The sequence below is a fragment of the Saccopteryx leptura genome, chromosome 2 (assembly GCF_036850995.1).
Source record: "Saccopteryx leptura isolate mSacLep1 chromosome 2, mSacLep1_pri_phased_curated, whole genome shotgun sequence".
NCBI lineage: Eukaryota > Metazoa > Chordata > Mammalia > Chiroptera > Emballonuridae > Saccopteryx > Saccopteryx leptura.
Window position 1 is genome coordinate 252,642,657 of NC_089504.1, and position 139,938 is coordinate 252,782,594.

The window sequence follows — 139,938 nt, forward strand, 5'->3', positions numbered from 1 at the left end:
GTGGTCAGGGACGACGCACGTTGAATGTCACATGAGTGGTCCCCTCCCCCCGCAGTCTAATTTTATAGTGGATTTTTTTTTCTTTGAAGAGGAAATATTTTTGTCATTAAAGGAAAGCTATTAAAAATAGAGAAGCTACTTGGATTTCAGTAAAAAGCCTAGAAATTCTATATAAATAACAACCCCCTCCCCACCCCAGAGTTGTAAATCAATGCGACAAGGTGAGTCACCTTAAACAACGTCTGCACTATGGGATAACGGAATTTCATGTTTGTGGACTTGGTCTAAGGACATACTCCAAAAGAGACACTTACGATACAAGGATGTAAGGTACAAAGCAGAAATGACCTGAGTAGCTGGCACGGAGGGTTGGCTAAAGATACAGATTATTACCCTTGAAAGTGACAGTTTTGAGAATTTTAGATAGGCCTGACCTGTGGTTGTGCAGTGGATAACGCATCAACTTGGAATGCTGAGGTTGCCATTTCGAAACCCTGGGCTTGCCAGGTCAAGGCACATATGGGAGTTGATGCTTCCTGCTCCTCTCCCCTTCTCTCTCTCTCTTACTCTCTAAAATAAATAAATAAAATCTTTGAAAAAAATTTAGGTAGTACAGGAAGGGACTTGTGGTTTTTATATCAACTGAAGTTAAGAGTCACAAAGTTATATAAAGGTATTTAGTCGACTGTGTAAACACGCATAGAAAAAACCTTGCAAGAAGATAGTATTAGCCACTGTGTCCTTTTGTAGCAGAAAGAGACATAAAAGAAGTGAGGCCATTTTTTTAAAAAGGGGAGCGATATTATAAAGGAGGTTTTGTTGTTTTCAGAGGGAGTGTGTGGAGACCCCCGGCCGCCTCCCTCTTTCCCTGGCATGCTGAGGTCAGCGTGCTCTCGGGAAGCTCTGTCCCGCTCCTGGTGGTCATCTCTGTGTGTCTCTCTGCTCCTGGGGACAGGAGGCAGCAAGCTGTTATCTGAGCTCTGCTCCGGCACACACGCAAGGTTCTCCGTCATCCGCACGGAAGGGAGACCCCCCAACCCTGGTCTGGTGTCATGCGTACTGTCCCCGGGCACAAGCAGGGGGTCAGTCAGACGCTGGCCGCATCTGGCCCCCCTGCTGCCTCGGCCTCGGTTGCTCTGGCCAAGCGCAGGCCCCGAGCGGCTCCTGGCGTCAGTGGACACTCAGCGGCTGTGAGGTTGGAGGGCAAGCGGCTCCTGGCATTGTGCCACGGTGGTGGGGGACTCTGTTAGCCAGGGCGTGGACGCTGACTTTGGTGATGACACTGGGACAAGCTCTGCAGGACGGAGGGTGGGGGATGCCATCCTGGTGGGCCCTGGTGAACATTCTGTGCTGCCCTGGGGCTGAGGGCTGGACCCCGCTGTCCCCAGGCTGCGTGCGTGCCTCGCTCCCACACCTGCTTTGTTCCTCGATCGTGTAGGCCGGTCGTCCACGGATGAGCAGCTGGACCCGCAGGGACCGCGTGGCACGCAACACGGTTTCCCTCCCCATTCCCCCACACCGTGTGCGTACGTGTCGTCTGTCTGTGTGTTTTATGTACACACACGTGCTGACATGTACACAGGTTCCTGTGTGCTCTCTTTGTTCCTTCATCAATGGACTTGATGTTTCGATGATGCTTGCGTGACAAAGACTTCCACGGGCAAATCCCCATCTTCATGCACCGGTCAGGATGAACTTCTCAGGACTTGGCGGGGAGTGGCCTCCGCCACACCGACCACAAGACTGGAGACGTAACTTCTCAATGTCCCCGTCCTCCCGATTGTCGGGGTGGGCGGTGCTGACCGTTCTCAGGGAACGTGACGGGGGCATGTTCTCAGGACGCGCCACCCCCCTGAGAGGGACACGCTCAGAGATGTGGATGCCGTTTCTGAGACGCGCTCTCCCATCTAGGTTCTGCGTGCCAGGTGCTCCAGGATCACAGCACGTGACCAGGACTCCCTGACTCGCTGCACCCTATGATCTCACCCTCACAGACATTCCTTAATTACGGGCTCCCGTGGCTGGTTCTATACTTAGATGTGGAGACGTTCATTTGGTGACTACTACGATGAGCTCTGACAGACTTCCACAGTCGTCCCCCGGCCCCGCGTCTGAGAGGACGTCAAGGCATCACTGAGGTGGGAGGAGCCTCTCAGGGTGGCTGTTGGGAACCACTAGGCATTGTCACGGGACCACTGGGTTCAGGAAAGAGACTGTGCAGCTCACGTCACGGGGACACGCTGGGCACGGGCCGCAGCCTGCTCTCATCCATACAGGCCCAGCTTGTCCTGTCTGGAAAGGAGGGGGGTAACACCCATGTCCGTGACATCAGGAGAGGGGGCCTCGTTAGAGGGGTGCGGGTGCCGGCCCTTTGTTTCCTCGTGGCTTCCTGAAAGGGGAGAGATTGGTAGTTTTAGATTCATGGAGTTTGTGTTTTGTGTTTGTGTGTGGCTGTTAACTGTCTGCTGTCTGTCTGCCTATCTCTCTCTCTCTCTCTCTCTCTCTATCTACCTATCATCTATCCATCTATCTACAATATCTATCTATTACCTATCTACCTACCTACCTATCATCTATCTGTATCTATCATCTGTTTATCATGTATCCATCATCCATCCATCTATCTATAATATTTATCATCTCTCTACCCATCACTCATCTATTCATCTATAACAGGGGTCCCCAAACTTTTTACATAGGGGGCCAGTTCACTGTCCCTCAGACCGTTGGAGGGCCGGACTATAAAGAAAACTATGAACAAATCCCTATGCACACTGCACATATCTTATTTTAAAGTAAAAAAAACAGAACAGGAACAAATACAATATTTTAAATAAAGAACAAGTAAATTTAAATCAACAAACTGACCAGTATTTCAATGGGAACTATGCTCCTCTCACTGACCACCAATGAAAGAGGTGCCCCTTCCGGAAGTACGGCGGGGGCCGGATAAATGGCCTCAGGGGGTCACATGCGGCCCATGGGCCGTAGTTTGGGGACCCCTGATCTATAATATCTATCCATCATCCATCTATCTATTATCTATCTATCTATCTATCTATTATCTATCTATCTATCTATCTATCTATCTATCTATCTATCTATCTATCTATCTATACTGCTCACAAAACTTAGGGGACTAGGGGACGTGCAGATACTCCAGTGCTTTCAGCCTTTTGTATAGTGCATTTTCACCAATGAAATAAAAGTTGGTTTTGCATCTCATTTGCATCATCGAACAACTTTCTTTGGCTTGTCGTTTGTTTTTCTGATGTTCTTATTGAATAAAAAAAAAAATCAAACGCCTCTTTTTTTAATCGCTTCATATTCATGTTGAAATATCCCCTCATTTTTGTGAGCAGTATATCTATCTATCTATATCTATCACCTATCATTGATCAGGAGCTCCCTATCAGAGAGAGAGAGAGAACTCCAGCTCCCTTGCGTCTCCTTTTACGAGGACATGAATCCTCCTGGGCCAGCCCCCACCCTCATGGCCTCCCCACAGTCCCCGACCCTCCCTAAAGTTCCCATCTCCGCACAGCTGCTCGGGGGCCACAGGGAGGCTGGGGCTTCCACCTGTGGATTTGGGGATGCGTGGCTATGACGCTTTCTGCGCTGTGGAGTTCTCCGGTTGGCCTGCCTGGTTATCTCCAGTCTAGCCCCTCTGGACTCTCTTTGGTGCCCTTGACCAGGCCAGACTCTCTTCTGTGCAGGACCTTCACACACAAACTATCTTATTTTCCCGGGACACCCGACCTCAGCTGCTGCTCCTGGTCATGCCTTCCCATCCTTCACACTGGAGCGTTCCTCCTCAGGGGTTCAGCGTTGGTCCCTGAGAGCTGGTCACTTCTGCCTCAGGGCTCTGCCTCGCCAGGGTCCAGGCAGGACGTGTTCTATCCTGGGGGCACCCCTCCCCAAGTCTGTCCCCTGGGCACAGTTACTCTCCTATTGTGGCTTCCTGCTGGGGCTACTTGGCCGGTCACCCTTCACGAGGCCCATGGGACAAATCCTAGTGCCTCTCGGGCCTCAGCTGTCCCCCTGGAGGCTCCTCATTGTCACTGATACCCAAGGAGGAGGACACTCAGGGGAGGCTCTCCCGTGGGAACAGGGGGGCCTGGGACATCTTCTCATGCCTCCTGGCCCCCAGACTTCCCTCCTCTCCCCGTGTGGACGACTGCCCCACAGTCTTCACATCTCGACACTAGATGGGCAGAGTGAACGTGGGCTTGGTGGTCTGTGGTCTCAATGCTCCTGGGCGGTGTCCTGCCTGCATGCCCACGTCTCCGGGCTGGACATCGCTTCCCCCTTGGCTGTGAGGCCGCACTTCCAACCCTCTGTCCCCTCCCCCATTCCACATTATGTGTAGAAGGGAAACCGTGAGGAGTCTGGGAGGAGGGTACCCGGGGACATCTGGCGTCAGCATAGCTCACTCAGTGGAGAGATACTGAGTTCTGCAGACAGACCTTTCAACGTCTGACCGCTGGTCAGAGATGACCCGCAGCCGGCGGTCCCCTCCCAGCTATGTGACTGAGGCAGGTCAGGCAGCTCCTCAGAGATAGCCTCAGTTTACTTGAATGTAATTCACGACACCATAATCCCCACCTCCTTGGTCTGTTGTGAGATTAAAGAGGGAACCGGGGGGGAGTGGCGGGTCCGCCTCCCCGGCGGCACTCATGTCTCTCAGGTGCACCCTCCAGGGTGAGTGGTGATGTCTCTCGGAGGTAGGTGCCCTGGAGGTGGTGGGAATGCTGACCGGGGTCTGTCTGCTCCTTCCCCGTGGTGGCCTCACCGTGAGCCTCGGGTCCAGCGTGGCCACCTGGTGCCCATGGCATCGTTACCATCGCCGGCTTGCTTCTCTGACCCTGTAGGTTAGGGGCAGATGAGCTGGCTGCAGAGCCCACATCTCATGTACAGACCTGATCACAGCCAATGTGTGACGCCGTCTGGGTGTGACTGTGCTTTTATTTTTGTTTTTATTTGTGTCGTTCTGTGCGTTGAGGAGAGGATGTGATCTCGGAGCTGCTCTCCCAGCCGCCCTAAGAGAGGAGCACTGGTCTTGAAGCCAGCAGCAGCCCTGGGCGCTCCGGTCCAAGTTCTGGGTTTACCTGACTGTGGTGCTGGAGTGACACTCTGCCCCGGATATCTGGGGTGAAGGAGGGGAGGCCTGGGGCACTGATGCACAGGTGATGTCACCCGGTTTGGGTGGAGGACAGAGAGAGGCTCTGTTCTGAGACTTTGACCTCACGGGTGCTGGTCCTAGGCAGTGCTGCACCTGACCCACAATGTACGGTGAGTATTTCGGGTGCACCTGTCAAGCCCTGGTGGGGCAAGGGGGCACCGTCCTTGTGGGTGCCACCGGAGAGGCTACATGTGGTGGGGGTGAGCCCCTGTGCCAGCACGTATGGCTTATAGAAACTGCAGCCCCGCCTACCACACGCCTCTCGGCAGACTCCGGGCCAGGGTGACTGTTTATGAAAATCTGAATGAGATTGGCTCGGAGGCGTTGGCGCCGTGCAGGGACACAACCTCGGCTGTGGGCATGTCTCAGTCACTTTGACCCTTGGAGATGCTTGTTTGGGGTCAGAGGGACATGCAGGGGTCTAACACACTTCTCCGGTGAGCTCCAGCCCCCGGCCATGCCAAGGCCCCGTGTCTGCACGGGGGAAGGCTTCCTCTGCATCCTTCTCCTTCAGGTGCTTGGAGCTGCCACCCCCAGCATGTGTGAGGGGGGTGCTGACGCTTTGTCATCCCGCCCCACCCCTGATGTGAGTGTGGTGTCTGACCAAGGATGCATCTAAGGCCCAGGGCCTACAGGTGGTGTGGCCAGGATTTGAGCCTGGGCAGTGCTGGCTCCAGAGCCTGGGCTTCTGCACCGCAAGGCCACATGGGCTCCATAAAATCTTCAAGTTTCTTGATTTTAAGCTCGGTTTGCGGAAAAGCACTTACACACAATTTCTATTAAAAATCTCCGAGCTCTGTGTGGGGTCTGAGCCTGTCCATCGGGGAGGCTGTGCCGTGACTCACAGGGCTGGGCAGGCTGGGATGCGTCCGCGCCCTCGGTTATCTAAAAGCTGTCCCGGGTTGAACTGAGCTATGGTGGCCGCCATGTCACTAGCTGGAGAGGCCCCAGGAAAGCCAGGTAGCAGGAAGGTCACCCAGGAGTGTTCTGGGCACCCGCCCATCACACCCACCCGTGGTGACCGGCGGGTGCTGCGCTCCTGAACTCTTGTTAGTGGGTTGGCAGTTTGGTGACTTTGCTGCCACTACTGCTGGAGACGCAGCCCCTGGGGTCCCCTCACAATATCCTGCCCGAGAATCGTCTCCACTTCGTTGTGACTTGGTTTTCTAGCTCAGTCTGGTGACCAGAGTCAGGCCCATCACGGCAAGCAGTGCTGGCGCTGTGGGTTCCTCTGTGCGTCGGGGCCGGTGTCAGGCTGCGCTGTGGGTGGGGACTGTGGCTCTGGGTGCCAGTTGCAGCGTGGCCCCCTGCTACAGAGATAGCCAGTGATGAGTCAGCAACACACCGGCCACGTTGCTGAAGTCATGAAAATGGATAGGAAGCCACATGGGTGTATCCTGCGTGTGCTGACAGCCGACGCCATGGTACCACCAGAGGGCCAGGCACCTGCATCCTTGCCACACCCCGTGTGGCAGAGAAGCATGCAGAAAACTCATTTTACCTTGAATAGACATTTCCCTCACTTAAACTTGTGTGTGGCCATCAGTAACAACCCTCCTCACCCCCCAACACCTGCTCACAGCACTCCAGCCCCTGACTCTAGGCATGTGACATAATTTATAGTCCAGAGACACAACTGATATCGTCACTCTGAAAACCCTCGGACACGTGGTCTGTGACTCAGTGCTCAATGCTCCTAGACTTCTGGGTCCCCCCACAAACACACACATGTCAGCTGCAGGAATGCCCTGGGATGCTCGTCATGGTGTCAGCAGGAACATCTCCAACATGGACATGCCTAGGCGCTCATCACAACACGGAGCGCGTCACAGGCGTTCACCACGGAGCCCTCCACGGCTCAGAGAAAAGATGGCGGAATCTCACAGCTTTGACACTGACCTCCGGGGGCCTGGCATACAGGAACGCAGATGTACAGTGAGTCCATTGATAGGAAGTTCAAAAACAGGCAAACGACTTACCGGGTTAGACATCAACTCACCGGTTACCTTTGTGGGAGCACAGGGGATGGGGTGGGGGGGTGGGTCATGCTAGGGGCTCTGATGTTCTGATTGACCTGAGGGGTGACAACATGGGTGTGTCCATTTTGAGATTTGCCTACCTTTCTTAGATTTCCATTAAAGTGCAGGATTTTCGGGGTGAACCTGTCAGAGGTGGAGGCGAGCACGCTTCCTCTCTCCGCGTTTCCTGTCTCTGGGAATCTGTTCACCAAACAAAGACATCCCGAGAGTGACTGTGATCCAGGAGCAGGTTTAGGTGCCGAGGCTGAAGCAGGGAGAACCAGACATTCTCCTGGGGACGGGAAGGCAATCAGTTGAATGACAGATACATAAAATGTCGGGTGGTGATGACTTTGAGTAATATTTGGGGAGGGGACAGAGGGTCACGGAGCTGGCGGCTGAGGGAGATGCACGATAAGGCATTTTTGGCGGGAGGCTCTGTAGGGCAGCATGAGTGCAACGGCTGGGGAGTGAGGACAGCAGGTGCAAAGGCCCTGAGGCTGGCCTCTCCACTTCTGTCTTCATCTTCGAATTCAACCCGAGTCCCACATGCATTTGCTCTCACAGCTAAGTAGCTCCTTATTGTCCCCCCCCCCCCACTGCCCTTCTGTGGGTGCTGGTTTGGATGGCTGCTCCTGAACTCTGCCTTGCACGCATCATTTTTCTGCTCTGACGGCATCCCCACAGTCCAGAGCAGGTGCCTCATGGATGTCTGCGTTCCCTTCTGCTCTCTTTCCTGTTGCGAGAGCCTGTGCTACGCACTCGAGTCATGTCACATGTTTGTCACACGAGGTTCCCTTTCCCCAAGCCCCTCAGAACCGGCTCAAGTCGCTGGGTCTGCCTAGCCCAGGTGTTTCCCACCTGCAGACCCCTTCTGCCTATCCTATCAGGCTTTGCACATCTACAACCTTAGATTTCGGTTGTTCTGGGAGGTTCCCACCCTTAACCCTCGGCCAGGTGTCCTGTCAGGAGCTCTCAGGGCACCCTGTGTCCCCTTGGGAGCTGATGAAGCACTAAAGCCATCAGCTCCCAAAGCCAGGCCGGATTTGGTATCTTGTGTCTCCTAACTTCTCAAACACATATAACTGATACCTTTCAGAGTTTCCTGTTAGCTTTTCTCCCCCAGTCGTGTGCAAAGTGTCAGGGCAGAAAACAGTCACCTCCCCGGGAAAGTGCAGAGGAGACCGGGTGTCTGTCTTCGGCTGCACAGAGGCACTGTGGAGGGGCTGACTTCTCCAGGCAAGGTGGGGCTTAATTTCTTGAGAAGAACTGAGTTGAATTTGACCAACTCTGTCAAGTGTTTGGCTTTTGCTGGATGGATGTTCTCTCCCATCGGCCGGAGAGAAGTAGACAGTGAGGAAGTTGCTGTGCCGATGGTGACAATCTCTTTCTGGGTGACAAATGACACCTGCTGGGCCCTGGTTAAGAAGAGTGGGGACTTCTAAGGTGGGGGGCAGGGGGAACACGTGTGAGCAGTGACCATGATGGACCGCTTGCTTGCATTACGCCAGGCACTGACATTGCTTTCCATAGGGACTCGTATTGAATTCTAATGTCAGTCGGCTGGGGTCAGTGCCGCCATGTCCACTTGGGTCACAGATGACACCTGAAGCTCAGAGAGGCTGCGTGACTGGCCCCAGGTCACACAGAGGGCCAGCAGGAATGAGCGAGGCTCCCAATCACCAGGCTCTCCTGCCTTCCAGATCCAGAATCAGTCTCGGCTCACTCCCGGACTGCATGCACACCACACGTCAGAGTCCTGTCCCTGGGGAGGCCCCGGGGCCCGGGCACCTGCCGTGCCCAGCGCTGGCTCAAGGCCTGGGAGGCGGGGTCCCGAACGCCACACGGGCGTGAGCATCGACCTTCGGAGATGCTGAGGCTCCTTCTGACCAAGCAGGACGGCTCCACCCAGCAGGGTCCCTGAGAGAGCTCTGACTCACGGTTGGGCGGGTGAGGGTTCTCTGAGCAGCGCCCCTGCTTTCTGAGGGCATTGGGGTCCTGGACGGACAGAGAGGAAACAGCTGGCTGTCTCTCCTCCAGCTCCCCTCAGCCCCTCTCTGGCCCCAGGCTCAGCGTGGCTCTGGCCGAGGGCGTGTTTGTTTGGCTGTGAGTCTTTCCCTCCGGTTTCCTCTCCTGGTGTCCTGTTTCACGAGCTCTGGGCCAAGCAGAGCTGGCCGCAGGGCCCCTGGTGTGTGTCCCGGTCTCCTCCGCCGCAGCAGGGCGGGGTTTGAAAAGCGACACCGATTGGGGCACATTGGTGGGTAATGGCAGGCCAGCACCTCACCAGTTCCCTCCAGAAAAAAAGCCGCTGAGAGCCACACCCTCAGGGTGTGCTGGGAGGCCTTCTCCTCCCTGCCACCCACCCTGCCGCGCCGCCCGGCCCTTCCTGTGCGCCCCAACCTCTGGACTCAAGGCCTGGACTGAGCTTCCCAGGATCTCCACTTCCTGCGAAGGTGGCCCTCCCCCCCAGGCCCCTCGGTTCCCTGTCCCCTCCTCTCGCCGAGCCCCTCTCTCTCTGGGTGGGCAGGCATGCAGCCTTTGCAGTCTGAACTTCACCTGGGGGGGGGGTATGACACTTAGAAGTGACCTCCCCCCCTTGCTCATGTGTTTGCTGAGCGTCACAGAATTCACGAGTTAGAACAATGGGTCAGAGCATCTCTCAGAAGATGTGGACGTGGAGACAGTTTTTCAGAAGAGCCAGGAGCTGCCTCCCAGGAGTGCCCAGGATCCCTGGGCAGATCGTGGGGTCCAGGCCAGGCCACCCCTGTGAACACCAGATCCTGCAGAGCCCACCACGGTCACAACGGGAAGTCTCAGGACCCCAGTCCATTAACAGCAAGGGTGGCACAGGACAGATTCGGATATGCACTCCCCAGGAGCAGATGGAGTCGGACAGCTTTGCGCACCTGCCTGCCCTCCCTCTTGTAAGAGCCGAGGAGGTGGGCCCTGTTTTGCTGCCAACGTGTTGCCCTGTCGTGATTATTTCACACGTATGAGCCCCGGCCACGTCCGCGGGGTCGTCAAAATACACATTTCCCCTGAAATGAGGTGAGCCCTGGTTGTCTGTAGCAATAGCTATGGCGTGCGGCCAAGATTTCCTCTACATATCAACTCGTTTGTTCCTCTGGGTGGTCCCTGTGGGCCCTATGCCATCAGAACCCTGTTTTCAGACGAGGAGACTGATGCATGAGTGTTCTGTAACTTGAGAGCTGAGACGTAAAACCAGGCCGTCCAGCCCCAGGGCTGACCCCTGAGCGAGGCTCGGGGCATCAGACAGCCACAGAGGGTCATCCCCTCTGAACCCCCGTGCATCTAGCTGTGCTTACTGCCGACGAACACTCCTCTCTGGGACACAGCAGACTCCACCAGGCGTCTGTACTGTCTCTCCGTTCTCTGTGTCCGTCTGGTTCCCTCAGAGCACGAGGACACAGAAGCAGAACTATCTTCTCATAAGTTCACCCCCCCCCCCCCCACATTCTGCGCAAATCACGTGTCATTTCTACTAGGCCATCGGCTTCCTCCCTGTGCAGGCCCAGGCTGAGCTCTGCAGCGCGGCGGACGTCAGCACGAGGGCCACCGTTCCGTGGGGACGTTCTCAGACACAGATGCCAAGGCGTTTGCATTTGCAAACAAGTAGGTGACACCCTCAGGTCTCCTCCCCCTGAATAACGAGAAGCTTCTGGCCTCACCGGTCCCGTCATCCATCCTGATGTCCCATACGTGCCCAGCTGTCATCGTAACCATTCTGAAACTCTGTCACCCACGAGAGGCCTCATCCTGCTGCCATGAACTGACCAGGCAGACGGGGGTGTCCGGCACACTTGCAGCCACCGTGACTTTGCTCTGAGCCTCTCACCACGGTCCCGGTGCCAGCACCGCGGGATTCGGACCCTATGGCTTTGCTTCCTGTTTGGAGCCTCAGCTCACCCCTCACAGGACACTCAGCCCTGGTGTCCCGGAGCCCCCAGCAGCGGCAGCTTCTGCCCCTAGGGGTGAGTGTGCTCTTTCTAATCGGCCTGGCCCTGAGACCCGGGCTCAGGAACCCTGAGGGTTCTGTACCTCTTGGGCTGTTGTGGACCCTTGACCTGGATCTGGACTTGGACGTTCGCCTCTTTGGGTCACGTCCATTTCTGGGGACCTAGGTCAATGCAGCCCATGGCAGTGCTGTGCTAGAGAGCCACACGTGGGCGGGACAGCCTGGCCCTGGGCGCCCTGGACCCTGGGGCTCCGGTTGACACAGAGTGCTGAGCACGTAGGATCTGATCACGTGATTTTGGGCTCAGGACCCAGGTCGGCGCGCAGAGCTCCCATGGAGGAGTATTTGCGTTGAAGGCTAGATAGACAGCTTGGGCTGGAGCATTCTTTTATTGAATGTAAATTAAATATATATATCACCTATGTTAAAATATACATTCTCTCCAAAATTTCAGCCGCACTGGGTTCAGGGCTCTCATACTGAGATTGAGAGCTCTTGGAAAGGATGTTCCTGGGAAAATGCAGCCTCAAGGGGCCACCTGGAGTCTGTAGTCACCTGCAGGGCATGGTCAGGCAGGGACAGCGTCCTCGCCTCGAGCTGCCGCGTTCAGCTGCCTGGTGGAGACAGGAGAGGGAAGTGTTGCCGTGTTCTTGCGTTCTGCCTTCCACGCACTTGCCAGGAATTGAAACGGGACAGCCGGGCAGCGCTGGTTTACATTTCGATGGTATCAGGACTCTGATCAATAATTCAGGGTCGGGAGGAGCAGGACACGAGAGGAGCCACTGAAAACAAAGGCCCCTTGAGCGACTGGGTTGTCAGAACGTGTCTGGTCATCCTGCACGGCTGTAGAGGGGTCAGCGCGTTTATCTGGGAAAGGCGTCCCGTGCTGCCTCTGGCCTTGACTTCTGACTGACGCTGAAAGTGGCTTTGTCTGACTTCGCCACAGAGAGCCTCGTCCTTACCGGACACTTGGCCACCAAGCCCGGGCCAGATGGCATGTGCACAGGACAGAGGGGGATGTGACCCTCACTAGGTCAGCACATCTGCTGGGGCATCTGCACGGGGTTTACAAAGTTGACGGCCCTCGGGCCAGAGGTTGTCACTGTCATGTGAGGATCCAGGTCTGTGTTGGGCTGGAGGCAGCCCCCCGACCCCCTTCCTTGCGGTGCTGGGTGTCCTGCTTCCTCGTGTGGGGGAGGTCTCCCTCAAAGTGTGCTGCCTTGAGTTCCTCTCCTCTGGGCCTGCATCATAGGCCTCCTGAGCGCTAAGCGCCGGCCCACTGGGCTCACCTTGGCTGGTCTGGGCCATCGTCACCCTCCCTCCCGTCCTGCCTGCGTGGTCCCTCCACGTTCCTTTGGAAATGTTGCCTTCCCTGTCAGCTGGGACAGGCAGACTCTTCAGGTCCTTCTCTCCCTTCCAGCGATAAAGCAGATTAACCCACAGGCACCTGTGAGCAGTGCGTTCGACAGGACAGAGGACACGCAGAGCCTGACAGTCGCTCTTGTCGTGTGGCCGTGTCCACCTTGCCGAGTCACATATGTTTGTTGTTTTTTTGTTTGTTTTTTACAGAGAGAGAGAGTCAGAGAGAGGGATAGACAGGGACAGACAGACAGGAATGGAGAGAGATGAGAAGCATCAATCATTAGTTTTTCATTGTGTGTTGCAACACCTTAACTGTTCATTGATTGCTCTCTCATATGTGCCTTGACTGTGGGCCTTCAGCAGACCGAGTAACCCCTTACTGGAGCCAGCGACCTTGGACTCAGGCTGGTGAGCTTTTGCTCAAACCAGATGAGCCCTCGCTCAAGCTGGTGACCTCGGGGTCTCGAACCTGGGTCTTCCGCATCCCAGTCTGATGCTCTATCCACTGCGCCACCGCCTGGTCAGGCCCGAGTCACATATGTGACCCCGAGTGTGGCTCCCTGGCCGTGGCCGTCACTGTAGTCTCTGAGGGCTAAAGAGCAGCTGCTTCTATGGGCAGTTTGAGCTCCACCTCCTCCCCGGTCAGCCTCACGAGCCTCATCCTGTCTGTTGCCACGGCCCCTCTGTCCTCTGCTGCTGTCACAGCCGGTCTGGAAGGAGGGGCAGGATGGGACAGGTGCCGCCCTCCAGAGGAGGGAGTCTAGGGAGGGTGTCCAGATGGTCCAAGGCTGCACCCTCTGGTGGGCCGCTGGGCAGATGCTGCTTCCACTTAACCATTCACCACTTAGGGTGGTGTTTCCGCTCTATAGTGTATGTGTGTGTGTGTGTGTGTACATGCGTGCATGTTTGTGCATGTGTGTATGTGCATGCACATGTGTGCACTGTGCCTTTTCCTCTTTGCCACCCGGCATGCCATCAGGTACGTGATAAGTCCTCAGTGAAGGCTGGTGACAGGTGTGTAGAACCTTTGTTCCTTTTGAAGGTCGGGCACACATTTGGGGAGGAGACCGGAGTGAGCCATGAGGACGAGGCAGGGAGGTCACAGCTCAGGGCCGAGTCTGTGACGCTCATTCCAACATGCAGGGCATCGTGCTGGGTGCTGGGGTTCCTGCGTAGGGAATAAAGCTTAGTCCCTGGTCTCACTGCGTTTGAAATGCAATGCTTATATAGTTGGCACCATGGCAACAGGATAAAGATGGGCACAAGATAGAATCGTATGTGAAAAATTAGCTTCTGGTCCAAGGCAGAAGATGTCCAATGCTGGTGAGGGGGTCGGGGCAGGGAGGTGTGGGGCTGCTCGCGTGTCATCCCATGGAAGGCAGTGGCTGCGAGGTGAGGAGGGGCCAGTGACCATCCCGGTCCAGCCATGAATGGTGGACGGGCCGCAAACCCACAGCCCACTTGAGTTCCTGAGATGGAGGCGGTAAAGGAGGGAAGGGAGCGCGTCCACTGACCTCTGGCTGCGTGTTGGCTCTGGTCTGGCAGCCACTGATGTGTCCCCACAGTTACTGCTGAGCAGGGTCCTGGCGGGAGCTCTTCGTGGACGTTGACTTCAGACCTTGCTGTTCCTTGTCCTTTGCTGTGTGACAGACAGTGACGGAGAAGGAGTCTAAAGCTCGGGGGGGAGGGGGAGTGCCCACGTGTTGCCATAAAACCCATGTAATTGTCACGTCTCTGCCACCTCCTCTCATGGTGGGGGCCCCTCGGAGGGGCATCTCTGGTCAGCAGGGTCTGGGGCACTGAGGACAGGACCCACATTAGTGGGGGACAGCATGTGGGCCTGTTTCTGGGGGGACCCCTTCCCCTGCGTCCAGTGACTGACGAGTGTTCTGAGTACTCAGGGACGTTCTCAGAGTGTGAAGGGACCAAGGGCTCGGCAGAGTGGGCCGGGCAGCACAGATGTGGCTTCAGGCTCACCTGGTGAGGTCAGCTGGTCCCCTGAAGGCTTGCCCTGAGAGACACTGTCCCAATCCCCCTTGCCCATGGCTGTGACTTATCTGAGGGACGCTTGTAGCTCTGCCCCGCGACGCTTCCCCGGCTCGGGGGACTGGCCTCCTTTTCGAAAGACCTTTGGCTGTACTTTACCGGTCCCGGGGGGTGGGGGGGGGATGCGGTTCCTGCAGCCTGGGGCTTGGCGCCCGCTGCTGGGTCCAGTCGCTGCGGCTGGGTCTCTGTCCCAGGGTGACCCTGGCGCTCCCTCCGATGGGCTCCCTGCAGCATGGGCACGGGTGACTCTCATTCCAGATAGGAGGCAACGGGTTCCTGAAAGGGACACTGTGGCTTCTCTCTCCCCTGTGGTCTGGAAAGGGAGCCCTGGGGAGCCCAGCCAGCTGCTGTTTTTGTTTTGTGATATTTAAAGCAGCCGTGCTCTTGTTACTGGAAGGTGGCATGTGCCCGGGTTTGGGAGGCCGTCCTCCGGCATGGGCCATGTCCCGTGTGCTGCGTCCCACGGTTTGGAACCGGGGCTAGTACAATGAGGTGCCAGGGTGGAGCTGCTCCATGCCACCCTCCCAACCCCCACCCTAACCAACAGGGAGCTGAGCCCCCTCTCCCTCCGCCGGGGGCAGTGGGGACTGCTGCCCAGGGGCAGCCTGTGAACCTCACTCTCCACAGAAGCTTCTCTCTCTGCCCTCCTATTTGCTCGAGATCTTTCTGAGGCCCAGAACCTATTTTGTATCTGTGATTTTATATTTCTTAATAAGGTGGGCCCTTCGGGTTGTCTCAGCCCCCACTCAGAGCCCTCCATGTCTCCGAGCCACCAGGCCGGGCTGCCCACTCAGCCTGAGGGCCCGGCCTCCTGTCTGCACCAGGCTCAGAGCACGGTGCTGGTGGCCAGATATCAGCATGCTCTCGTGGCCGCCCAGCTGTGCACGGCCCTTCCTGGGGTTCTCTCCGCTTAGCTTTCCCCCTGACACCATTCTCTACGTTTACCTGTCTCTCACGCTTTCTGTAGAAAAGGGCCCTCAACCCTGATGTGCTGTCTTAGGTCCTCTGCCCACCACGGCTGAGGCCTCCGGCAAGGTGCCCCTCCCCCAGCACCCGTGACACAGGCACTGGGCGAGCCTCCTTTCAGGAGGCCGTGAGCACGTTATGGGAAGGTCTGCTGGGACAGAGCCCTGGGCCCATGCCCCGCGGAGCCTCAGAGGGTTTCGTCTGAGTGAGAGAGGCTGAGCCACGTCCCTGCAAGGTGGATGGGAGCCTCAGACCACGCCGCCATGCTCAGGAAATGCTGGCCGCCACTGTGTGTCTTCCCCTTCATTCTGCCTCTCACACGAGGACATTCGAGGTGACACCCCGTGCTCCTGGGTGGATGGGACAACAGTCCAGCCGGTGTTCAGTGGCCCGTCTGCCCTGTCACGGCACGGGTGTTCTGTGATGGGGAGGGTGACTTCACGCGGGGTCCTCTCCTCTTCCTGGACGGGACAGTAGGCTGAGAGAGCTGCTCACTCCCCTCTGCTCAGACCAGCTCTGGTCGTCACTCAAAGACAGAGGGAGGCACAGTGCTCTCTGACCAGGGCAGGGGTGGGGCAGGCTGTCCCCTCCGAGGAGCAGCGAGGGTCACCTCAGGTCATCAGTCACATCCAGCTTGAACACTTACGATCAGGTCTCCTAGGGAACTGAGGAGATTTCAGCAAATGCTTGAAATCAAGAGGAAACATGAGGATGCCGGGGATAGGCGTGGGCATGTGTGTGTGCACGTGCATGTTCATGTGTGTGTGCATGTGCGTGTGTGTGTTTGGGGGCCGCCTCCTGCCAAAACCACGCTCGTGTCCGCATGCTTGTTGGCTGAGTATGACGTCCTCCCTGATGGCTCTTCCCCTTTGTTGAATCTGAGATGAAGATGACTCCGCAGAAAGGAAAACGATGTCCCGAGGGACCCCTGAGTGAGACAACATGGCTCCAAAGCTTGTGGGGTTCTCGGTCCCCGCCCAGCCCCCTTCTCCCGGGCTCCCAGGCCCGGGTGCCCGCACAGCTGTCTGCTCCAGCATGACCCCGTCTCGTGATCGTGTGGCCCCTTCCCGCCCCCGCCCTTCCTGCGGGGAAGGCCTGTCAGGGCTGAGGTGGAGGTCCGGTCCGGGCTGCCGGCCACCCCGCTGCTGCCTGTCCAGGAGGGCCGGCGCTTCCTCTCTGGCGCCTCCCAGGAGCTGTGACAAGGTCCCCGCAGGAAATGAGGTGCCCAAAGTGGTGGGAACATCACTGTCTCTAGCTCTCCAGTCTGGGAAGAAGGACTGTCCGGGCGGGGAGATGACCGTCTGTGACACCAGACGCACCCCGCTTTGTACCCGAGCTGTCTTCCTGCAGAGCAGAGAATAACTAACTGGGTTTGGACGGATCGCCTCCCGGTTGGAAGGCACAGGCAGGATTTGCTATTATTCAGAGGCAGCAGCCCCAGGTTCAGTCCTTTTGTCAAGTGGAGACTCACTGGGTCGCGTGGAGGCCCGGGCAGTGATGTATGAGTGTGGTGAGTAGACAGAACGTTTTTGCATAGTGAACAGGCTGGGTGGGAATGTGTTCCCCGAGGTGCCCGCCCTGCGGGCTTATACACAGTTTTTTTCTAGCTGGAGAAGCAGCCCATGATGGAGGAGTGGGGCGAGTCCAGCTGGGTCTAATGCAGGATGCTGCTCTAGTTCTGTGTCAGAAGGAAAGATAAACTTGGAGGAGGGAGGAAGCTCTGTGCCTATGAGGTTGCTCCCCAGGGCGTGGGAGGGGCTGGGGTGCTGCAATTCCCCATTTTGTTAGGGCAGAGGTCCCGGGGATCAGATCGCCTGCCCATCCACTTGCCATGTTGCTTCTGCAAATAAGTGCTATTAGCTCTCATAGCTCTGTTTACAAAATGTTTCTCTTTATGTCTAAATCTCTGTCATCTACCATCTATCCATCATCCACTTATCCATCTATAATATCTATTTATCATCCATCTATCCATCATCTAGCCATCATCTATCTATAATATCTATCATCTACCTATTTATTATTCACCATCCATTTATCCATTATTCTACTATTTTTTTTTTTTTAACAGAGATAGAGAGAGAGAGAGTCAGAGAGAGGGATAGACAGATAGGAATGGAGAGATGAGAAGCATCAATCATTAGTTTTTCGTTGCGCTTTGCAACACCTTAGTTGTTCATTGATTGCTTTCTCATACGTGCCTTGACCGCGGGCCTTCAGCAGACCGAGTAACCCCTTGCTGGAGCCAGCAACCTTGGGCTCAAGCTGGTGAGCTTTTGCTCAAACCAGATGAGCCTGCACTCAAGCTGGCGACCTCGGGGTCTCGAACCTGGGTCCTTCCTCATCCCAGTCCGATGCTCTAGCCACTGCGCCACCACCTTGTCAGGCTATTCTACTATTTTTAATATCTATTAATAATCTATCATCTATCCATCATCCATCTATCTATCTATAGCATCTATCATCTATCTATCCATCATCCATCCATCTATAATATCCACCCATTATCCATCTATCCATCTATAATATCTACCTATCATCTATCTATTACCCATCATCCATTTATCCATCTATTATTCCACTATCTATAATATCTATCAATAAGCTATTATCTATCCATCATCCATCTATCTATCTATAATATCTATCATCTATAATCTGTCGTATCTATCTAGCTATTATCCACCAATCCACTCATTATCCATCTCTTTATGTCGGGTACACTCACTTCTACAGGAGGACATGGAAACCGCAGCATGGCTTGTGATTGGAGCACGGACAGGCTGTGGTTCCGCCAGTGACCAGAAACCCGTCCCCTTGGGCACAGGTGTGGGAGCTCACGGAGAGAAATTTTTCCCAGTTTTGTTCTTTAAAAAAAAATATCGCACCAACAACACTCAAGGGTTCCTCTTCCTCCACCTCCCTGCCCACAAACGTTGTCTTTTATTTGTGTTCTTTAATAACAGCCGTCCTGCCAGGCAGGAGGTGCCATCGTGCTGCGTTTTTTTGTTTTGTTTTGTTTTGTTTTTGTTTGTTTTTTTACAGAGACAGAGAGAGAGAGAGTCAGAGAGAGGGCTAGACAGGGACAGACAGACAGGAACGGATTGCTGCGGTTTTGATTGGCATTTCCTGACCATGAGCGGCATTGATATATCTGCCATTTCTTGAGAGAAATGGCTCATCAAGCCCTTAGCCTATTGTTCAGTCATTCTTTTAGTTATTTTATATGTTTTTCTTTTTGCTAGACTTGCAGGGCCTTCTTATACACACTGCTCACAAAAACTAGGGGATATTTTACCGCTTCATATTCACTTTGAAATACCCCCTAATTTTTGTGAGTGGTATATTTTGGATATTAATTGCTTGTCAGATGTTTGATGTCCAAGGATTTTCTCTTGTTCTGTGGGTCGCCTCCTCATTCTGTTGGGGCTTTCTTCTGCTGGGCAGAAGCTTTTCAGTTTGATGTGGTCCCTCCCACTTATTTCTGTTTGCTTTTGTCGCCTGTGCTTTCGATGTGCTCTCTCCGAAGTCCTTGCCAAGACCACTGCCACAAAGCCCTCCCCTGTGTCGTCTTCTGGGGCTTTCATAGTTTCAGGTCTGACCCCTTGGAGTCTTCAGCTCATTTTGGGTTGATGTCTGTGTGTGGTGTCAGGGCAGGGTCCAGTTTCCTACCTTGGCGTGTGGAGGTCCAGTTTTCTCAGCAACCCTTGTTGAAGGGACTCTCTTGTTCTCATTGTGTAACCCTGGATCATTTCTTGAAGATCACTTGGCCACAGTCTGGATGGAAAACAGTAGGGCCTGACCGGGTGATTATAGCGTTGGCCTGGGATGCTGAGGACCCAGGTTTGAAACTCCAACATTGCTGTCTTGACCCAGGTTCAAAACTCCAACGTTGCTGTTTTGAGTATGGGCTCATCCAGCTTGAGCGCTGGGTCATTGGCTTGAGTGTGGGGTCAGCGACATGACCTCATGTCATGGTCACTGGCTTGAAGACCAAGGTTGCTGGCTTGAGCAAGGGGTCCCTCGCTCTGCTGTAGCCCCTCAGTTAAGGCACATATGAGAAAGCAATCATTGAACAACTAAGGAGCCGCAACAAAGAATTGATTCTTCTCATTTCTCTCCCTTCCTGTCTCTCTGTCCTTCTCTCTCTTTTTCTTGCTAAAAACCAAACCAAAACAAAAAAACAGTAGGGAGATGCCTCAAAAAATTAAAAATAGAGCCACCATGTGGTCCAGCAATCCTTCTGGAGTTACCCAAGATCATTGAAATCAGGATCTTGAAGTGACATTGGCATTCCCCCATTCACTGCAGCGTTAATCACAACAGCCAAGACGTGGAAACAACCCAACTGTGTATCCAAGACGCCTGAATAAAGAAAACACATACGCACGCACAGTGGGATGCTGTTCAGCCTTGATAAGAACAGTATTCTGCCATGTGGGGCACCACGGATGAACCTTGAGGACATTGTGAAATAAGCCTGTCACAGAAAGACCAGTGCCGTCTGATTGCACTCACACTTGTGTCTGAAACTGTCAGATGCAACATGTGGAAGGCTGGGTGGGCGGAAGCCAGGGGCTGCAGAGACGGTGCCTCACGTTTCCAGCAAGATGGACGTGGTCTAGATATCAGCCGCCCAGCACCGCACCGATGCTCCGCAGCGCGGCCCTGTGTGCTCAAACGTTTGTCAAGAGGGTGGAGCCTTTGTTCAGGGTCTTACCACAGTGACCCTGAACAATTTTTAAAAACATTGCCAAGCCCATCTTCATGCCTACCTTATTGGGCACACGCACACGTCTTTCTGGGTAAGAACCAGAAAGCGACATGTGTTTTTACACAGGATAGAAGCATGTTTTTCATTTGAATTACCTTCTAACTTACATATCCGGTGGCCGAGAGTGGGAGGATCGATTTCTACCCATTATTTCCTAATTCCATGTTTTCACACTTAAAGATTTTTGCCAACCTGGCGGATAAACTTGGTCTTCAATGCCTACATTAATGTTTGTCTCTCTGATTACCGGGGAGATCGAATGCTTTTTAGCTGTTTATGGACATGATATCGTCTCCTCTGTCAAATGCTTTTTCTCTTGTTGGCCCATTTTTCTGTTACCTTTTCAAAAACTGATGTACAGAGGTTGTTTTATTGATATCCGAATAATATATAAATTTTTTATTAGCATAACCTGTGGCTTGTCTGTTATATTCATGATGTCTTTTGTCTCAAAGACCTTTTGCTTTTTGATGGAAAAATTTATCATCCCTTTTATATATGGATTTTTTTGTGTGTGTGACAGAGACAGAGAGAGACAGAGAGAGGGACAGATAGGGACAGACAGGCAGGAAGGGAGAGAGATGAGAAGCATCAATTCTTCGTTGCGGCACCTTAGTTGTTCATTGTTTTCTCGTATGTGCCTTGACCGGGTGGCTACAGCAGAGCCAGCAACCTTGGGCTGGTGAGCTTTGCTCAAACCAGATGAGCCCGTGCTCAAGCTGGTGACCTCGGGGTTTTGAACCTGGGTCCTCTGTGTCCCAGTCCGACACTCTATCCACTGTGTCACCACCTGGTCAGGCTTATGTATGGATTTTGCTCCATGTGTCTCATTGATTCAGGCTAGCTCACAGCAAATTCTCAACCGTATCTCAAGTGGATTCACCGTTCTCATTTTGCATTCTGGGGCTGTTTCTATGTGTGGGAGGTACGGACATACCCTCGTTGGATTTTGTCAAGGCTGCCAAGTTCCTCAACACCTTCCCCCACTTCACTGGCCCTTCATCATAGAGCGAGTGCCCGTCTCTGCCTGGATCCCCTCTCGTGCATGTGCGGGCTGCCTGCTCCCTTCGCTGTCCGTTGGGGTAGCTCGGTGTGGATGCTGGACTCAGGGAGGCTGCCCCTGGCCACCGCAGCCCATTCTCTCTCACCACGTTGTTTCCTCTGTTTTCTTCACAACGCATACATCTGCTGAGATTCCTGGTTTACTTATTTGCTTGTGTGATGACAGGGGTTCTCTTGTCCTTTTTAGCATCCAAAACAGCACTGCATAGACACTTAGAAAGAGCTGCTGAATGAATGAATGAATGAATGAATGAATGAATGAATGAATGAAGGCTGGTGACTGGACCGGGGACCTGTGCATGTTGAGTTGTGTGTAGTTTTCAGGTTTGAATTAATCGTCTGAAGGAAGCGGAAACAGGCGTCCCTTGGACCCGTCCCCCTCATTTCGGTGTGCGTGCGTGTACTTCCTATCTCAGTTTCTGACACTTAAAGCTGCCAGGGTCACCTTGTATCTTTCCTGCCACCGTCCTCGAGTCAGGCGTCTGTCCCTGGAGAACCTGGCTGCTTTGACAGAAGATGGTCTCAGACAGCGAGGTCTGGGCATGAAGTTTGCTTGTCGCTACGGGGATGTCATTGCTTCTCCACCCTCTTGGCTGACAAAGTGAGGAGGTGTGTGTGTGTGTATGTATGTGTGTGTGCTCTCCGTGAGAACACATGGATCTGTAAATATTTCCACGTGTGACCACCCATCTCTCTGTTAAGGTTAATATGAGTTCATACTGATGTCTCCGCTCTAATCCGTCGCCACACGGATTGTTTGGGAGAAACATGACAATCTCAGGCACCACCCCAGAGCTAATGAATCAGGGTACTGTTGACCTCACGGGTTTCAAAAGGCAAATGCATTAACATTGCTGCCTGTTTTTCTCGGTGTAACGTTGGCATCAATGATGAGAATTATGAAAATATTATAAACGTAAGCTTTCTTGTTCCACCATTCACAATTCAGGTAAGTATTCATCTCGGTTAGACTTTGTTTCCTGCCAACAGTCTTGCTAATTTTGATCCCGTGCCTGCATGATCTCACAGAGTCTGACAATGCTCGCATCCTGTGATGGCCGGGTGCCCCGGACGGCTCTCAGAGTTGGTGACTTCAAGTCTTGAGTGTATAGAACGCTAACTCTGAGGACACGAGGTACGCGGACGGGTTGTGCTCCCCACACCAGCCGCGCCGCCTCGCTCATTCTCGTTTCCTCTTCTTCTCTTTCTCGCTTCCCCTGCATCTCTGCTGGACTGCAGGCTCCAGGTTCGTCGCCACGTTGGAGATGACCCCGGCCCCCAGGATGCCCTTGGTGCTGCTCCTGCTGCTGCGCATCTTGAGTTCTGCAAAAGCTCAGGTCAACCCAGGTAACAGTGCTGCTGCTGCCCAGACCACCCGGATGCCCACCACGAGCCCGGCCCTGCGCCAGAGGGGGAGGGGGCTCACGGCGGGAACAGACACAGACACAAGCTCTCCACACACCACTGTAGTGAACGTGGGGGTAGGCCGTCTGACCCCGAGGAGGATGAGGAGATGTGTTAAAAGTGGAGTGGGGGGTGGAGGCAGCAACCGCTTGGTTCTGCACCTTCTGAGAACAGGGGGCAAGTTTGGCTGGTCTTGCTCCTCACCTACGTGGACGTGTGTGACGTGTCAGCGTTCCTTTGTGTCTGGCTTCTCTCTTGCGATGCTTTGTTCATGGTGCTGTCATGTGGCTGCCCCGGCGGCCCTCGCTGGTATATGGTGTTACGTTGAGGGCTTTATTTATCCGGTCTGCTGTGGGAGGGGTTAAGGTCCTTCCCCGTTTGGGCCCGTTGTGGATGAAGCCCCTACAATCACGGAGGTCTTGCAGGGCAAGTGTGCACTCAGCACTTTTGGGCGTAAACCTAAAAGTGGGATTTCTGGTGGAGGGTTCCCTGTGACTTTCTTTTGCTCACGGCCACAGAGCTTTCCGAGTGCCTTGGCCCCTGCGTGCATGTCCTTGCTCCACCTGGACCAGGGCTCCTGCGGGCATTTTCAGTCTGTTCTCTTCACACAGCGTGGGAGACGCTGGTGACAACACTTGCCCTGTCCTCCTGCAGAAGTTCCGCGTCCGTGGGATAGGCTCCGTACCCGACAGGAGTCATCACCGGACACCTAACACCAGGGATGTGTTGGCTGAGAACACATCTAAGCCGGCGCCCCACGGCTTTCCTGGGATAAGCTCAGCGGGCACGGCTCCCGGCTAAGCGTGGACTTTGTTCGTCCCCTTTCCGCCCTCCCCCAGCGAAGTTCTGGCTGGCTCCCACCACAGGACCTGGCGGTTGTCACGGTGTCACTGTCCCTGCCTCTGTCCCTGTGAGTGCAGAGTGGTGGGAGTGTTTGCCACTGGGCACGCTCGTGGAGATGTGCGGCTCGAGGGACAGTTAAGGGACTAAAACAGAGGAGCCCGGCTTCTGGGTCTGAGGACACAGCTGCGTCCCTGGAGCAGGGGACAGTCTGGGTGACGATGGCAGCATCATTTCCAGAATATTCTCCCTATTTCTGATGATTCCTCTGCCAGGGGGAGGCAAGTAGCAGGGCTCGACTTGCAGCCGTCTTTATAGGAACACAAGATATTTGTGCATGTGCGTGTGTGTGCGTGGGTGAGGGAGTGTGCATGTGCATTTGTGTGTATACATGTATGTATCTGTGTGCATTGTGTGTGCATGTGTGCACGTGTGTGCATGTGTGTATGAGGGAGTGTGAATGTGTATTTGTGTGTATATATCTCTGTGGGTATTGTGTGTGCATATGTAGGTGTACAAGTGTGTGTGCATGTGTGTGAGGGAGCATGCATGTGCGTTTTGTGTATACATGTATGTATCTCTGTGTAGACCTGCTGTGGGCTGAGCAGGGCCCTGGGAGGGAGAGACCTCGCTGTTTGAACTTCTCTCAAGTGACGGCTGCTCGATGCAACCGGTAGGCTCTTCCTTGCTGTGTGTTTGCTTGTGGAGTCTGGCCCAAGGTAGCTTCAGGCATCCTTCCTGCCTGAAAAGGATCTCTCTCTGGGGACACGGAAACTCATCTGCCCCTTGAGCACCCCCGACGCTGCCAACAGTGAAAAGGAGAAGGCGGCGTCCAAGGAGAGTGCCAGCAGCTAACACTCAGGGAGCCCTTGGTGGACTCCCAGGACCATTTGAAGAGGTGTCAGCAAATTTAATCTCTGCAACAGTCGGGCGAGGGAGGATGTCTGTTGTTCCAGTTCCACAGAGGAGGAGCTCAGGTCCCAAAGTGTGAGGGGGGGCTCACTCAGGTCACAGAGGGGGGAACCAGCCAGCATGCTGGCAACTTGGTGCCCCTGCCCCCTGCAGCGCAGCCCCGAGTGCTCATAGGTCACTGGCCAGGCCCGGCCTCCTGCGTCCTGCTTGTTGGGAGACTGAGCTAGGGGCACGGGAGTTGCTAGGTCAGGTGAGAGGAGGAAAGGGGGGCGTCCGAGCTGGAAAAAGTCACAGAGGCGCAGATGGAAAATGAAAGCGTGGGCACCCATCAGTGAGGGGCACCAGGCAGAGGCGACCTGAGGCTGGCATCCAGAGCAGGAGCCACACCATGTTGGGATTTTCGGTGTGCGACAGGTGCTTTCTGGTCAGTAGCCTTCTCTTCACTTGTGACAATATACCCTGTCCTTTCTCCCAGGATGTGGGTTCTTTTTTTTAAATTAGATTCTTTTTAATTTAATTTTTACATTTTCTAATAAATTTATACCTTTCAGCCGTTTCTCCCATCAGTTTGTTCTGTTTCTATAAAGTTTAGTGTTTGTATTTTTATTATTATTTTTAGATTCCACATTTAAGAGATCACGTGGCATTTGTCTTTCTCTCTCTGACTTACTTTACTTGGCATAATACCCTCTAGGTCCATTCACGTCGTCCCAAATTCTAAGACTTCATTCTTTTTTTTATGGCTGAGTCATATTCCATTGCAATTTATCCACTCATCTACTGATGGGCACTAAGGTTGTGTCCATGTCCTGGCTACTGTAGATAATGCTGCAATGAACGTGGGAGTGAAGACCCTAGTTTTCTACTAGCATTTTCTTTTTCTTCTGATAATTGCCCAGAAGTGGGATTGCTGGATCATATGCTAGTTCTATTTCTAATTTTTTGAGGAATCTTCATACTGTTTCCCACAGAGGCTGCACCAGTCTGCATCCCCACCAGCAGTGCAGGAGGGCTCCCTTTTCTCCAGCACTTGTTATTTCTTGTCTTTTTGATGAGAGCCATTCTGACAGGTGTGAGGTGACATCTCATTGTGGTTTTGACTTGCATTTCCCTGATGACTGGTGACGTTGAGCATCTTTTTATGTCTATTGGCCACCTGTCTGTCTGTCTGTTTTGGAGAAATGTCTATTCAGGTCCTCTGCCCATTTTTTAAAACTCTGATGGCTTGTGGGTTTTTTTGTTTGTTTGTTTTGTTTTGCTGTTGAGTTGTACGGGTTCTTTATCTATTTGGGATACTAACTCCTTGCAGACATACGATGTAGAAGTGTCATCTTCCATTTGATGGGTCACCTTTTCATTGTGTAGATGGTTTGCTGGGCAGTGCTGGTTGGGTAGATGGGCTCCCACCTGTCGGTGGGTCAAAAAATGATCGTCAAGACCTCTGTCAAGGAGCTTTCTGCCTATGTTTTCTTCTAAGAGTTTTATGGTTTCTAATCTCATGTTCAAGTCTTTGCGTTGATTTTTGTGTGTGTGTTTGGGGTTAAGAGACGGGTCCAGTTGCATTCTTTTGCATGTGGCTGGTCAGTGTCCCAACATCATTTATTGAAGAAACTGTCCTTTCTCTGTTGTATGTTCTTGGCTCCTTTATCATTAATTAATTGGTCATATAGATTTGGGTTTCTTTCTGGGCTCTCTATTCTGTTCCATTGATCTATGTGTCTGTTTTTATGCCAGGGCCATGCTGTTTTGGTTAATAAAGCCATGCTATATAGTTTTAAATCAGAAAATGTGATGCCTCCAGCTTTGTTCTTTCTCAAGATTGCTTTGGCTCTTCAGCGGGTTTTTTCTATTTTTTTTTTTCTTTTGGTGGTTCCATACAAATCTTAAAATTATTTGGTCTATTTCTCTGAAAAATGCCATTGGAATTTGGATGAGGGTTGCATTAGATCTATAGATTGCTTTGGCCAGTACGGACATTTAAACAATATCGACTCTTCCATGTCCATGAGCAAGAAATAAACTTTCCATTTATTTGTGTCCTTTTCCATTTCTTTCTTCAGTGTGTTCAAGTTTTCCACAGACGGGTCTTTTACCTCCTTGGTGAAACGTATTCCGAGGCATTTTCGACATAGTTGTCAATGGGACTGTTTTCTTTATTCCCCCTTCTGACCGTTCATGATCAGTGTCTAGAAATGCAGCAGAGTTCCGTGCACTGACCTCCTGTCCTGTCACAGGACGCGGGCTTCTTTTGCTGTCGTGTGTCGACAAACCTGGCACCAGGACGTGCTAAGATGAGGATGGGCAGTAAGCCTGCCTCAGCCCTATGTCTGGGTGGGTGTCAGCTTGGTTCTTGCTAACCTTAGCCGGTGTGGAAGGGGTGGTGACGCCTGGGAGAAGACGAGAAGACACCCATCCCGGTGACTCCCCATGGCAACAGAAAATGTCGGACGTCTCGATTCCACCCCTGATCCCCAGTACACAGCTCTGTGACCACGACTCCATTTCTGGACCTCACCTTGCTCGCCTGGTAAATGGGCAGAATAAACTGCTCTGCCCTTTACGGGGGAGGCCACACGAGTCAGTGAGGTCAGTGAACCTTGGACAGTCACATGCAAGCATCCAGCACTGGGGTTTGTTACTTTTGGAAGAGAAGGAAATTAAAATAACCCCAAACGCCACGAAACAATGGTTTCTGTCAAGCAGCTGATGTTGGAGGGAAGAGAAAAAGAGTTTGTTTTTGACCATGATGGTCCCTTGTGATCTCCAAGGGAGACTCAAGTTACCTGTAGGGGGATGAGGGTTTCTACCGACCCTGGGCTCCAGCCATCCTAACTGCAGGGGACGCAGGGCCTGTGCCCAGGCCGAGCATAGCCGGGACCGTGTGCTTTTCTGGGCCGGAAGGGGGGGGGTGGAAAGTCAGGTTGTTGACTTAGCCCTCGGTCTGGCCAACGGGCCTCTGAAGAGCGTGGATGTGGCAACACTGGCCGCCCAGAATGTGTTGGTGGTTTGGACACATACACGGCAAAGTAAAGCGAAAGTTCAGACATTCTCAACAGTGAGATTCTGTCTCAGGTGGGGCTTAGGTCGGAGGTGAGGAGGCATTTAAAAACCTGTGCCTTTTCCCCCACTCCTCAGCTGTTTAGAACCTTGGCCTGTGTCTCCTGGGCTGTGGCGGTGACAGACAGCTGTCACCACACGTGCTGCTGCGCATCAGCGAGGGTAGGAGAAGGTAGGAAGAAGGGGGTGAAGGGGTCCTCCCAGCTCCTCCCGCGGAAAGTGTCTAAAGTAGGCTACATGGGAGAGGGCCTCACAGAGAAGTTAGGCAGTTCAGGAGGGGCCCGCGAGAATGTCAAACCCCCCATTTTTTTTGGATTTTATTTATTTTTAGAGAGAGGAAATGGGGGGGGGGGAGATGAGCAGGAAACATCAACTTTCTTTCATACATGCCATGACCAGGCAAGCCTGGGGTTTCAAACTGGTGACCTCAGTGTACCAGGTCGACACTGTATCCACGGCACCACTGCAGGTCAGGCGAGAATGTCATCCCTTTAAGCACCTGGGATGCTAAGCATGGAGTGGAGTGATGGCCCATTCTGGTGCAGGAGCCCTGGCCGCGGGCGGGCATGATATAGTGTGAGAACAGTGTGACTAGAGTGTGTTTGCCGCCAGGAAGTGAGACCAGTGCTCGGGACCTTGTCGCTGCTGTCCTCATCAAGGGATCTGCTCGCGGTGGTGGCGAGCTCCGCTGCCCCACTATACCGACTGCCGCCACATGATGCCGCTATGCTCATGGCCATGCTTCATGGTAGATAAAAGGGAACCCTAATTTCTCTTCTGGGGATGAGTCAGAATTTCCCCCTCGAAATGCCAAGAGTAAGACATTTACACACAGTCAGATAAATTGAGGCTCATTTCCCCTTATTTAGAGCCACTTGAATGCCCGGCATGTGGGCAGAAGCTGGCATGACCACTCCTTGTAGAGCTGAGTGGTCTTCTCTTCAAACATGTGCTTGGGCCTCACCAGGCAGTGGCACAGCGAACAGAGCGTCAGCCTGGGACGCTGAGGACCCAGGTTCAAAAACCCCAGGTCGCTGGCTTGAGCAGGGGGTCACTGCCTCGGCTGGAGCCCCCCGGTCAAGGCACATATGAGAAAGCAATCAATGAACAGGTAAAGGGGCCGTAACTATGAGTTGAGGCTTCTCAACTCTCTCCCTTCCTGTCTGTCTGTCCATGTCTGTTTCTCTCTAAAAAAATAAAATTAAAATAAACAAAAATAAAACAAACGCATACATGTGCTTGAGCCTTCAGTTTGCTGACAAGGATGGGGACCCAAGGTCCAGCTTGGTCAACAGTGACAGCAGTGGCATAGCCTTCGCTGGGCAGAGTAGACTATCTTTACACTGGGCACTGGGTGGGGAGGGAGCGTGAGTCTGCTCATTAGCTGCTTTTTACAGACACCTGTGTGCTGTCTAGGCTCCTCCCTGGTGGTGCCGAACTCTGACCTTTGTCTCGTCCGACTCAGAAACCCAGCGTGGCCTCCCTGGGTTTTCTCCTCAGGTGTTTGTGCTGCCGGTCCCCCCGCCCAACCCCGCAGGGACCCTCTGCTGTGTGGAGCCCACTGTCCACTTCTGCCCCAAATTGACAGATGGATAAAAGTGGCCGCAGTGAGTTCTGTCCTCTCCCAGCGAGTCCACCTCTGCTCTCGTGAGCTCAGCCATGAAACGCCCTCACAGAGACCACCCATGTGTCTTACCCGCATCTCCTGTTTCTCTGCAGGGGGCGCTGGTTCCCACCAGCCTCTCCATCCCACCAAACGGGAATTAAATGTTAGTGTGCACCTTGTGGCCACTGTGATTCCTGCCAACTGATCATGTTTTCCTTTAGAATTGGCTGCTAGGAAGCTCTGAGCCCAATCTGAGGCCCGCCACAAGCAAAGCACCTGGAACAGAACGTCCTGTGTTTTGTATATTCACCTGGCATAAGCTTGGCTTGTTATAGTTTTCTTTTTCCTTATAGGTTGTTATATGTATGTTACATTATTTTCTTCTCCCTTAATCCATCTTTCTTTACTTTGTTTCTTTTCTTTTTTAAAAAAAATTAAGTGAGAGTAGGAGAGGCAAAGAGACAGACTTCTGCATGCACCCCAACTGGGATCCACCCAGCAAGCTCACTAGGGGGTGATGCTCTGCCTATCTGGGGCCATTTCTCTGAGGATGTTGCTCAGCAACTGAGCAATTTTTTAGTGCCTGAGGTAGAGGCTCCATCAGTACTTAGGGCCAAGTCACTTGAACCAATCGAGCCAGGCTGCAGGAGGTTGGGGGGTGGGCGGAGAGAGAAGGGGGAAGGGTGGAGAAGCAGATAGTCCACTTCTCCTGTGTGCCCTGACCACCAGGAATTGAACCTGGACATCCACACACCAGGCCAACACTCTATCACTGAGCTAACTGTCCAGAGCCTCTTTGTCTTTCTTCCTTCCTTCCTTCCTCCCTTCCTCCCTTCCTTCCTTCCTTCCTTCCTTCCTTCCTTCCTTCCTTCCTTCCTTCCTTCCTCTCTTTCTCTCTTTCTCTCCTATCTTACACAACTTTGGAAGCCAACTTGAATTTCTATTTTTTTTTTGTAGAATATGTCAGAGTAAAAATAATTACAAGATAAATCATGCTTAGTCTTTGTCAGGTCTCTAAGTAGCTGACACATAGTAACTCCTAGTCCTTACAGCGTTCCTCTAAACAAGCACCGGTATGACCATTAATCTGCAAACCTGGGCACTCAGGCAACCTTCCCAAGGCTGTAGAACCTGTGAACTGCTTAAGAAGAAGTTCTGCCCCCACATCAGCCACTGGGCCATGTCACAGTTCTCCCAGAACACTGATTTCTCTGTTCTCCACGAGGAAACTGAGGCTCAGAGAGGCTGAGCGAGGGGTCCCGGGGCCTCACCCCTGGAAGTGGCGGGACCCAGTATTAGGCGTAGACGATTCCAGGCCATGTCTCACCTGCTTCTTGACTCCCAACATCCACGGAGGCTGAGCTCACGTCTTCAGCGTACCTCCTGTCAGAGGAAAGACGTACCGTGCCGCTTTGCTGTGAAGCCCTCCCTGACCTTATTAACCAGAGAGCACGACGAGTCTTGCTCTGGACCCTCACCCAGCACCCTGACACCCGGGACAGCCGGGGGACCCCTTTCTGGGCCTCGGCGGTAACTGTTTCTGGGAAGTTTTGGGTCTTCTAGGAAAACCACAGTCCCAGAGGGCAGTTTCTAAAGGAAGTTCACCTTGGGCAGAAGCGGTCTCGGAAGAACAGCCTCATTGTACTCTGCGGAGACCAAATAACCCTCCCTGCCCGCCCCCCCCGAGGGGTTCCATTATGTGGAGCCGTGGGGGGACCCGTCTGGCAGCCTGCTGTGCAGTCTGGAGGGAGCAGCCCTGGCTCAGCTGCTTTACTGGGTCGCTCTGTTCTTACCTGATTTGGAGGAACCAGACAAGGGTAGCTGGGGTCAAGGAAAGGGGAACCAAGGGTCAGGAGGCCCGAGTCAGCTGTGTGTCATTGAGCAGGTCAGGTCACCTCCCTGGGCCGCAGTGCTTCCGATGTTACCGTGTGGCAGGGCAGGGCTGGCCTCCTGTAGGCCCTGCCTGGCTCTGAAGTCACGATTGCAGGTGTCCCTGTAGACCACAGGCAGCCTTGGATTATCCCCCCGGTCTGGTCCCCCTCGTCCCCCCTCTGCCAAGAGAGGCCAGGCCAGGTCAGGCCCCAGCCTCAGGCCTTACGTGCGCTGCGTTTTTCTGGCAGCTGCACACGGACGCTCACCAACTGGAGCTGTGGCCTGGAGCTCATGTTGGACGGTATGGTTGGCAGCACGGAACAAGCAGCCCTTTGAGGCGGCCCCCCCTTCAGAACGTTGTGTGAATGCAGTTCTTGGGCAGCCGGGGCCTAAAGGGGCAGCGGCTCCTTCTGGGCTGAGTGCAGGGTGAATGGTGCTCCCGCCTGCACGGGCCACTGGCGCTGGTAGTTTTTAATTCTGGGAGCTGGAGAGGGAGTTGGCCTCTTCATCCTGGAGACGGGGCAGTGGAAGCTCCGGGGAAACCTCTGGCCCCGCCCAGCAGCAAGGCTGGGCCAGCGGCAGGGACCTGTCCTTCATCATCCCACCTGTCATACTCCAGCTGTGCCCTGATGGCTCACCGACAGGCAGGGGGGCCTGGCACGGAACAGCTGGGCCCACTTGGCAGCCCTGCATCTTGGCCGTTGGCTGGAATCCTTTCCACAGAGGAATCTACCAAAAATAGGCATGTTCGTTGGAAAAACTGCATGGGCACTGCTGATAGGCGCCATGGCAGTTGCCCTGGGCCAAGGCTGGTCCTGCCTCCAAAGACCCACCAGCGAAGACCATCCAATAGCGTCTGTGCCCTCGTCCTGTGGCCCAAGGGGACCCTGGCTGTCCACGAGCAGCCTGTCTTGAGCACTGTGCCTTCACAACAGATCTCAAAACCTGGTGATGGCCGTCCCCCTTTGACCTGCTCTTCCAGGGTTGATTTGGCCATTCCGGGAGTCTGTGCATTTCCATGTGAATTCTGGGATCATTTTGTTTATCTGCACAACAGCACCCATCTCAGAGACTCCAGTTGCCTAGAACAGACATCTTAACATACCGAGCCCTGCTCGCCATTCATGCCGTGTGGTCTCTATTTATTTAGCTCTGTATTGTCTCTCTGTGTGGGGAGAGTGGGGGGGGGGGGAAACAGTGGTTTCCAGCGTCCATGCCATTCGCACCCCCCATCCTTGCTCACGTGCTCCTAGTCACATCATGGAAAGGACGACATCCTTTGTTCTCCTGTAAACCCTTTGTGTGGGCTGCAACCCAGCGCAGTTCATCATTATTTTTTAGAAAAGTCAGTTTCCATTTAGAGGCAGATAACTGACACGAGAGATCCTCTTCGGTGTGTATGATGCATTTACCACCTAGAACGGGAGGTCTGCTGTCACCTTCAATGTGGCCCCCCGTTCATCACGAGCCCCTTTCCCTTCGGGCTGCTTTGAAACTTTTCCCTTGGTCACCTGTTCTCAGCAAGTGGACCATGCTGCCCTGTAGTACAGTGTCCTCCATGTGCCCTGTGCCTCAGGTTGCAGGCCTCCTGGGTTTGTCATGGTCACCGAATGTGAACAAAGGGTGACCATACTGTACTTGAGGAATAACCTATCCACCTGTCTCCCCTCCTTCGAGCCCTCTGCTGACATGAATGCCAGGGGGTTTGAAATTGTCCACATCTCATTCATGTTCTATTTATGTTGTTTGATGGATCGATCAATCGATTGATTTTCTTATCTCATGTGGGATAGTTCCTATTGATGCTTTTTTTTTTTCTGTATTTTTCCAAAGTTAGAAGCAGGGAGGCAGAGAGACAGACTCCCGCATGAGCCCAACCAGGATCCACCTGGCATGTCCACCAGGGGGCAATGCTCTGCTCATCTGAGGCGCTGCTCCACTGCAACCGGAGCCATTCTAGCACCTGAGGCAGAGGCCACAGAGCCATCCTTAGCGCCCAGGCCAACTTTGCTCCAGTGGAGCCTTGGCTGCGGAGGGGAAGAGGGAGATAGGAAGGAGAGGGGGAGGGGTGGAGAAGCAAATGGGTGCTTCTCCTCTGTGCCCTGGCCGGGAATTGAACCCAGGACTTCCACATGCTGGGCTGATGCTCTACCACTGAGCCAACCGGCCAGGGCCTCCTATTGACCTTTTTAAGTCTGTAAATCTTTTCTTCAACGTGTAACCTGCCTCCAGTCCCATCAAGTGTATTTTCTCTTCCACATTCCGGTTCTAACCCTAGAAATGTGGCCTGTGCGTGTCTCTGTGTCCACCGAGCCCCCGTTGTGGTCTGAACACATGCGATGCAGCTGTAACTGTTTCCTGTTTCCTTTTCCATTCTCGCTACCCCGCTGGCTCTGCACAGCGTTCATTGGGCGGTTTTCTTCTCATCGCGGGTTCTCTGTCCCTGTTTCTTTATGTGACTGTTTTTTTAAATTGCATAAAACACGTTTACACTAAATAAATGCACCTGCTGTTTATCTGAAGTGTGTGTGTCTCATCGGGCCACCTCTGTCCCAAGAACTCCAGTCCCCTTGTGAGCTGCGGGCTCCTTAGGAAACTCTCCTGCCCCCATGGACTCCTTGCCCCTGTGTGGCCTGGACATGGTCATGGCTGGAAGCTGGTGTGATCATGGGTCTCGTGACCTCTGTTTCCTGCCTCTTGGGGGTCGCCGCCCGTGGTGGTCTGATAGCCATTATATGGAAACCCACCTTCTCACATACTTTGTCCATTTCTCTTTTTTGTGTTTTTTTTTTTTTTTGACCCAGGGGAGTGAACTGGACCTCTGTTCCTCTTTCTTGGGTGGACAGGGAGGGCCATCTGTGTGGTCCCTGGTTTAGCCAGGAGCCAAAACCTGGTGCTGATGGGGCCAGAACCGTGTGCTCAGAGCCTTCCCCGGATAGTCTGCTGGAATGCTCCATAGTTGCATGAAATCAGCCCCTGGAGATCCCGGGGTCCTGGGGTCCTGAGGATAATCACGACTCCTGCTAGTAGGGAGTGGGCATGGGCCCTGGGGTTGTCACGTGAGAGGGAACATCAGCACCGCTCACTGTGCTCCATGCTTGTTGGAGTTGCGATGAGCCAGACAGTAGTTGTGGTGAGGGTCAGTGCTTGCACACCGAACGGTCATCAGTGTGGAGAGAAGCCGGAAAGAACAGGCCAAGTTGCGGGAACAAACCGGGTCGTGGGGGGACTTTAGGAGATTTGAACTTCTTTTCCCATGTGCCGTCATCAACGCCATTCTTCCCGGGTCTCTGGGAATAAAACGAAAGGTTTCCTGTCTCTGGTTTCTCTTGGTCCAGCTGTGTGCCGCTACCCTCTGGGCATGTCAGGAGGCCACATTCCAGACGAGGACATCACGGCCTCCAGCCAGTGGTCGGAATCCACAGCGGCCCGATATGGAAGGTGAGGCTGGGCCCCCAGGACAGGGGGTCTGTGAGGGGCAGAGGTCTTGGACAGGGGCTGTGCTGGCGGGAGCCGGTGAGAATGTATGGACATCACAGGGGATGTACTGCTCTGTGTGTTTTCTGGGAGGAAGTTCAGGCCTCAATCGTGAGTGCCTGACTGGTGACATCCTGACCGTGAGGCCCAGAGCCACTGCGGAGGACCCACAGATCTCAGAGGACTGGTGTCACTGTGTGCTGCCATGGGGAGGGGGCTAGGCGGTAGGTGTGGCAGGTGCTGGTCAGGCAGGACACCAGGGTAGAGCCCGGGTGCTTTGACAGCAGGGATCCCTTGTCAGGAGCCTCTCTGTGTGTTGGGACCTGACCTTTGTCCTGCGACCTCGCTCCCTTGGTGACGGGGGGTCGTTTCTGTGATGCTGGCCTCACACCTGAGAAAAGCCCTCCATAAATCTCTTCATGTGTTGAGGATGAGGGTGGAGGCTGGTGGGGCTGGGAAGGAACAATGGGAGTGGGTGACAATTGTGAACCCAGGCACATCCCAGGGAAGAGGGGACATGGTGATGTCACCAGCCTGCTCACTAGGAGCTCAGCCTGGAGGTAACAGCTAGAGTGGTCACCGTTCCCCCAGCACGCCCCCCTCCACCGGCTGGGCTGCACAAGCCACAGTGGGGAGCTTATGAGTCGTCCCTCCTCACCCCACGACTTGACGTCCAGGTGACGTGTGCCCGGTGTTGTCACGCTGAGACTGTCAGGGGAGGGGCTGGTATGATGGTTCCATGGGCAGGGGATGTTTCTCCGCATGGGACCTCCATGGAGATCTCCAAATCAGGCGGAAACAAGGCTCCCACTGACCTGAAGGCCTCTCGCTCCCTGCTGATGCCTCTCCTGGGTTCCTGGTGCCCAGGGAGAGGGGCCTGGCCACAGTGGGTATGGTGGTGGCTGTAGACCGCTGGGAAGAGCCCAGGAGTCCATGCAGATGGGGTTCCAGCTGCCCCCTCCCAGGATGGGAAGCTGCTTGCTGAGGATTGGGGGGTGAGTCTGTGGTTTCACGGCTCCCCTGTGCCCTCCTTGTGTCTCAGGCTGGACTCGGAGGAAGGGGACGGGGCCTGGTGCCCTGAGATCCCGGTGGAGCCTGACGACCTGAAGGAGTTTCTGCAGATTGACCTGCACACCCTGCATTTCATCACGCTGGTGGGGACCCAGGGCCGCCACGCCGGGGGCCATGGCATCGAGTTTGCCCCCATGTACAAGATCAACTACAGCCGGGATGGCACGCGCTGGATCTCCTGGCGGAACCGGCATGGGAAACAGGTGGGGAGCACTGGGCCTGGCCCTGGCCCGGGCGGGGTGCCGGGCCCATGCTTTGACTCTGGTAGAAGGGGGCGTATGCGGGCTGTCAGGGCGGGCGGTGTCCTCAGGCTCATCACGCCCTGGTGAAGGTGTGACCCAGGCTGGGAGGGTGGGTCAGAGAGGCCTGATCGGTCAGGGCTGCCCAAAAAGCCGGGGAGGACATGTTTTGCTCCTGGAATTACAAAGGGAGGGTTCACTGTGGGGGTGTGACCTAGGGTTGGTGGAGAGATGGCACTACCGAGTTACGGCCCCCGACCCCACCCCCACTCTCTCCACAGGTGCTGGACGGGAACAGCAATCCCTATGACATTTTCCTGAAGGACCTGGAACCTCCCATCGTGGCCAGATTTGTCCGCTTCATCCCTGTCACCGACCACTCCATGAACGTCTGCATGCGTGTGGAGCTGTATGGCTGCGTCTGGCTGGGTGGGTGCCCGGAGTGTGGGCCCCTGTGTGGGAGGAGGGAAAGGCAGCAGGGTCAGCACCCTGGGAGCGGTGATTCCCTCGGGTTAGAGCAGCAGAGAAGGGAGCGTGGGCCTTCCAGCCAGGTGTCCTGTCCCCGAAGCGTGTGCCTGTCCCTTCGCTGACTGATGTGTGGCTGCTCCTTCACATGGCGCTACTGTGCCCAGTTGTCCTGGTGGACACCGTGCAGGTGGAGCCACAGGGGGTCTCCCTGGGCTCCTTGGTCTAAGAAGCAAGGGCATCCCCCTCCCAGAGGCACTGACCCACCCGTTTCCCTCGGCAGATGGCTTGGTGTCCTACAACGCGCCAGCTGGACAGCAGTTCGTGCTCCCCGGAGGGTCTGTCATCTACCTGAATGATTCCGTCTACGACGGGGCCGTCGGGTACAGGTAAACGCTTGGGGGTGGGGGGACTGTGGTTGTCAGAATGGGACAGGGGCCACTAGGAGAGGATCCTATGTTATCTTGGTTTGGGCTCAGTAACCAATCAATCAATCCACCAACCAACCAACCAACCCACCCACCAACCCGAGGTCATGCAGAGCCTGCCCCACCCAGCATGGGGAGATCATTCAGATGAAGTCAAATACATGGTCTTTATTGGCCAGGTACGTGGAGCTTCGCTCGGCGTGGGGGTGGGGGGGGGGGTGTAGAACAAAGCAATGACCGGAAACAAGGACTCACACAAGGTCACTTGGCAGTGTGGCCCTAAGGACGGCAGCCACTCCTTCTGACCCTTAAACCAGGACACAAGTAATGGCTAACTTGTGGAGCCTGAGGAACACGGGAATGGAGGTTGCCAGTGTAATACATGGGTCAGGGCAAGAAATTCAGGAAGAATAATCCCTGTGATCATAAATGCATCAGACATTGTGAAGGGCACAGGCTGGCAGCAAAGGCTTACAGGACAAGCTGGTCATTGGAGCGGAGGAGGGGGTGTAGGGGAGTGAAGATGAGAATGGCCGTCAGCAACAGAGGCCAGAGCTGGGGGTAGGGTGAGGCTGGCGTGGACCCGTGAGGCCCCGCAGAAGTTGGAACTGGATGAGATTGGCTCCCTACCCCCTCCCACGGGGTGCCCAGTCGGCCAGTCATCTCTACCCACTTCACCCTGACCTCACTTAGCGCCATCTTGATCTGCCAAAGTGGAGCCAGGCAGAGAGTCACACTATCGCCAGGTCCAGATGTGAGTGACCATGGAGGTCGGTGACTCAGGGGCCTGGATGAGAGGGCAGAGCACTGCCCCCCCTGCCCCCCCCACCCACAGACCTGACTCACCCGCCCCCTCCGTTCCCCATCACCCCCTCCCCTCCACATGGCCACTGCTCTTCCCTGTTGCTGCTGTACTGGCCACACCCCAGCCGGCGTGGTCTCAGACCCAGAGGCTGATTGAGTCCAGTTCAGTGTAACAGCCTTTGTTGATCCGCCGCTCCCGTGACGCACACGGAACGTGGTCGACCCAGTTGGCATCAGAGCGTAGTGCTGTCGCTGACCCCAGCTGGAGCTCAGAGCTTGTAACAAATGACCACACATGGGTGCGAGGAAGATGTGTCCTGAGGGCTCCGGCCAGGACTAAGGGGAAAGACCCTGGGTCACGGAAGGGAGGTGCCTTCTCTTTGCTGTGAGGATGAGAGACTCACGCTGTGAGGGGAACGTGCAGGAGAGACCTGGCGGGCCGGCTGGAGCCGGAATGGGCCCTGGGTTGGTGGTGACCTCATGGCAGGGGCTGACCGATGACATGGTGGTTCAGGTGGGGGGACTAGCATGAGGACAAAGGAGTCAAAATTCAAGGGGAAGAGCAGCAGATCAGGTACCCGAAGTAGCAGGTGGGCAGCAGAGTGGGCAGGTCACGGCCTGGTTTGGAGGAACTTGAACATTGGGGGTCGTGAGGACGGGGAGGAGGAGTGCGGAGAATTGAGTGCCGGGGCACAGGGCAACGGTGGGATGATGAGGAGGGGCACTCAGGTAGGAAACACTGGCCACCTGACTGGACGCAGAGGAGACGCCATTTTTCATTCAACAAATAGTCTTGAGTGCTCACAACGGGCCAGGTACTTCCAGCGACTGAAAGGGAAGTTTGGCCGAAAGAGGGGAGCCCGGTGGGAGGGTCAGGTTAGAAAGGGACATGTGTGTAAGGGACCCACAGGACACTTGAAGGGACACGGGAGGCAGGCGGCCGGGCACCTGGCTCTGAACCCCGGAGGGGAGGTCAGAAGTGATTGGGGGCGGACACAGGTTGTGTCCTCCCATAGCTGGGGCGACGGCTGAGCGAGGCACCAGCTTTCCATGGCAGAGCCTTGGGAAGCAGTCAGAACAATAGGAGTTACTGTTCTTAATTTTAAAACTTTCTTTTTTATAATCGTTTACTTATTGATTTTACTGAGAGAGAGAGAGAGAGAGAGAGAGGAACATTAATCTGTTCCTGCGTGTACCCTGACCAGGGATCGAACCGGCAACCTCTGTGTTTCAGGATGATGCTCTAAGTAATCAACTGAGCTATCAGGAGCACAGGGCGGCTGTGGTCATTACGGGCACCCTCAGGTGTGCAAGGGGAGAGTTTGCCCCCATTTCTTCTCTGCCTGATTTCACGTTGACTCAGGAGAAGCTGAGTAACTGTTCCTTTCGATTCCTGTTGCTTTTCATACAACTCTCATGGGGATTCATTTTTCTGGGGGCAATGGGAACTCTATCCCACATACACATGTGTCCTCCCAGCCCTCTGGTCTCAGAGAAGAGAAGGATGGGAGACCTGGCAGGGGGTACCCTGGCTCTGGTGACAGTGGACAAGGTCAGTCACATGTTACACTGAGCCAGGGTCTGGCTGTCACATGAGGGTTGCCGGTGTCCCTGCTGGAGGATGAATGTCCCAGTGTTGTTACTAGGGAACCCCGGCAGAGACGTGACACGTGGCGGGTTCTCCCTCCATCCCTCCTTCAAAGGGAGGGGGCCCGTGTCCCTCGAGCAGCAGAAGTAGCATAAATACACACACCCCATGCAGCATGGCTTCCGGCCACGTCAGCCTCGGCCGGCCGTGAGAACAGCCCCTGGCTCAGACATGGAGGGGGCTGTCAGACCAGGACACAGGGCAGTACCGAGACCCCCCGGCTCAGTCCACAGGTCTCACTTCACGCGTCTCCTTGTCTGCAAATTTGATGGAAATAAAGTATAAATAGGTACCTAAATTTAGCAGGGGTTTCTCTCTCTTTCTTTAAATTTTTTTCTCTCTTTAAATTTTTTAATTGCAGTTTACTTCAATATTATTTTGCGTTGGTTTCAGATTACAGCATAGCAATTAGACACTGATACAATTTATTTTTTTAAAGACTTTATTCATTTTAGAGAGGGTGGAGAGAGAAAGAAAGGGAGAGAGAGAGAGAGAGAGAGAGAGAGAGAGAAGTAGGGGAGGAGCAAGAAGCATCAACTTGACCAGACAAGCCCAGGGTTTCAAACCGGCGACCTCAGCGTTCCAAGTCGATGCTTTAACCACTGCGCCACCACAGGTCAGCCTGACACTGATATAATTTATGAAGTGATCCCTCCTTGGGGAGTCTGGCCCCTGCCAGCCCCACTCATACTTATTACAACCTTACTGACTCTGTCCCTGGGCTGGACTCACACCCCTGCGACCGTCCCGCAGCTGCCAGTCTGCACTTCTCATTCCCTTTACCTTTTGCCCCGGACCTGGTGAAGGTTTGGTGACAGGTTGGGTTGTTGGAGGCATCGGGTGGGGGAGGCTGGCTTGTTGGGGGCGACTCACTGAGCAGTGACGACGTTCAGTCGGAAGGGAGTCAGGACAGGTTCCGGCCAGCTCGGGGATGGGGCCACGTGGTGACGGGTCAGAGCTGCTGTCCACAGCTGGGTGCGTCTACCGACAATTCCTTAATCAAGCGTATTTGATACTATGGAACCATTATAAAGAGACCTTCTATTGGGTGGATAAGAATAGGTAAGCATACAACAGATTATAGAAAGCTTTTCATAGAAAACAGTAAAATGTTGCAAAGTTCTGCTCCTGAAGGGGTCATCAGAATCAAATATTCGGTAATATGCGTCCACGTGGAACGCAGTTCTGGGCCAAGGCAGGATGGCTGAATCAGTGCTGGAAATATATATATTGGGTTTTGCATAATTGTTTAGCCGCCGTGATAATCAGCTTTTACAAAACCTGGTGCAGAAGCGGCGGGAACTCTCCCGTGAACGTGCCGTCAACTCTGGGGGCCTCTGTCCCTTTTCCTTCTGCCCTTGGCCGTGCAGCATGACCGAAGGGCTGGGCCAGCTGACCGACGGGGTGTCGGGCCTCGATGACTTCACCCAGACCCACGAGTACCACGTGTGGCCCGGCTATGACTACGTGGGCTGGAGGAATGAGAGCGTGGCCAACGGCTACGTCGAGATCGTGTTTGAGTTCGACCGTGTCAGGAATTTCACCACCATGAAGGTCAGTGGGGCCCGGCATGTGGGGTGCTCGGCCAGCTCTGGGGCGGGGTCTGTAGGATGGACTCCTGACCACACGCCTTGCCCTACTGCCCATTTTCTCACTGGTGACCAAGGCGGCCAGACGGGGCCACTGTCCTGCATGTTCTGTGGCTCTGACCCCGGAGCTGATGCATCCATTGGGCAGTCTCCAGGGTCCACCATGCTTTTAGGCCCATGAAAATGTCTTACTTTCTCTAAATATCAGGAGGGGAAAAAAGCTAGGGCCAAAAATCATTCTCACCTCTGAAGTGCACAGTTGTAAAATATCATTTTAATCTGTACTGCTCACAAAAATGAGGAGGTCAGGGACCGTGCAGATGCTCCAGTCCTTTCAGCCTTTTGTAGAGTGCATTTTCACCTATGAAAGAAAAGTTGGTTTTGCATCTCATTTGCATACTTGAACAATTTTCTTTGACTTGTCGTTTGCTTTTCTGATATTCTTGTTTAATAAAAAAAAAAATCAAATGCTTTTTTAAAAATTTTTATCACTTCCTATTCATTTCAAAATATCCCTCATTTTTGTGAGCAGTCTATTTTTAAAGAGGGAGGGGCCACACTGTGGGAGTGATTCCCCAACCCGGTTGTCCCCAGGGAGAAACCTGTGCCCCTACCCTGTAGTGACTGTGGCTCTGACCTCTCATCTCTGTGGGGGGGGGCTTTGTCCTTTGAACCACCTCTCCCACCCCCCAGTGCCCAGAAGTCATGCTAGAGGACCCCACGTTCCTGTGTCCCTGCAGTTTTCACCTGTTGTCACTCACCTGCACGAACTGGTGCTCCTCCTAGACCTCTGGCTCCTCAGAGGTGGGGCGTCTGCCGCCCGACCTTTGTCCCTGGAGCTGAGGACAGGCTGGCTCGATACATGTTGGTGAACGACCAAATCATAGCACCCCTGTCATCTCCTCTCGTCGTTTGTGGGTATAAATGTCTCCACTACCTTGACTACAAGGAGGGGGTCTGATGGGCAGGACTAGGGTCCCGGCTCATAGCATTTTTTTTTCTGAAGTAAGAAGCGAGGAGGCAGAGAGACAGACTCCCGCATGTGCCCAACTGGGATCCACCTGGCGTGCCCACCACGGGGCGATGCTCTGCCCATCTGGGGCACTGCTCTGTTGCAACTGGAGCCACTCTAGCACCTGAAGTGGAGGCCATGGAGCCGTCCTCAGCGCTGGGGCCAACTTTGCTCCAGCGGAGCCTTGGCTGCAGGAGGGGAAGAGAGAGACAGAGAAGAAGGAGAGGGGGAGGGGTGGAGAAGCAGATGGCTACTTCTCCTGTGTGCCCTGGCCAGGAATTGAACCCAGGACTTTCATACGCCAGGCTGATGCTCTACCACTGAGCCAATCAGCCAGGGCCAGCATTTCCTTTGCTGTAAACAGAAAGTTGGCAGGAGAGGTGGCCTGCTGGGAGGAGTGGTGTCCCCTGCTGGCCAGGATCAGGGCTCTGGAACCCCTGATGGGAGGGCTTGGTCCTTCTCTGTGGGGACTCAGTGACTCCTCTGCCCAGTCAGAGGAGATGGTTCCCCGAGGGGTGGCCATGAGGCCTGGAACGTAAATGAGCGGCCCATTTCTGTGCGAGGCGAGAGTGCCCACATGGGTGGCCATTGCGCTCACGGCCCGGCTTTGGTCAGGTGCACTGCAACAACATGTTTGAGAAGGGCGTGAAGATCTTCAAGGAGGTTCAGTGCTACTTCCGCTCGGAAGCCAGCGAGTGGGAGCCCAACGGCGTGACCTTCCCTCTGGTGCTGGACGACGTTAACCCCAGCGCCCGCTTCGTCACCGTGCCCCTGCAGCACCGCATGGCCAGCGCCGTCAAGTGCCAGTACCACTTCGCCGACACCTGGATGATGTTCAGCGAGATCACCTTCCAGTCAGGTGGGGCTTGGACCCGGAGGGGGTGGGTGCCCCGCTCCGGCCGGCTGGTGGCTTCTCGGGGGGACGTGTGAGGCTGTCCCTGTGGAAAGGCTGGGTTGGGGCTGGAGGGGACAGGACACGGGCTTGAAAAAGGAAGGATTGGGAAATGAGACTACGACGTGTTAGAAACTTTATATAATATAAATTAAACCAGTTGAGGGGACGCCTGCCTTGCTACTGCTGAAATATTTAAATGAAAATTTCTAAAAATACACAAAGTAAGGAGACCAGAGAACCCATCTGTCCCTCAGCTTTGTTGATCATCATGCCCGTTTGTCCAAGTCTCACATTTGCTGTTGTATGTTTTTGTTTTCTTTCTTATTTTCCAAGTGAGAGGAGGGGAGATAGACAGACTCCTGCATGCACCCCAACCGGGATCCACCTGGAAGCCCCTTATGGGCTGTGCTGCTCTGCCTGTCTGGGGCCATGCTCACAACCAAGCTATTTTTAGTACCTGAGACAGAGGTTCCATGGAACCATCCTCAGCGCCTGGGGCCCATGTGCTCAAACCAATCAAACCATGGCCGTGGGGGAGGGGAGAAGAGAGCAGGGGGAGGGGGAGAAGCAGATGGTCACTTCTCCTGTGTGTCCTGACTGGGAATCGAACCTGGGACTTCCACATGCTGGGCTGACACTCTACCACTGAGCCAACTGACCAGGGCTGCTCTTGTGTTTTAAGGCAAATCTAAGACATAGTTTCATTCCATTGCTAAAAGTGTTAGAATACCTCTGAGAAAATAGCACTATCTTTATATGCATGATGCCCTTTTAGCAACTAGCAGCATTTACCAGTAAACACAGTAATTTCCGCTTGTCACCTAGTGGCCTGTCCACATGCTGCCCCTGAATGTCTGGTGATGTCCACTGCAGGTGGCTGGACTGAATAGGATTCAAATAAGCCTCTCTTGGGCTATTTCCTTTATTATATTCCTAAATATCTCTTCTAATCTGAAACAGTCCTCTTAATTTTATTTATTTTTTATTAATTGATTTGAAAGACAGAGAGAGAGAGAGAGAGATTAATCTGTTGTTCCACTCACTTATGCATTCACTGGTTGATTTTTGTATGTGCTCTGACTGGGAATCGAACCCACAACCTTGGGGTATACAGATTGTTTTTGCCTCCTGGGGGTCTCTTGAGCTCCAAAGTCTATGACATGATAATATTAGAAATTAGGATTGGGGGGGGGGGGGAGAAATTTCTGAGAGAATGGAAATGCATATTCTAGCTCTCAACCTCCTCGAGCAGATAGACCCGAGGAGAATGTCAGTTGCCCACACCAGCCTGGTGAATACTTTGGGGTCCAGTCTCAGAAGCCGCAGCCTCACAGAGAGGAAGGACGCTGTAGCACCAGTCACCTGTCTCTATGGGTGGAGGCTCAGTTTGCCAACCAAAGAGCCAGGGCAAGGGGTCCTTGTGAAAGCCCTGTAATCAACCTAATTTCCCGGGAGGAAGGAGCCTCTTGCTGGGGTCCGCTCACACCCCGGATGTCTACCTTGAGCAGGCTTGGGTCTCCCTTCCCGTGCCTGCTTTAAGATGCCATGTGATCATGGCCCCCCACCCCACTGTTTCCTAAACTGTCTGGTATCTGGGCACCTAGGAGATCCCCATGTAAACAAACATTTTACTAAAGAAAAGTCGTGCTTAACAAACAGACAAACAGTGATATTTTTGTTGAGTGCAGTGTGCACGATTTCACAGTTGAGAAAGGCGGGTGGCAGCCCGCGGGATGGATGCCCCAGTATGCGGGGTCACTCGCTGCTGCCTTGCCCGCTGCTCTGACCCCACCCTGTTTGTCACAGATGCCGCCATGTACAACAACTCTGGAGCCCCGCCCACTTCGCCCATGGCGCTCCCCACCTACGGTGCGTGTGAGTCCTCCTTACGGAAGCCAGGTGGAAGGGATGCCCACCCGCCCGTCGGAGGGTGGAGCAGGGTGGAGACTTGTGTTGGCCTGGCACTCTGTGTAGGAGACTTGGTGCCAGGCGGTTTTGGAAAGACAGGCAGCTCAGCTACAGAGCTAGGGGCCCAAACTCACCCTCTTCTCTGCCGGCTCACGTGGGTCTGCAGCTGAAGCAGAGCCCGGAATGGTTCTAGTTGTTTCATGAGAGTTTGGGACACAAGGGGCCCAGACAGGGAGAGGGCTGTTTCTACCTGAGACCCCTGGTGGGGATCTCCATGGGTGGATAGGGGAACTCCATGGACACAAAAATGCCAGTCTTTCTGGTCTGAGATAACCACACAGAAGTGTGCCCATCACTTCCGACCCTCCTTGGCCCCAGGAGCCGGGCCCCTGGGAATGTGCCATCCCCAGTCTCCAAGGAGAACCCCTCAGCTGCCCATCACGTCTCAGAGAACGCAGAGCGGGACCGCTCACCTGGTTCTCGTGAGGTGTGTGCTGAGGAGCCCGTAGACCGGGGGCCCGTGGTGATAAAGGAACAAAATTCTGGGAAGAAGGAAAAAGCTGTCCATGATCCAGTCTGGCAGGGAGGAGGGCTGGGGGGCACAGGAGCAGAGGAGCAGGACCTGGAAGCGGCACTGGGAGGGGTTATCCTGAAGACCAGGTTCTGCCTCCTGTCCCTGGTCCAGTCCCCCTGCTTTCCCTGGTCCCCTGAGACGATGGCCTTTCCTGTCTTCCTCTGCCTGGCCACAGACCCCATGCTCAAGGTGGACGACAGCAACACCCGGATCCTGATCGGCTGCCTGGTGGCCATCATCTTCATCCTCCTGGCCATCATCGTCATCATCCTCTGGAGGCAGTTCTGGCAGAAGATGCTGGAGAAGGTGAGGCTGGGTGAGCGCTGCACCTCCTTCAGGGTGGCAGCGGCCACACCATGAGGACTTGCGGGCGGCAGGCGCTCAGCGGGGCACGAGGAGCACAGCGGGGGAGGGGGGAGGCTTGTGGCTAACGGAGTTGGGAAAGCATGGCCACATCCACGTTCTCATTTCAGAACGGAGGCTCCGGAACCTTCCTGGGAGACTCCCCCCCAATGTGTTAACTCTCAACTTGGGTACCAGCCTCAGAGGCTGCTTCCGGGGTTGGGGAGTGGGGCAGAGAGGGCATTTAAAAATAATTTGACCAGTGATTCTGAAAGACAACCTGTACCTTCCTAAGCTTTCTGACAGTCCTGGTCTTTCTTATCTTTGCTGTTTGCTTGCTTGTTTTGGTGTGTGTGTGTGTGTGTGTGTGTGTGTGTGTGTGTGTGTGTGTGTGTAAAAACATCACACTAACATCCAAGCCAAATTTCTCACAATTCTATCCTTATTTCTTTATCTACTTGATTGTCCACTCCTCTGAGTCCCTCCTTGGAGATTTTATTTTTGTCCCGGCCAAATTATCTGGATAGTTTTTATTACATTTGCCTAACACGTCACCGTCTACAAGGACGTCCACGTGTGTTGTGTTATGGGGACCTCGCCAAATGGTGGTGAGCGAGGCAGCGTGGTTCTGCCTGATCGTCTTTCTAAAGAGAACACATGGCGTGCTCAACGTCACATGGGCCACACTAGCCGTCGGTCTTGACATAGGTTGACTTCTTTTCTTCCAAAATGAATATGTTTCACCAATGGTGGGATATCTATGACTTTCCTGGTTTCTTGGGCCAGCAGACAACTTTCTAGACGCTATTGCTAAGTGTCTGATGCTCGTGGGGTCTTCTGAGGATCGAGTGTTTCGACCCTGGGCCATGGACGCTGTCCTTGGTCAGCGAGCTCACGGAGGTGTGGACTGTGGGTGTAGATAGAAGGGAAGGGCTCAGGTGAGAGAGAGGAGGAGCAGGACCCCGAGGGGGAGCCGGCACTTCCTTCTGACCCGCTCCACAGTCGGTTTCTGAGAGGACTAGGGTTCATGTCACAGATAAGAGGGTCTCCTTGCTTCCCATATGTGCCTCTGTCACCAGTCCAAGAGCACATCCCCTCGACAAGTAGTGACTGCAGACCGAGAGGAAGTATCACAGTGAGCGTGCCCGTTGGCACGATGCTGGGACGCAGGGCATGTGATGTCCAGGGTGGACAGCAAGGGGAGGTGGTCGAGGTGGTGCTGGTGGACTGAGGTCCGCTGGACGGCTCAACGTGGCTGTGTGTCCTGATCCAACAGTCCGCCAGGACTGCGGTGGAGGGTCCATGTTCTGCTCCAGGCTGTTTCTCTCTGTACTTGAGCCACACCTGCCACGTCCATGGGTCTTTCTCCTGGGAAGTGTTCCTGGGCCAGGAGAGAAATGTCCGATGGGAGACGCTCCAGGTACACAGGAGAGAGGAATGTTGCCCTTGTCTGTTTAACTTGGTCCTTCCAACAATTCCTTCTACCCTGTGCGTCCTGAGCAAGACAACTGGAGAGGCTCTGGAATGGCCCAGGAATCCTCCCTGTGGACGGAATTCTTTGCAGAAACACTTGTGCATACAGCTCTCTGTTCCCAGAAATGTCACTCACGTAGCTTCTGGGGGCAACATCGCTGTAGGGACCCTTCCGATGGTGTGCTCTCAGCCTCCTTTTCTGAGAGAGTCCACTGTAGGGTAGACAGCGAGTCCCGACAATGTGTGCTGGGCTCCAGCTCCTGGTGGGGATCTTTCCACAACAGGGACCTTTCCGTCTGGGGGGTGCCATGGGCAGCCAGGTTTCTCACTGAGTGTGGCGTGACCACCCAAACAGTCACGTACATTTGAGGTCTGGCTGGCGTGTCTTTGAAGGAGTAGGCAGGCCACGTTGGATAGGACAACGGTTAGTATATTCTCACGTTTGGTGGGAGTCACCTGGGCATCCCCAGACACCCAGGGCTCTCCTCCACCATCGTAGTGAAACTCTGGGGCTGGGGTGAGGAGTAAGGTTATTGAGAAAAGTTCAGTTATTGATTTTTTTTTTTTTCCCAGAGAGAGAGAAAAGGGGGTGGGGAGAGTAGGAAGCATCAACTCATAGCAGTTGCTTCTCATGCGTGCCTTGGCCGGGTAAGCCAGGGGTTTCAAGCTGACGACCTCCGCATTCCAGGCTGACAATCTATCCACTGGGCCAGCACAGGTCGGGGGGAATGTTCACTGTTAAATAGAACGTTGCAAAAAGTTGCAGACTGAGATGCTGGGTTGATGCTGGTGGGTTCTCACAGTGTCGAGTGAGTAATGCTTGTAAGGGCTCTGGCAAATAGGCTCGCAGCTCAGAAACCAGGTCACATTCTGCCGTGAAGAAGCAGTGTTGGGGGTGTTCTACGCTTCTACAACAGGGACACCCCTGCTCGCGTGGGGCGTCTGGCGTCGGAGAGCCTTGGCCCCTGGGTGGGGAGCGGGGCAGGAGGAGACGGAAGGTCCCCGTGCCGCCCCTCCAGGCTTCCCGGAGGATGCTGGATGACGAAATGACTGTCAGCTTGTCCCTGCCCAGTGAGTCCAGCATGTTCAACAACAACCGCTCCTCGTCGCCCAGTGAGCAGGAGTCCAACTCCACCTACGACCGCATCTTCCCCCTCCGCCCCGACTACCAGGAGCCGTCTAGACTGATCCGCAAACTCCCAGAGTTCGCCCCTGGGGAGGAGGAGCCAGGTGAGGACCAGACCGCGGGCAGCACGAAGGGGGCGCCTGGTCAGAGAGTGGGGGGTGTTCACCCAGCCTGGCGCCGGCCGAGACAGAAGCCCCCGATCTCCCTCCGCGTCTGGACTCTGCTGCTCTCCGCAGAGCAGCTATTTGCAGAGACCCCCACCCACTACAGTGTTTACACCAGGAGACCCCAAACAGCCCACCTCGTCCAACCTCCTAGTTTACAAAGGAGGAGAGTGCCCATCACCCAACACCATCCCGGGTAAGTTCAGTACCAGGATTTCCCCTGGCGGAGAGCAACCCCCGATGTGGACACGCCCTCACACCAGACATCACTGTCACCTCCTGTGAGCCGAATCCTCTTTGGCGGAGATTTGTTGGGCTTACATAAGATGTGATTATGAGAAGAGCTATGTTGTGGTTTGTCTCAGTAAAAGCATCGCTTCCTAACACAGTGCTAGCTGATTCGCATCCTAGCGTTAAAAAAAAAACACACTGTTATGGAGTGAGGTCAGGAGGGACGCTGTGGTCATCGCTGAGGCTCAGACCAGCCTTTCCGTAAGGTCACAGTCTGGGAGCGGCCCCCGTCCGTGGAAGGGACGGGTGTGCTGGAGAGAGTGAGCGGACAGGCACGCAGACAGATCACCTGTGATCAGAGGCTGCCAGCGGTCGTTCTGAGGAAGGGAAGGAAGCCCCCCACCCCCCAGCCCCCAGGAGGCACAGGCACTGGAGGGGCCCGTCGGACTCAGAAGTTTACAGACAGTGAGAACAGAGGGTCTAAAGGGAATTATTTCCTAGACCGGAGTAACTTACCTATTTTCTGACGTCTAAAACACCCTTCTCATATTTTAATGTTTTTCTTTTAAGTTAGGAAATGTCTTCAACTAGATCATATCAATCAAACGGAAAGTGTTTAAATACCGAAAACAAGTTCTTAAATCAGTGATAGTGTCTCACATGGAAAAAAATTTTAATACTCCCGCCCTGCATGTCCAAACATCTCTGTAACCCAAGGATTCTGCTCGTGTCCTGTCATCCAAGAAAGAATGAGACAGAAATGGTGGCCTCCTCGCTGAGGCCATGGGGAGGAGTCTCCGAGCACCCAAGCAGGAGCGCGTTGGAGCAGGTGGCCTGGGGACACCTCCAGCCTCCGTCTGCCTGGTTTCCCTCCCTGCACAGCTGTTCAGAGCCGTCCCCTGAGAGAGACCTCTGCCCTTGTCTTCCAGGCTGCAGCAGCCACGTGAAGCCAGCCCCTTCCAGCGGGCCAGACGGGGTGCCCCACTATGCGGAGGCAGATATCGTGAACCTCCAGGGTGTGACTGGGGGCAACACCTACTCCGTGCCTGCTGTCACCATGGACCTGCTTTCGGGGAAGGATGTGGCCGTGGAGGAGTTCCCCAGGAAACTCCTCACGTTCAAGGAGAAGCTGGGAGAAGGCCAGTTTGGGGAGGTGAGTTGACCGAGTGGAGTGTCCAGGCTTTGGTTGAATAAAAGTTGCCGGAAGAACCCTGGCTGGTTGGCTCAGCAGTAGAGCGTCGGCCCAGTGTGTGGAAGTCCTGGGTTTGATTCCTGGCCAGGACACACAGGAGAAGTGCCCATCTGTTTCTCCACCTTTCCCCCTCTCCTTCCTCTCTGTCTCTCTCTTCCCCTACTGCAGCCAAGGCTCCATTGGAGCAAAGTTGGCCCAGGCACTGAGGATGGCTCCATGGCCTCTGCCTCAGGCACTAGAATGGCTCTGGTCGCAGCAGAGCAACACCCCAGATGGGCAGAGCATCGCCCCCTGGTGGGCATGCCGGGTGGATCTCAGTCAGACGCATGTGGGAGTCTGTCTCTCTGCCTCCCAATTTCTCACTTAAGAAAAAAAGAAAGAAAGTGCCCGGAGGAGCAGGGTCCCTTCCAAAGTGGATGGGCCTGCAGTGGTCTCCTCCACATGTTGCCAAACTCCGGCGGGGTTCCTGGGCATTCTGACTTGTGCATGGGAGTTTTTGAAGCCCGTGAGTCCCTAGACGTCCCGGACCTCCTGAGGAGCATTCCATATTTTCACATTATTTTGCAATGGGTTACAGAGGGTGGGACCCGTTTGATGTGATCATCTTTTATAAGCTGTCCAGGGATGCCCCGCTGCTTGACAGACACTTTGTTTTCCTCCCTTTTAATGGGAGTTACATGTAGAACGGTTGAAAACAACCTCGCCCAGCCGTTGGTCCCGGAATCAGCGGCTCAGGACTGAATCACCGCCTGAGACGAGGAGGAGCGGTCCCCTCGGTGGCCTCAGAGCCAGGCCTGTCTGTCCTATGCGGCCCTTCCCTCTTACGTCAGTCAGTCACCGAGCCTCCTGAGAGCTCAGAGTGGGGCGGGGAGGCTGCCGTGGGGGGTTTTCCACCCCGCGGTCTACACGGCGGCCGTAACACTTGGTTCAACAGGACTGTGTTGTTGGTTTTCAGGTGGACTGCATGCTTCTCTCCTGGGTAGGTTTGGTATTGCTGGGGCAGGGGGCTGAGGGGGGGGCAAGTGTCTGTGGCATGTGTCCATGGTGTTCTATGTCCTCGGTCTGTTAAAGGTGCCAGTGCCAGCTCATTGTATTGTCACAGGGCATAGATGCTACTTGTCATACTAACCTCGTACTGAAGAATTATCTTAGAGAGGAAATTACTGTCTTTCCCCATATATGAGACGCACTCTTTTTCGAAAAACTTGGGGTCTAAAACCTGAGTGGTCTCATACAGTGATTGTGGCATTTCAAATGCCATAGATGGAACTGAGGACAAGGCAATCTATGAAGACAGTGATTCGTCATCAGAACAGATGAGGATAAGCTCATGGATGGGAGTTTTGACAGTGAGGAGTTGTATGAATTTTATGATGAATAAAACTTGAGTTTGATAACTTTATGTAATTTTTTTTTCTTCAAATTTTGGGCCCTAAAATTAAGGTGCGTCTTCTACGTGGGAGCGTCTTATACATGGGGAAATATGGCACCTTGGGTTTTGTATGATGGAGGGAAGGTCATGCGTTTATTCCCAAGCACAGTTTAGGGTGCTCTGTGTGGTGATAAGATACTCTGTTGCAAATTCATCCATTCTACCTAGTTCACATTCTGAGCATTGTTTTCATCTGTTATCTGAATTAGAAATGTGTCACACGTGTCTCCTGTGGGTCTCCGATTGTCTGGCCCCGGAGGGTAGGTGTCAGACACCCGCCTGCCCCGCCCCCCGAGGTGCCCATGGGGGTGACGGTGGCGCTGAGACACAGGCCTCTCATCCAGGTCCACCTCTGCGAAGTGGAGGGAATGGAGAAGTTCAAAGACAAAGACTTTGCGCCTGACGCCAGCGCCAGCCAGCCAGTCCTGGTGGCCGTGAAGATGTTGCGGGCGGACGCCAACAAGAACGCCAGGTCTGTGGTCCGCGCTCATGTCTTGTATTAGCTATCTTGGACCCTCCGGGAAAAACCTCTCAGCAGAGCCGCTTTTCCTGTGGCGATGGGAAGGTCTGTGAACCAGCCTCCTGTTTCCATGGTTACGCTCTATCTCCTGCTGGGGGCCCGACGTCCTCACCTCTGTCCTCCATCTCCCACAAATACCAACGCGTGCGTGTCCCCCACTGGACTGGCCACTCGTTGGCTCCCTGACCGTCGGCCCAGCCCGAACGTCTCGGCGTGCGCGGTCTGAGCGGGCGCTCCATCCGGTCCACTGTCGTCCACAGATGCATCCCCGAGGTTACACACCGCTCCTGCTCGGCCTCCTCCACTCTCCTTTCTCTCCATCGCTACTGACTGTCTCATCCTTTCCTTCTCTTCTACGCGCCTTCTCTCCTCTGTCTGGCGGCCCCTACAATGAGAAGCTCCCTCCACTTGGAAAAGTGCCCACGGACCTCAGGGCAGAAGAATCCGCTGGCCTTTAGCGGGTTCCCCAGCTGGGACCCCTGACATCCCCCGTAGGTTGCAGTCTCAGCCACCCCACTGTTCCTGTAGTCTTTCTGTCTGTTGAGGGGACGGTGAGCCCACCGTCACCTGGAGGCGTTTGTTGCCCAGAGCTGAGGGTGTCCCCTGGATGAGGTCCCATCCAGGGGACACATGGGCATCCCTACTTGTGTCGGCTGCTGCTCCGTCTTGCTGAGACTTGAAGTGAGCGATGGTCCCTCACCTGCTCTTCACATAACCGTCGTTCACGGGCTTCCTGAGAAACCTCATGAAACGGCAGGATGCGAGGGTGGTGGGCGAGGAGAAGGGGCCGGGGTGAGAGCCGGAGCGGCTTGGGGGTTCTACCTAGGAGCCCCAATTGTAGGGGTATTAGCATGACTGGCAGGGGACATCCTTGGGTCCCACAGGGATGGGGTATTTCCGATACTAATCTCCGCATGGGACCGGAGACAGGACAGAACCATGGATGTGACAGGTTGTTTCGTTCAGTGGGGTTGGCATCCCGCCCCTGCGTCCACTCCTGCTGAGCCGTCGGGTCTCCTGTGGCTCTGGCGCCTCTCAAGCCGTCGAGACCCCTGTTTGGGGTCGATGCCCTTGATGTGGTTTGTGTGTCACAGGGACAGAGTTTTCCTAGGACACTCCCAGGAGACTCGTGACTGAACTGCTGTAGTAATTTGGGGAATGTGGGCGAGTGGTCTCACTGACCCAAACATTGCTACGGGAAAGGTTACAGCTTTGTGGTTCACAAGGGTGGTTGCCACCAAAAACTCAGCTCTTAGCCTTGGCCAAGGGAGTCCTTTTTAAAAAAATTATTTTTTTAAATTGCCACCCCACAGTTTGAGCTGCTCTGTGTCGAGTGTTGGGACCAACAGCTGGCAAAGTCTGTACTAAGACAAGTCGGTGTGGGAAAACACAGACTTAGAGCTGAGGGTGACTGTCCACTTTATAAAACACCCTTTTGCTTTATAACAGAATGGCACAGGGCTTTGTGAAGGGTGACACCCTCGTGCACCTTAGATGTGAGTCTCAGGGCACAGCTTAGATGTGTATAGGGCGGTTTTGGGCAGCGCGTGTCCGACTCACCCTGCATGTGGCAGGCCTTTTGCTGGGCACAGGGGTGCTAGTGTGACTGAGGCATGGTTCTCGTTCTCAGAGGGAGCCCAGTGCAACAGGGGGCCTCGTAGTATAGATTGAGACAGGCCTGGTGGTGGTGGTGGGGAGGGGGCGGGCAGTCCTCTGTCCCTTCAAAGGTCGTGCGAGGGAACCAGACTTGGTGTGCCGGGAGGACGAGGCTTGGCTCTGCCCACCTTTTCCTCCTGACGCTGACTCTGGCCACCTCTGGGTCTGTCCGTGTGTGTGTGTGTGTGTCCTCCAAAGGAATGATTTTCTTAAGGAGATAAAGATCATGTCCCGGCTGAAGGACGCCAACATCATCCGTCTCTTAGCCGTCTGCATCACCGACGACCCTCTCTGCATGATCACCGAGTACATGGAGAACGGGGACCTCAATCAGTTCCTGTCCCGCCACGAGCCCCCCGGAGCCTCCCCCAGTGAGGTGCCCACCGTCAGGTAGATAGCAGGTCCCTGCTCTGCCCATGTTCCTGACACGAACCTGGGTCTGCAGACGGGGAGCAGCGAACCCTGAATCTCGGCCGAGTTTGGGGTGGTGGGGTTAGTGTGCGGGGAGTGGCTGCCCTGGGGGCGGGGAAGACAGAGGTCCTTGAGGGGCAGAGAGCGATGTGGAAGCAGCCATGGCCTGTGCACCTGTTGCATCCCCCACCCCAGGCCACAGGTGACCTCCCCCCTCCTGTGTCCTCAGTTACACCAACCTTAAGTTCATGGCCACTCAGATCGCCTCTGGCATGAAGTACCTCTCCTCCCTCAATTTTGTCCACCGAGACCTGGCCACACGGAACTGCCTCGTGGGCAAGAACTACACCATCAAGATCGCCGACTTTGGGATGAGCCGGAACCTGTACAGCGGGGACTACTACCGCATCCAGGGCCGTGCCGTGCTGCCCATCCGCTGGATGTCCTGGGAGAGCATCCTGCTGGTGAGCGCGGGCAGGGACCCCAGACAGCCCAGGCACGCTGTGGGCTCCGACGTCTGCTTTTTTTTTTTTTTTTGAGACAGAGAGAGATAGACAGGGACAGACAGACAGGAATGGAAAGAGATGAGAAGCATCAATCATTAGTTTTTCATTGTGCGTTGCAACACCTTAGTTGTTCATTGATTGCTTTCTCATATGTGCCTTGACCACGGGCCTTCAGCAGACTGAGTAACCCCTTGCTGGAGCCAGCGACCTTGGGTTCAAGCTGGTGGGCTTTTTGCTCAAACCAGATGAGCCGGCGTTCAAGCTGGCGACTTTGGGGTCTCAAACCTGGGTCCTCTGCATCCCAGTTCAACACTCTATCCACTGTGCCACCGCCTGGTTAGGCTCCGGCGTCTGCTTTGATGTGGGGCGATCATCTCTGAGGGCTAATTGTTACTTTTATTTTTATTTTTTAAAATTTTTTTTATTTTTCTGAAGTGAAAGTGGGGAGGCAGAGAGACTCCCACATGCGCCCGACCGGGATCCACCCAACATACCCACCAGGGGGTGATGCTCTGCCCATCTGAGGCATTGCTCTGTTGCTGCCAAGCCATTCTAGCGCCTGAGGCAGAGGCCATGGAGCCGTCCTCTGTGCCTGGGCCAACTTTGCTCCAATGGAGCCTTGGCTGCGGGAGGGGAAGAGAGAGACAGAGAGGAAGGAGAGGGGGAGGGGTGGAGAAGCAGATGGGCGCTTCTCCTGTGTGCCCTGGCCGGGAATTGAATCCCAGGACTTCCACACACTGGGCCGATGCTCTGCCACAGAGCCAGCCCATCAGGGCCACTCATTGTTATTTTTAACACTTGCCTGTTTCTGCTGGTAAACGTCAACATGCTCACTATATAAAATTTGGGTGGAAAATACACCCATCACAATGAGGAATTTAGTATTTTATTTTCTTTCCCCCTTTCCCGCCTCCCAAGTGGTCTTAATTAGTTTAGAGTATGAAGAAAGTATTTAAAGAAATGTTACCCACATAAAATCATTTTCTTCTGTATTTCAGAAACTATTTCTAATTAATTATTGACACTGAATCTCTCTATTTTTATTTTAATGAGGATCACCATTTGCTTTTTACTTTAGTTTCTCATTCTTTGCTTTATAATTTTTACTCAGCGCTTCGTGTTTGGGGCTGCGGGGCTGCGGGGGGGGGGGTGGTGGTGGTGGTAAGAGAGACATCTGCTTCCCCCACCCATCTCTCTGGGGCTGTTTCTTCCCAAGGGATGGGGCTGGGTCAGGGAGGGCCTAGCTCCAGGTGGTGCCCAGGTAACTGCCTCTCTCTCCTGGTCCTTATTCCAACAGGGAAAGTTCACCACAGCCAGTGACGTGTGGGCCTTCGGGGTGACTCTGTGGGAGACTTTCACCTTTTGCCAGGAGCAACCTTACTCCCAGCTCTCCGATGAACAGGTCATCGAGAATACTGGGGAATTCTTCCGAGACCAAGGAAGGCAGGTGAGAGCTGGCGGGGGCGGACAGGTGTGGGCGTGGGTGATCTTGAAGGAGAGAGGAAGGAAGGCTCTGATGTAGCAGGACGGGATGGGGCTGGACGGCGGGCCACCTGCTTGATGGCCTGTGTCACTCGTTATCCAGGTACCAAGTAAGACCCAGCCCCCCCTCCCCCAGGCATGCACACGTACCCTCTGCTTTTGTGTCAACCCAGCATCAACAGAGGGCATGAGGGCTCATGGAGGCTTCTCTCCAGCTCAGACGTAGCCGGAAGTAAAGCCCTGTCTCCTGTTTGACCCGTTTCTAGATCTAAACTATGAGGTTTGTCTTCCTGGTTAGAAATATATACGCTTGAAAGTGAACAAGGGATTAATCAGCCTTCCTTCAACATTGGGTTTGGACTGTCTAGCAGTGTTTCTAGACTCCGTCGTCCAGAGATGATCAGGCACCCCCTGGACTTCTGGCTCCTGCCAGGCCCCTCTGGGCCTGGTTGCCACGGCCTCTCAGGACTCAGGACAACAGGTTCCCAGTTCCACACGCCGGGCCGATGCTCTACCACTGATACCCTAAGACTTGTTTGGCTGACTCGGTGATGTTTCCTGTGAGACATGAGAATTAAAGCTTGCTGGTGGCTGTGGTCCTGCGCCTCCCCCAGTGTGACCTCCCCCATGTGGCCTCCCTCACGTGCCCCAACAGCAGGCACCCTTGGATTGTGGCCCCTCAGCAGCTGGGGGAAGGGAGAAGGCTCTTGCTGAAATGAAAAATGTATCCACGTTGCTTACACGGAGCCAAGCCAGCAAAGGCATTATGTAGCCTCGACTTAGCACTAAGATGTTATGCATGACCCTGGCCAGTTGGTTTAGTGGCAGAGCATTGACCCAGCGTGTGGATGTCCTGGGTTGGATTCCCGGTCAGGGCACACAGGAGAAGCGACTATCTTCTTCCCTGTATCTCCTCCTCTTGCTTCTCTCTCCCTCTCTCTATCTCTTTCTTCTCCTCCCCTCCTGCAGCCATGGGTTAATTGAAGCAAGTTTGCCCCGGGCACTGAGGATGATTCCATGTCCTCCACCTCAGTCACTAAAAAATGGCTCCTGTTGCAACAGAGCAAAGGCCTAGAAGGGCAGAGCATCGCCCCCTGGTGGGCATGCCAGGTGGATCCCAGTCAGGGCACATGTAAGAGTCTGTCTGCCTCCTCTCCTCTCACTAAAAAAAAAAAAAAAAAAAAAAAAATCTTATGCATTAATTACTCAAATGTTATGCTATTCAGTTTCACAATAATTTTATCATTGAATATCATCTTAATTTCTAATCTCTATTCCATTTAATTTTTTTATCCATTTTAAAATATTCATTGTGAAAGGGTCCAGCTTTTTCACCCTCATTAAATACCGGCGGTGAACCAAAACTATTCTGACCAACTACTGAATGGTCAAGTTGTGAAGTAAAATATTTGAGCAGAGCCCTGGCCAGAGCCACAGAGCGTCATCATAGGCTCGGTGAGCTCCCTGCCTCTCAGCAGAAGTTTACATTTTTCAATACAAATTCATTCAGTGTAACACCTGGACGACTAAACACAATTTATTAAATTTGTATTTTATTATTTTATAGTATTTCACTTTATTATATATTTATATCAATTTATAACTTATATTTTATTACTCTAAGTTACCCTACCATTTCAGGACTCCATTTTCTTTTTTTAAATATTTTTTTTGTATTTTTTTTCTGAAGCTGGAAACGGGGAGAGACAGTCAGACAGACTCCTGCATGCGCCTGACCGGGATCCACCCGGCACGCCCACCAGGGGCGATGCTCTGCCCACCAGGGGGCGATGTTCTGCCCCTCTGGGGCGTCGCTCTGCCGCGACCAGAGCCACTCTAGCCCCTGGGGCAGAGGCCAAGGAGCCATCCCCAGCGCCCGGGCCATCTTTGCTCCAATGGAGCCTTGGCTGTGGGAGGGGAAGAGAGAGACAGAGAGGAAGGAGGGGGTGGGGATGAAGAAGCAAATGGGCGCTTCTCCTATGTGCCCTGGCTGGGAATCGAACCTGGGTCTCCCACACGCCAGGCCGACGCTCTACCGCTGAGCCATCCGGCCAGGGCCCAGGACTCCATTTTCAAAGTCCGACATTAGATGGGGGTACGGTCATTCCTCTGCCCCGTCAGCAGCAGAGTGGACCCCATGGTCACCAGATGGCCTGTGCGTGACCTGATTCTTTTCTGAGCAGCGCCCGTTTATGTCGCCTGCTTACTGAACATGGCAGATAAGCATCAGGAGAGAACTTCATGACGTGGTTTCGAGAAGAAATTTTTACACTGAGGGCTCATGGCTTAGGCAAACCCTGAGTCCTTTTCATTCAGTAGAAAGTGCTTGGATGTCTATTGCGGTCATTAAAAAAAAATGCTTTTCACATTTTTTGTTTTTGTCTCGACCCATTGGGAAATATTTGCAGCAAGCACTTTCCTCTGGAACTCCTGGTCCAGGCGGGTTTGGGGCTCTCGCCCCTGGGGCGTCCTGTCTGAGATGGCTTGGCTGCTCCCCGGTCACCCTGTGCTCAGTGGTTTGGTCGTTGGGACCCAGACTCACAGACTGGCCCTGTGGGAAATCCTGCTGCAGAGATGCAGCGCTGACAGCCAGGGGAGGGGCTGCTGGGCTTTAGACCCCTCCCCCTCAGTTATCACAGTCACAGAGGGGGAGGGGACAAGTCAAGCGAAGGTGCAGGGTCCCTCCTTTCACCCTCTTTGCTTTATGGTCTCTTTCTCTCTTTTTTTTTAAATTTTTTATTGTTGCTGTTGCTGTTATTTTGTGAAGTGAGAAGCGGGGAGGCAGAGAAACAGGCTCCCGCATGCGCCCGACTGGGATCCACCCAGCACGCCCACCAGGGGGCGATGCTCTGCCCATCTGGGGCGTTGCTCTGCTGCAACTGGGGACATTCTAGCACCTGAGGCAGAGGCCATGGAGCTGTCCCCAGCGCCCAGGGCCAACTTTGCTCCAATGGAGCTTTGGCTGTGGGAGAGGAAGAGAGAGATAGATAGAAAGAGAGAGAGAGAGAAAGAGAAAGGAGAGGGGGAGGGGTGGAGAAGCAGATGGACGCTTCTCCTGTGTGCCCTGGCCGGGAATCAAATCCAGGACTTCCACACACTGGGCCAGCGCTATACCACTGAGCCAAACCAGCCAGGGCATAGTCTCTATTTTTAAAAAACTCTAATATTTACTTGAATTTATTTGGGTGACAGTGGTTAACAAAGTTGTACAGGTTGCAGGTGCCCAATTCCACAAGCCATCTGTGCGGCATATTGTACATTCACTCCCCTCTCCCAAGTCAAGTCTTCATTCGTAGAGTCAATAAATATTTGACAACAGAGGCAAAGACGTGCCACAGGGGGTAATGACAGTCTAGTCAATACACGATTCGGGGAGAACTGGACAGACAGGTGCAAGAAGATAAAAAACCCCAAAAAATGATTCTCTCTTGTTGCTTATCTTTGTCGTTTCCAAAGACATATCTCCCCCAGCCTGCCATCTGCCCGGACTCCGTGTACAAGCTCATGCTGAGCTGCTGGCGGAGGGACACCAAGCACCGGCCCTCGTTCCAGGAGATCCACCTCCTGCTGCTCCAGCAGGGGGACGAGTGACGCGTCCACGCCGGGCCACCCTGCCGCGGCCAGGGCCTCCGCACGGGTCAGACCCACCCCTCCGCCACGCCTAAGCCAATCCACCGGATGCCGGCGGCCCCCGACGGACAGAGGCCGGTCTGCTTCTCCCTCTCTCTCTCTCTCTTTGTCCCTCTCTCTCCCACCACTCAACCCCCAGCACTCTCCATTCCTGACCCATATATTACATTTCTTTTTTACATTAAAGAACTAAAAAAGAAAAGAAAAGCCTAGGGCAGATAAAAAAAAAATCCAGTCAAAACATCTTCATGGTTATACCAAGTGTTGGATAAGAGAGGCTAGATCATTTAGATAATTTATAAAGGTTAACTATGCTTTGTGTGTATAAATGTGCAGATGCTACAATATTTTTTTCTCCCTCATGCTGACTTTAAGAGAAATGAGTTTTAGAAAGAAAAACTTGAAGCATAGCAACGTCTTTCGGAAACCTGAGAGCAGGTCTGCGGCGAAACCCCTTGGCGAGTGCGGAGCCTCGGATGACACGGTGTCAGTCACTGGTCACAGGTGTTGTTGTTTCCTCATGTGGCCCCAGACTTGTTCCACGCGTGGCGCTTCCTTCTCCTGTCAAAGTGATGGATGCCTGCTCGTCACCCCCACCTTCCTGGAGTGTGTGTTGCGGTCGTTCGTGGGCAGGGGTCCAGGTTGAGATCTGTGGGCTTAGCAATGCAGAGGGTCACATAGGAAAGACGGCGACCACGTGGTGGTCTGAAGGGGAAGTGTCACTGGCAAAGGAAAACATTGCTCCCACGTGGCAGGATTCCGTGACAGGGAATGGGGATGCTGCGGAGGACCGGCGACAGGTGTAGGAGGCGTTCCTGCAGAGGGCCGCCCCCTTTACCTGGTGCAGGCATTTCCAGGCGCGTGTCTCAGTGAGAGCCTTGTGGTGAAACCATACAAACAGGTGTTTCGAGAGCTTCGTCCCAGGCCCCTCGGTCCACATTCTCCAAGGCTGCCGTGGTGGCCCTTGCGGGCTGGGGGCTGAATTTCTTGGGCAGGAGCAACAGGGAACAGCTCTGTTCTGAGTGTGACCTAGGACCAGTGAGGGGAAGCTACAGCGAGACGGATGTTCACTCTTGATCCGGGACACACAGGATGAATGGGCTGACCCCCCGCCCCCCCAGTGGTGGGACCGTCGTCAGGAAGAGGCTCAGATGGTACAGGCTGAGGAACTAGGGAAGATGGATGTGGGCTGTGAGATGGGGCTGGATGGCCGACAGCACAGGTCGAGCGTGATGCAGATGTCACCCACCGCGGCGGCTTAGTCGACACGGGTGCCTAGAGATGCTGTGACCAGCAGAGAAGAAAGAGGCAGGCTGTGGCTTCAGAGTTCGTGGGAACAGATACCCGGTCACATCAGAGTCCCATCGGAAGAGGCTCTGAGCTTCGACACGCCATGTACCCTCAGGTGCGGTGTGAAGCAGGGAAGGGAAACCCCGATTCCCGCTGAGGGGACACAAAAAGGGATGGCAGAGGACATGCCCCAAGGTGAGAAGGAGCAGCTTCTGTCGGCCTCACGCGGCCCCTTTACAGCCCCTGGGGGGCGTGAGTCCCCTGTTCAGGCCTCGGCACTGCTTCAGGCCACAGCAGAAGCACAGACCCCACAACCCCAGGATCGCCTGCAGGCCCTCCTGTGCCCACAGCAAATACCCTGGCCCCATCGTGACCTGGGACAGCCTCCAGGCTCTCCCAGGACTAACTCTGGAGAGGTCACGGGCTGGGAGTCGGGTCAGCATCGCTTTGGGAGCTCCATCCCGTTTCTTCTTTGAGCCGAGTGTATCATCTTAGACAAGTCACTCTGCCTTCCAGACTTTCCCCGTCCGTAAAAGAAGGACATGCCTTAGGTGGCCTCAAAGTCTCGTCCCATTCTGATACGTTCAGTGCTTGCTGGAAAAGTGGATCTCCAGCGGACGCGGACCCGGTTCCCTGCCCATCTCCTGCTCTAAGAGCTGTGGTCGAGAAGAGCGGCCGTGCAGGGAGGTCACTCTGGGCGTGACAGTAGCCACGTGTGTTGTTTGCAGGTTCTCCACGTGCTTCCCTACACCCCCAGCTCATCTGATATGTGCAGGGCCAGACACGCTCCCTCCCCCCGGGAGACCTGCCACTCTGCTTTCACGGTCAGTGTGAACTTCAGATGCTGTTCAGAGCTCTCCAGAGAGACAGAGCTAGCAGGAGACACACACATGCGCGTGTCTCTGACTTGCTGTAAGGAATCGGCCCGCGTAATCTAGGATGGGGGCTGAGCAGTAGACCCAGGAGAGCTCATGGTGTATGCCTGAGGACCGACGGCCATGGTACAAGTCCATTCGGGGGAGCCCACCAAGGGGTCAGCTCAGCTTCTGGAAGGAGCCAACTCCCTGTCCTCTGCGGCTCTGTCATCAGTTGGGCGAGCCCCCCCCCCCCCCCCCCCCCCCACTGGACAAGGCCCTCTGCCTGACTTGGTCCAACAATTCAAATGCTAATCTTGTCTGGAAACAGCTCATGGACACACCCAGAACAGTGTTTGATCACATGCCCAAGTCAAATCAACATGTGAAGTTGATCATCATGTTTTGCCAGAATTAAAGTGACCTGTGCACACGCCTCTGTTGGGGCCGCGGCCAGCTATGCCGGGACGTCTTAGATGGCAAGAGAAGTATTACTAAACCCCTCCCCTCACCTAACATTGTTCCATTTACTTCTTTCTTAACCATTCTGCCTCAACACTCTGTATTTCACTGTCCCCCAGAAAATGGTCCTATTTATAATGAAATTTGTGTATCTGGGTTTCCCTGGGCTTGAAGCAGAGAGAGGTGGTTGGTTTCAGGTGGCTAGCCAAAGCGTATGGTCACGCCCGTTATCCTTTCTGGGAAAAGGTAGGCCCTGCCTCCTGGCACTGGGCACCTTTGTACGATGAACTCGGGCAGGTTTCACTACAACCTGGTCACATTCACAGTGTGGACCCGAGAGGCCCAACAGCATGCGTGCATGTGTGTGTGTGTGTGTGTGTGTGTGTGTGTGGCGAAGGCCAGTGTGGAAAATCTAAAAGTCATTCGAATCTATGTTGGAAGAATGAAGCTGGAAAAGGAGATGGGGGAAGGGGTGAGAAACGGTGGGGCCCGTTAGCTTTGCCGTAACGCCCCCTCTTCGTGCTCTATGTAGAATGCTTCGTGTCCAGGGTAGGGGGTTAGAGCCGGAGGGAAATGTGTATGTAGACTGGTCGATGTGCTGACAGGCAAGCCCTACCTGGATGCTCAGAATACTCTGGACTGAAGGAGGCCCCAGGAGGCGTGGCTTCAGCTCTGGAGGTGGTCCTTGGCAGGTGCAGGTGCAGATGAGAGGCTGGGACAGAGTCCAGGGGAGGGGGCGGCAGATGGGTGAACCAACGTGAACATTCATGAGGCTGAATGGGAGGTGGTGGGTAGGAAGAGGCCACAGGGACGGGACAGACGTGCACTGGTGGGCTGCGGAGGGTCGCAGAGCAGGACAGAATTGGGTGAGGTCGAGACTCCATTCTGGAGACGGAGAGACGGGACAGGGCAGGAAAAGTAAGTGACCTGAAGGTAAAAGATGACTGGGTATGGAGAGAGAAGACCCTCTGGGTGATGCAGAGGATGCAGACATTGGTGAGAAAATGAGAGGTCTCGGGCAGAGTGGGAAACTGAAGGGCTTTCTGCAGGGTTTAAGGCGGAGGAAGTCCCTCACTGCTGTAAGGCACCCGAGCACCCACTGGGGAGGATCTTTTGTTTCAGAGGAAGTGGGGGGGGGGGAGTGGTGTTCCAGCCTCACCCACGCTTCCCGCAGGGAAGTGGGGCTCAGCCCTGTGCTTTGAGTAAAAGGAGAACAGAGAAGGGGGTGTTCAAAAGAGGAAAAGAGACGAGAAAGTTCCAAGGACATATTCTATAAGAGAATAGCATCTGTTTTGCTCCAAACTATAAAAAAATAAAGAAAATCACAGTGAAGACTTAGGTCACTCCTCCCATAGGGCTATTGAGCATCTGATTTTAAGTTGAATTGATAAGTCCTGATGCTTGAGTCTTTTCAGTAAGACCTCTGGCCATGCCTGTGGCAGCCCCTGGATGTTTCTAGAAATTTCAGATCCCGGTATATGCTGGGAAATCCTTCTGAATCGAAGTTTCACATTTTGGTAGGAACAGACAGATGTCTTCTCCACTTGGTAAATGTCTTGGAGGGCTGAACTGACATGGAAAGAGGCCAGAAATTGTTCACGGATGGGATTGGTGGCATTTTGAGTTCTCTGCTTGGTGGGAATTATTTGGTGTGTATCCTTTAAAAAGAAAAAGAAAAGAAATTTGTTATTTTGAAATACTTTAAAACTCACAAGAAGTTGCAAAAGGAGTACAGGGTGGCCCCACCCTAAAGCCAGGCTTTCCCACTGATAATATCTTACATAACCATCATGCACGTCCAAAAGCCAGAAAACTGACATCGGTCTGATATTGTTAACTAAACCTTAGACTCTATTCAGATTTCATCAGTTTTTTGTTTTTTTTCCCCACATGGATTTATTTAGTATCTGGATAGGTTTAACCCTCGCTAGTTTGTAACCTGGCCTTGCTTGGAGGCCTTAGAGAAAGACACCATTCGGATACAATTGTACAAAATCCTAAAGAGACTGTAACAAAGTAACTTGTTCCTTTGTCTCTGAGCATTATCCTGCCTAGACTAGGTTCCCATGCGCTGACTTAATCTGGCTGTGCAGTGTCTGTAACAATGCCAGACAACTTGGAAGGGAGGCCGCAACAGAGAGGGCAGCTGAGAGAGACCGGGCCATGACTTGCTGGCCGGATAATCAGGTGTGGAAGGGAAATCTCGATGGCTCCTGCTGTTTCTGCAGTGAGGGGGATTTGTTACTGTGGCAAAGAGGACTTGAGAGTGAAGCAGTGTTTTTGGTCAAGAAGTAGTCGTCAACGAGTGATGGCCCCAGGATGGTTTGTGGAAGGAATAGAGAACAGTGGTTAGACCCTACTGTGTTGATGAGAAACTATTTTCATCCTAGTAGAGCAGTTTTATTTGCCAGAATATCTATTCTGAAATGGAATACCAATCACATTGGACCAAGCTAAATGCAAACACAGCAGCGATGTCTTGGGAGAGGATGTGTATGGGGGATGTTGAGACTTCGGCTTTGCCGCTCATGGCTGAGAGTTTTGGGGTGGTGTTTTTACGTGCCCTGTTTAGAGGTTACAAGACTGTAACTTGTTCACCACTGCGTAACCCCATGTCCTGTGAAGTTCCTAGCACAGAGTGGGCTCTCCACACATGTTTTTTGAATGTTGTTTTTGAATGAATCAACTATGGAAACAGGAACTTGTCATATTGCACAACGAGGGTGAATTAGGGAGAATTATTCTGCTCTGACATAGAGGGTGCTTTTGAACAAGGGAAGAGAGGAAGGGCCGGGACCTTACCTGGTGCAGAACAGCCTCTGTCTGTATACTTTCTGATGGGGAAGTTGACCTATGGAATACCTTGTTCTTTGAGGTCTTTCCACAGCATTTAAAGGTCGTTTCACACGAGGCCCTAAACTCAGCCTGTTCAAAATGAACTTTGTAGTTTCTCTGACAGCCACCTTGTCAACCACTTCCCAGGTCCCTTGAAGGAACAGGGTGAGTCCCAGGGTCGCTGTTGCTTACCCATTGTCACCACTGCAGCTAAAGGGAGGATTGGCCCTGGAGGATAAGGTAATCACTTAGAGCGAAAACTCTTTTTGAAAGCGGGAGGATTCCTGCCAACACACTGAGCATACAATGTAGCTGTTCCCTTCACGCTCTTCATTGCCCACGACACCCATTCCTCTCCCCCGTCATCTGCTGGCGTTGCTGGAGCAGTACTGCTGGGCAGGCTTCCTGTGGCAAGGGAGCACCTGGGCCTGCTCTGCCGACTGTGGAGGACGTGTGTCTTGTCAAGGGGTAAAGAGCAAAGTGTCTTAATTTCTGCTTAAAACTATCATAGTCATTCCAAGATAGAGTACGTTAAGAATTCTCTGTATTAGAAAAAAAAAACAAAACAAGATGCCAACTGTATATTGTCTTTTATTTATTCTCTGTTAACAGTCTGTCAGATGATAAATTGTAAATAACAATGATTAAAGAAATATGCTACTGAGAGATGGTTCTTTCTGTGTCCATGGCACCAGTCCTGGGCTCTGTCACCCTTTCTCCCATGCCTGGCACCCTTTTTGGAGACGTGTTGGGGAAGGAGCCCAGGTTTGTAACAGGCGTGGACACCTGCCTGTCACAGTGCACTTGACCCAGGCCTCTCACACATTAGCTAACTTTATGGGAGGGTGTCCCAGTAGAGCCCAAGCTCTACGTTGATCAGGAGTCCTGATTTGACTTCCCCATGCAGTGGGACACTCCTGCTTATCAGCAGGGCTGGCAGCCTCTTCGAGACTACTCTTGAGGTGGCTATGAGGATACTAATGATAAGTGCCAACACTAACTGCCACCAGAGGAAAGATACAACTGACACAGAGTTAGTTGCAATAATCACGTGGGCAATTTATTACTCACAAATCCTTTTGGCGTGCCTGGGTACAGCTTAAGGGGGCCCTGTCCGTATGCTCCTCTCTGCTGTCTTTGGTCAGAGCTCAGAGCTGTGTGGAGACAGTTCACATTCACTTTTGAGTCTGGGCGACTACTGCAGCAGGGGGCCCCTCAGCTTTAGTACCTTTTCTGGCCAACGCCTTCTAACAGGTGTCAATCTACAGGATTATCACCTCAAACCACCTTTTTGGGAGTTCCTCACAGGAAACCCCCTTTTATGTTAATCTACTGAAATGTTTTCATCAAACCACTTTTTTTTTTTTTTTTCATTTTTTCATTTTTTTTTTTTTTTTTTTAGAGAGGAAAGAGAGAGGGAGAGAAGGGAGGAGGAGCTGGAAGCATCAACTCCCATATGTGCCTTGACCAGGCAAGCCCAGGGTTTTGAACCGGCCACCTCAGCATTTCCAGGTCGACGCTTTATCCCCTGCGCCACCACAGGTCAGGCACATCAAACCACTTTTTAAGATGCTCTTATTTACATTAACTTACAAAGTGATGACGCCAAGCCACTTCTTATCTATGTATAACTTCACACACACACTAACTGGGCCCTGCTTGAAAGTCAGAGTCTGTTTATCACATCTGCACACACTATATTAATTCCTATCCAGATGCCATAACTTTATTTAATTTTAATAATTATTTTTAATATTGTTTTAATTACTTTTATATATCTTCCATATTTTTGTTTTTTACATTTCTATATATTTAATTACTATAACATTATATTACTACAACAGAGGGAAAGGACCTTGGTGTCTGGCGTAGTCACACAACTAGAGCCTGGGGTTTGATGCTCTCTGTCACCTTAGTCCAGTTCTGGGGGGCTTAGTCCAAGAATCAACTGGGAACACTTTATTGTTGTCACAAAGTTGTCTTATTCTATATAAAGAAATACTTTCTAAATCCAGACACGGTCTGTCTCGGTGCCTCTGCACCCAGAGCAGCAAACCCCTGAACCCCCAGGATGCAGACTAGGTCCCTGCAGCAGAGGTTATACTGACACCACCTGGAGCGACTCTCTTCCTGCCCTTGCAGAACGCGTCCACACTTTTACTTTACGAGTAACGTGAGCACATGTTCCTCCACGGCCACAGCCACGCAGGTAAGGGAGCGGGTATGAGCCTCAGAGACGAGCCAGAGGTGGCTTCTTCCCGTCCTGGGCGCCCAGGACCCAAGTGCTCCCCATGGTCCAAGTTCTGACAGCTGGCAATTCTAGCCTGAATGTTCCCTAAAGTCAGTGCTCCAAAGGTGACTGGAGCGCGAAGGGGTCTGGGAGCCCAGGGCTGGACAGTGGCCCGGTGCTGCAGACTCGGGTAAAGCGGCGGGGATCACGAGGGGACAGTCCCCGAACTTCAGAAGCTCCTGGACCCGAACCTCAGCTGCAAACGCCCCAGTGGAGCGGCCAGAGAGCCAGGCCCTCGCGCGCAAAACACCTGGGCCCAAAGCGCACCCCAGGGTGGGGCCGGGGCGGGTCACCTCAGTAGCAGAGGCGGGGGATAGCTGAGTGACTGGGGGCGGGGCGTCCCTGGGCCACACCCCTCAGGCTATCTCACCCGACCTTGGCCCCGGCGCGGCCCGCGCACGGCGGGTTGCGATTGGAGGGCTCAACGCGGAGTCGGTGACGCCAGCGGTGGTGGGACCAACCGGGATCTGATTGGAGGGCGTGGCGGGCCGTGGCGGGGCGGTTTCTGCGGGCCCTGATTGGGCGGCGGACGGGACCTGCCTGGATCTGATTGGAGAGCGTTTATGGGCGTGGCCTAGAGCTTCGCCGGGCCCTGATTGGGCTGCGACGGGGAGGCGGGGCCGGCTGGGACTTAGGCTCTTCCCCGAGGTGCGTTCGGGTCCAGTTGGCTGCTGGGCGTCCGGGCGCCGCCATGCGGAAGGTGGTGCTGGTCACCGGGGCGAGCAGGTGCGGCCTCGCGCGCGGGCGCGGCGGCAGCGGGGCGAGATCGGGATCGGGGTCGGGGTGGAGGCGGGGGCGGCGTGCCCGGTTCCCTCTCCCCTGCCGGCCCGGGCTCCGTCCCCGGGAGCCGGGCCTGGGGGCGCCGCGCGGCTCACGCCGTCCCGTGTCCGCCTCGCAGCGGCGTGGGCCGGGCGCTGTGCCAGCGGCTGCTGCAGGAGGACGATGGGCTGCATCTGTGCCTGGCGTGCCGCCACTGGGGCCGCGCCCAGGCCGCCCGCGCCGCGCTGCTGGCCGCCCGGCCCTCCGCTCAGGTCAGCGCCGTACAGGTGGACGTCGCCGACCTGCGCTCGGTGCTGCGGGCCGCCTGGGAGCTGCGGAGCAGGTGGGCTCCTCCGTCGCGGGCTTCCCTTGGGCGGGGGTGCGGCGCGCGGTGGACGGAACCGGGAAGGGCTGGGCTGGAAGCCGCGCTCGCTGCAGGGTCACCTGCGGGCAGGGCGGGGCGCCCACGGGCAGGGCGGGGGCCAGCTCGGGCTCCGGTTTCCGTCCCTACCTCGTCTTGTCTAGTCCGTGGAGGTGCACACAGCAGCGCGCGTGGCCGCTTGGCCTTACCTGACGTAGCTGCTGGGACGCCCGAGTGCGTGTCCTGCTCTTTCCTGCCGGGTCACTGAGCGGGGCAGGCAGGGACCCTGACATGGAAGCCTTGGCCTGGGAGGGTCAGGGGGCTTCATGCTGCAGTGTGAGTCTTCCAACCAGGTCTCCTCCTGGGTGCTTCAGGGAAGACATTTATTATCCCAGGTTAGTAATTTTGTATCCAGGGAAATATTTAATGGGTTTTTTTTTCCAGCCCCCATTTAAGGCTGAGGCGAGGCTGTGGGGGCCTAAGGTAGTCTGTGAGCTCTCCTTGTGTTCTGGGAGGACCTTACATCCTGATGATGTGGACCACTCAGTGGGAAAGGCCAGTCCACTGGGGTCCTCGGCTTTAGTGAGCAGCTTGGAGTTCAGAGGAGGCGAACTTCAGTATCTTATAAATTTCACTTATCAACTGGGGAAAATGTGGATGTAAAAAACCCCCAAAACAATACTTCTGCAAACTAGGGAGGGAGGGAGGGGTGTTTATAGACAGGGTGGCCACAGAGCCTAACTGGGGGGACAAAGCTAAGACGGTATGGGTGAGAGGAGGCCTGGTTTACAGCCCACTGCAGCTCCCTAAATTCTCTGCAGCCAACACCGTCCGGAAAAGATGACTAACGTTCTCACCCTGCAGGTTTCAGAGGTTAGACTACGTGTATCTGAATGCTGGGATCATGCCTAGCCCACACCTGAACGTCAAAGCACTTTTCTCCAGCCTCTTCTCAAGGTAATTTCCATTTTCCAGGTAAATTGATTGCTGGGAAGGTGTTTATACTTTTCGGTGGAGTTTTGCCCTGAGTATGTTAAGTTGGAGGGGGAGGGGCAGGCAGAGGGGACGTTGAGAGGCATGAAGACAGAAGGGAAGAAAAGCCCCCACCTCTCGTGGGGGAAGTTGCACGCCGCTGTGGGTCCAACTGTGACAGGAACCCTTCAGACTCAGGCAGGTTGGCAGCAGGACTCCAGCCCCTGGGGAGGCTGCTGTGTGTCTGCTGCTCTGACTGGCAGGGTGGGGCATGGTGTTTCTCAATACACGTTCATGCAATGGCTCCCAAAAATCTTTGACCCCGACCTACAGGAAGAAAGCAATCTTATCTTGTGACCTGATGTGGTGGTTTTCAACCACCAGTCCGCAGATTGGTGCCACTAGAAATTTCATGCCGGTCCACAGAAGTTAACTATGTTGAAATGTGGTTTCCTTTTTCTCTGACCGGCGGTTGAATACCACTGACCTAGTGTACTTATTCATGGAGGTTCTTTCTTACTTGACTCTGGTCTCCTTGCTTTTGCTAAACACACACACTCAGTCTCACACTAGCCTTGACCGACTGAACTGCTGTCACAGCAAACATGGCATTGGTATGTTTGATGCCCCATGGACGCTCAGTGAGAGCACCAGCCATTGGCCTCAGTTTGTGCGGGCAGGGCCTCCCCTCTGCGTAGCTGCTGTCTCCCAGAGACGCTGACTTGTAACCTGATTGGGAAGGAAGGGAGGAGGGGTTCGGCAGGTGTTTAGTGGCTCAGGTTCCTGTTGGCAGTCTGAGCTGTAGTGTGGGAGCACTTCTGGGGGAAGGGTGGCATCACAGATAACGCGGTCACCCAGGCTGAGAAGTCGGTGTTCTCATTCCCGTTGCCGCAGAATCAGGGACACAGAGTTTGGGGCCGATGGGGCGGCCAGGGGTTGTCTCTTTAATGTCTCCCGTCGTGGGAGCTTCTGAAAATCATGCTGTTGTCTTCTGCTGTTTCAGAAAAGTGATTCATGTGTTCTCCACAGCTGAGGGGCTGCTGACCCAGGACGACAGGGTCACCGCCGACGGGCTCCAGGAAGTCTTTGCCACCAACGTCTTTGGCCACTTTCTCCTGGTAAGGTGTCCGCAGGCCCACACTCAGTGCGGGGACCCTACAGAGTGCCTGAGCACGCAGGACATACCCTGGTGTTGCTCTGGGAAGCTTGGCAGCATGCCGCTATATTTGCTCCTGAGTATTAACGTAGGACGATCTCTCTATTCTGAAAACATGGGCTCCCTACAGCAGCTGATGGAGATTCTGTTTCATGTTTGGACATCGGCTCTGGAGGGTGGAGAGAAAGTAGAGAGAAGCACTCAGAGCCATTCAGAGACAGAGCCTAGGCTGCCCCAAGCGTCTTTAGAGCTGGGCTTGGCTTTGGAGAGGAGAGGACAGGCAAACAAGGAGTAAACAATGGTTCCCAGCTGATCTCTTAGTGGCCTGATGTGATTTCTCAGCACCTGTGTTCACGTGCTGCAGGCCCAGGATGCATCCTGTGCCCAGGCCTCAGGCTAATCTTGTGAGACTGCATCAGTGTCTAGTGAGGTCACGCCTGACCACGCCCTGGTGTAGGGATGCCTCCTGACACTGGGCTGGCAGCACACGACCTGCCTGTGTGATGACAAGTAGATTCATGGTCACTTTTCTTCACTTTGAGTTTGTTTTCCCTGATAATTCAACCACCTCCTTGAGTACTAGCCTGTGTTTATAATAAATTAAGATATAAGTATTAAGAGATGTTAGAAGGACGTTAAAAGAAATGAGAAGTAATCAATGAATAACTAAAGTGAAGCAACTATGAGTTGATGCTTCTCATCTCTCTCCCTTCCTGTCTGTCTCAAAAAAAATGAGCCTCCAGGAGTTTATTATTATGGAGAAAGAGCAGGGTGCAGTCTGTATAGTGTGACCTCATTTATGTAAATAAAGATATATCTTTACCTGTTACATATGCACGTGTGCTGTATTTCCAGAATGATACAAATTGGGAACACTTGTTGCCTTTGAACTGGGAGCCAGGACCTCAGGCCTGAGTGGGAGATTCATGTGTCATTCAGATCCTTTAGTACTGTTTTTATTTTTTTATTTTTTTATGATACTAGGTTTTCAGTCAAAAGTTAATTAAAATATAAAGTCAGGATGGGTTAAATTCTTATCTGGTCATTTAAAAAATAAATTCACAGAGAAGTCATTATTTAATATTTCCTTTGTCTTTTTATAATCCTCTTTCTTTGCTCCCCCCCCCCCTTTTTTTTTCTGTATTTTTCTGAAGCCGGAAACGGGGAGAGACAGTCAGACAGACTCCCACATGCGCCCGACCAGGATCCACCCGGCACGCCCACCAGGGGGCGACGCTCTGCCCCTCCGGGGCGTCGCGCTGTTGCGACCAGAGCCACTCTAGCCCCTGGGGCAGAGGCTGAGGAGCCATCCCCAGCGCACGGGCCATCTTTGCTCCAGTGGAGCCTCGGCTGCGGGAGGGGAAGAGAGAGACAGAGAGGGGGAGGGGTGGAGAAACAGATGGGCGCTTCTCCTGTGTGCCCTGGCCAGGAATCGAACCTGGGACTTCTGCACTCCAGGCCGACGCTCTACCACTGAGCCAACTGGCCAGGGCCTGCTCCCCTTTTTTGTATTATTGAATTACTGGTCATGGTAGCTACCCCTGTGGGCTCATGATATGTTGTTTCTACTGTGGATTATAAATACGACATCATTTTTCTGCTCAGACTGTTTCAGTGGGCCCGGGTGTCATGGACAGGCCCTCATCAAGATGGCTTTGTTTCTGTTTTAAGCACATCCTTTCTGACACTGTGAGATGCTCCAAGCTCACAGTGTGCTTCCATGTCCTCGGCCTAGAATCGGCCACTTCTCTAAGGAGATCTGGCACTTTTCTTTGGAGGTGGCGTTAGATACCAAAACCTGGTTCTCATTGTTGAGACGGCAGGTGCTTCTGGGTCCCCTTCAGCTAACAGCAGGGGGGTGCTTATGCATGTGCTAGCCACCTATGTCCATATACCTCTGTACGGTTCTATATGGAACCATCTGTGTCATGATTAAGGTGATTGTGAGTTCACACTCAGGAGGGCGTTCCGGCCCCTCCCCTTCCGTGCCCGTCACGTCCACTCTCCACTGACAAACCCGCTCCATTCCATTCCAGCAGGCGTAGTGGTTTTTAAATTGTTACCTGTACCCCCCGACCCCCACTCCATAGGTTTTGATAATAATTTTTTTTATTTTGTATTTTTCTGAAGTGAGAAGCAGGGAGGTAGACAGACAGACTCCTCATGTGCCCAACCGGGATTCACCCGGCATGTTCACCAGGGGTTGATGCTCTGCCCATCTGGGGCGTTGCTCTGCTGCAATGGGAGCCATTCTAGCGCCTGAGGGGGAGGCCATGGAGCCATCCCCAGCGCCTGGGCCAACTTTGCTCCAATGGAGCCTTGGCTGCGGGAGGGGAAGAGAGACAGAGAAAGCAGAGGGGGAGGGGTAGAGAAGCAGATGGGGGCTTCTCCTATGTACCCTGACTGGGAATCGAACTTGGGATTTCCACACACCAAGCTGACGCTCTACCGCTGAGCCAACCGGCCAGGGCCTGATAACAATTTTTGTTCCTCTTCCCACGTTCAGATCCAGGAGCTGAAGCCTCTCCTCGGCCCCCATGACAGACCGTCTCGGCTCATCTGGACGTCATCTCGCAATGCGATGAAGTCCAATTTCAGCCTGGAGGACTTCCAGCACAGCCAAGGCCGGGAGCCCTACAGCTCCTCCAAGTATGCCCTGGACCTTCTAAGTGTGGCCCTGAACAGGAACTTCAACGAGCAGGTGAGGGCCTGTCTCGGTGCTGGGGCGTGGTGGGCCAGGTCTCTGAACCACAGCCGATTCCTGGAAGGCGGCCACCGCAGCTCAGAAGATGCAGTGTGTCCCTCGAGCCGGACTGCTGTGAGGACAGGGTAGGCCCTCAGGGAGACTGGCAGCTGGTGACATGCAGGTTTAAAGGCAGAGATAGTTAGCTCCTGACCTCCCAGGTGTGGGGGGCTCCCTCACCGTCCTGTCCTTCGGGAGCCGTGATTCCTATTGCAGAGTGGGGCTCACAAGGCCTGCAGTTCCTGGGAGACTCAGTATGTCAGGTGCGGCACCCCCTACCTGTGCCTTCATTGCCTTTCCTGTCCCAGAGGGGTGGGTCTGAGTACCCCCCATCTTCCTGCGGGGACACTGACGTGTGGCCATAGAACCTGGTGGCAAGTCTCGTGGGAACCCTTGGAGTTGAGGAGGAAGGAAGTAAAAGGTTCATGGCCGTGCTTTGGAGAGGGCCTGTGTCATCATTCTTGTCTTGAGGGTTTTATCTCTTTTTTCTGGGAGAGTCTCGGGGGAGGATCTCATCATAGTCAGCAGCTTGTCAGCTGCGTCCTTCAGCAAGCTGACTCAGCAAGATGAGCGTCCAGGGGAGTACAGGACCCTTCTCTGATCAGCTTCTTTGTTTCCCTTTTATTTCGGGCCTGCCTGGCTCTGACTGGGTGTTTGCTATTTATTCCCCCGACCTCATCTGTCCTTGGGTTTGGCTGACACCAGTGGCACCAGCCGGGTCTCTGACCTGTCTCCCTGACCAGGTGATTTAATTAAGCTGTTCATTCTCTGCTCAAGACGGAGAGGTCTGAGCCACTTGTTCTCAAGTGCCCTGGGTTAGGAGACCTAAGGACCTGTAGATCGGTCCAATTGTGTGGCTTTGTTTAATTACCTGGCCTCAGTTTTCCCCTCCCACTTACCCAGGCGTGTCCCCTAGCTTCTCACTCTGCTGCCTCAGGAGCAGGCTCTGTGGGACCACATGGCCCTGTCCTCTGAGCCCGGACCTCCCACCTGCCTCCTGGGGTCTGCGTCCATGCCCGCAGGGTGGCAGACACACACGTCTGGTTTCGTGTCCATGTTTACCAGAGCAGAAGCTGCTGGGAGGCAGAGATGGTGCCATGTATTTGTCTTTTCATCTAAAGTGCTTGTTAGGATGGATACACCGACCTCAGTGGATGCAGTGACTGGGGAAACTGAGGCAGCCAGGTCCTTGCCTACCCCAGCTTCAGGCCCGGCTACTCACTGTGCAGGACGTTTCCTGAGATAAGCGACTGTCTTACTCATTTTTGCATCCTGAGTACCTCTTGAACCAAGTTGTCAGTGCCGGTGCATCCATGGACTTGGCCTCCTCAGCGTCCAGGACAGCGCGGAGCAGGAGCCCTTCCTGCCCTGGGCCCTTTGTTTGCCAGCGTGGAGCTGCGCACCGAACTCAACTCTGCCCCTCTGCCCCCAGGGCCTGTTCTCCAGTGTGGTGTGCCCGGGGACCATGCTGACCAACCTGACTTACGGAGTTGTACACCCCTTCGTGTGGACGCTGATCACGCCCTTCATATTGCTGGTGAGCGTGTGCCCGCCCAGCACTCCTTTGCTCAGTTTACGAACAAAAAGATGTGTTTGACGGTTGGGAAACGATTTAAGAAATCGAACCCGGAGGTGGCAGGGTCCAGTGTCCCTTGAGGTTTGAGGTCACTTAGCCTGTGACCTCTGCTTCCCACCAGCTACCCTCCCACGGCACCTGTCTGCGTGTCCCGTGCGTGCTCTGTAGATCCCCAGTTCTAGGCGGTGCACACGGGAAGCCGTGCTCTGTGAGCAGTCCACGTGGTCCCGTGCATCAGCTGCCCCCGGAGGGCGAGGCGTTTTATGACCAGGGAGCTGTGCGTCTGCTTTTCTGTCTTGTGGTTACATTCTTGCAGGGACACTGTGTCTTCAGCACATGAGAAAATGTTACTTTTAGGAAATGCCCTTCCGTGGTTAGAAAACTTGTCCCTCTGTCACTCCAGGTATAGAGAAAGACAGAGGGAACTGTGCCTTTTGTCCCAAGCAGCTGACCCGGGGTGGGGGAGATGAAGTGATATTTCTTTTTTTTTTTTTTTTTTTTTTGTATTTTTCTGAAGCTGGAAACGGGGAGGCAGTCAGACAGACTCCTGCATGCGCCTGACTGGGATCCACCCGGCACGCCCACCAGGGGGCGATGCTCTGCCCATCTGGGGCCTCGCTCTGTTGCGACCAGAGCCACTCTAGCGCTTGGGCAGAGGCCAAGGAGCCATCCCCAGCGCCCGGGCCATCTTTTTGCTCCAATGGAGCCTTGGCTGCGGGAGGGGAAGAGAGAGACAGAGAGGAAGGAGAGGGGTAGGAGTGGAGAAGCAGATGGGCGCTTCTGCTATGTGCCCTGGCCAGGAATCGATCCCGGGACTCCTGCATGCCAGGCCGACGCTCTACCACTGAGCCAACCTGCCAGGGCGAAGTGATATTTCTTATTCAGACTTCTTTATATTTTGATACTTAAACAGTATTCACCAATAAGAAAGGCAGGTTATCTTAGAGTGATGAGGGAGTGATGCTTTTGTGACTTTGTGACAAAATAACTCCTGTTTTCTTCTCAGTTTCGCTTCTTCGCAAACGCTTTCACCTTGACCCCGCACAACGGAGCCGAGGCGCTGGTATGTACGGTTCCGTGGCTCGTACGGGTGCTCACTGCTGGAGGCAATGCCTAGCTTGTCTGGAGCACCGCGCCAGCTCCAAGTCCCCCAGCCGCCTCGCCGGCCACTCAGCACGGAAATCGTGTCTGCCCTCTTCCCCTCCAGGTGTGGCTCTTCCACCAGAGGCCAGAGTCTCTCAACCCCCTGACCAAGTATCTGAGCGCCACCACGGGCTTCGGAAGGAACTATGTAACCACCCAGAAGGTAACTGCTGTTACTGATGTTTCTGCTGGGCCTGCTAGCCGCGCCTTCGTTCCTGCCCTGCCTTCAGCTTCCAGTTCTGCTCTCCTGCCTCAGGACCGTTGACATCCTCTCCCCTCCCCAATGGCTCTTACTTCTTTCAGCTCACTGGTCCCTACTGTTCATCCTCACTGTCTTACCTTGCATTTCGGCCAGCGACCCTTTTGGCAGGTCCGTGCCTCTGCTATGGGCTTTCCCGGAAACTTATCCTGTGCTGTATGTGCCTTCGACATGGGCCCCCTGTCTGAATCTAAGCTCTGACCAGGTCTGTAGTGCCTTCCCAGCACGGGGTGTACATGCAGTAGGTGCTCGGTAAATGGGCTGCAAGTTGGACGAGATAGAAGGTGTTTCTACGTGAGGTCGACTTTCTCTGTGTGTTGAGGGTCGCTCGTGACAGGTGTTAGCTTTGATGGCTGGTGCTTCGCAGAGGTCAGGGCAAGTGGCTTCTCAGCCTGGGTGACCTTCCAGACAGAAACAGACACAGAGTTGCCTGTTAGGAAGTGAGAATGTTCACTTTGAACCTGTAAGAACTGTTTTGTTGTGTTTCTGTGAGTGAGGTTTGTTTCCGCCTCGTTTTTTGCTGCCCGCTACACAGGGAGGCGTTGCTGTGAGATACATGGGTGGGGTGGACAGGTGCATTGTCAGCTGAGACGGCAGTGGTGGTGATTGCGTCCACGAGGAGCCTCACTCGCTGCCCCCTGGAAACTCCCGTGCCTCCCAGACCTGCTCTGCGGGACACAACACCTTCCTCAAGGTTTGCCGAAAGCCTTCGGTCATGAGCAGGTGTGAGAAATGCTTCCTGCTCTGTTCCCTCCCAGCGCTGGGCACCCATGCGTCTGCGGAGACCAGCGCTCACACGGCAGGGTCGTGCGGGTCCGGTGTCTGGTTCCCCGTGTTTCCCAGTTGTTCTGGACTCTTGATTTCTCCTTCTTCAGATTCTGTGTAACACTTGATAGCACCCCAGGGCCCTCCCTAGGGACTCTTGTAAATTAATAACCTTCGAGATCCTCAGAGTTTGTTTGAATTACCTACAGATCTCAGGGGCTAATCTGTTCACTGAGGGGAGAAAATGCTGAATTCTGTAAACCGAAGTAATATATTAGCATTTCATGGAAGTCCATTGAAGAAAGCGTTTTAACATATGATGAATCCGAGAAGTCACTTCCTCCCATTAAGGGTGGGGGTCACACAGACCTGAGCCTCGTATCCTCTGTACGGAAAACTCTGACTGAACGAGGGGGGTGTAATTTCCAAAATGTAAAAAGTTAGAATCTTCAGCCTTTCAGCTCTGAAGAAAGAGGCCTTTTTGAAGGTTGGGTTCTGTGTGGACCTGAAAAGACTTATCGTGTCACAGGGGCTGGCAGTTTGCTTTCACACACGGTAAAAATTAGATTTTCCACACGAAACAGGAGAACGTAAGGTACCAGCAGGCCGAGTGAGGTGGAGGCTGAGATTCCTCATGCATGAAGAGCAGTTTGGGGAGACAGCCATAGGCTGGTGTGGGGCTTACCAAGGTCAGGTACCCGGTTCCTTGTCCCCGTCCAGCTGTTCCTGGGGTGACAGCTCATCCTCCTGACTCCGAGAGTGCTCTGGGTGTCACTACCCGGGCCAGTTCACTGCGACCAAGCCCCAGGCTCTGTATCTGAAGAGTGTGCCTCTTAGGCATCGGTAGCTGTTGGAATTTAAAAGAAAACCCTTGGGGGTTCTCTCTCGTCCTCAGTCACATCAGAGTGCTGGGTGTTGTGTGACTGGGCCACAGGGGCCGGGCTGCAGAATCAGACCTCCCGTGTCGCTGTTGCAGGGCTAACTGGGTTTGGCGAGTGCTGGGCCGGGTGTTGCAGGGTCCTCACCCTCCCTGCCGTCCCCTGTTCCCTCACCTGTCGAGCGCCTTCCTGTCCCACAGCAGTGCTCGTGTCATGTCCCCTCTGATCACTCTGGTCACCGTGTCTCTGGCTCCTTTCCAGATGGACCTCGATGAGGACACTGCTGAAAAGTTCTACAAGAACCTGCTGGAGCTGGAGAAGCAGGTGCGCGTTAACCTGGAGGACGTGGACCAGCAGAGCTGGTGGTGACCAGCCGGGCGCCATGTCCCCCTCCTGTGCGCGTCTGTCTTAGGCGGCGGTGTTTGTGATGAAGTATGAACTCTCACCCTCCCTCTCCTCGCCACTGCCTCTCTCTCTAAGGCTGTGTGTGCTCGCGAGAGGGGTTCACAGACTAGAATGTCACTTAGCTGTTCTCCAGAATGGGCCCGCTGGCCTCTGCTGGAGTCCCTCAGCAGTCACCCCTCTGTTCCGCTGGGGCTCAAGCCATGCCCTGGAGCGAGGGGTGGACTCGAGACATTGTCACCCCGGTCCTTCTGCTGGCCTGTCCTGGCGGGAGGCCACAGTCACTGAGTGACATCCTCAGTTGTGCCCCTTCTGTGAGCTTTCCTTTTACCCCCACCTTAGTCCTTCCTGCTGCTTCCCCAACCCTGAGATTCAGAGCCCGACTGTCCGCCTTCAGGGGCCTGTGCGGTAGTCACAGCAACCGGGGGTGTCCCTGGGCTGCTCCCAGGATTTCTTGCCTTGTTTAAAAAGCGCCTTATTGATGCTGACGCCATCCATGTGACCACAGGCCTGACTTAGCACCATCTGCAAGTTTGTTCTGCTGACACACCTACCTTCATCCTCCCATCTTCATGGATGTGAACTCGCGTGAGAAATGACTTGCTCACTGTTTTGATAAGACTTCCCAGCCGAGTTATTGCCAGTGGGTTCCCTGCCGGCATCGGCGGTGATCGCAAGTCGGTTCTGACTTTGTTTGCGTGACGTTAAAGACAGAAGGCTAAGCTGCTTAGATGTTCTGACCCTATAAGTCACCAGTACCCGGGATACAATAAAGTGGGTAAAATTTTGGATAAGTCAGTAAAAGTGAAAAACTGTAAATAAATATAATTGCTATGCATTTTAAGTACGCATTCCTGTTATGATTAACCTAATTTTGTTGTTAAAGATATTTTCAATAAAGTCAAATGTTCTGTACTTTCACGAGGGCCGGACACTCAGTGTGTGTGAGAGAGGGGGGAGCGGGGGCCGAGGGCAGGGCGGGCTCTGTCTCTCCCTCCCCAGCAGCGCCTGGTGGATACCCGGCTCCTCGTTGGCGAGGGGCAGTCTCGTCTGCTTCCTCTTGTTCATGGGATGCAGTTGTGTGAGTGAAGGAAGAAATGGTGCTTTCCGAGAGCAATGATGGGACCGAGAGCAATAATTTATTAGAGATGAGTAAGTCGCATGTCGAGTTTCCAGTGCTGCAGGTGAGGTGTGGAGTGGATGCACAATCTTGTGGCGATGCGTGATATGTCACTGGACACAATGGATAATATGTTGTGGTTGGACTGCCAGACGGGTCCAGACCACTGGGTGTGTGAGGGTAGGGGCACGCAGCCCGAGGGGTATGCAGAGACCGAGGTGGACGTGGACAGGCTTCATGCAGCGCAGAGGCCCTGGTTGGGGCCACGCTCACACCGCCCTGGTGGCCCCGTCCCTGGCCTCCAGTTGTGGCTACAGGAGGAAGATCTGGGCAGAACAGAGAGCTCGCCCTCAGGGTGATGGTGGTGCAGACAGACGGGGTGCGAGGAGGAGACTGGGGACGACACAGGTGGGCGAGGGCTGGTGGCCTGCACAGCGGGCTCTGTCCAGCTGGCCCAGCCTCGGCCGCGGTCATTACTTAAATGTTCATGAACCCTGTCTCCCTGGCTGGCCTCCCCCACCGCTTTGCTTCTTGAAGGGGAATGTTGGAGGGGACAGGTGTCTTGTAAATTGTTCACAACCAGGGTGCAGGTTGAATACGAGCAGCTGGGAAGTGGAAATGCAGCCAGTCACCTGGGCTGTGCGGAGAGCTGGTGTCACAGACGGAGTTCCTGCTCTAACCCTTAGATGCAGCCCTGGGGACGAGGGCCTGTGTGTGGCCACCAGGTGGCGCCACAGGTCCCAGAATGGGGCGACTGGAAACCATAGAGCTGAGTGTTTTGACAGTAGAGACAGACACCTGCTCTCAGAAGACTCCTCTCGCTTATCAGACTGGCCAAGAGGATTCTGTGAAAGGGGCGTTCCCATAAAAGGAGAAAACAGGGTCTAAACTGAAGTGGAAGCAGAGGAGCACATTTCTCTAGTGACCACGATGTGTTCCTGCAAGGGTGTTCCGGGTGGTCAGAGAGGAGGTGACTGAGACGGCGGCCTGTCCTGGGTCGCGGGATCCCCATGCCCGAAGATCTCGCTGATGCTGAGCAGCCTCTCGGACTCGGGGAGCACCCTGTGCCGCAGGTAGTGGGCATGTGCGGCCCTCGCGAACAGCTCGGGGAAGGTGGGCACTAAGGACTGGCTGTGGGGGCCATCCGCGCACCCAGGGCTGAGACCCGGCTGCAGGCAGGTGTCTCCTGGTGTGGCCTCGTCCCCACGGGCTGCTCCCCACCCTCCCACGGGACTGGCAGTGGGACCTGGGTCTGCGGCGTCGGCTCGGGTGGCTGGGAACGCTGGCTTCTCTTCTGTGAAGCGGGGGGTTGTGCAGCTTGGAGACGGCGGCTCCTCTTTGCTTGGCGTGGGGTCCTTGAGGCCAGTGTGTTGGGCAGGAGATACCTGGGACCGGGTTTTGTGTCCCTCCTGGGTCGTGTTGGTGGCCTGGGTTCTGGGAAAGGAGGTAAAAGAAGAACCTTCTCTGAGAACCAATAAACGCGCCCACATTTCAAATTTTCAGGTTGCTGGGCTTGGCGTGTGGTGTTAGTGAGACACAGTGGGGTGAGGAGGTGGCAGTGCGGGGTGTGTCTGTGCTGGCACAGGGAACGGAGGGCATGTCCTCAGGGAGGGGACAATTGGAGGAGACAGCGGGAGGAGGGGCTGGAGCCGTGGGTGCGTGCTGAGCGAGGTCTCACCTGACTCCAGTGGCCCGGGGGATGCCAGGCGTCCCTCCCTGCAGTGGGCGCGTGGGAGTGTCTCCTGGTTTCCTCTGAATTCCACTCCTGGAGTTGGAGGCGCACTTTTCCTTGATATCTACTTTGAGATAATTCAGCGTTACAGATTGAATGATGTCCCCCAAATGTCATATATTGGAGTCCTAACCCCCAGGGGCTCAGAACAGGACCTTCTTTGGAGAGACAGGGACTTAATAGAGGAGGTCATGGGGGCGTCCTGATGCAGTGTGACCGGTGCCCATCAGGAGAAGGGGGTGTGTGGACAGACACATGCAGGGGGAGACAGGAGACAGGAGAGGACATGTCCACAGGCGAGGACAGTGACCTGGGACAGAACCTCCTCTCATGGCCTCAGAAGGAGCAGCCTTGCCCACACCTTCAGCTTGGGCTCCTGGCCTCCAGAACTGAGACCGTGAATTCTGTTGTTGAAGCCCCCGGTCAGTGGCGTTTCGTTCTGATGGCCCTGAAACCTGAGACAGTGAGAGAAGTCGAAAGAGAAGCCGGAAGCTGGTTCTCGGTGCGGGCGTCCCCACGTCAGCCACGTCACGTCACACCAGGCCGTGCTCCTGACGGGCCCAGGCACAAACAGAAACCCCAGCTTCCAGCGTCGACTGGAAACACGTTGAGGGGGATTTAGAAATCCGGGGTCAGAGGTCAGTGCGGCCTGGCCCGAGCAGCTTTTGTTTGAATGTTTTACTTGCGTTTTCTAAATGAGATAATCACTGGGTGTGAGTGACACCCAGAGACGGTGCCCACGGTTTCCTTCTCGCCGTCGCGGGCTCCGACCTGCCTGAGCAGGGCCCGCACTTCCCTCGGAGTCCACAGGTCAGATCCGGTCAGGGGACCCTCGCCCGGGGATCACTGGGGTTGAAAGTCTTGCACATGTTTGCTCTGAGTTCACCGAGCCGAGACCGGGTTCTCAGGCACCAGGCAGGGGCCTAGACTTCACCCCAAACTCTTCAGACCTCGTCTTCTGACCACTTGTCTGTGGGCAGTCGGGACAAGACAGTCCTCTGTGGCCCCCTCGTGAGTGCGCGTCTGCCCTGGGTAAGAACTCCGTTTCTCCCTGTAAACCCAGAGGCTCCGGGCATCTCCCTCGCAGGTCGCTGTCCTGCGATCTTAGACCCGCAGAGCTGCTGGGTTTGGAGACGGGCTTGTCTTTTCTCTGAAACGTGGTTCTTCAAGTTCACTCCATGAGGGCGCGGCACTGTCGCCCTCCGGTCACCCAATGTAACAAGCAGGTGTGTGCATGCGCCCATGCTGCACCAGGAAACGGGCTCTGGTTCCGACAACCCCTCTTTCTTCGTATCGTGGGTGCTTGCTCCCTCCATCTGCTTTCTGCTTCAGGTCGTCCAGCTGGGACCCGGACCTGGGGGTTCCGCCATGAAGTAATCCCTGAGCACTGCGGCCAGAGGGGACCCTCTGACCATCAAACACGCCATCGCCCCTCTCCCAACCCTGTCGGCGGAGACACTCAACTCTCGCCAGACCCGTGGGGCTGCCGGTGACGGGGACACGGCCTGCACCTTCCTGCCCCTCGGACTCCCGCGGACCGGAGCCCCTGGCGGCGGGTTCTGCCCACGCGTGCACCTCCACACAATGCTCCTAGTCCTCGAGACACACTGCCCGCCGTCCTGCCCAGCCACTCGCTTCCTGGGCAGGTCTTACCTGAGGCCTTCGATGGACACAGGACCCTGCCCGTTCTGCTGCCCACTTTGGAAGTGACTCTAACCCAGCGACTCTAACCCATGTCTGTCATAACCTTCCCGAGCAGGTGTCAGAACTCAGCCCTGCGGCTGACGTCGCAGTTCTGGGGGACGTCAGGTGTCATAATTTCGAGTCACATCACTGAGGTCTTCACAGATGATTTAGGGGCACGGAGCTGAGAGTAACGTCCACACGTCTGGCCGGGCAGCCGTGTCTGACCAGCGGCACCTTGACATGCTGGAGGTCAGACATGACTGGTCAGACCTGTTGGCTCTGAGGGTCTAAAATCACAGGATGGTGACCTGGCTGGGCACATGCGGCCCCGAGCCGCTGCCCCGCCCTGCCCCGCCCTGCCCTGTCCCGGGGGCTTACCTTGCTGCAGCCTCTGCAGCTGTCTCTCGAGCTGTCTCTGCTCCCTGGTCAGCTGTCTCAGCTGGCACAGGTGGGCTGCCTGTAGTCTCTGCAGGTGTTGGCCAAGCCTGGCTTCGGCCTGCTTGGCCTGCTTCATCTCCAAATCCAACTGCTTATGCAGCAACCTCCTGACCACGTGCCTGTCCATCCCCTTCGTGGTCTGGAGACAAAGACAAGGTTCTCCCGGGCACCATGGAGACCCCGGCCCCCCAAGATGGGGGTCTGAGCCCTGGCTTTCCTCAGAGGCCAGTGTTGGATGTCTGTGTATTTCCAGACCCACGACTGACTGCCCAGTGAGATGAAGTTGCACTGTTGGGGATTTCGCTCTGCCATGAAATGAGTTTCTAGGGGACCCACCCAGACGGATGAAGGGGGACATCGCTCCTCCCAGCCTCGGGCTCCTAGGCAGGACGTCAGTGAGAGGTGACGGGCTCCCGAGCCCAGGCCCCGTCACATTGCTGTGAGGATCAGGGACAGATCTACAAACCGCTCTGGGGAGAGACAGAAGGCCTCATCTACCCAACGGGGAAGTCCCTCCTGTCTTCCCACTGAGATTCCTGCTCCAGGTCGGAGAGGATGTGGGGACCTGGGGCCCCTTCTGTTCACTCCTTCACGCCCCAGTGTCCACGCAGCCGGTATTGGTCCTCCTGACAAATGCTCTGGGAGTGGAGGGTCCTGGTGGGTGGGATGTGGCCCCCACCCTCAAGGAGGTTTCAGGTTTGTGACTCAGGAGCCAAATCAGGACAATCAATCGTTCACAAAGTGTCAGGCGTGGGACCCGCTGGTCACAGATTGCACCGGCTTCCAAAGTGGGGTGTCAGGCAGCCCTGGCGACCCCACTGGGACCTGACACAGCTCCTGGTCCTGCCTATAGCTGTCCCCCCCCACCACCGCGCTTCCCCTTCCAGACCCTGAGGATGAGCCCGGGGGCTGCTCTCCGGCCACGCTCTGGGCACTAACACACACGGGCATGTCTACTCTCCTCGGCCCCTCACGGTGCGCAGGGCCAAGAGCAGGCCGTGTGCCCAGGTGTCCGTGGGCTCCTACCTATAACACTGCAGCGACACCCCAGAGAGCGGCGGACTATTCGGAGGACAGACAAGGTCAGGACAGGGCGGGAAGGGAGGCAGCTTTGCAGCCCGGGGGCAGCCTGCACTTGTACTGTACTGACAGACCGGTGAGCAGCACTTACCTACCCGCCCAGCTCTCAGCTGCCGGTGTGGACGCTGCCGTCCCCTTCTCTGTGTCTGAGGTAGCGGTTTGTTTCTTTTCTGTGCACCCAGGACTCTGGGGCTGGGGGTGCAGCAGGGACCCAGGAGAGTGGAATGCACTGGTAATCTCTCGCTCATGCCACCTCCCCTGCTCAGGAATGCTGGCTCCCTGGGCATGGGCACTCGTCCCAGGCTCTGAGTGGCTCTGTGAGGACACGGGCCAGCGTCCTGCCCTCCCCTGGAGGGTACCTCCCCCCAGAACTCCCCTCTGTCCTGGGCCGTGTCCATGGAGCCAAGAATGAAAGTGAGGAGTGTGTGTGCTCTCAACACCTCCCCCCCCCCACACCGTTCCTACTTCTTGGAAACCAGGTCAGACCCCCCCCCCTCCCATTGTTGTTTCTCAGATCGTGTTGTGAGTGTTTGTGTTGGGCATGCTTGTGGGCGGGTGGGCGGGTGTGAGCTGTTTGTTTGGCAGCATCACACACATGCCGGTTTTCTGTGGGCGTCTGGCTGTGTCTCCTGAGTTGGTGCTGATCACTGAGATTTCTTCCCAAGTGTGAGCATAGTCAGGCAAAGCGAAACTCTGTCAGTCAGCCTTTGGGACAAGCTGCAGTGGGCACGGGTGTCTACCCACCTGCAGGTGAAGGAATGAGGTGTTAGGTGGAATGTTTGCTGCTGGGTTGCCTCCTAGGACAACAGGTGCTCATGTTCCATGGGGTTTCTTAATCTTCCCAGAACTTCCTGGGAGGCAGCCAGACTGGCCTGTTACCCACGGTCACCGAAGCAAACAGGCTTTATGAGAGACCACTGCGGAGAGAGAGGGGCGGCGTTCTCTTTCCCATGACCTCATTCTCTCTCCGCTAGAATGTCAATGACTGGGCCAGGGCTCCAGGGGAATCATCACACAGAGCGGGGCTCTGCGTCCCCATCTGGAGACTTGACAGGACCACAAGGCAGCCCCGCTCCAACCTTGGTGGCCACCGGAAGGTTGACCTCCGTGCCATCTTGAGAAGATGCCAACATGGCGGTTTGCGGAAATGACCCGAGTCTGAGGGGCAGGAACAAGCCAGAGTGTGGGGACCCTGGAGGGGAGCTCAGGGGTTTCCTGGGCTACAGGAGGGAGCGTGGGGGTGGCAGGAGGGGGCCTTATCCTCGGGAAGCTCTAGGATAAACAAGGGCACTCTGGGCCCAGAGCAGGCACAGACCATGGATGGGGCCACAGGGGACTGACGGAGGGTGAACACCATCACAACAACCACACGTCCTGCGAGCCGAGGACAGCAGGACACATGGACAGGACTGGTCAGGGAGGACCAGGATACTGTTTTCTAGGAAGGATCTGGCCTCATCTGTGCCCTCCTGCTCCCCACCCTTGGGCACAGCATTGGGAAGACAGGAAGAGGAGGACAGGACACAGAACCAGCTGGTCCCCACCAGGGGTTGGAGACGGAACGATGACCAAGGAGGTCACCCTTCTCTGCTCCCTGTCCCTTAGACTTCGGTGGGGATGGGAGAAGCACAGATGACATCAGACCTTGAGCGGACTGGACTCTTAATCCACACAGAGAGTCCGCCCCCGACCTCGTCACGGGGCCCATGGCCGAGGAGTGACGGAGGAGAGCCTCTGAGGAGGTCACAGATCTAGGTGACTGTCCTCAGCTGGGGCGGAGGGGGGGCACTCATGGTAGCAGCTCAGTGACACCGCTCAAACCCACTGCTCAGTCTCAGAGTCACCGCGGGAAGGAAACCCCAGTGTTCTAGCATTGTGAATACACCGGAATGAGGTCCACATGCCTGCCACCTGGTTCACCTGCGTCTCATGAAATCCGGAGGCCTGACTGCCCACTCACAGAATTCTGGGGACATTGACGGACAGCTGGAGGAAACTGAGTCAGAATGTCGGTCCTTCTAGCAATCATCTGGTGTCTCTGGCCAATCAATAGCAGCGGGTGGGTGGGAGGGGGTAGAGATGAAGAAAGAGCCCCGTGTCATATAATCGTTTAAGGAGGAACAACCACCAGAGCAGAGGGAGCTTGTTAGACGTTAGACCCAACCCCACACACCCCAGGGGGATGGGGTGGGGGACACCCGTGCCGAGAGGGGGTGTTAGGAGATCCTGACGTGTTCCTGTGGGTTTCGCTGGTTGTGATGACAGCGAGGTGCTTCTACCAATACAATCCTTGTCAACCAGAGACACACACACACAGCGTGCCCCACAGAGGGACAGACGTGTTGGCTCCGGGAGGCGGCCCCCAAATAAGAGAGAACTCTGCTGGCGCAGGGCTGTCTGCAAACGTGGTGGAGCTGTGGGGACAAGAGGGTCTAGTCAATGATTCTTCCCCATTTTGAAAACATTTTCAATTTTTCTGTAATAAGTCCTTAAAAACAATTACTTTTTTTTTGAGGGAGCCAGAGGGAGGGGTACTCATTCCAGCCCCAGGAGCGACAGTCATGTGTTTCACTGACTTGGACGTGGAGGTGATGGAGACCAGACACTGCAGACGGTCTTCCAAGATATTGAGAGAGAATAGATGTCAACTTCAAATTTGACCCACGGTTATGAAATAAGGGCATTGTCAGACAGTCAAACAGTTTGTTCTTTGCTCAGCGAAAGTCTACAGCGTGTGCCTCAGGCAGAAAGAAATGTTCCCAGAGGCGGGGCTGGGGTGCGGGAGGGAGCAAAGGCGAGAAAAGAGCGAACTGTGGGCCCGTTCATCCCGTTCATCATTCATTTCTCTCCTCACACGGGGTGCAAAGTCCTTGAGAGAAGGGGTTTTTGTTCAAACGCTCATCTTGCTGCCCTCAGCCTGGGGCTCAGTGTCCAAGACACGCTTGCCAAAGGGAGTGTTAATTAGAGGAAAAACGTCTCCCCTGAGCACAGTAGGCAACTCAGACACTTAATTTTCTTGTTAAATTCATCACCAAGAGCCCCTTCGTTCTTCACTTATCAAGCTGAAAAGATGAGCATGTTTTTAAAATAGTGCCTAGGTTCTCACCAGTGGTTTGAGTGGGTACACCCACAGCTGGAGGGAGCCTGGTGCTGGCAAGGGTCCTGTGGGCAGGGGACCACTCCTTCCCTGCTGACATGCCCCCCTTGCAGCCCCTCACTGACCTGCTGGCTCATTCTTCACTTAATGCTGAGCACCTCACCCATCCTCTGTACATCTTACGTTGAGATAAACATGTTGTGAGTTGTCAGGTCTCTGAAATGCAGCAGCCAGCACAACCAGGTGCCCAGGACGTGTTTCTCTGGGGGTGGGGGTGGGGGTGGGGGTAGAGGTGGGCAGTACCCGGAATTGGGCTGATGGGCCCCTTGCTTCTGAGCAGTCAGATGGCAGCATAGCTGATTTTATCCGAGGAAGGGACACAGTTTCTGCATTCCGCACCCCTCTCTTCCCCATCTGTCTAACGGTAACTGCCCAGGACATCTCCATAGTGACACAGCCCACGCCTGCCCCACCTACACACACCTACCCACATCCCACTCTGAGTGTTCCTGGGCCACTACCATGGAGTTCGTTGCACTGGGTGGTTTTATTTATTTATTAATTTTGGTATTTTTCCAAAGTGAGAATCATGAGGGAGGCAGAGAGACAGACTCCCGCATGTGCCCGACCGGGATCCACGCAGCAAGCCTACCAGGGGGTGATGCTCTGCCCGTCTGGGGTGTTGCTTTATTGCTGCTGGAGCCATTCTAGCTCCTGATGCAATGCCATGGAGCCGTCCTCAGTGCCCGGGCCAGCTTTGCTCCAATGGAGCCTTGACTGCAGGAGGGGAAGAGAGAGACAGAGAGAAAGGAGAGGGGGAAGGGTGGAGAAGCAGAAGTTTGCTTCTCCTGTGTGCCCTGGCCGAGAATCGAACCTGGGACTTCTACACGCTGGGCCAGTGCTCTACCACTGAGCCAACCTGCCAGGGCACACACTGGGTGGTTTTAGACAACAGAGATTTATTTTCACAGCTCTGGAGGCTGGAGGTCTGCAGTCAAGGTGTTGACAGAATGGTGCTCACTCCTAAGCCTCTGGGGGAACCCTTTCTCGTGCGCCCCACCCAAGCTTCTTGCAGCTCAGATGCTCCCTGGCTGTAGTCACATCAGCTCAGTTGTGGCCCTTCTTCTCGTCTTAAAAGGACATCAGTCCTGTTGGCTCAGAGCCCACCCTAAGGCAATGTGACCTCATCTTACACCAACAAGTGGAAGACAACATGCCTGTTTCAGGCTCTTCTTGCCCTGTTGTGCCCTCTGCTCCTGTCCCTGTCTCTTCCCCCTCCATCTGGGCTGCGTACTCCTGGGTCACCATCCATGAGGTTATCTGTTGAGAAATGAGAGTCCTTTCCTGAGATGTCTTGACTGGTTGCCTCCACTTCGTAAGGGGTCCCACTGCTGGGACTCTGCTCCTGCCCCCGGTCACTGCCACGGTCAACATCCCTGTACACTGCCAGTCATTCTCCGTGAGTTACTTGAAGACACAGGCACTGGGCACAAAATAAGATGTCAAGAAAAGTAAAGATGTCCTCGTTCAGGACGTCATGTCAGGAGCCATACAAAGATGAAGGGACATCCACGTTAAGTCTGTTGACCTCTTTAAAATAGTTGACAAACAAGGCACCGGGGACAAAAATAGGTCACACGTGTAGGGAAATTATGACCGGAGAGGATGACTGCTAGATCCTAAGTGTCCAGTGGCCTGGAACCAGCATCCTGGGCAACGTTGGACGTTTTGTGACGGTTTCCAAGAAAAGACAAAGTCCAATTTGCTTTTCATGGAAGGTCAGCGTTCCTATTTTGCGAGTCGAGTTAAAGACTCTTTTTTTGTTGTTGTTGTTTTACAAGGGATGTACTGGTTAGTCTGTGTGGTGGCTAGAAGAACATTTCTGAGGCAGCAAATGGACGTCTCAGGTGGAGCGGGAGGTGAGCAATGGAGCGCCCCCCCACCCCTCTCACAACACCCCCCTATATGACACTAATGCACCCCGAACATCTCCTGTCCTCCCCTTGTTCTCCAGGACCAAAGCACACCCTCGTCTGACTCTGAATTTGGCAAAAACATGGACCAAGGAGAACTCCTGGAGGTCCCGCTAATCCCAAGGTGGTGGGGTTGTCACACGTGGAAGGTTTGGGGTGAGGCTCTGTTACTCCCGTTACTCGCTGGTCTGGGGACGAAAGGGCAGGGACAGGGGCTGGAGACGAGGATTAAGGACCACAACATAGTTGGCGAGTGAGGGGCTTTCACTCCGAAACACCTGACTCTTCCTACAGTGGCGTGATGTCCAAGCCCCCTGGCTCTCGTTTGCTCTCAGACAAATCTGAACTCACCCGGCATAGCAGCAGGGAACCTGTGCTGGAAGTAAGGTGCCTGGGCTGTGGGGGAACCGCGGGGCTGAAGTTGGATTGGTCCGGAGAAAACAGAAAACTCCTCTTCGGGTGGGAGTAGTTCCTGCGTGGGCCACCAGGTGGCGCTCCGACACCACTCGCGCGCAGCTGCGCCAGGACCAGAGCTCTGGTCCCTCCCTTCCAATTTCCTAACATTTAACATCAATCAGCTCTGCCTGACGTCCCCAAACCCTGTTTTGTTGTATTGGGGTTTTCTTCCTCCCTTCCCTCCTTCTCACCTACCTTCCTTTCCTCCCTCCCTCCCTCCCTCCCTCCCTTCCCTCCCTCCCTCCCTCCCTTCTTTCTGTTTTGACTGCCATTTAAGCAGAAGGAATTTTTTTTTCATGGTAAAAGTTAGGAAACATTTTTTAAAGGCCGAGACTGTGCCACACAACTCCCTTCTCTCCCCTTTCATGTTCAAGTGAAGTAAGGACGAGGTGTCTGTCCATTAGAACGGAACTCTGCGGCGTCCTGCCCAAAGGCGCCCCTCCATCGATGGTTGACTTGGAACCTCCGGGGCCGTTTCACAGTGAAATTCATGGAAATAAGGAAATAGCATGAAAGTGGTTTTTAGAAACCAAGATGTGCCCCCGCCCCCCCCCCCCCCAACCATGTGACCCGTGAGGCTGGTTGTGGCGGATTCGCGCAGGCAGGAGGCAGAAGGAGTGAGGGCTTTGTCACCATCATGTCACCTGTCTTGTTGTCAGCTCGCCCCTCCCCCCAGGTCTGTTTCCACTTCCTGGTCATCCTCAAGGGCAAGGTGGGGGCAGACCATTGTCCTGCTTCTCCTGCCCCCCCCCCCCGGTTTGGCCCCCTTCCGTCCCAGGCTGGGGCTGTCACAGAGGTGACGGTGACCCGTGTGGGCGATGTCCTGGTGTCCCTCCCCTGCCCCTGCCATCACTGAGCTGTGCTTCCAGCTGTGTCCCTGAGACAGAGGCTGTGTGGACGTGTATGTGTGTGTGTGTGTGTGTGTGTGTGGGTGTGAGGGGGGACAGCACAGGCAGGAGGAGATGAGAACAGGGAGGGGATCTGGGGTGACTCTGCTCCTGGCCTGGAGCCCGCGTCCTGCCAGCCGCCCCTGCCCGTGTCCTCAGGGGAGGGTGTCGGGTCCCCACAGATGCTCGCTAAGTATGTGACATCCAGCCTGAGCTGTGAGTTGCCTGGTACGGCGCTAATGGGCCTGGTGAGCCAGATGGCTGCCCCTCAGTCCCCTTGCCTCTGCCGGGTGCAGGGAGGCACGTAGCCGGGCGGCCAGGCCCCTGGGGAGGCAGCAGCAGGGGCTAACAGGCTGTTCATGTCTCTCTATCCATGTGTCTGCGCGACTTTACTGCACTGCCTGGCCCTCGACCTCTGACCTCTGGGCACAAAGACCAGAGCAGAAGCTGAAGCCTCCCCTCCCCTCTGGCTTCTCTGCCCTTTGGTCCCACAAACAACCTAACAAAGCAGCTCTGCCTCCCGCTGACCACAGAGCCCTCGAGGAATCTGGGATGTCACCAGCCCAGGCAGCCTGTGCTGTGTGACCCAACACACACCCCTTTCTAATGTGGGTTTTTGGGGACACGCTGGTTGAGGGAGCCACAGCAGCTTAAGGCTGAGACACGGTCTAGAGACCACCATGCATTCCTGCCCACGGCTCAGCCTCTGGGCAGGGACCCAGGTGCAGATGGATGGAAGGACCAGCCCAGAGCCACCCGGCTGGGGGGCAGGGAGCGGGCCCCAGGCCCCGACCCGGGCCCACACCTGGTGTCTTTACCCGAAGTGCAGTCGCCTCCCACTCTGCGCTCAGCCGCCGTGATGGCTTGCTCTCTAACAGAGGGTGGACGGGTGGGGGCGAGCACACGGTCCCCAGCACAGAAACACACACGATTGAGTCAGGAGTGGACACAAGCAGTGATTCGTCCCCCTAGCGGCCTGTCCCGAGTAGGATCCTGGGCTCCACGCCTGCTTGTCCGTAGCTCCCTACCCCTGCCTCCCCCCGAGAGGTCAGGCCTCGTGTGGGGACACTTGCCAACACCTCTGTCCTGTCACAGTGTTCAGGTCCTTGACGCCTGTTACCATGTCTCTCCATCCTGACACTTCCTGTCATGTGACTTGTGACCTTGGCCTTGGTCGGTCCATGTCCCCGGTGGCTGCTGGCCTCTCTGGTGCCATCTTGCTTGCCCTGGGGTGTCCGTCCAGCTTGGTAAAGCACACTCACCTTTGCTGTGAGGGCGCTTGCCCTGCGTCCTCCCTGGGGGTCACCCCATCTTCCTGCAGCCCCGGCAGAGCGGCGTGTCCCTTCCTCGAGACACAGAACCCAGGTGCCTCTGACAGGCGCAGAGCAGAGGTGCGCTCAGACATCAGCCACCGAGAGCCACATTTGGTATGCGCCGTCGGCAAGTTCAAGTGAAATCTCTGGGCATGTTCTCGATTCTAAAACAGGACAAAGGATGCATCCGTGGGAGGAGAGAGAAACATTAGTGAGAAAGTTACGGATCAGCTGCTGCTCCAGAAGTATAGCTTTTTAGAGGAACGGCTGCTTAATGGTATTTGTTGACGTTTGCCTGGTTTGATGGCTGTGCTTCTATTTGCTTATTTTTTCAAAGGAGCGGCAAATGCCTGCTGTGTTTAAGCACAGGATCCCCTTGACACGCAGCTTGTGTCATCTCCTCCATGGCTCCCGCAGATCACTCCCATCCCCTGTCACCCCCTCCCCCCCACCCTGAGTTAGGAAAGGTAAGTGACTTCTTGAAGAATTGCTCTTTAAAACTAGAGCGTCTGCAAACACCAGGTGCGGGGATTCCCAGAGAGCCGTGTGAGGGTCCAGTCTAGGCTCTCAGCCCTAGGGTTCCTGGTTTTGCTGCACGTTGGAATCACAGAGGTGGGGAGGAGGGGGTGTTGTTGTTCAAAATCTTGTTTAGGCCCAGAGCCATTGTGTCAGCGTGTCCCCGGGGGTGGGGACGGGCCTTGTGGTCATTACTCTTTAAATGCTTTGGCATCTGAATCACCCAGAGAGCTTGTTAAAACCCGATCGGTTGCTGGGTTCTGCCGGTGTTCTGATTTGGCGGGTTTGGCGTGAGGCCTGGAGTCTGTGTTCTCGCCATGTTCCTGGTGCTGTTGGTGCTGGTCCGCGGCTGTGCTCTGAGGACCGGAATGGGGTGGGGGTGGGGGGTCTCTCTTTGCATCCGAAGCAACGCTCCTTGCTGTGTATAACGCTGTCAGAGCTGATGAATGAGCCCCAGCTGACATCTGACTTAAACCCTCTCCACCCCGGAAGTTTCTGCAAGACAAAGGATTGGTGGTACCTCCTCCCTGTCCTTAAAAACAAAACAAAACGTCGCACTCAAAACCTTAGATAACGCCCCCCCCCCCCCACAGGGGGCGGCGGATAGCCGTGGGCTAGGGTACCAGATGGTGTTTCTAACACCCCTGGTGATTGGCCCTTAGATGATGATGACGCAGTTTGTGCTGAGAAAATGCTGTTTTTCCTACAACTGAATGTCTTGTGTCTCCAGAAGTCTTTTTTTTTTTGTATTTTTCTTAAGCTGGAAACAGGGAGAGATAGTCAGACAGACTCCCACATGCGCCCCACTGGGATCCACCCGGCACGCCCACCAGGGGGCGACGCTCTGCTCACCAAGGGGCGATGCTCTGCCCCTCCGAGGCGTTGCTCTGTTGCGACCAGAGCCACTCCAGCGCCTGGGGCAGAGGCCAAGGAGCCATCCCCAGCGCCCGGGCCATCTTTGCTCCAATGGAGCCTCGGCTGCGGGAGGGGAAGAGAGAGACAGAGAGGAAGGAGAGGGGGAGGGGTGGAGAAGCAGATGGGCACTTCTTCTGTGTGCCCTGGCCGGGAATCGAACCCGGGACCTCTGCACGCCAGGCCGATGCTCTACTGCTGAGCCAATTGGCCAGGGCTCTCCAGAAGTCTTAATATAGCACTTTTTCTGGAGGCCGTATGGCGGGTGGGGCTGTGTGGGTCTGGGAGGCTGTCCTTGTCCTGGAAGTTTTCCCACAACGCCAGTCCAGCGTCTGGAGCCGCGGGGGAGAGTTCCAGCCGCTGCCCTGCTCCTCGCCAGCTGCCATTTTGGTCTCTCTTATAAGCAGACCAGAGCAGAGTGATGGTGTTCATCCTCTAAATGGGGCCCGTGGGTGTTAAAATTATCCAGAAGTTTACGGGGCAGCCTGTGTTCTTTCCCAACCGGCTGGACATGAACGTGACTGGGCCGTCGCCCGTCAGGGGGTTCGGGGCTAACCGGCTAGGGCCAAGTTCATGGTTTTCATCAGCAGAGTCTGTGCTGAGTAGGGCCTTGCAGCGATGAGGCTGCAGGTCTCAGCTTGTCTGGCCTGTCATCTCTGCCCCCAGTTTGTCCACACAGGTCCCTCCTGACTGTGTGGTCAGCGTCCTTGCTGTCACCCAGGTAAGGGGAAGGTGGGTGTCCCCCAGGCTTGGCAGTCCAGGGGGACCAATGGTGTCTCATCACAGCCGACAAGGGGCCCTTGAAATCGGTGGGATTCCTGCATTCAAAACCAGGGATAAGCCTGATCAGGTGGTGGCACAGTAGATAGAGCATCGGACTGGAATGCAGAGGACCCAGGCTCAAAACCCCAAGGTCGCCAGCTTGAGCGTGGGCTCATCTGGTTTGAGAAAGGCTCACCAGCTTGAGCCCAAGGTCACTAGCTGGCTTGAGCAAAGGGTCACTTGGTCTGCTGTAGCCCCCAGGTCGAGGCACATATGAGAAAGCAATCAATGAACAACTAAGGTGCCGTAACTATGAGTTGATGCTTCTCATCTCTCTCACTTCCTGTCTGTCTGTCCCTATCTGTCCTTCTCTCTGTCTCTGTCACACAAAAAAAGCAAACAAACAAAAAAAAAAAACAGGGACAAGTGATCAAGTCCAATGCCAAGGAGCGGCTGTGACCTGACTGGACCAGGCCGTCCCAGGAGGTGGCAGATTGGCATTCACATGTCACTGCCGAGCATACGTTTGGGGACACTCCAGGGCTGCTGCCAGGGTTAGTGTCTGCAGAATTTGGGTGGCGATTGGGGGCCCCATGTGGGGGGAGCGTCACCTGACGGTACAGGACAGGCCCGAGACTCCCTGCAGCGCGGGTGACCGACCGTGGCTAACCCACTCTGCCCCCTCCCGTCCTCGTTCAGGCAGGTTCTCCTGCTTCCTGCTTCATGACAAGTGTTTTTCATCAGATGAATTCCAGTAATGGCCACTTAAGTTTCAATGGCAAGGTCACAAGTGGACACAGGCTGCCCACAGCAGCCCGGCTCTGCAGAGTGACCCGGTCTGGGCTCCCATCTACTTCACGTCGCTTTGCCCATTGAGGGGCGTTAATGCTTTGCTGATTGTATGCTTTGGGAGAGGGGCCCAGTGCCCGCCCCCGGAGGCCTGCGCTCCACAGGCCGGAGCAACCTGGCAGGCAAGTAGGAGACTGTTATAGAGAGATGGGCGCCAGGTGCTGCCGGGCCGGGAAGGGAGCCCAGGGAACAGCCTCTCAGGACGGCTGTGCTTGGAGAGCCAGCATGGACCCTGAGGACGACTCTGTGTCACGTCGAGGGCTGGCTTGGGCTCCCAGACCAGCACCCGGAGGATGGCTTGCTGGCTGAGCGTCGCCACAGGCAGCCAGGGGGCCCGGGTGGTGTCCACTGTCTTATTCTCAAATTGCCATCATGGGAGGGAAAAAATGGAATCCTCCATGGTCAGTGTGGGTTTAATAAGCGATGGACGCTCTGATCAGGCCCTGGGTTATCTTACGTGATGACCACAGTGTCTTAGATGGGACATGTTGTTCCCATGTTAGAGAAGCAGGCCCGGAGGCATTGGGGAGAAGCACTCAGCACAGGAGCTGACGGAGGGACCACAGTTCTGTGGGCGTGCGCCATGACAGGGTCGCCCTGGTATAGTGTGAACTCTGTATCTAAAGGGTGACATGTCCACTTTTGCCTCATAGAACCCCAAAAAGCCAATGTAGCTTTTATTTCAAGCAGTGAGGTCACGTGGCTTCCAAACTTGTCCACAGAGGTGGCCTGTCCATCTTTGACAGTGGAGGGCAGGGGACACGGGACACCAAGGGATCAGGACGATGGCACCTGTCAAATGCTCTGTGACGTGTCCCCAATTAAGAACACAGATGTCAATTTTCCATCATGGGGGTAGTTATTTTCCACAGGGAAAAGCCCTGTGGAATACCTCCCTTTGTTACCACCACTGTGCTGGCCCACGCTGTGCAGGTAGGTGTGTGGCTTCTGCGTAGAAGCTCCATGCAGTTCCCACTGTCCTGAACCATGTGAGGCCACCCCTCCTCGTCCCACTGCCTTGCTTCACGCCAAACAACTGGCAAGAGGCCAGAGTTGCCCTGGCCAGTTGGCTCAGCGGTAGAGCATTGGCCTGGTGTGTGGATGTCCTAGATTCAATTCCCAGCCTGGGCACACAGGAGAAGCAACCATCTGCTTCTCTACCCTTCCTCTTCTCCTTCCTATCTCTTTCTTCCTCTCCCACAGCCAAGGCTCCTTTGGAGCAAAGTTGGCCCAGACACTAAGGATGGCTCCAGGGCCTCTGCCTCAGGCGTTAAAAAGAGCTTGGTTGCTGAGCAACAGAACAATGCCCCCGATGGGCAGAGTATCGCCCCCTGGTGGGCATGCTGGGTGGATCCCAGTCGGGTGCATGCGGGAGCCTGTCTCTCTACCTCCCCGCTTCTCACTTCAGAAATACACACACACACACACACACACACACACACACACACACACACACACAAAATTAAATAAAAAGAACACCAAAAAATACCTGATTATGAGAATGATTTAAAAAATAGAAGAGGCCGGAGTCAGTCTTTCATTTCCCTGCCCAGAGAAGGAAGGGAGGGATCTGGTGGGATAAGGGTGGGGGCCAAGGGCGTGTGGCCAAGGGAAGTGCCCCAGGTTGTGGCGCAAGTGACACGTCACGATCAGTAGATCAGTAGGCATTTGGGTGAAAAGTCAATGGCAGTTTAGCCTCCGCCTGCGATGATGCATCCCCTGTTCCAGAAAAGGGGATGTCATGCCTGTGGAGCTTGGGGTGGACACTCGTCTGGTGAGGGACACCTGCCTGTTTATGTTACAAGTACCACAGTCGCTAGCCCGTAGGTGTCTCGCGTTTTACCTCTCGCCTTCACCCCTCCTTCTGGAACCATGGCTGCCATCTGTCTATTGAAGGGAAGAAGCGCTCTCTTTCTCAGGGACAGGGATTGATTGACAACAGGATCCGTCAGCCCAGCTCTCGCCCCCTCATTCTCTGCTCCACCCCCGTGACATCTGGGGCTGAGCTAGTCTAAATGCTCAGTGCAGGCTGGGGACATTCACCCTCGTGGCCCAAACCTGAGGTGAGACCTCTTGCTGTGACAGGAGGAGGAGGAGAGATTGAGGAGCAAAGACGGGGTCACGGACATGGGCCTCCTCTCCTTCGGGACAGGTTTGCGGTGGGGGTGGGGGGTCAGCCGTATGTGGTTCTGAGCTGAACAGTGATCACCGCTGGGGACCCGAGCATCGTTCGGTAGTTAACAAAATTTATGATTTTTTAAAAAAAATAAGATTTCATTATCCTCTGTGTGGCCCATGCTGGCTGCCTGTGCCGGAAGTAGATGATCGTAGGAGTGGATTCAACGCAGAGTCACAGACGCTCTCGAGTTGTGACGGCAGACACACAAGCGGGGGGGGGGGAGGGGGGCACTACGTTTATAAATAACTTCATGAGCTCCTGGTCGCAGCAGGAGGGGAATGTCCCTGCCCCGATGACTCTGATGACCACTTCCGCTTCCACATTAAAGTGGGAGAGCCGGGCCTGACCCCTGGTGGTGCAATGGATAAAAATATCAACCTGGAATGCTGAGGATGCTGGTTTGAAACCCCGGGCTTGCTCGGTCAAAGGCACATATGGAAGTTGGTGTTTCCTGCTCCTCCTCCTTCTCTCTCTCTCTCTCTCTCTCTCTCTCTCCTCTCTAAAATGTGTAAATAAATTAAGAAAAGAATTTAATTTAAAATAAATAAATAAAATGAAAGGGGAGTCCGGTCCTCAGAGGGGAACTGCTCTGTTGACGGTGGAGTCAGGGTGTTGCAATGGAGCGTGAGCTTTGGGACCGGACGGCTTCTTTTCTATCGAAGCTCTGTCATTCACCTGCCAGTCGTGGGGCCCGTTTGGTGTCCTTGTGTCTCTGGGGCTCCATCTTTCACCTGTACGGGGAGGGTATGGCATCTCTCAGGGTTGTTGTGATAATCCAATGAGACAGTGTGCGGTGTGCAGGTGACGGGCATGTACGAAGCCTGAGGTAGCGCCGTTTCATTCTCTGGAAGCCCCGAGACCAGGTGACACTGACCTGCAGCTCAGCAGGAGCCCACCCAGGCAGATGGCTGTCCCCACTCCATCCTGCTCGGTCTCTGCTCCACCATGTCCTTTAAAGGTGAGAAAGCCACTGCACCCACCAGGAGCCTCCCATCTTCAGATGTCAGCAGGCATCAGCCGCTGGGGTTCCTCTAATATGTGGAGATGGAGGAGAGTCGGAGGGACCGGCAGGCATCTCTTCTGTCTTCCTTCCTCTCCCCTGCTCTTCACCTCCAGACGGTCCCCACCAGCCTCCCGTCTGTCTCGATCTAACCCTGGGTATCTATCTGCTCAGGACTGGGGACTATGGAACTTCTCCGTGGCACAGGGACCCAAAGAGCTGCGGCCTTTGTCCTGGGGGAGACCCGGGTCCCTCACAAGGAAGGCCATTGTCCAGCTGTGGCGTCTGGCTTCACGGTGCAGGCGGGAACCGGGGGAGACATTTTTTGTTTTCTTGAGATGGGAACAGCTGGGGACTTGGGGACTGCGAGGTCCTTCGTTGATTGGTCCTGGGACATCTGTCCTGTGCACCAAGCATCCTAGGGCACAGAGGGAAGAGGCCCCTGACTGTAAATCTGCTCCCCCCCCCCCAGACGGGCAGCGATTAGAGGGGAATAGTGTGAGGGTGAACACTTTAACACAGGCGGCAGAAGTAGAAATTGGCTTCACTTATCGGAAGAGTCATTTGAAAATACTTTTTACTGCATGCAAATTGTTGGTTCCTTAATTTAACTTTCAGTGACCCATTCCCCAGTCGTCAGGATGATGGTCAGTGTGCTACGTCTGTGTGACAAAATATGATGGCCCTTTAAGGTTATGTTTCTGGATGCTACATATCCACATCCCTGTAATGACATAGAGCTAAAATATCATGGTTCAATATTAAATAAAAAATCAGGCATCAAATTTATGATCATGTGTAATCCCGATTTTATAAAAACCTATGGCTGTGCCTCAAATCAATAGGTGGAAATACCTATAGGGACTGTCTCTGACTGTGGGGTTTCCTTACCATCGACTTTGTTTATTTTATTCTTTACGCTGCTCTGTGCTTTCCAAATTGTCCATCATCAAAGGTGTCTTTGTTGTTTAATTAGACAACGTTATGTGAAAAGGGAAAGAAGTAGGAAGGACATCTGGAACATTCTGCCTTAATGAAATACAAACTATTTCAGGATTTTTTTTTCCATGAATTTTCCTATGTCTTCCGGTGGAAAATAAAATTGGCGTTACCTCCAGATGGTTTGAAGATTGGAGCATAAAAATAGCTCACAAAATTTCCCTGAGAAGGCGTGGGTTGATGTATCGATAGTCTGGGAATGGGCCAAGCCTCCAGGCAAGAAAGCCCAAAAGTCCCGGAGAAAATGTCTGATACGTTTGACTACAAAAAGAACTTTAAAAAGGAAAAAAATCTGTTTAGCAAGTAGAAAGGCCCCAAACAATGTTTAAAAGTCAAACCACAAATAGAGCAGAAAATATTTTTGTCGCCGATGTGGTGGAGAACTGATATATATATATTTTTAAACAATTTAATTAATTTATTTTATTTTATTTATTTATTTTTAGAGAGGAGAGAGAGACAGTGAGAGAGAGGAGAGAGAGACAGAGAGAGAGAAGGGGGGAGGAGCAGGAAGCATCAACTCCCATATGTGCCTTGACCAGGCAAGCCCAGGGTTTCAAACTGGCGACCTCAGCATTTCCAGGTCGACACTTTATCCACTGTGCCACCACAGGTCAGGCCGAACTGATATTCTTGATTTACAAACAGACCAAATCATTAAGAGGAAAAAGAGAAGACATTAGAAAATCATGGAAAAATGGGACTTTTGCTTCTGTTAAGAGCAGACGAGGTACTTTGGACGCACTATCTTGCCCTCGGTAGAAAGCCCATCAGAAGGTAGTAGGAAAAGAGGGACAAACATACTGTGACAGAAAATGATTTGACTTTGGGTGATGGGCACACAGCACCATCAAGTTCCAATGGTCATAGAGATGTCCACTTGAAACCCGGTGCTCTTATGGACCGATGTCACCCTGTTAAATTTAATTTCTAAATTTAGAAAAAAACCCCACAAGTAATAGGAAAGCTTACAAAGTATTGAATCATCAAGGCCAGGATCTGGGACAATGTGGAATTGTAGAGGGTGAGCCCAGTTTCAGAGAGGATGGGGGGAAATGGTAATTATAATTATAATGAAAACATATAGAATCGGATGACTGCCTTCGGTGTCTTTGACCCGTTGGAGAAAAAAAAGTAAGAAAGGCTGAGGGTAACTGATCGCGAACTTAAAGTCAGTTATGAAAGCCGGAGGGTCTTTTCTGCAGAGAGACCTGCTGTCCAGGATCCATCATCCGGGCAGCAGAGGGCCAAAGGGAGCTGACCTCAGAGCTGGGCCCCAGCGGGGCACCTGTCCCGCAGGGACCCCTCGGCCCTGGTGGCAAGGGGTCCCGGGGACTCTCCCCCGCCCCTCACATGCACTCAGCGTCCTGACACCGCCCCGGCTACCTCCAGCCCTCGCTCCGGTTGGGGACCAGGTTCCCGTGTCTTGTAGCCGTTTCCCAGTTCTGACTTGACTGTCTTACCGTCTCAGGAGGCGGCAGAAAACCACGCGGCTCCTTAAGTCCTGGCTGTGCGCCACCTGGTGTGGCTGTGGAACAGGGAACATGATCTCTCCAAGGCCCAGTGTGAGCCTGACATGGACCGCAAATTCCACTCGTGGTTCTGTGTCGGAAATGCGGAAAGCCGGACTGAGGAGTTGACGGGATCTTCGCGGAGCAGATAGGAGGCGGCGGAGTGGAATTCCAGCCCAGATCCATCCGCGTCCTGAGCCCGCCCAGTGGTGTGGTCCCCATCAGACATCCAGGCCTCAGAACCCCCAGGTGGGTGTGTGAATGAATAATCACACCCCCCGTGTGTGGCGGGGCTTTGTCATTCACAGAGCGCGTCCCACCAATGTCAGTAGCTGGCATTTATGGAGTGATGTCACATGCCAGGCCGGGTGCTAGAGAGGCATCTGTGCACGTCATCCTGTGAAGTAGGACTGGTTAGACCCATTTCACAGTTGAGGAAACGGAGGCACCCCAAGGTCGGGCAATGTTCCTGTGGCTATATAGCTTCCAGGGACAGAGCCTGGCTCGGTCCTCAGGCGGCTGGGTCCTGACGCAGGGTCACTGCACCCACGTGTCACCCACGGTTAGGTATTCTCCTTATTCGTGGAATGGTGGGCTTGTGTTAGCTACCCAGGGCTGCAGGAGCCCAGTGGCTTAGACAGCTGATGTTGACTGTCTCACAGTCCTGGACTTATAGGTCTGAATCGAGGTGTTGGTGTTGGTCCCCCCAGAGGGAGAGCCTGCCTCCGGCCTCTGCCCGGCTTCTGGTGGTTTGCAGAGCGTCTTTGGGGTTCCAGCCTCACCCCAATCTCTGCTCCATCTTCCCGTGCTTTTGTCATGTTAGGTTAGGAACTCATGCAACCCCAATAGGATCTCATCCTAATCAATTACATCAGCAACAACGCTGTGTCCAAATGAGGTCACGTTCTGATGTGCAGGGGAATGGGGGGCCATGTCTTTAATGTGTAGAATTTAGGGAACATGTTTAGCCCTTAAAGGGCCCGCCAGCAGAAAACTTTGACGATAACCTTTTTTTTTTTTTTTAAAGATTTTATTTATTCATTATAAAGAGGGGAGAGAGAGAGAGAGAGAGAGAGAGAGAGAAGAGGGGAGGAGCAGAAAGCATCAACTCCCATATGTGTCTTGACCAGACAAGCCCAGGGTTTTGAACCGGCAACCTCAGCTTTTCCAGGTTGACACTTTATCCACTGCGCCACCACAGGTCAGGCCAGAGGCTAACCTTTTGTTCCTTTGTTACCTGCAGAGTGAGCCGCGGATGTACCCATAGGGCCGGGGCCGCAAATACAGAGCCTCCTCCCTCCTGGTGTCCTCAGAGACTCTGGGCTGTGAAGGCCCCGGTGCTGGGATTTTCTGATACCAGGCGGCCAGGTGACAGGCCTGGGGGCCGAGTCAGCTCAGCTGATGGGAGGCTGTGTACACAGTGCACGTTCCAGGGGACAGATGTGATTGACGTGTTTTTCATCATTTCTGCTTTCCTGCTGTTTGCTCTGGTCAGCATCATGGTCTCTGTCACGTCCCCTCTTGACCTAATGTCTAATCCAGTGAAGTTAAGGAAAGGTTTTAGAAGTGACGTTTGGCCTTGTCACTGGGCCCAGTGACGGGACTGAAGGGAGAGCTCGGGGACCCTGGACTCGGGCCAGACCCCCTCCTCTGTGCCCAGGCGCCTGGTCTTGTAACCTTACAAGGGGTGTGCGCGCCTCCAGTCCAGGGCTTCCCCTCTATGCCCCCGCCGTTGCCTGCGTGCCACAGTTCCCTGCTCCCGTTCCCCCCACCCCCTCCACCACCTTCAGTCTGCCCTAATCCATTTCTATAAAAATTACTCTCCCCGGACCTCATACGAACCTTAATTAATGGCAGATGCCTCACTGGTCGAAGCCTTACCGGCTTTGTCTGCTTATTTATTTCCGTTGAGATGAATTCTCCCCCCTCCCCTCCCCTGACATTGACCTTTGCATGTTCACACTTATTTAATTTACAAAGAGTATTTAGCTTGAGACGCTCTTAAAACTCTTTGGCGAGGTTATCTATTCATTTATTTATTTTTGGCTCGTGGATCTAAAATGGCTTTTTATTCTCTACCAAATCAGACTTCTGGCTGATACGGACCCCTACTTCCATTTCTCCTGGGGGCGGGGGCGGTGATGTGACTCACCCAGTGTCACCACCCCCTGAGGGCCCCAGTTGGCCCCACACATCTTGGGTGTTGTACCACTTTCTCCGGACTCTGTGGGTTTGCGGCAGACTGGCCTTGTGGCGTTCGGGGATCCGTGAATGACAGGGACGAGGTCTCCTGGGGAGAAAGGAAGAGGTTCCACTGCCTCTTCGCTGCCTCTGACCAACGCGTGGTCTGCGTGCTCTGACCGACCGGCGCTGGGCTCGTCCTTCTTGCTCACTGGCTAACGCGGGATTTTATATCTCGTCACAATTCCTCGTGTTCAGGCCCTGGGCTCACACACACCGCTGTGCTAGACAGGCCACCTGGTGCTGCTGTTTGGCCACCAGAACCCCACCGTGGCCTCAGAGAGCGTCTGTGGGGCTTTCTTCCCCGTCAGCAGGATCACCCTCCCTTTCCACCCCAAACACTGCTGTTTCGAAAGCTACTGTTAAAAATATATATACTTCTCTTTATTCTGGGCACACATGGTGGGTCTAGGGGTGGACACGAATATCTTCCTGTGAGATTTTTTTTTTTTTTTAATGTGTGGTAGAGATCTGGGCTTCCAGCCAAATTTCCAGCAGGAGTGTCACACTTCAGCGAGGAGGGCGGAGGTTGGCAGGAAGCGAGGGAGGTGGAGGGACCTGATAAGTGTTCTTCCCGGAATTGGGCTCTGTTCTCCTCCCCCTCAGGGTGCGTCTTTCTCTCAGTTTAACAGGAGCTTGCTGGTTTCCCTGGACTCTGAGAAGCACACACGCATGTTTCCTAAGTTCATCTGTCTTGAGTTTTGTTTTTTTTCTTCCACTTGCAACCACAGTCATCTATTTCTGCTAACACACAAGCTGCCCCTTTGCCTGCTGGTCTTGGTCCTGCCCTGCGCCCCAACCTGCGGACCCAGAGCATCCCTGTGAACAGATGACGTGTCCGAGAGTGGGAAGCTGTGGGTTTAGACCCACAACTTTGAACCCTCCAGCTGTCAACCATCCAAGTGTTAGCTTTCATGTAAGGGTCTGGATGGCTTTCACAGGGGACGTCCTGTCACTGGGTTAATTGTTCCCAAGGCTTGTTCTTCTAGGACCCTGGGGAGATCCTCACACTTTGATTACCGGGTGGGGATATCTGAGGTTCCATGGACCGGGGTGTTGGGAGGCCAGGCACGACACACCCTGCACAGCAAAGATGACCTTGAACCTTGAACCCACCATTTGTGGTGTCGTGTGAGCAGCTAACATGACTGCGTGTTGAATGCCACACACCGTGCGTGTGCGAGAGGCCGCCATGTTCATTCCCTCCCTCAATCACGGATGTCTGAGCGGGAGGTGACTGCAGAGAGCACCTGCCCAGTTCACAGATGACAATGACCATCAAGCTTTGGGTTCCCGGAGTAGAGGGACCAGACACACAGCCTCCCATGGGACGGGGCTCCTCCTGCCTCTAGGTGACCCCTGTCCCCTGTGCGCCATGCTGTCTCAGAGAGCTTCCCATCCTTGTGTGCGGCTCAGCCATAGCTGTCCTCAGAGCCCAGCCTGAGGGTGTCGCCTTGACTGTTAGATTCAGGGAGTACTGGGGCTGCCAGAGTATAACTATTGAAGGAACAGGGAGTGTTGCAAAGAGTGTAACTATTGAAGGAACAGTAAGTGCTGATATGGCTCTTGTGAGGCTGAGAACAAAGAAGGTCAGAGACCCTTATCAGAAGTTTAGGTTTGAAATTCGCCACTAAGCTAAAACCAGCCCCTGTTGCTATGCCGGCCCCTGTTGCTATGCTGCGTGCATCCTCCCTAGCCAATAGCTAAACTGCCACATTTGCTTCTGTTCTATGCTTGCTCACTTAGGATATATAAGGGCCTGGCTGTAAGCTCCAGGCGCAGCTCCCATTTGCAGCTCCTTGTGAGCACGGTGTCTCCGGACATCTCGGGAGTTCGCCCCTGCGCAGATTAAACTGTCCAATAAAGTAACATCTTAACTCCTGAAAGTCTCGGACATTTGTTCTCGTACCCGGTGGATGCTACATTGACCACTTCTAGTCACCAATGCTCATGGCACTTATCCAGGGACAGCATGTCCACCATTCACCTAGACGACCCCGTGCATGACCCACTCGGGGTCTGTTCTGCGTCTGGTGTCCCCTGTTGTAGTTTGTGCTAAGAAATACATGTGGGGTCTTCTGGCCACAACTCCTAACACCTTGGGACTTTCCCATGATAAGAACCATAAAGGAGACTTTGGTTGTGTCCACGAGGTGATGTGTGGACAGCCCTGGAGTTCTCTAAGGATGGGGAGGGGAGAGAGGCTGGAGGTTCCAGTTGGTCAGAAGTACAGATGACCACCTGACTTGTGTTTGGTGTCTTAATGGTCGGGGGGGGGGGGGATGAGGCAGCCTTGTAGGACGGAGCTCTTACCCTGTGGAACGGACGCTATCTCAGTTACACAGGGTCAGCTCTGGGTTGAACTGAGTTGTATGGTAGGATTCCCACCTGGGATCCAGAGAGCTGTTGCTTGTATGGGAATCCCTCCCCCCAGCATTGGAAATTGAGTCTCAGGGCACCAAAGACTAGACAGTCTTGTACCTCTTGTGACAAACGCAGTTTGCCGATTAAACCTGAGCCCCATGCACTTTCAGGTGTCAAACCTCCAACCTCTCCCTTAACGTGGATGAGCCAGTTGTGTTCTGGAAACAGGGCTAGTGATTTATCTGTCGCCCCGCGGCTCCTGCTCGCCGGGTCCTAGGACTATCTTCTCCAGGCCGGCCACCGGCTCGCTGACTCCTGGACTGTCTTTGCACAGCAGCCTTTCCAACTTCAGTGCCCACATAGGTGCGTCCTCCCTCCTGATTTGGCTGCTGGCAGCGAAGTCAGGACTGGAAGCTTTGATCGGTACCCCGTTTTAATTCTTGTCTTTCCGCATCTGCGTAGATGTTCACTGTACACCCGCGCACAGGGCTTGGGAATGTGTCTGTCCGGTAAACAGCAGGTCAGTCACCGTCTCTCCTCTGTGGCCCTCCCTCTCAGTGCTGACGTGCCCTCTCTCCGGGATTCCAAGTCTCCCTGTCTCTCATCCTTGTTACCTTTCCTCCCTGTTCGAGTCTGTGTCCCTTTGAGGGAGAACAGAGCCACGTCCTTCACTGTGTGTTCCTGGGAGCCCTGCTTGCACAGGGCTCTTGGACAATGTCTGCCAATGATCTTGCCCCTTTTGTTTGTTGCTCTGTCTCCATCAGCCTGGGGAAGAGGCCCGGCATGGACACTCACAGAGTGAGTCCCTTGCTGGTCACCCACAACCGGAACTTGACTGAAGAAATTCTAAGAAACAGAAAAATTTTGTAAAAAATACTGGGCAGCTCATGGACCCAGGCATTCTGTCTAAATTAGAACCCATGCGTTCTTCAGGAAACACGGCATTTAATAATTCACACTTAGTTCAGGACGCGAGCGTGGTGTCCGTGCTGCATATTTCCCGTTAGGGGAGCCCGTCTGCGTGCTTCTGAGGGACGGCAGAGAGGGAGGGTGAGACCTGCGTGTCATTACCGCCACACTCAGCCCACACGCATGGGGTTGTTTCAGGAGAGTGAGGGTGAGGGTTGCTGCGGAAAGCTGTGTGATGTTTTCAGAACCGATGATCGATCGTTTCAGCTCCACGAGGACTGCCAACATAGTGGGGTTCAGGGCAAAATGAAAATGCGGGACCCCCGCTAAAAAATTACCAAGCCTGACCTGTGGTGGCGCAGTGGATAAAGCGTCAACCTGGAACACTGAGGTCGCAGGTTCAAAACCCTGGGATTACCTGGTCAAGGCACATATGGGAGTTGATGCTTCCTGCTCCTCCCCCTTCTCTCTCTCTCTCTCTCTCTCTCTCTCTCCCCCCTCGAAAATAAAAACAAACAAACAAAAAATTACCAAGAATTTCCAGAATGGCATCCATGGGCTGAGTTAGCTGGCGGGGGAGCTGCTCTTGGTCTCTCTGCAGGTTCTGACAGGGGGAATGACCACGGGCTCCTTCCCTTGAGAGCTGATCCTGCCACGGGGGCCGGGCATCGGCTGCTGGGAAGAAAGACGGAGTTGCTGGCATCTTGAAGCGTTGGCAGGGGGAACCCCAGAGCCCTTCCCACCATCCCATATCTAGGAGAAACGCAGGTCCATGTTGTCCCGCAGCCCGCATCTACAGGAGTGGACACAGGCTCTTGTGGGAGAGCTGGGAAGTGACCCTGCCAGCTTCGGGCTCCCCTAGAATCGGAGGCCCGGAGATGTTGGCCGGGGCCTAAATTCAGGGCAATTTTTATTCTAACATGAGTCCCCAGTTTAATAGGGGGAAAAAGCAACCAGGAAAAGAGGAGCTACGTGTAGGTGACACCCAGAGGTGACGTGCTGTGAGAGAGCTGACTGGCTGCAGCCTTGGCTTGGCCACGGGCCACTGAGACCCTCGGCCCAAGTGTCTGTCACCCGGCATCTCCAGCGCCCATTGTCCGTGCCTGGGCTTGCTCGGCAGGGCAGCTCTGTCTCCAGCGACCCGTTCTGTTCTCTGCCACACCGGCACCCAGAAGAGGAGTCGCCAGTTTCAGAGACTCGGACTGTGTGCCAGGCAGCCCTGACAGCCAACCCTGTGCCAACGAATGGGCAGCAAACCTCTAAACAGAGAGCAGAGTTGTTTTTCCTTTCTTGCTGCCGGTAGATAAGTAAATGTGTGTGTGGGGGGGAATAGCAAGAGAAACATCTAGACTGCCATTTGCTTAAAGTAAACTGGCTTTTATTAGCGCCCTGAGATAAGAAGCCGCCTTCAGAAGGTTGCTCTGGTGATAATCGGCCCCGGAGATTAGAGTCAGCAGAGAGGTCTGGTGCAGGGCTTTCTCTATGGGGACAGATTTCATTTCTAACCTGAGGCGGTTGCATGCAGCTCTTCCAGCAAATGTCATCTGAATTCAAACCAGCTGTTTATTGAGTACATATACTGCTCCAAGTCCTGTACCGGGGTGGGGGCGAGCGGTGGGATAGAGGCATGACGGGTGCATTTCTCGTCTTTGGGAGGTCACAGGCTGAGGGGAGGGGGAGGCAGAGCTGTGCAAGTGATCAGCACCCCCCCCCCCTTGTGTAGTGTTTACAGAGCAGAGGAAGAGCATGTTCCCAGCCCTGGAGATCTGGGAAGACTTCCTGGAGGAAGTGATGACTATAGGTTATGGGGAGGGAAGGAGGAAGACAAGTGTCCCAGATGGAGGAATGGCTTGTGCAAAGGCATGGGGACCTCTGCTCATTCTGCCTACATAGCCAGATAATTGATTCACACTTCTCTTTTGAGCTTGTAAATTTAAATTTTAAAACATTGATTGATTGATTGATTGATTTGAGAGAGAGAGAGAGAGAGAGAGAGACATTGATCTGTTGTCCTGGCTGGGTATCTCAGTTGGTTGGAGCGTCGTCCAGATACACCAGGATTGTGGGTTCAATCCCTGGTCAGGGTACATATGAGAATTGACCAAAGAATGCACGAATGAGTGGAACAGCAAATCGATGACCCCGTACATTCTGAAGGATCCTGTGGAATGTATTAGAAGTTCGCACCATTGCAAACAGTTATAGAGAAACTGAGACCAGGACTGATGGGATTTGGTTGGTAAGCTAACTTCAGCCCTCATGGCTTATCTGGTCCTGGGCACCTTCCCAGTCTCTGGAGGCTTATTGTTCTTATCTGTTCAGTGGGGATAATGACGCCTCCTGACGTCACAGGCTCCTTGTGCACTGGCTGCTGGCCATCGATAAAGTGCTGTGGAAACTGCGACCTACACATACGTGCATACATGTGTGTGCATGCACAGGCCCAGTTATAGAGCCCATTTAACAGTGATTAGACTGTAATCAGCCGGGGGCCCCAGATGTTTTTTCTCATGAGTGGAGCATAGACATCTTCCTCTTCACAGGTGTGTGTGACTTGTCAGCTGCCCCGAGGGTTCTCACGGGAATTGCTTCCTGTGCAGAACTGGCCAAGGGCACGCGGGGAGCAGAACTGGAGTGGCTGCTGGTGTTTCCTGTGTCCCCGGGTGTCTGCCTGTCCTGTACATGTGAGCTCCAGCTCAGGTGCTTATGTCCCTGCCTGGCTGAGGCGGTCCCGGCAGGGGTTGTTCCTGGTCCAGCGTGAGATTTAAACAAGCTGTTCTGAGCCCAGTGGACAGAGACACTTTGCACAGGGCTGTCGCTCTCTGTGGAACTTCAGCAGAGGTGCTAATTGTGCGGAGTCTGCCTATGGCTTCCCTTCCATAAATATTCTTGTCAAGAAATGGACACATCCCTAAGAGCCCCGTGTCACTGCGCAACAGCAGAGGCTTTAAACTATATAGATCAAAGACCACATTTAAGACTTAGACTTTTCCACTGTCCTGACAGCCTGGGGGGGGGGGGGAGGGGTGGACGGGGTGGCTGGAAGTCCAAAGGATTAGGGGAGAGCAGGTCCAAATCAAGACATTTCTTTGAAGTTCCATGTTTCCTCTGAAGAATCAGTGTCCAAGTTTCCATTCCCACAAAAAAGACATCTGTGTTTTAACATTAATGTGCATTTGAAGGAGAGAGCGTCACCGCGGTCGTCTGGCAGTTTCACGTGCTCCCCAGTGTGCGACCTCTGAATGCCAAAGTTTACAAAAGCCACTGAGACACCAGACACAACAATTGTCGGCTTGGTCTGTGTGTGTGGCGTGGGAGCTGACCCTCCCGACAGCGGACGTTCCCTGTCGGCAGAGGGAGCAGGACGTCCTGACCCACCACAGTGTTGGACAGCAGGACATCATCCCTCAGGGCTCCTATCACACCTGATGGTCAGTCTAGGGCAGTGGTTAAAGGCAGGACTTGGAGCTGACAGAGCCGAGGTTCACACCCCGGTCTGGACAGTACTAGCTGTAGCACCTTGAGTTAGGTAGCCAGCCGCTCCAAGTCTCAGACTCAGGAAGGTAAATATATAGATTATAGTGTTAGAAGAATGCCTGGCATATTGCAAATGCCTGACAAACAGTAGCTTTAATTATGGTTAATAATGTTTAGGTCACTAGATTTATTTTTGAGTGTAAAATGTGAAACTACACAGTTAAAATATTGCACGCGATGATTGCCTCTTAAAAGGAAAATTACCTGCCTTGGCTCAGGTAGCTCAGTTGGTTAAGAGCATTGTCCCAAAGCAACAAAGTTGTGGGTTTGATCCCTGGTCAGAGCACACAGGGGAAGCATCCAATGAATGCACGACTGATTGGAACAACAGATGAATGCTTTCCTTTCCCATCCCCTCTCTCTCCCTTCCTCTCTCTGTCTCTCTGAAAATTAATTAATTAATTAATTAAACCCTGGCCAGATAGCTCAGTTGGTTGGAGCATCGTCCCCGAGCACAGAGGTTGCTGGTTTGATTCCCCAGTCAGGGCACATATAGGAGCAGCTCCATGTTCCTGTCTCTCTCTCTCTCTCTCTCTCTCTCTTTCTCTCTCTCTCTCTCTCAAAAAATAAAAAAAATAAAGAAGGGAAAATAATCATTAATAGTAGAAAATATTCAAGTGTCATCTCTTAGGTCTGGGCACCTGAAATAAAATTCTAGTGCTCCGTGGTCCCTGCCCCGCGGGGTATTGTAGGGAACATCGTGACGCAGAATAATATTGGCAGACGTACACAGAAAAGTTATCAGAAGGCAGTCAGTGAACAGAAGCAGTGTTTCAGCTCTTGGAGAATTATCCTGCCGTTCTTACACACCAGCCTGAATGGTCAATGTTGAAGAACAGCATACAATTCAAGGACAATATGAGCATATGTAGACTTAAGAATAGAAAATAGCAGAGCCAAAATTTAAAACCTGAATAATCAAGGAGTGTGTGTGTGTATTTCAGCCCCCAAAGACCTGCTTTTAAAGAAATTGTGGATTGTTTTACCAGGAAAGAAAAATAACTCTTTTTATCACCTGCAGCCCGGTGCAGGTGATGGGCCGTCCTATCTGGCCAGTGCCGGCCCCTGGGTGACCAGCCACACGATGGCTGTCAGCTCCCTTCTTCTTGCTCTGACCTCCGCTCACAGGCCACTTCTGTCTCCCCATGTGGATTTTCTTAAAGGAAATATGATGCTGTGGTGAGGAACGGGCCATTCACCTGTCGTTTTTGATTTAGAAATCCACCCACCCTTTGTGAATCTATGACTTGGGGGAGGGGTTTGACAATGTGGAGTTTTGGGGCTAACACAAGTGAGACTGGTCTGGGTGCCACCACCAAGCATAGACCCAAGGGAGGCTTCTGCCCCCCTGGGCTCTTCTCCTCAGCTGGATGGCATGACAAGCTCAGGGCAGATGAGGGTGACCAGGAGGTCCTGGAGGGAACGCCTGTCTGTGACCTGGACTTGGAGACAGTGCGGGGTGTGAAAGGCACAGAAGGGAAGAGCAGCACGTTGGGGTGGGGCAGGGGTGAGCAAGGACACAGAGGCCAGGGTGACAGAGAGACCCCCGGCAATGCTGAGGCTGACGGGGTGCCCCCCGGCCCTTCCAGCCCTGGTGCTCCCCGGCCCATCCCCCGACACCTGATGCCCAGCAGGACGACTTCCGATGCAGAGAAAGCAGCCCATAAACCCTGGTCCAGGGAGGCTTAATGGGGCTCTCCTTGTCCCAGGTTTGGAGACATCATCACCTACCACCTTCCCTTTACGGAGGAACATCAGACCTGGGGGGTGACAGGTGGCTTCTGCCAGGCTGGCCTCCCCTCCCCCGCTGCTGCAGAGTGGCTCTCCCGGGGGGTAGCTTGATGAGAATAATTCCCGTGATTCTCCCACAGTCACGCACCAGACCCACATTCAGGGACTTGTCATAAATGCCAGCCTTCAAGGACATGCCATGAATATTCAGTGATCGGCAAAAAGGTCTCCAGACAGTCCCCTGGGACTTCTCCGGAAAGAGGTTGCCTGGCTCCCTGTGGGAAGGCGGGGTGCGCAGACAGGGCCCTCACTCTGCGGTGCAGCCCTCAGCGTGCAAACCTCAGCTGGGTTTCAGGCGCCTAATTCAAGCCAGCTGGCTGGCCACCATCCCGGCCCCATCGAATTTGATGTGGCTGGATGCTGACTTCACGGGTGACATTTGATCTCCGATCCTTACAGTTTGCCGAGCGGGCGGCCCTTGAATTCAGGGTGCAAGAAAAAGCGTGATCTTGTGAAGTGTTTGAGTGCAGATATTACACAGAGCTTTCTATTCTCGGGCTCCTAAAATAATTTTGGTTGAAGGTGCATGCTGGCTTTTGAGCTCCCGTGAAGGTCAAGAGCTCTTTGCCTTGAAATAGAAACCCTGAGCTTTGACCCCCTCACTCCTAGAATGGAGCACCCCAGGGTCTCAAGGATAGCCTATCCTATTTGCTCTCACCCAGGGCTGTGTCTCGAACTTGAATTTTGTCTGCCCAGCCCCTCGGCTTTCTGCCCTTAGTTGGGAAAGTTAGCAACTCTTTCTAAAGGAAAAGTGGCCGGGAGTGGACTCCGTGAGCTTCCTGTCTCCCTGGGGGCATTGGCCTCGGTGGTCCGGTTGACTTGACAGCTCTCCTGTGGTTTAAGAGACATATATATTTAAGTTTGTGTGTCTTTTCCATTCTCATTGTGAGCATTAGGGGTTACACCAGAGCCAGGAGTGGAAGTCTTGGATGCACCTTACGAGTGAAGGACAAGGCGTAAGACCTCGCTGAAAAAAAGGGAGTGAGGTGCTCGGTTTCAGAGTCTCCTATGAAATGGTTACAGTGATTACTTTTTCCCCCAGGTTTGCTATAAGTATCTGTTCTGGTTTTTTTTTTTTTTTTTTTTTTTTTTTTTTTACAGAGACAGAGAGTTAGAGAGAGGGATAGACAGGGACAGACAGACATGTAACGGAGAGTTGAGAAGCATCAATCATTAGTTTTTCGTTGCACGTTGCGACACCTTAGCTGTTCATTAATTGCTTTCTTTTTTTTTTTTTTTTTTTTTTTTTTTGCATTTTTCTGAAGCTGGAAACAGGGAGAGACAGTCAGACAGACTCCCGCATGCGCCCGACCGGGATCCACCCGGCACGCCCACCAGGGGCGATGCTCAGTCCACCAGGGGGCGATGCTCTGCCCATCCTGGGCGTCGCCATGTTGCGACCCTCCTGGGCGTCGCCATGTTGCGACCAGAGCCACTCTAGCGCCTGGGGCAGAGGCCACAGAGCCATCCCCAGCGCCCGGGCCATCTTTGCTCCAATGGAGCCTTGGCTGCGGGAGGGGAAGAGAGAGACAGAGAGGAAGGCGCGGCGGAGGGGTGGAGAAGCAAATGGGCGCTTCTCCTATGTGCCCTGGCCGGGAATCGAACCCGGGTCCTCCGCACGCTAGGCCGACGCTCTACCGCTGAGCCAACCAGCCAGGGCTGTTCTGTTTTTTTTTAATTTGGTTACAATAATTATGGAAAAGTGCTACACATTAAATAAATGCCGTGCAACTCAGTGTCTTTTTCTTCTGCCCATTAATTGGCTTTAATTGGGCAGGAAGTAAAGAAGAGGGTGAACCAGAGGTTTCTGCTCTTTAGGAAGATGGGGTGTCTTAGGAGAGCCCCCTGCCCCTGCCCTGGGGTGACCTGGGGACAGGAAAGAGGGTGCTTGTGATCACACAGTTTTATAGAACAGAGACTGTGTTTCATATTAGAAGATTCCAAATCTTTACCATGAGTGTGTCTCAATTTCGATATAATCCCGTCTGGGGATGCTTTGTTTTTAACATACGAGGAGTCTCAAAGTCTGGGGTGTGCCCCCGGAGTCGTCTGAGAAACCTCCTGAGCTGGAGTCTTGGACGCCTGTGAGTCAGACAAAAGTGAGCCGGCCGCCCCGGAGTCGTCTGAATGCCCGACTGAGGCCTGTGTTGGGCGAAGGGAAGAGCCATCCTCACGGGCTGGCGGGGCTGGGGCTCCCTTCCGGCCAAAGTTTGGGGTTCTCAGGGTCAGTCCCTGCACTGGCCACCCTGGCATCGTCCGGGGCCCCGTTAGAAAGGCAGGTTTCCATGCCCCACGCTGGACTGGCTGTGTCAGAGGCTCTGGGACGGCCCCTTCCAGGCGCTCCCCGATCGCGCCAGAGTTTGCGAGCACGGGCCTCACCGCGTGGTTCCGGGCCTGGATCGTGGGAACCTGCCTCTGGCACTGGAGGACCGGGCAGGAGGGTCCCATGGAGGAGGAGTCATCTGAATGACAGGTGCAGTTCAGATAGGCGAAGAGACAGAATATTTAGTAGATACATCCACAGCCCAGTAGATAAATGAATGTGCAACAGATAAATAATTCAGCACCTTTAGCGCAGCATGACAGCACTGCCGCCACCCTGAGCGGGGCTCCGTTTCAGGCAGTGGAGGAGGAGAGAAAAAACACGCCTCCAAGGAGGGGGGCCCAGAGCAGCCTGACCCCTGCGTCCCCCGCGGGGACTTGTCTGGAGGCAGTGGAAATTTTCCGGCCAGCGATTTAATCCTTCTGTGGAATGAAACAGAATGCATTTAGACCGCGGTATCTCTGAATGCCAGCCTCTTGCCTCTGGCTGGGGGAGGATGGGGGAAGGAGATAGAGAAGAAGGCCTGGGCCCTACCCACGTGAGAGTCCCCGCACGGGGACAGCTCGTCAGCAGGAGCTGTTAAGATCATTATTTTATAGAAAAGGAAACCTGTTTCCTCCAGGGATTAATCAAGACAACGGCGTCTAAATCTCATTAACACACCGGATGATCTGTGCCCCTGCCTTCAGTGGGTGCTGGGGCCTGAGAGGAGGGACGGTCCCAGTGCCTGCCCTCGCCCCTCCCTGTTACAGCCACACCAGCCCTCCGTCTCTCTCCTTAGAGGGGGAGCTATGCCTCTGAGGGTCGGGGGCTGCCAGGCAGTCACTAGGTGACATCGGGGAGAGCTGGCGTGACATTGGTGACGGGAAACACTTCATTTAGGTGAAATCCTAGAGCCGCGTCTTACGAAGCTGTCCCCATAGCCAAGACATATTTTCCACTATTTTTTTTCCTCTCCAGGTTGTCCTCCGTGATGACTTATCCTCGTATCCTAAACCTTCCTTTTTCTTGGACAAATTGGATTCAAGTTCAAACAGCACTGGCTACGTCCAAGACACTGTCCAGGAATTATGAAAGTTAAATAAGTAAGACAGGACCTTGCCCAAGGTGGCCACGTGATGCGTGAGGGGACGGATGAAGGCAGGAACCAGGGCCAAATGCCGCCCGCACTGAACACATGCCTTGTTGTACTGGGGAACATTTAAGGAGGACTTCCTGAGAGAGGTGACATTTGAGCCGGAGAAAGCATACTAAGTGTGAGAAAAGGAGAGGGAGGCATTTCGATGGGGAGGAAACAGCATGAAAAAGACATCACACTCGTGGAAGCTTCTAGCACAGTTCCGGAGGACTGAGTCATGTGACAGGGTTGCTCATGGGTGGAAAGAGGAAGCAGGACCGAGGCTTGAAGGTGCCCTCGGACCCAGGCTGAGGATGGCCCTGAGTGACCTGTGTTTGCGCTACTCTTAACAGTTTGCCCACGGGAGCGAAAACACATCTTCTAAATTTTTATTGATTGATTGATTTGTTTTGCATGGAAACCGAGAGGCACCGTTTGGCTTTGCAGAATTCCGTGTAGTCCACGCCCCTCGCTTCAGAACCAAACATTCCATGTATCTCTTTAATAAAAAACAATCTGTTCTCTCCTCAGAGGGCATCGGGGGAGGTGCTCAGGCGTGGGGCGTCTGTTTATCGTTTCCCGTGTCTTTCTGCAGCGGGCAGAGCCTCCTTTCTGCTGCCTGCTCCGCTTCAGAGAAACAAATTGATGCTCAGCTGCTGCAAACAACAGGAACATACTTCCTAGAAATGAAGCCATTTTAACCAAATTTCATTACATGAACTTGAGCAGCATCTGAGCCGGGTTCGTGTTTTCTTGTGAGCCCCGGACAGCCGCCTCTGGGAGTCACAGCCACCACGTGACTCTCCAGCCACGTGCCCACGGGCTAGTTTTGCTAAGCCGCAGAGAGGCCAACCTGATGCTTGTTTTCAGAAGATCATTTCTTGCCGCTGCCCTTCTAGAATGAATCACAAACAACCCACCTTTCTTCACCAGCCTCTCTGTGTCAGGGCCCACTGGCCCCTGCTGACACTACCCAGGGCGGCAGGAGCAGCTGCAGCTGCAGGCCGAGGGGTCATTGGAACTTGCTGGAGAACTTACACTGCGTGTGGATCTAATTCTATGCAGATTTGACAGGAGGCTGCCCGTGAGACAGGGTGGATGTAACCATACGTGAAGGGAGGTGTGCATCCTTTCTTGTAGACCCTGAGGATCAGGGAAATGTATGACGTCCTCCTGCTAAAAACTATCTCATGACTTGCTGGTGCAGGTGGTGGTGTGTGTGTGATAAGTGTAAAAACTAGCTGTGTGGTAAGCAGGGTTGGAAATTCTGAAAGCTGATGAGAGGCATTTCAGGAATTCCTTGAGAAACAGCGCTCAGAATAAAGACCCGGGATTAGTCCTCTAAGGCTCCTGGGAAACCCCTAAGAAAGTAGTTCTCTGTCCTGGCTGGTTGGCTCAGTGGTAGAACGTTGGCCCAGCTTGTGGATGTCCTGGGTTCAATTACCAGTCAGGGCACACAGGAGAAGCAACCATCTACTTCTTCACCCTCCCCTTCTCTCTCTCTCTTTCTCCCTGCTCTCCATCCCACAGCCATGGCTCAATTGGAGTGAATTGGCCCCAGGCGCTGAGGATGGCTCCATGGCCTCCACCTCAGGTGCTAAGAAGAGCTCTGTTGCTGATTAATGGAGTAAGCCCCAGATGGGCAGAGCATCACCCCCTAGCAGGCTTGCTGGGTAGATCCTGGTTGGGGCACATGCAAGAGTCTGCCTCTACCTCCACTCCTCTCATTGAATAAAAAAAAGAGTGATTCTTAAATGTGTGGCTGGCCCTTTGACCTCTGGGACACATTCAGGAAGCCCTGTGCATGTGGAGATCAGTGCAGCCCTGCTGAGGAGTCTGGTCATCCCTGCCTGGGCATGTACTTGGCAGAGAGGCTCATGCGTGCTTACAGAAGGCGTGTGCAGGAGTGGGATAGGTCAAAACTGAAAAGTACCTGATGTTCAGTGCACAAAGCTTGACATCTGAGATGGACATGTTTGCAATGGCTCCTCCCAGCCCAAGGTGAGTGGGAGACCTATGTACTCTATGATTCAACTTAAATAAAGGTACGCATGGGCACAGCGAGCCTGCACCGTTGGAAGTCAGGATGGTAGCTGTCCCGGAAGAGGCAGGAACCAGAGGAGGCAGGCCAGGGCACCTGAGATGCTGGTGGCACACAGGTTCTCTGCCTGGAAGCTGATTGCCCAGGTGTGTTCATTTTATGACAATTCACCGAGCTATGCACTTAATGACTTTTAAAAATATTTTTAATGTGTAATGTGCTGGAACAAGAGGTTAGACATAATGCCAAACAGTATGACATTCATAAGAGAAGAGACAGACACAAGAACAGAACAGCCTGGAAATAGACCCTCACATATAAAGAAGGATGACATTTCCAGGAAATGGAGATAGAAGAAATGTAAAGAAATAATAATAATAATGATCATCTAGATAACAGACCTCACACCATTCACAAGAAAATTCCCTCAAATCATGGACCTCATTGTAAAAGGCAAAACTGTGCACTATCCAAAAGATGGAATAGGAGAAAATTGGGGTGAGCTTGGACTTGGTTATGCAATTTCAGATTCGGCACCAAAAGCATGATCCACAACAGAAAGAGATGTGTCTGTTGAACTTGATTAAAATCTTCTGCTTTGTGAAAGACACCTTTAACAGAATGAAAAGTCAGCCCTGGCTGGTTGGCTCAGTGGTAGAGTGTCGTCCTGGTGTGTGGATGTCCTGGGTTTGATTATGGGTCTGGGCACACAGGAGAAGCACTTATCTGCTTCTCCACCCCTCACCTCTTCTTTCTCTCTTTTCCTTCCACAGCCATGGCTTGATTGATTCGAGTGTGTTGGCCCTGGGTGCTGAGGTTGGCTCCATGGCTTCACCTCAGGTGCTAAAAATAGCTTGGTTGCGAGCATGGCCCCAGATGGACGTTGCTGGGTGTATCTCATTTGGGGTGCATGCAAGAGTCTGTCAAGAGAATGAAAAGACAAGTGACAGGCTGAAAGTATTTGCAAACACACATATCTAACAAAGCACTTTTATCACAAGATATGAAGCACTCTTAGAATTGAACAGGAAGAAAACAACCCTATTAAAAAAACAGGTAGAAGATCTGGACAGACCTCTCACCTGAGAAGACATACAGGGAACAGACGATCATATGAAAAAATACTCAACATCAGTTTTTACTAAAGAACTGCTGATGAAGCAATGTGACACCATCACACAGCTCTCTGAACAGCTACATCGCTTGGCAACAAGAAGAAATGAGTTCTCTAGCCACAAAGAGACATGGAGGAAACTTAGACGCATATTTTGCTCCGTGGGTGTTACGTTTCATTCTGGAGAAAGGAAACAATGGAGACAGTGAAAAGCTCAGTGGTAGCCAGGGGTACAGTGGGCTGGGGGGATGATGGACAGGTGAGGCATAGGGGACTTGAGGCTGTGAGGCTATGCTGTGTGACGCTGTCTTTTCGAACGCACAACGTTATACATCTGTCAGAATCCTTCCAACTCTACAGTGCAGAGAGGGAGCCTTGTGCACTAAACAAAGGAGGTGGGGAAGTGACCAGAGATGGGGGAGTGACTGGGGGTGGGGGAGTGACCAGAGGTGGGAGGACTGGAGGCATGGACTGCTCTGCACAGGTGGCTCTAGTTCATGCAGCTGTGTCCCGCAGGTGCAGGTCAGCAGTGCTGTCCCTGTTGACCACATACACTGGACAAGAACAGGTCCATGACTCGGTGGCAGGTGACTGGGCCAGGATTCCCACAGCTGGAGTCCAAGGTCCAGCAATGGGCAGCGGCTCTAATGGCATAGAGTGGAAGACATCAGAACTCACGTTTAGATGACGTCAGAGTAATGGCGTGGTAGGAAGCGATACCGATAAATCTCCCCCAAAACTCAACAAGATCTTCAACCAGAAACAGAAAAACCTATCCTTGGAGCCTTCAGATGTTTCGCAATACACCCGAAGGTATGGTCGAGCGAAAAATTGGCTAAATATATAATCAAACCCTGAAGGAAATAGGGAGTAAGAAATGCTCCGCCTTCCTCACTAACCTAAATAGGGCTGCTTTCACTGGGAACTGAGAGTATAGAAACTAAGGCGGGCAAAGGGGGTGAATAGATCCAGGCCGCGGCACAAACGGCCGAACCAGGCTGTGGCATGGAGATCCAAGCCGAGGAAAAACTGTTCCTGTGGCAACCCAGGCAATACAAGCTAACACTCGCGCCAAACCCAGACAAAGAAAGACAAGTGGGGCAGCCATTTTCCCTGATCTGCTGGTCAGCGCGCGCAGATAGTGGGTGAGAGATTCCTTCGAAAGCCCCGGGAGTGGGCGCCTGTGTTATCCCACAGAGAGGCAGAGTCAGAGGCCTTTGTGTGGGCCGAAAGCAGAATCTCCTGGCCACCCCAGCGCCCTGAAAAAGCCGCGCACGGGGAGGGAGCGAAAACTAATTCCGACGCTGGAACTTTTCCGTGCGGGCGGGGGTTTCATTCAGAGGGTGAGAGACAGCCGGCCTGATATCCTGGTCAGCGCTCATGGAGAGCGGGCAAGAGATTCCTCTGAGCACCTCAGGAGTGGGCGCCCATGTTACCCCACAGAGGAGCAGAGGCAGGGGCCTTTGTGTGGGCCGAAAGCAGAATCTCGGGCCGCCCCAGTGCCCTGAAAAAGCCGCGCACGGGGAGGGAGCGAGAGCCAATTCCAACGCTGGAACTTTTCCGTGCAGGCAGGGGTTTCACTCAGAGTGTGAGACTGCCGGCCTGATATCCTGGTCTGCACGTGCAGATAGTGAGTGAGAGTTTCCTCCAAGTGCCCACGGGAGTGAACGCCCGCCCGTGTTACCGAACAGAGTGGCAGAGCCAGAGGTCTTTGTGTGGGTGGAAGCCCCGCCTGATTATGCTAGCAGCTCTGACTGACTGAGCCTTACCCAGAGCCCTGTGCTGAGTGGGAATAGAGTGGGGAGTTGCCAGCTCTTTGAGCCCCGTACTATCCAGGCAGAGGCAGCAGCAACCCCATAGCTGGATTATCAGGCTACTAATTGAGGAAGGAAAGACTAGGAGAGAGGCTCCAGGAACACGGACTCTCTCACTGTCAGAGCCTATAAATGCTAATGAGCCTCGACTGCCAATGAGACTGAAGCACAATACATGACATCGCCATAGAGACTTATCAACTGCAAACCTCTACCTGAGCGTGCCAAAGGGGCAGAACTGGGGTACAGAGTCACTGACCAGGAAGAGGGAGAGAAAAGAAAAAGCAAGAAGATATAACCTCTCAAAATCAAGAATAATCTGTAGACTTTATAACCTATCCCATTTTATTATATTTGTTCCTTTGTTTCTCTTATCTTCATTCTTGATTTTTTTTTCCCTCCTCCAATTTGGTCATTTAACCCTCTGCCAGTCTTACTCTCTCCTCTCCTTGAACTACACTACCCATAAGTGTTACATCTCCCATTATCTTTTCTTTCCTCTTCCTTTCTCTCTATGAGGGTTGCACTCCAAAACACTTAACTCTCTCTCTCCTTTTTTCTTCTTTTAGTGGTTCCCTCTTTTTTATCTCTCTCTCTTTCTTTTCTCCCTTTATATTAGTTTCTTCCTTTCTCCTTTATGTCTCCTCTCATTCAAACCTCAATAATGAACAAATTATCTTATCTGGGACTCAAACTTATGTTTGTGGCATTTTGGGGTTTTTTTACTTCACCTTTTTAACTCACTAGCAGTGCTCCCATCCCTGGCTCTCCATTTTATCTAGTTCTTGTTCCACTAAATACAATAGTAATTTTTAAATTTGTCCCCCCATTTTCCTATTTCCCTCTTATTCCTCTCATCATAACTCTTAGTCAACCAACACCTAAAAGCAAATCATTTTATTCTTGACCCAAATTTTTTTCTTATTTGCTTTTTGTGGGTCAATACCCCCCCTTTTTTTTCTTTTGCCCCTTTATTACTTCTCCCCAATTCAGGCCCTCCATTACAGGCATTGTTTGTTCTATTTAGTACAATATAATTCACAGTTCACCACAAGATTTTCTCAAGAAAGAGGGGAGAGGAGAGGAGAGGAAAAAAGGAGGGGGGGGGGAATAATTTCCTTTTTTTAAATTTTTATTTTATTTTATTTTTCTTTATTTAATTATTAATTATTTTTAAAAAACAACTCTTTGATTTTTTAATTTTTTTAACTTTTTATTCTTTATTAAATCTCATTAATACTATCAACAAAACCACCCTCAGATGCCATTAAGAAAGAGAAAATAGAATATCATGGATACAAAAGAAAGAGAGGTAACACAGATTGATGAGGAAAAATCTATGGAGAAAAAATTTAATATATATATCAGAAACCTTGGAGTTAAACGACAGAGAATTTAAAATAGAAATCCTAAAAATACTCTGAGATATACAAGAAAACACAGAAAGGCAATTTAGGGAGCTCAGAAAACAACTCAATGAACATAAAGAATATATTTCCAAGGAAATCAAAACTATAAAAACAAATCAAACAGAGATGAAAAACTCAATTCACGAGCTGAAAAACGAGGTAACAAGCTTAACTAATAGAACAGGCCAGATAGAAGGTAGGATTAGTGAAATAGAAGACAAGCAACTTGAGGCACAACAGAGAGAAGAAGAAAGAGACTCAAAAATTTAAAAAAATAAAATAGCCCTACAGGAATTATTTGACTCCATCAAAAAGAATAACATAAGAATAATAGGTATATCAGAAGGAGAAGAGAGAGAAAATGGAATGGAGAACATACTCAAACAAATAATAGATGAGAACTTCCCAAGCCTGTGGAAAGAACTGAAGCCTCAAATTCAAGAAGCAAACAGAACTTTGAGTTTTCTTAACCCCAACAAACCTACTCCAAGGCACATCATAATGAAATTGGCACAAACCAACGGCAAAGAAAAAATTCTCAAGGCAGCCAGGGAAAAGAAGAATACAACATATAAAGGAAGGCCCATTAGATTATCATCCGATTTCTCAACAGAAACTCTACAAGCTAGAAGACAGTGGACCCCAATATTTAAAGTCCTGAAAGAGAGGAACTTTCAGCCACGAATACTATACCCATCAAAGCTATCCTTCAAATATAAAGGAGAAATAACATTCACAGATACAGAAAAGATGAAGAAATGTATCATCAGAAAACCCCCACTCCAGGAATTACTAAAGGGGGTTCTCCAATCAGATACAAAGAACAAAAAAAACAACAACAAAAAAAAACAAAAAAAAAAAACAAAGCCACAAGTAAAAGCTCCAAGAAGAACACAATAAAACCAAATTTAAACTGTGACAAGAACAAAAAGGAAGGGGGAGAGGATGGAGATTAACAGTAGCAAAGGACGATGGAGTGCAAAAGTACTTACAAAATAGTGCACTACAATGAACAGGGTAGGAACCCTTTTCATTACTTAAAGGTAACCACCACTGAAAAAACCACCACAGAAGCACATGATTTAAAAAAGATAGCAACAGAGGAAAGATGTATGGAATACAACCAAATAAAAACAAAAGATAAGCCTGACTAGTGGTGGCGCAGTGGATAAAGTGTCGACCTGGAAATGCTGAGGTCACCGGTTCGAAACCCTGGCTTGCTTGGTCAAGGCATATATGGGAGTTGATGCTCCCAGCTCCTCCCCCTTCTCTCTCTCTGTCTCTCCTCTCTTTCTGTCTCTCCCTCTCCTCTCTAAAATGAATAAAAAAAGGTAGAAAAACGAAAGAGAAGGATCAAACAGGACACAAAACTAACAGAAAGCAATCTATAAAATGGCAATAGGGAACTCACAAGTGTCAATAATTACATTAAATGTAAATGCATTAAACTCACCAATAAAAAGGCACAGAGTAGCAGAATGGATTAAAAAAGAAAATCCAACTGTATGCTGCCTACAAGAAACTCATCTAAGTAACAAGGATAAAAACAAATTCAAAGTGAAAGGCTGGATAACAATACTCCAAGCAAATAACATCCAAAAAAAGCAGGCGTAGCAATACTCATATCTGATAATGCTGACTACAAGACAGTCAAAGTACTCAGAGACAAAAATGGCCATTTCATAATGTCTAAGGGGACACTGAATCAAGAAGACATAACAATTCTTAATATATATGCACCAAACCAAGGAGCACCAAAATATATAAGACAGCTACTTATTGACCTTAAAACAAAAACTGACAAAAATACAATCATACTTGGAGACCTCAATACACCACTGATGGCTCTAGATCGGTCATCCAAACAGAGAATCAACAGATATAGTGGCCTTAAACAAAACACTAGAGCACCTGGATATGATAGACATCTACAGGACATTTCATCCCAAAGTGACTGAGTATACATTTTTCTCCAGTGTACATGGATCATTCTCAAGAATTGACCATATGTTGGGCCACAAAAACAATATTAGCAAATTCAGAAAAAATGAAGTTGTACCAAGCATATTTTCTGATCATAAAGCCTTGAAACTAGAATTCAACTGCAAAAAAGAGGAAAAAAATCCCACAAAAATGTGGAAACTAAACAACATACTTTTAAATAATGAATGGGTCAAAGAAGAAATAAGTGCAGAGATCAAAAGATATATACAGACAAATGAAAATGACAATACGACATATCAGAATCTATGGGATGCAGCAAAAGCAGTGATAAGAGGGAAGTTCATATCACTTCAGGTATATATGAACAAACAAGAGAGAGCCCAAGCGAACCACTTAACTTCACACCTTAAGGAACTAGAAGAAGAAGAACAAAGACAACCCAAAACCAGCCGAAGAAAGGAGATAATAAAAATTAGAACAGAAATAAATGAAATAGAGAACAGAAAAACTATAGAAAAAATTAATAGAACAAGGAGCTGGTTCTTTGAAAAGATCAACAAAATAGACAACCCCTTGGCAAGACTTACCAAGGAAAAAAGAGAAAGAACTCATATAAACAAAATCCAAAATGAAAGAGGAGAAATCACCATGGACACCGTAGATATACAAAGAATTATTGTAGAATACTATGAAAAACTTTATGCCACTAAATTCAACAACCTAGAAGAAATGGAAAAATTCCTAGAACAATATAACCTTACTAGACTGAGTCAAGAAGAAGCAGAAAGCCTAAACAGACCTATTAGTAGAGAAGAAATAGAAAAAAACATTAAAAACCTCCCCCAAAATAAAAGTCCAGGCCCTGACGGTTATACCAGTGATTTTTATCAAACATTCAAAGAAGACTTGGTTCCTATTCTACTGAAAGTCTTCCAAAAAATTGAAGAAGCAATACTTCCAAACACATTTTATGAGGCCAACATAGCCCTCATACTAAAACCAGGCAAGTATGGCACAAAAAAAGAAAACTACAGACCAATATCTCTAATGAATACAGATGCTAAAATACTAAACAAAATACTAGCAAATCGAATACAACAACATATTAAAAAAATAATACATCATGATCAAGTGGGATTCATCCCAGAATCTCAAGGATGGTTCAACATACATAAAACGGTTAACGTAATACACCATATCAACAAAACAAAGAACAAAAACCACATGATCTTATCAATAGATGCAGAAAAGTCTTTCGATAAAATACAACACAATTTTATGTTTAAGACTCTCAACAAAATGGGTATAGAAGGAAAATATCTCAACATGATAAAGGCCATATATGAAAACCATCAGCTAACATCATATTAAATGGCACAAATCTGAAGGCTTTCCCCCTTAAATCAGGAACAAGACAGGGTTGTCCACTCTCTCCACTCTTATTTAATTTGGTACTAGAGGTTCTAGCCAGAGCAATCAGACAAGACAAAGAAATAAAAGGCATCCATATTGGAAAAGAAGAAGTAAAGGTATCACTTTTTGCAGATGATATGATTCTATACATCGAAAACCCCAAAGAATCCACAAAAAGACTACTAGAAACAATAAGCCAACACAGTAAGGTCGCAGGATACAAAATTAACATACAGAAGTCAATAGCCTTTCTATATGCCAACAATGAAACATTTGAGAATGAACTCAAAAGAATAATCCCCTTCACGATTGCAACAAAAAAAATAAAATTCTTAGGAATAAACATAACAAAGAATGTAAAGGACTTATATAATGAAAACTATAAACCATTGTTAAGGGAAATCAAAAAAGATATAATGAGATGGAAGAATATTCCTTGTTCTTGGTTAGGAAGAATAAATATAATCAAGATGGCCATATTACCCAAAGCAATATACAAATTTAATGCAATTCCCATCAAAATTCCAATGACATTTTTTAAAGAAATGGAGCAAAAAATCATCAGATTTATATGGAACTATAAAAAACCCCGAATAGCCAAAGCAATCCTAAAGAAAAAGAATGAAGCTGGGGGCATTACAATATCTGACTTCAAACTATATTATAGAGCCATGACAATCAAAACAGCATGGTATTGGCAGAAAAACAGACACTCAGACCAATGGAACAGAATAGAAAACCCAGAAATAAAACCACATATATATAGTCAAATAATTTTTGATAAAGGGGCCAACAGCACACAATGGAGAAAAGAAAGCCTCTTCAATAAATGGTGCTGGGAAAACTGGAAAGCCACATGCAAAAGAATGAAACTGGACTACAGTTTGTCCCCCTGTAGTAAAATTAACTCAAAATGGATCAAAGATCTAAACATAAGACCTGAAACAATAAAGTACATAGAAGAAGACATAGGTACTCAACTCATGGACCTGGGTTTTAAAGAGCATTTTATGAATTTGACTCCAAAGGCAAGAGAAGTGAAGGCAAAAATTAATGAATGGGACTACATCAGACTAAGAAGTTTTTGCTCAGCAAGAGAAACTGATAACAAAATAAACAGACAGCCAACTAAATGGGAAATGATATTTTCAAACAACAGCTCAGATAAGGACCTAATATCCAAAATATACAAAGAACTCATAAAACTCAACAACAAACAAACAAACAATCCAATAAAAAAATGGGAAGAGGACATGAACAGACACTTCTCCCAGGAAGAAATACAAATGGCCAACAGATATATGAAAAGATGCTCATCTTCATTAGTTATTAGAGAAATGCAAATCAAAACTGCAATGAGATACCACCTCACACCTGTTAGATTAGCTATTATTAACAAGACAGGTAATAGCAAATGTTGGAGAGGCTGTGGAGAAAAAGGAACCCTCATACACTGTTGGTGGGAATGTAAAGTAGTACAACCATTATGGAAGAAAGTATGGTGGTTCCTCAAAAAACTGAAAATAGAACTACCTTATGATCCAGCAATCCCTCTACTGGGTATATACCCCCAAAACTGAGAAACATTGATACGTAAAGACACATGCAGCCCCATGTTCATTGCAGCACTGTTCACAGTGGCCAAGACATGGAAACAACCAAAAAGCCCGTCAATAGATGACTGGATAAAGAAGATGTGGCACATATACACTATGGAATACTAGTCAGCCATAAGAAATGATGACATCGGATCATTTACAGGAAAATGGTGGGATCTTGATAACATTATACGAAGTGAAATAAGTAAATCAGAAAAAACCAGGAACTGCATTATTCCATATGTAGATGGGATATAAAAATGAAACTAAGAGACATTGATAAGAGTGTGGTGGTTAAGAGGGGAGGGGGGAATGGGAGAGGGAAAGGGGGAGGAGGAGGGGCACAAAGAAAACTAGATAGAAGGTGACAGAGGACAATCTGACTTTGGGTGATGGGTATGCAACATAATTGAATGACAAGATAATCTGGACTTGGTATCTTTGAATATATGTATCCTGATTTATTGATGTCGCCCCATTAAAAAAATAAAATTATTTAAAAAAAAAACACGTTTAACCTGATCCATGTACTGATGTCGGTTCCCTTACGTGTGACGAATGTGCCATAGTCAACGTCAGACGGTAATCATAGAGGGGGCCTCTCTGCGGAGTGAGGGGTGCGTGGGGACTCTGGGCTAACAGTTCAGTTTTTCTGGGAATCTGAATAATTATAAAAAGAAAAACTATGAAAAATAAAGACACCAAAGAAAGAATGTTTACAAATTAAAAAAAAAAAAGCTTAATAATATCGGTGGAACTCACCCATCTTCTGAAGGCTTTAAGATAGATCCATATATACACCTATATCTAAACCTACACCTGTCTCATATCTACATCCAGATATTCACCTGTATGTATATCTACACCTGCCTCTATCACACCTATATCCATAGCTTTACCTATATTTATACCTACACCAGTGTCTTTATCCATGTCTACACCTGTGTCTATGTCTGTATCCATGTCTATAGTGTATGTATGTCGGTTCTGTCTCTCTGGAGCACCTGACACACCCACTGAGAGGACATTTTGGGCAGAGAACACAGGTGGGCGCAGGCTGGAGCAGAGCAGGTGCGGGTACATGAGACTTGAAGACCCCACAGGGTGTGGCCTCGGGTTCGGGCTTGACTCCACCCGTGGAGAGAAGCACCCCGCGGGCAGGATAGATGTGCATTTCTAAAACCCTTCCCCTCTTGCATGAAGGGCATGTGATGATGTAAGAAGCTCTGGCATTGGTCTGGAAAGCAGGTTGACTTTTCAGACGGCGACAGTGGAAGGGAAGAAGAACGTGGCTATAACAACAGCGTGTGTGCTGGTGATAAAATTAGCAGAACTCGGTACTCCCTGCGGAGATGCCATTGGCTGGGAGAGAAAATGTTAAAGGAGAAGCAAGTTTGGGCAAGGTTGACACATGCAACTTCTGTAGACTTACTGATAATTGCGAGGGGGACAGGTTTTGTTTAAACAAGGACGGTGTTTGTGGACAAGCACCAGGCAAACACGAGGGCGGCTGGCACAACACGGGCCGGACTTAAAAGCTCAAACTCATCTTTTCTCGTGACTTAACGAAACCCATTCTAGGAAATTACCCTTCAATATATAATTTGAGATCAGTTACTATAAATGCTCCTGGACTTTAATTTAGTCATTTGTTGAGTGTGAATAAGGAGCTTGAGTCTCGTGTGTTATGTCACCGTGTCCACCAAGTGGTCCTATTTGAAGGCTATTTATAAACGACGGCAGCATGATGGGCACGTGCCCGGCGAGGTTCTGTGGCAATGGCTTCATCGTTGCCACTGACAGTGGATCTTCACAGGGTTGTCCTCGAAGGTTTCACAACAACCGCTGAGATGTTTGTGTAAGAAAGTTGCGAGGTGGATGTGTGTCATAGGGCACGGCCGTGATGAAACAGGCCGGCAGAGAAGTTTAGACATGGGAAAAGCACTCAGAGAGATGCCCTCACCACGTTTCCTTGGAAAAATAAATGACCCACCCCAGGCTGCATGATTGCTTTATTCCCTGGTTTAGAGATTCCAAGAAGTGTTATCTATTCAACTGAAATGGAGTCATTCTTCCTAGTTTAAACCCTGCTAATTATACATGTTTTGCACTGACATATTTTCATAAATATTCAACTTATTGAGACTCTTCGAGTTGGTGCATGCATTTCCATCTTTAGGAGAAATTCCCACACCCCAGAATAAAAAAGAAAAAAAGGACTCTGCAGATGGGTGGATGTCAGTGCCGCGTGGGTGAGGGGAAAGGCACCTGGCAACAGAGCGGCCGGCACCCAGCTCTCGCTGTTCTAAAGAGGCGGAAAGTTACACTTCCGAACAACAGATACGTTCATGTATATTTAGCTTGGGAGCAGATTTATGACTTGCAACCTTCAGAATGCATCCCTCCAAGAGGCTGGAAATCCCTGCACAGGGGAGAGCGATGCTGAAGTCTTGCCGTTTGGTAAAGAGGCCGTTACCTGGATCCCCTCTTGTCCTGGGCACCGGGGCAGTCATGGTGGGACGCCTCTCAGATCGCTATCCAGGCGAGACCCTGCTGCATGGAGGGCGGGCAGGTGACAGCCCCAGGCGGCGTTCCCTGCGCCTCGGGCCCCCGGGCGCCTATTTCCGTGGTGACCACTCCATCTGTGTTACCGTGAGGACAGAGTGGTGGTTACTGTGCCTCCCTGGCTGCCCACCCCTCCGTGTCAGGCCTTATGTCCTTGTGTGCAAGATTGTGTTTTTATTTGGGGCATCACTATGCCCAACGGAAGCCTTGTCCACCCAGGTCTTCTTCAAGGTAGTTTGGTGGTTGGTGGAGCTTCTGGGACACCCTTCAGAGGAAATGGTCATCTGGCCAAGCCTTTTTCCCTTCTCCCGCCATTTTCTGTCACTCTGCCTGGACTTTAGATACGGGTGCTGAGCTGACGCCCCCGCGGCGGACCCTGAGGCGCCTCAGCGGGATCTGGGTCGGGACACCACCTCTGAGGCCCTCCCACACGAGAATAAATGAAGCTCCACCCTGTTGGAGTCACTGTTTATTCCATTAAATAGGCAGCCAGGGCAAATTCTAACAAACATGGAACTCCATAAATATGGGTGTCTTTTCAGATTTTAAAACAATTTTAAAGGGAGAACTTCAGTTTAAGTTACTGCCTGGCATTTAGTTCCAACAGAGACAGTTTCGTCATTTTTTTCCTTTGATGGAGCAGAAAGTCACGGCTCAGCCTGGTCCAGAGTCCCTCCTCGTCCCAGTGAGAACAGGGTGGCGGGGACATGTCCACCGAAACCTGGGCCCCGCATGCAGCGTTCTGTCGAGACCGAACCGAGAGCACCTGCCACCCTGCACGTCCTGCTCCGGGGCCTCCACAGGTCACTGCGGAGTGTCCACCTTGCTGTGGGCGTTTGTACCCCTGGGCCTAAACCGTGGCCAAAGGTGTTTGAGCCTTTTATGCCCTTAAAAAACTATCCGCCCCAAGCCCCTGAGCCCTGGGCCCGAGTCAATGAGACAGCTGGTCGTAGGCGGCTGGTGCGTGTGTGGCGAGGATGTGGTTGGACTACGGCTCATGCAGCCCGTCTTCAAAGTGGTTCTGCTACTGACTGACGAGCCTGGGCTCTGTTTTAACTTCTCTTTATCTCTGTTTCTCGTCGGGACTACTGAGGGGATGGACTATGGGAGAAACAGCCTGAAGTGCCCGACGGTGTGGGGGGCGTTCTCAGGGACACTCACTTCCTTTCACCTTGTCCGTCGTATTAGGAGGGGGCGTGGTAGAGGGAAAGCCCGGGAATGCGGTCCTTTCCCGGCCTCCGTCTCCAGGGTGAGTAAGAAATTCAAGGACGTCGTGGGGCGAGGAGGGCGGCCGGGCCTTAGAAGCAGAAGGACAGGACCGCGCGGGGACCTTGGGAAGTGACAGGCTGAGTCAGAGGGATGAACAAGCAGCCCTGAGACGTGTTTAAATTTAATTGAAAAGGAACAGAGCGAGGCGTCTGTGAACTCCATTCCCGCTGGGTGTGCTCCTGGTCCCCCGACAAGCCCGCTGGAGGCTGAGTGTGCCTGGCAGTTCCTCTGCCACGTTCGCAGTGTGTGGGGGCCGCCACACGGCACCACCAGCTCACGGGGCTCTGCAGGCAGGTGCTCAGCAGAGAGACTGCCTCAGTCTCAGCACATGCACATGCACACACACCACACACCACATGCACATGCACTATACACACATGTACACATGTTTACATGCTCACATGCACACATAAATGCACACACCACACACATTGGTGTACACACTACACTTGCATTCATGCACACCACATACACACACCACACACAGATACACACTGCACACATGCAGCACATATATGCATGTACACACATATGTGCATAAACACCATAAACTCATGTACACAGCACATACACACACCACACACACGGGCACACCACACACGTACACACAGTCCATGCACAGACGTGCATGCATGCATACACACCACACACGTACACACACTCTGTGCACAGACATACATGCATGCACACACACATGCCCATGCACAGCCCCCTGGGGAGAGGGACTCTCAGGCAGCACCTGAGCCTGCACACAGCAGACAGTCACCATTAGAGATGACTGCACGGAGTCATGCCAACTTGCTGCTCCACTTACCTAATTATTCTGCCCTTGAGATATTTTTATTTAAAGCCACTAGGATGAGAATGGCATTGCCATAGCAACCTGCTGTGGGATGTTGTTTGGTACCTCGGAGTTGATGAGATCACCCATCAATCCCATTACCAGTGCCCTGGTGGCATAATTTCCACCAGCCGAGTGTGTTTCCCGCTTTCTGTGAAGTGGGACAAGAGGGTGGCTGTGGTCAGGAGCCCTCCCCCCCCCCCCCCCCTGTTTATGGGCAGGTCTTTAACCTGGCTTCCCAGGGGCCACATTTCCTCAAGCAGCTGTGAGCTCTTAGGAGTCAGGAGGTCCGGACTCCGGTCTCATGGGGATTTCTTGTTAGTAATGACCCACCGGTGTTGTCTCTGATAACCCTCCAATGTGACCTCTCTGAACTGTATTCTCATTATCTGGGAAACAGGCCGGGGGTTGGGGAGAGTTGCTTTCCTTCCCGTCCTCCTTGCCTCCACCCCTAGCCCACTCATGGGGAGGACTGCCAGGGGGTAGGCCGGTGGGAGCTGGGGCTCTGGGCAGCTCAGGACAGCAGTGGGGCCTGGTCCGGTCGGGCCCCTAGGCAGGCACGGCCCACGGTTGTCTCCGACCCCATGGGGTCCGGCTGTACGCTTGGGTATCGGCCTCTCGCTCCCTTCCCAGTGACTGCGCAGAGAGAAGCAATGGACGAGCGAAGGCTCACATACAGCGAGAGCCCCTGGTGGCTTCATGGGGTGAATAACCAGAGAGTTACCGACTTCCTTTTCAGAGATTTCCAGAGGCAAGCTCAGCTCCCTGTTCTCCAAACAGAAAAAAAGAAATGAGACACATTTCCTTGATCTACGTGTGAAATAGCTTTGGAAATTGAGAAAACAGTCCCCACGCGGCGGCTGCCGCTGGTCTCGTGACACAGCAGTCTCTGTCTTCATAGGTCCCCAGGGGCCCAAATCTAGCAGGTAGGTCCTCACTTAGTGCCCACTCTGCGTGTGGGGCAGCAACAGGGAGACGGGAGGCTTGGGTTTCGGGGAGGCACTGAGGGCCCGAGGATCAATAGGGACAGGGACGCCTCTCCCTCCCTCGTCTGCACTTTCTCCTGAAATCCTGCCCTTTTTCTCCACACAGCAGGTTAGAAAGACAGGAGCAGAAATGACGGGAACAGCCCTGGAACGCATGGCTGCCACCTCTGGTTTGGGCCGGGATGCCGGCTTCCTGAGAGGGCTTAGCCCGGAAACTCATAGCAGCCTCCCCCCCCCCCCCCCCCCGTGTTTGAGACGAGGCATAGAACTCTCAGAACTCTCCCCCTTCCCCCGACACGTTGTCCCCTGCCCTCGCCCACTTCTGTGCCATCTGTGACACTCCAAGCCCTGTCTTCCCCGTGTCCACATCCTGACCGACATCGCATACGCCGCGCACTTTCCGCTTAGCATTGGGCCGGAAATGTAACTGTGGCCTCATTTCCCAATTACCTGACGTTGGGAGGGAGAAACAGCTCGGCTGCCAGACTGATTACCAAAAATCTCTCCGAAGTGCATTAGTCCCTTTCCACCTCAAGGGGAAGTGTGAACACAGGCGTGATTATCGATCGTCTACTGGCTCGGCGGGGTACCCGGGTGGGCGGGAGTGTTTGTCCTCATTTGTGGCTGCAGCCAGATCTTTCCGGTGGGGGAAAGGCCCCGGGATGGGTGGATGTTAGAATTTGGAAGCTTTTGGAAGCCAAACCAGACACCACGTGCTTCAATGCCAGAGTCAGGGGCGAGGGGGCGACGGAGATTTGGGGTCGGGCGGCCGGTGGACGGAGAGTCCTAACCACACAAGTTGGCAGCCGAGAGGACGGGAGCATTTGTGGTGCAGCGGTTGGTTACCCATCGGCAGTGTTTACACTGAGAACTTCCATCAATTTTACTTGATTTTCCTATAGGTGTTTAGACGCCACGCCATGGGGGACCCTGGGGTCAGTTTGAGTCGTGTTGTGTTTCTCGACACCCCAGTCTTCCCCAAGGCTTCCCACGCGGCACATTTTCCGTGAGATCCTTCCTGCTTTTCCCAAGTTGATGTGAACTCAGTCTCCCCCTCCCCTCTGCGCCCCCCAACTTCCCGCTCCTCTCCTGTGACATTCACCTTTCTGTCCCACCGACGTTCAGCTCTACTTCTAATGTCTTCCTGCGACAAGACCGCATGGTGCCAGGAAGGCAGAGGCGGATTTAATGGCGGGTGCCCCGGGCAAATGCCCTGCGCCCCGACTTCTGAAGGGCCCCGCAAAACCCCAACTTGACACTTTTTTTCTAATGACACCAAGTTTAGTTTCATATGTGCAATTTTAACATCAATAGTACAAAAATATGGTTAATATGTATTTTTATTTTCCCTCTTTTTTTTTAAGGGGCCCAATATTTTCTTCTGTGCCCGGGGCCTCAACCAACCTGAATCTACCTCTGCAAAGAGGACATGGCCATCCCTCATCTGTGCAGAGCTGGGTGTGGTCAGAGCGAGCAGAGGCAGATAGATCCCTGTGCTATGCGTGTGGGCCTCAGGGCACCTGTCAGGAAACGGTACCTCCGTCACCCAGACGCCCAGCTGGAAACACAGGGTGCCTTCTGGCTGCCTTCTCCCCATCTCTCTCTCTCTCTCTCCTCTTCTTTTTCTTTCACCCCGCCCCCTCCATCCGTCACATCTGTGAAGGGATTGGAAATGAATGTGAAAAGTGGTGCTTGGGAGTTGTGCTTTGGGCCGGTGTCACTAAGAAACTTGGGCTTTATTCTGCGGACAATGAGTAGCAGTCACCCCTGGAGGCGGCCTGTGACTGCAGCTTGCGGGGGCGACTTAGAGGAGCTCACAGAGACATCCGCGGTCCATGCTGCTGCTGTCCTGTGTGCCCGCGGTCAGGTCAGCACGTTGTGTGTGTGTAAATGCGGAGAGTGCACCCTGTAGCCTCCGTGAGCCACACCGGTGTGTGCCGCTGTCCTTTACCTCTGTCCCCCGCGGCGGGACAGCGGGGGACAAAAATAAGCAGACAGGCGTGGCCATTCTGGGAGGAGGGGTCTCCTCCCCAGCAGGTGCTCATAGAGCTCTGCTCCGGGCACCCCCGTCCCGCCCCGAGCTCTGTGGGGAGCAGAGGGTCACCGTGAGGGCGTGGGAGGCAGGCAGTGGGGCCTGGCGGGGGCTGGGCGCAGAGCAGGCTGCCCAGAATGGAGGACGTGGGCGCAGGAGGCCGAGTGGCCATGAGAGGGAAGCGGCCGCACTCAGGGGCCTCTTGAGCGTGCAGTGTACGGGAACAGGGTGATCCGGGCGGTGCTCGTGGGCCGGCAGTGTGGAGGCCGGGCTGCGGGGAAATGGCCCAGACGTGCGTGACTCAACATGAGCCTGTCGGCACTGCTGCGGAAACTGTCACAGCGCCAGACTGTTGTGACACGGTGTCAATCACTGTCATGTCCCTTGAGGTGAGGGCAGGTGTCCCCACGGGTCGGTCGGGGTCAGTCCTGTGCTTGTCGGTGACGGTGAGCTTCACAGCTGTGCCCAAGGCCTTCCCCGTGACGCTGCATCAAGACAGGGCAGAGCCTGTGCGGAATGCCGGGGTGGGCCTTCCAGTAGCGTTCTGCTGCCGTGTTTCCTTAAATGTGGCCTTCCTAGAAACAGATACCATCACGTCTTCACACCTTGAGGCAAACAGTTCCTTATCAGTTTAAAAATACGTAGCTTTGAAAGTCTGGTCTATGGCCACACCACCCTGAATGCGCCCAATCTCGTCTGATCTTGGAAGCTAAGCAGGACCGGGCCTGGTTAGTACTTGGATGGGAGAAAGTCTGGTTCCTCGTCAGAGAAGTATATCCTGGTGCCAACGTCCACACGAACGGACAAGACTTCTCAGAGTGTCCGTCCCTCTTCCTCTGGGCTGCGCTGAGACAGTTTGGGAGATGCCTGCATGAGTGGGACCATGAAGACTATAGCCATGAAGTTCGCACCGACCTGGGCAGGTGCATTCACAGGTGCGGCAGAGGATGGCTCCATGGTCCAGGTTCCCAGGCAGAGGGAGGGAGGCACACATGCATGCTCACGCCTGTTGGAGCCGGATCACACATAAGGAACCTGCACACTCAAACTGACTGTGGAGGACATGCCGGATATGCCACGTCACAGCGGACATTTCCCAGGCTGGGCGCTTGGACTTGCTGTCACGCCCTTTGGTGTCTCACAGCCGAGAGGCTCACTTCGCTCCTGATAGCCGCGGTCCATCGTTCATAAGATGGGAACACCAGTGACTCCCATCCTTAGAGGGCGCTGGGACGTAACACTGGGACCCACGTGAGGCTGTGGTTCTGGGTTGCTAAGGGCAGCAGAGCAGGGGAGGCCGGAGGACAGGCCCCGAGATGGGGCAGGGTGGAGGGCACATCCAGGCTCAGACGTGGCACCAGGTGGGAGACACTGAGGTGTGAACCGACGACGTGCAGAAGCCAGAGCGGAGGCGAGAACTATGGAGGCGTGGGCTGGGCAGGGCGAAAGCTCTCCCGCACGTCTCCTTGGGAGGTGCAGACCCTCCCTTTGGGGGGAGGTCCTCATCACAGGGACGAGAAGAACAGAGGCACCCAGTCTACCCCAGCCGGTTCCCCAGCCTCTGCCCCACAAAGCGGCTCCTGTTTTCAGCCAGGTCTCCGTTTCTCATTGTTGGGGTCGCGTTGTTGTTGTTTTTTGCCAGAGGTCTCCAAACCCTCCTTACAGGGTGAGATCATGATTCAGAAGCATCATAAAACCCGTGGGGTCTGAGCGCTAAAATCACTGAACCGGTTTCATAGCAGAGATTCTAGACGGGTACGTGCGAATGCCGACACACCTCCAGTCAGCTACCGGGAGGCTGCACGCCCATGTAGGTGGTTGTACCCCGCCACTAGGGATGCCTGAGGTGATCAGAGTGGAGGACCTGCTGGGTGGACATTTTGCAGAAGCAGCAGTAAGACTGGAGCCAAAAGCGTGAACCACAGCGGCATGTTGTCTCTCAGCCGGCAGGGGTGATGGTGGCCCCGCTGGGATGCTCAGGGGAGGAGGGGTCTCGAGCTGGCGCTCATGGGTCTGTCCACACTTTGGAAGTCGGCGGGGAGTGTGGGATGGGGACCGTCCCCTGTACCGTCGAGTGTGGGGCGAGGGCTCTGTCCCAACTTGCTGCCCGTTCCCACAGGGAGGGCGTGCCGGGACGTTCCCGTTCACTTCCTGCTGGTCTGCATCCTCCGGCCCACGTGTTTGCTTTTCAGCCTGAAAAATCAATAACTGTGACCGCTCACTGACAACAGGCCATTGTAGTGGATGGTCCAGGGGAGGGCGGCCCTTCACCGCTGAGGGGAAATTGTCATTGGAGATGGTGCAGGTACAGTCTGGGGCCGAGGCTCCCGCCCGCTGCCCCCTGCCCAGTGGAGGGAGGTGCCCCCCATGAACCCGGGACAAGACTCGATCTGCCCACACCGCTTGTGTCCTTGTATTATTGAATCCCGTCAGGGCCTGAGCAGCATGTCCTTCGGTTCTCCCCGAGCGAAAGGTGGGGAACTGGACACTCACCTGCAGACCACACTCCGTTCACCTCCTGCGCATGATTCTTCCTGCCCTGTGATTCTTCCCGGCTGTGACAGCACAGATGTTAGTAGCCGGGACCCCGACAGTCTAAGCTGACCCCCTGTTTCCGCTGCTCTGTAGACAGGTGACCTCAGGTAACTCACCTGTAAAATGGGGATCATTGCAGGAGGACCCTCTTCCAGGATGAATCGTGAGGGACAGTGAGTTAATGAATACAACTGCATAAACCTACAGCTTGCACACTGAGCACCCACTGACCCTGGCCGTTACCCTTGTGCCCTCTGCTGTGACGCTTCCCTCTCCTTGTCCCCCCCACAAGCCCCCCTTCACCCGCTAACGGTAGCCTCTGTGAAAACACAGCTCCGAATCGCCAAGGTTGAGTTTGTTCACTCCGTATCCTCTGTGCTCTCCTTGAATTCTGTGTAAACAAGTTCGCAGTCACGGCACCCAACCCTGTGTTTCCCAGCTGTTCGAAGGTCTCCCCCCCACCCCGAGTGTGAGCTTCTGACAGCCACAGGCCGTTTCTGATTTCCCTCGCGGTCACCGGAGCCTCGCGGCGTGTCTAGTACGTGGCCTCTAACAAGTCTTTGTGAGATAAACATCATTCCACAGCAGAGACGCCCCGGGCCACCACGGGGCCTGCTAACTGGTCCCCCTGCTCCCATGCCCCCTTCGACTGTCCGCTCACAGCAGCTGGAATGACCCAATAGTGCCCAGCACCTGCTCCGGACTCGGGCATGGATTTCCACGCCATTGACAAGGTCCAGCCTCTGGACTGTACCCTTCAAGCCCTTGCAGGACTGGCCACCGCCTCTCCATGCCTGTGTCACGGTCATCTCCCCTGTTCTCAGTTCTTCTGCTGTGCCAGCCCCTCACCACCTCCCCCGTTCTGCCCGAGTTGAGATGAAGATCATGTTCACTTGCTCCTGCCTCTGTCTGGGACAGGCACGAGTCCTTTGCCGTCCGCGGACCTCTGTCTCGTCCTCTGCCAGTTTTCTCGAGGGCACGGGTCCAAACCTGGAGCGATTTCTTTGTTTTCTGTTCCCGTCCCGCCAGGATGAGGACCCCACCAGGACGGAGCTCGCTGCTGGCTCCTCTCACCCACGGAGTTCTGCGGACAGTACCTGTCACGCATCGGGGCTCAGAGATGTGTCTGAAAATGAAGGGATAAATGAAAGCGAGACCTTCCAAGAACTGAGCTCTTCCACCCACCAGAGTCACGCGGGAACGCTGCATCGCAGAGGAATGGAGCTCAGTGCCGCGTGGCGGTGTGGCACGTGTCAGAGAGAGGGTGGGAATTGCCAGGGCGTCGGGCTGAGCCGGTCCTCACTGCCTCACACGGTCAGGTCACCAAGCGAAAGCTAAAGCCAATTCATGGAAAAGCTTTTAAGCTTTTCCAAATGTTCTTGGAAGTCCTGAAACGCCCAGGAAAGTGAGAAATCATAATCAAAGGAGGTGGATGACTCTGAAGAGCTTCGGCAGAGGACTCAGGAGGACCGGGTGGGTCTTCACGAGCCCGGGCAGCACACTGGGCAGCGGTGTCGGCTCTCACGGAGAAGGAGGGTGAGTCTCCCGTGAATGAAACGTACCAAACGAACATTGCGTTCCGTTATCCCCTGCGTCTAATCTCACAGCCAAAAATGTCTGCCCGGCCCTTTGCAGTTTGGAAGTGCGTCTGTCGCTGTGGCCGATCCCATCTGGAGAAGACCGTTGGGTGGCAGGTTGGCGCAGCGGGAAGTCCATGCAGCGAGGGGGCAGACGCCACTCTGTCGTGGGGCTGTGACCTCGGCGAGCCAGCCACATTCTCCACGGCCCGTTTCCTTTCTGTAGAAGCAAAGGTGTTCGTCGGTCTGGATCATCGTCACTGCCACGTGCTCATAGGTGGGCACCACTTCTCGCTGATGCAGGACAAGCCAGGCTTTGCTTTGATCGTGATCCGAGGTATCAGTTTCTGGGCACGGCTTCATCTGGGAGCCTGTGATCTGATCACCTGAGGGGTCGCACCGGTGGGCCACCCCCTCCCTTTCTTGCGATTGTTGCCCTCCCTTGTGCCCTTCCTGACCAGCCGGTCTCCCTGGCTCTCACCCGTGCCTGGCGTGACGGTCTCCGTCCTTCTGTGTCACGTGCTCATCCTTTCTATGGTGACACCAGAGAAGTTCACTTTTTCTCCGAGGCACCTCTGGGAACAGCTACCCCCAGCTAATCTAATAAATGTGTTTTTTTATCTCCCGAGGAGACTTTTTCTATCATTTAAACGCATCATTCGGCAATTACGGCCGCTCCATCTCCTTGCACGTCCCGGCCATCTCCCTGCTGTGTCCAACGTGGCCGGGCGAGGCGGGGTCTGCGTGGGGGGCTGGGGCGTGGCGGGGATGAATCTCACCACTCTGCCTTCCGTGTTCTTGGGTGCCGTCATGTCGTCTGGATACCCACCCCTGTTGCATCTTCTTGGCCAAAATCACTTGGTGTCCTCGCTTCTGACAGGTCACACTCAACTCGTTATGCCCGGGGGGGATCATCTGCTTTCAGAGTGAAAGTGGCTGGGGTCCCACAAAGAAACTCCTTTCTCCCTTCCATTCACGGCTTCACTGCTTAAACAGGATGACCCTCTGGCTGTGCTGGGGCCTTGGGGCTGCGGCTGCCGGTCGGTTATTTGAAGTAATCCGTCTGCCACACTGTGCACAAAGGACACCGACTGTCCAGGTGCCCAGAAGCACCTGTCGGGTCGAGCAGACATAGGTTCATCCCGGGGGCTGGTAACATGCAAGACAGACCTCGTACTTTTCTCCCCCTTCTCTTTCTCTTTCTTGGTATTTTGAAATCTGGACACTTAGAACAACTAAGACACAATAGGCTGTAGGTCCACTTGCAAATAAGAAAGGGTGTCTGGATTTGTTTATCCCCCCACCCCTACCCCCACGTCCTTGGGCTGTGTGTTGCAGTTTTCTGCGGGGGGCAGAGACGGGTTGTCATGGCCGGGCTGAATTCTGTACTGGGTGAGATTCTGGGGACCTGTCCTCCTTGTCCAGCCCTCTGGCTGCCCCTTCCAGCCCCATGTGGCCATGACCATGACTACCGTGAGGCCACCTCTGCAGCCCTGGCCTGGACACAGTGGGGGGCGGGGAGAGCTGGGACCCTGAGACCCACTGTCTCTCATCCACAAAATAAAAGGCCATGTGGTGGGAGTGGGTTCCCCAACTAAAGCCAGAAGCTGCTGCTGGGGCCTCTCCCTCTCGGAGGCCACTGGCCTTGATGTTGTTTATAGAGAAAAATAAGTAAACAGCATGTTTGTAGCACGGTGAGTCCCCACCCCACCCCCCATTCCTTTTCTAGAAATTCAGAGGCGTCGGTGGAGACGCAGAGATTATTTTCTGTGTGTCTGCTTTGCAAGAGGCTTTTCTGTGTGCCCTACAAGACTGGTTCCGCCTCCTTATCTCTGCGGAGGCTGCAGAGACTGGAGGGGGGTGTGTGGTTACAGTGCCGCTGATTGGCCGCCTGGTGCTGGCCGGGCTTTA

The 139,938-nt window shown here is 53.2% G+C and overlaps 3 protein-coding genes and 1 non-coding gene across 7 annotated transcripts; 2 read left to right on the top strand and 2 right to left on the bottom strand.

Moving 5' to 3' along the window:
* Window positions 1-16,806: 16,806 nt before the first annotated feature.
* On the top strand, window positions 16,807-65,457 carry DDR2 (discoidin domain receptor tyrosine kinase 2). 2 transcript variants are annotated; one of them, XM_066371363.1, is made up of 18 exons: window positions 16,807-17,060; window positions 22,626-22,733; window positions 34,416-34,518; window positions 35,597-35,828; window positions 36,146-36,293; window positions 36,613-36,718; window positions 40,580-40,763; window positions 42,426-42,669; window positions 44,512-44,574; window positions 45,363-45,493; window positions 48,022-48,232; window positions 49,453-49,676; window positions 50,671-50,694; window positions 51,492-51,619; window positions 53,522-53,713; window positions 53,964-54,198; window positions 55,538-55,687; window positions 59,179-65,457. In XM_066371363.1, exons 1-18 carry the CDS (start codon window positions 17,048-17,050, stop codon window positions 59,311-59,313), a joined length of 2,631 nt encoding a protein of 876 aa, XP_066227460.1. In that variant the 5' UTR covers window positions 16,807-17,047; the 3' UTR covers window positions 59,314-65,457. The 2 variants fall into 2 exon arrangements, 1 of the variants encoding a protein (XP_066227460.1); XR_010749399.1 differs by lacking the exon at window positions 50,671-50,694 and having other exon boundaries at window positions 16,808-17,060; window positions 59,179-61,643; window positions 61,674-65,457.
* A 2,248-nt stretch (window positions 65,458-67,705) lies between these two features.
* On the top strand, window positions 67,706-79,012 carry HSD17B7 (hydroxysteroid 17-beta dehydrogenase 7). The gene is made up of 9 exons (XM_066371364.1): window positions 67,706-67,809; window positions 67,982-68,185; window positions 69,068-69,160; window positions 70,179-70,293; window positions 72,838-73,032; window positions 74,507-74,611; window positions 75,657-75,713; window positions 75,858-75,956; window positions 77,957-79,012. Exons 1-9 carry the CDS (start codon window positions 67,775-67,777, stop codon window positions 78,062-78,064), a joined length of 1,011 nt encoding a protein of 336 aa, XP_066227461.1. The 5' UTR covers window positions 67,706-67,774; the 3' UTR covers window positions 78,065-79,012.
* TRNAS-GGA (transfer RNA serine (anticodon GGA)) lies at window positions 71,749-71,824 on the bottom strand. The gene has a single exon. It is a non-coding gene; the product is annotated as a tRNA-Ser (tRNA).
* Window positions 79,013-79,179: 167 nt separating the features above from the next.
* CCDC190 (coiled-coil domain containing 190) lies at window positions 79,180-84,387 on the bottom strand. Of its 3 annotated transcripts, none has more exons than XM_066366007.1 (4): window positions 84,249-84,387; window positions 83,014-83,212; window positions 80,896-81,016; window positions 79,180-80,651 (listed from the first exon to the last, which is right to left on the bottom strand). In XM_066366007.1, the coding sequence occupies exons 2-4, from the start codon at window positions 83,198-83,200 to the stop codon at window positions 80,177-80,179; spliced, it is 783 nt and encodes a 260-aa protein (XP_066222104.1). In that variant the 5' UTR covers window positions 83,201-83,212; window positions 84,249-84,387; the 3' UTR covers window positions 79,180-80,176. The 3 variants fall into 3 exon arrangements, with proteins under 3 accessions (XP_066222104.1, XP_066222105.1, XP_066222103.1); XM_066366008.1 differs by having other exon boundaries at window positions 80,896-81,013; window positions 84,245-84,387; XM_066366006.1 differs by having other exon boundaries at window positions 84,245-84,387.
* Between the last annotated feature and the right edge of the window lie 55,551 nt (window positions 84,388-139,938).

Bases quoted from the DNA above. Each gene is read 5' to 3' on its own strand.
- HSD17B7 (XM_066371364.1), top strand. From the start codon at position 67,775: ATGCGGAAGGTGGTGCTGGTCACCGGGGCGAGCAG. The intron at 67,810-67,981 runs GTGCGGCCTCGC...TCCGCCTCGCAG, and splicing joins CTGGTCACCGGGGCGAGCAG to CGGCGTGGGCCGGGCGCTGT. The intron at 68,186-69,067 runs GTGGGCTCCTCC...CTCACCCTGCAG, and splicing joins GCCTGGGAGCTGCGGAGCAG to GTTTCAGAGGTTAGACTACG.
- DDR2 (XM_066371363.1), top strand. The intron at 42,670-44,511 runs GTGGGGCTTGGA...TGTTTGTCACAG, and splicing joins CGAGATCACCTTCCAGTCAG to ATGCCGCCATGTACAACAAC. The intron at 55,688-59,178 runs GTGAGAGCTGGC...TCGTTTCCAAAG, and splicing joins TCCGAGACCAAGGAAGGCAG to ACATATCTCCCCCAGCCTGC.
- CCDC190 (XM_066366007.1), bottom strand. From the start codon at position 83,200: ATGGACAGGCACGTGGTCAGGAGGTTGCTGCATAAGCAGTTGGATTTG. The intron at 81,017-83,013 runs GTAAGCCCCCGG...ATTATCTCAAAG, and splicing joins GCTGCAGAGGCTGCAGCAAG to TAGATATCAAGGAAAAGTGC. The intron at 80,652-80,895 runs GTGAGACCTCGC...CTCCTTTCCCAG, and splicing joins CCCCGGGCCACTGGAGTCAG to AACCCAGGCCACCAACACGA.